Source organism: Leuciscus leuciscus (genome assembly GCF_965113295.1).
Source record: "Leuciscus leuciscus genome assembly, chromosome: 2".
Lineage (NCBI taxonomy): Eukaryota > Metazoa > Chordata > Actinopteri > Cypriniformes > Leuciscidae > Leuciscus > Leuciscus leuciscus.
This window is the reverse complement of record NC_138726.1, coordinates 32745778-32861916: the sequence shown is the minus strand read 5'-3', so window position 1 is coordinate 32861916 and position 116139 is coordinate 32745778. Positions and strand designations below refer to the sequence as shown.

The 116139-nt window shown below is 39.1% G+C and overlaps 3 protein-coding genes across 7 annotated transcripts; 1 reads left to right on the top strand and 2 right to left on the bottom strand.

Annotated features, from left to right (window-relative positions):
• The first annotated feature begins 2757 nt into the window (after nucleotides 1-2757).
• chpf2 (chondroitin polymerizing factor 2) lies at nucleotides 2758-10807 on the top strand. The gene is made up of 4 exons (XM_082162162.1): nucleotides 2758-4170; nucleotides 5991-6555; nucleotides 6832-7014; nucleotides 8755-10807. Exons 1-4 carry the CDS (start codon nucleotides 3896-3898, stop codon nucleotides 10024-10026), a joined length of 2295 nt encoding a protein of 764 aa, XP_082018288.1. The 5' UTR covers nucleotides 2758-3895; the 3' UTR covers nucleotides 10027-10807.
• Nucleotides 10808-12765: 1958 nt separating this feature from the next.
• On the bottom strand, nucleotides 12766-89310 carry smarcd3b (SWI/SNF related BAF chromatin remodeling complex subunit D3b). Of its 3 annotated transcripts, none has more exons than XM_082162179.1 (14): nucleotides 89061-89310; nucleotides 25942-26123; nucleotides 23367-23456; nucleotides 22239-22281; nucleotides 21384-21506; nucleotides 20842-20964; nucleotides 19228-19323; nucleotides 18833-18934; nucleotides 18165-18326; nucleotides 17862-17959; nucleotides 17384-17519; nucleotides 17099-17221; nucleotides 16079-16180; nucleotides 12766-15906 (listed from the first exon to the last, which is right to left on the bottom strand). In XM_082162179.1, exons 1-14 carry the CDS (start codon nucleotides 89070-89072, stop codon nucleotides 15853-15855), a joined length of 1446 nt encoding a protein of 481 aa, XP_082018305.1. In that variant the 5' UTR covers nucleotides 89073-89310; the 3' UTR covers nucleotides 12766-15852. The 3 variants fall into 3 exon arrangements, with proteins under 3 accessions (XP_082018305.1, XP_082018304.1, XP_082018306.1); XM_082162178.1 differs by lacking the exon at nucleotides 89061-89310 and adding an exon at nucleotides 35639-36263; XM_082162180.1 differs by lacking the exons at nucleotides 23367-23456; nucleotides 89061-89310 and adding an exon at nucleotides 35639-36246.
• Nucleotides 89311-99443: 10133 nt separating this feature from the next.
• On the bottom strand, nucleotides 99444-115202 carry nfx1 (nuclear transcription factor, X-box binding 1). 3 transcript variants are annotated; one of them, XM_082162133.1, is made up of 24 exons: nucleotides 115007-115202; nucleotides 113535-114464; nucleotides 112757-112918; nucleotides 112210-112302; nucleotides 111947-112052; nucleotides 111582-111653; nucleotides 111350-111489; nucleotides 111149-111248; nucleotides 110223-110440; nucleotides 109374-109471; nucleotides 109257-109287; nucleotides 108581-108663; nucleotides 108386-108494; nucleotides 108136-108255; nucleotides 106488-106567; nucleotides 106074-106304; nucleotides 105587-105660; nucleotides 105225-105323; nucleotides 104848-104889; nucleotides 103228-103323; nucleotides 102749-102815; nucleotides 102506-102651; nucleotides 102236-102340; nucleotides 99444-100815 (listed from the first exon to the last, which is right to left on the bottom strand). In XM_082162133.1, the coding sequence occupies exons 1-24, from the start codon at nucleotides 115026-115028 to the stop codon at nucleotides 100800-100802; spliced, it is 3240 nt and encodes a 1079-aa protein (XP_082018259.1). In that variant the 5' UTR covers nucleotides 115029-115202; the 3' UTR covers nucleotides 99444-100799. The 3 variants fall into 3 exon arrangements, with proteins under 3 accessions (XP_082018259.1, XP_082018257.1, XP_082018258.1); XM_082162131.1 differs by having other exon boundaries at nucleotides 99444-99576; XM_082162132.1 differs by having other exon boundaries at nucleotides 99444-99576; nucleotides 112210-112293.
• Between the last annotated feature and the right edge of the window lie 937 nt (nucleotides 115203-116139).

The following is a 116139-nucleotide window of genomic DNA, read 5'->3' as shown; positions in this document are numbered from 1 at the left end:
TTCAGCACGCCGTTTAAGTGCATGTGTCTTTAAATGATAATGAGCTTTGCTCACCCCGCCCCTCTGTTCTGTGCGGACACAATAACACAATAACCCAATAACCGTTGTTCATTATAAACGTGGGATTATGAATTATATTGAGAACATCGTATAGGCTATAGAAAACATGCCGTAATGTACCCTGAGTGTAAATAGCCGCATTCATCGTGAAGCATGCAGCAAGCGATTTGCAAAGATTAATATAAATATTAATATAAAGGTTAATAAAACGTTACACTCACTTCTTCTTCTGGAGGTGCAGCAGGAACACGAATAGTTGGTACCGATTCTTTTTTCAGGAGCAGCTTCTTAGCAAAACCAGCTTTATATTGACCTCGTTTGTAAGCAGTCTGGTGTGTGAAATAATTCGCGCATGAAAAACATGAAAGCATTGACGTTGATCGTGGGGAATATTCCCTTCGAAAACAAACTCAGCCACTGCGTCTTCAGCGGTTCGGATTTAGGAACATCAAAATTATGCTGTGTTCGTTATTACACCCAAGAACAGAACACCACAATCGCTTAGACGCCATTCTGCTCATAGACAGACAGTGCTCCAGCTATCAACAATGACCGCGCCGGTCGTCGCGTGCTATGATTCGTGGGAGGGGCGTCGATTTTGTGACGTCACAAAATCGAACGGCTTGATTGTAGAGAGGGGAAAACATACGAAGATTTTTTTTTAAAACACTGCATGGATTTTAATCATTTTATGATGGTTGTGTACAGGCACTGCCAACACACATTTCAGTACAATCAACTTGTAAAAGTGCATGTACCATTATATGAACCCTTTAAGGCTTTAACCCTGCCATTCCCGCACACCGGTGCGTAACCTCATACTATGAGAAAGGTTTTTACGGCCTCGTTTGCACAACAGTGCATTATTTGTTACAAAAGTTTTCTTTACAGTATGTTGTTCTATTCTACTGTCTGGAGCCTATATTTAAACATGTAACTTAATAAATAACTTTGCCTGCTTTAAAGGCTTTGAGAGTCTTTCCTTTTATCACTTATGTTTAAAGCTAAAGTGATTATAACTTTCGTTAGGCTATCTAAACGTTCAGGTTAAATCCTACGTGTTCCTATCAGTTCTAAGAAAGACCTTTACCTTTAAAGAATAAGAGGTTAAAGAATAACAACAACTTTAATGGAGTCAGATAAATTATATTGGAGTCAGATAAATATTTGAATTATATGTCATCCTTCAACTGCCTTTTTTCCGATTATTGGTTCAAAATAGCAGCGTAAGCTTCCAGCCTTACAACAAGTAAAATAAATAGTGATAAATGTTTTTATTTATTTTTTATTTTATTTTTATAAAAAAGAGTTTCAAGTGCATCATGCAGGGAAGTACAATACATTTAAAGAGATAGTTCAAATAAATAGACTGTCATCATTCACTCACTGGACCCAGTGACCCTCTTTGGTGCCCCTGCTGACACCTAGAGTAGCCTAAAGCTCAACTTCCATTGGAATTAATTGAAAACACTCGCTCTGCCCCGTGCCAGTGGACGCGCTAGGCGTTGAAATGAAACGCGCGTGCTCACGCAGTAGCAATGCTAGATCGCGCGTCCACAAAAAATAAATAAATAAATATATATATAGCCTATATTAAACCATGTAGCCTAATGAAGATAATAAACTTTCAACAAAAACTTCAAGGAATTTAGAACGTTCTGATGAAAGGTAGGCCTAGGCTGGAAATACGTTTGAGAATGAATCGCTTGTTTTAAAAGAGAAACAATTTGCGTGGTGCCCCCCTGGACGTGGTGCCCATGGGCACTTGCCCAATTGCCCATATGGTTAATCCGCCAATGACTGGACCTAACCCTCATACAGGTTACCTTTCTTACTTTTGTGAAACAAAATTAGATAAGTCAGAATGAGCACTCACTTTAATTGCATCTTTTTCTATAGGATAATGAAAATGAAAGGACTGTCATATGGCCTGAAAAACATTATTTGCGTTTCACAGAAGAAAGAAAGTCCTAAACAGATTTGGAACGACATGAGTGAGTAGGCCTAAATGATAACCGAATCAAAACTATAACTTTGGTGGATATGTATTGGAACTGTAGCATGGCATTGAGTAGGCAAAAAGTAGATTACTATACTATTTTCAATTTCATTTACACATTCAAAGTGCAAAGATATTTTGCATTTCATTTTCCCTTTCTTCTGTTACTGAGCTAACAAGTCAATTAAATAGTTTTATTGCACACTTCATCTTTGTAGGCTACCTCTCATTATTCCCCACATCAAAGTCTCGGTCATATTACCGGTATAGCCTAATTATAACGGTTGCTAACAGCAGATGAACTTGATTAAAATATAAACAGAGTCTTTAAGCAATAGCCTACTACACTATTGTCAAATTAGAGGTCAGGTAACAGGAATCTCCTTCAGATTTCCTCATTTCAAAAATGAGGAATTTCTATTCGTTAGGCTACTTATAGTTACAATTAAATGTTACATTTTTAAATATGTACTTTGACTTTCAATTGAGCACAATTCTTTCTGACACAAATCAAGTTAGAGGACCAGAGCTAACTGTTATTAATTTTCCCTTTCATTTTATTTGTAGATTCTTTAATAATGTCTCGGTCTCCCATCATCATCATCATCTCCCCTCTCCTTGTAATCATGTATTTTTGATGGCCTGCCCTGAAGAATCTTGACTTATCATTCGTCGTGGTTGATGACGTGTCTCCCACCACCCCTCGGCTTGAATGAGCACGATGACGAGTGCAGGAGCGGGATGGGATAACGGGAATCGCGCGGACAAACACTTGCTGTCTGTCAGAGCAGAGCGACTCTCTGCTGCATTAGGGCTCGTGTACACGTGGAACTCTTGTGCGCGTGCTGCTTGTTTCCTTGGGTCCGTTTGGTTTTAACGCATTGAGTCAATCTTCCTCTCTCGAGCACATCCGTAGGTTGGACTTGATACGTGCCCGACGATGCTGGAGACGTTTACAGCAAAGCCAATAAAATAATTTCGCGACTGCTTTGTATTTTTCAACAAATCATCGGAAGAGACGCAGGAATTAATCCAAATTTTCTTCTGATTAGTGTGTTTTTGGGGGAAATATCGCTGGTGGCTGCTAATGTTGCTCAGCTTCAGTGTGCAAGCAAGCAAAGCAGCTAAGTTACGCTAGATGGTGGAGGACTTTTTATTGAATGTAATTTATCGTCGAATGTCTTTCGAACCGCAGATTCTCTCCAAAAGACTAATAAAACCTTACATGCTAATATCCTGAACTATATCACATTTCTGTCCACGATCAACTGTGCATGAACGTTGCATCTTGGTTGCGGCTGCAAATGGTGTCGACTCGTTAGCGATCTATTGTGTGCATCACCAGTGGAGGTGATTTCTCATCTAATAATGTAGAAGTAATTCTCAAATAATGTATTCATACATGCAGCTCACGCATATCGCTTGCAGGAGGATGTCCGGCTAGATCACAGTCACAGTGGACTATTTTATATGCAGTGGTAGTGCCTCGGTTTTGCATATTTGGATGGTAAATCAGACAAGTCCTGGTGTTAGTCAGTTGAATGTAAAGAGGCAGGTTTAGACTATTATTGCTCCACCTTTTGTTTGCCTTTGCGCTGCGTAACTTGACGTCTTCATCGCCCATTAATCTGATTGTGAAGACATTAACACTGACTTGACTAGTCATGCTATGATCATATAGTGTCAGGAATTCAAATACTTCCCTTTACAGAATCGCTGTGAAATGCCTCTACTGTAATCAAGACTTTGCTGTTACTTGAACTGCTCTCCAAGGAGACCTATCGAGACTTGACATCCATTGACTGGTCTGGCTTGCAGAAGACTGCCTGCTCCACCATGCGCCTGTCTACTTTCTTGGCTGTTTTCCGGCCTGCGCTGCCCCTCATCCTGGGCCTCTCTTTGGGCTGTAGCCTCAGTCTCCTGATGGTGTCCTGGACGCAGGGGGACACCGATGAGGCTTGTGGAGATGAACTGGGAAATGGGAGACTCATACACAGTGGTCATATAAGGGATCTCCAGGATGGCCAAGATGGGGATGGGAATGAGGACTTCCAGCCTCGCATTGTGCCCTATCACAAGGACCCCAACAAACCACACAAGAAAGTACTCAGGTGAGTCCTCAAATGTCAGTTCAGTTTGGTTTCATTTCTCAGATTAGACAAATCAGTTATAAAACGTTGATATGTATAAATCATTCACAAAATAGGTATCAGTATAAGAACAGAAGGCCATAATGTAAAATTGCAATGAGCTTGGCTTAATGACGTAGATCTAAAAAAATATATATTATTATTAATTTTGCAAACACTTATGAGTGTTGCAATCCAAAATTATTTTACATTTCATTTGGCTCATGTTAGCATCAGTAATTAGTATAGAAATTTGACTTGTTTGACTTGACAGTAAGTAAGGTCTCAGGCAAGTATTTTTCACATCTCCTCTGTGCTTCTCTCAAAGCTGAATTCTTCACCACTTTGTGAAGTCGCCGACATAGAATCTCTTATTATTATTCAAACACCCGTGGATGCGTATACATGGCAGCCATGCCATTAGCCTTAGAAATAGTAAATAGTTAAATTATGAACAGTTCAAAATTCAAAAACAAAGTCGGGACTGAAACATCAGTTAAATGAGATAAGATAAAAGAATAAGAAAGGGCCTGGTTTTTTCATCCCCAAAATGAAAAAATATTGGCAAGAATTTAGATCACAAAACAACTTAGCATAAATAGTAATAAAATATAATGCATTACAAAATTATTTTGGATACTGGTTATTGGGCATGTCAGCTGATTTCCACAATTGTCTTTACTTTTGCATGTCAGGACTTCTATTAGAGTAGCAACTTCCTGTTTAATTTTATTTATTTATTTTGAGTTGAGCACTTCTACTTTTTCCATTATGAGGAAATCTTGTTGTAAAAACCTTAAAGTAAAATGTTACCAATTCATTAATAAATAAAAATAAAATAATAATATGCAGCATTTAAAGTAGAAATTTTATTGTTACATTTAATACAATGAAGTGAGTTTCAGTTGGTGCCAGTGCCATTATCCTCATTTCACCAGTAACATATTACAGCTTTATGAATAATTATGGTGACAATAGGGTGCCATAGCAGAGGTAAAGGTCATTGAAGCAGTTCACTTTAGAGATCATAGTAGCTATCCCTCATTTGTCTCACTCAGCTGTGAAATTGGTTTAGATCTCTATCCCATCACTCTTGGCCAAAACCTTTTCAGAGACTATGTATATGGGTGTGTATATATATATTTATATATAATGTTTCGTGAGCACCTGAATAAATGTTGTCAAAACGATCTCCGTTCACAGTCACACAGGTCCATGAAAACGGCTAAAATCGCTGTATAATGCGTGCCAGGCGAGTAGTTGCCGATGTCACTTTGTAAAGAAATATAGCCTGAACATGCGTTACGCAACACGCATGCGCATGACGTCACCGTTTTCACAAATTTTACACGGACACAAATCAGACAATAACAGTATTGTTTTCAAAAACTTGCACTTTGAAACCTGTTTTCAAAAGTTCAGCACCCCAAAACGCTGTTGTTATGTAAATAAATGGCCGAAACGCATAACGTTTTCAGATTTTAGTTGAAAACGGTGTTGATGTGTAAACAGCACCTTAGAATGATTTCTGAAGGATTGTGTCACACTGAAGGCAAACAATTCAGCTTTGCTATCACAGGAATAAACTACATTTTAAAATATAGTAAAATAGTTATTTTAAAAGGTAATATTTCAAAATATTACTATTTTTACAGTTTTTAAAAATCAAATAAATGCAGGCTTTTTGAGCATAAGACACTTCTATCAAAAACAAAAAAACGTAACGACAAATTTTTGAACAGTACTGTATATTTACACTAAAATGAAACCGTTCAGTTTCACATTTTGTTTGTTTGCCACAGGACTCGCTACATCCACACAGAGCTGGGCATCCGAGAACAGCTCCTGGTGGGCATCCTGAGCTCACGTGCCACTCTGAACACGCTAGGGGTGGCAGTCAATAAAACGGTAGCTCACCATTTTCACCGTACCTTCTTTTTTACTGGCCTACGGAGTGCAAAGGCACCGCACGGCATGGCTGTCGTTGCTCATGGTGATGATCGACCCGTCTGGCTGATGTATGAAACTATACGGCACCTTCACCAACACCACGGCAATGAATATGACTGGTTTTACCTTGCACAAGATGATACGTACACACAAGCTGAAAGGGTCATGGAGCTGGTTAATCATCTTAGTGCGGGACAGGATATGTACATGGGACGAGCAGAGGAGTTTATCGGGGGAGAAGAACGTGCCCGATATTGCCATGGTGGATATGGGTATCTGTTGTCACGTAGCCTGCTAGCTCGACTGCAGCCCCACCTGGACTCTTGTCGAAATGACATCCTCAGCGTCAGGCCAGATGAGTGGCTTGGTCGCTGCATCATCGATTACCTGGGTCTTAGCTGTGTGGAGAAGCATCAGGTGGGGGAGCGCTTTTTAAATCAATGTAAATGAAAAGCTTACTGTATAAACTGTGATTGTTTGAGCCTTTTGGCAGAGTAACCACAGTGTAATTTGCTCCTCCTGAACTTAAACATCATGATCTCATAGTGAAAACAAAGTAAATATTGTTTTGTGCTTGGTCATTTGCAATGGCTTATTTTCTTTATTAATCTAGACCAAAACAATGCACAGAGTGAGAATCTCTTAACACCTGGATTATGATCAGTGCTGTTGTGATCTTTTAAAATGATGTAGGAGATGACCTACCGTTACTTTGAGCTGCAGAAGAATGTGGACCCTGAGCGTGAGGACAGTGCACAGTTTAAAGGCGCCTTCACCGTCCACCCCGTCTCTGAACCGTTCCTGATGTATCGCCTACACAAACGCTACAACCAGATTGAACTGGACTGGACCTATGCACAAATTCAGCAGTTACAGGTATGTTACTGTATCTCATCTTTGAAGATCATTTCTCAAATTTTCATAAGCTTCTAACTTCTAGCCAGCTGGAAGTTACCCAGTTGTTACCCTTAGGCATGTGCAAAAACCTGACCAAGAATCAGCACCTTTAGTTTGAGAATGTATTATGACCTTGTCATGCATCTTGACTAAGCTGTACCTTGTTGAGACCTGCACAATTTAGTATTTTATTAAATGCATGCTGTATTTGGATGTGATATGTCTCTGTTAGCTCCGTCAAGATTAAGTAAATGGCTTTTTGAGCAAATACACAATGCCAAGGTTAAAGGATTAGTTCACTTTAAAAAAAAATTCACATCGTTGTCATCCAAGATATCCATGTCTTTCTTCCTTCAGTCGAAAAGAAATTAAGGTTTTTGAGGAAAACATTCCAGGTTTTTTTCTCCATATAATGGACTTCAATGGCAACCAACAGTTTGAAATGTCCGTCTCAATGCATCTTCAAAGTCTCTACACGATCCCAGTTGAGAAATAAGAGTCTTATCTAGCGAAACGATCGGTCATTTTCCCAAAAAAATAAATATATATATTTTTTTTTTAACCACAAATGCTCGTCGTATACCATCTCTGAGATATGCCACGCATTGCGTCATCACGTTGGAAAGGTCACGCGTCACGTCATCTATCTAAGTTATTTGTCTTGTGTACTCCGGTTCAAAAAGGTAGGGAAGGGTGAAAATCTCATTTCCTCCTCCAAATTCAAAATCGTCCGACATCTTTGTTTTAATTTATTATTATTATTATTATTATTATTATTTTATTTTTTTGTTACCTTTCCAACGTGATGACGTAATACGTGGCGCATCTCAGAAATGGTACAAGACAGGCATTTGTGGTTAAAAAGAGTATATATATATATATATATATATATATATATATATATATATATAATTTTAATTAATTAAAATTATGAGATTTTTTTTTAGAAAACGACAGATCGTTTCGCTAGATAAGACCCTTATTTCTCGACTGGGATCGTGTAGAGACTTTGAAGCTGCTTTGAGACTGACATTTGAACCTTCTTTGAACATTGGAATAGTTGGGTGCCATTGAAGTCCATTTTGTGTAGAAAAATCCTGGAATGGTTTCCTCAAAAACCTTCATTTCTTTTTCGACTGAAGAAAGAAAGGCATGGATATCTTGGATGACATCGGGGTGAGTAAATTATCAGCAAAATATTTTTTGAAAGTGAACTAATCCTTTAAGTGTAGTCGGTTAATGTGTGTACATGCTGGACGAAGCCATGCTACAATCACATTATCTACGTATATTAGTCTGACTTTGCAAATATTTTAGATTTCAGACTAAATCATTTAAAAAAGATGAAATTACTATTTTAGTCCAAATTAAATTGCACAATGTAATCTTTTAGATGCCTAGCTTTGACATAGTCTTTCATGTCTGTGCAAATATGCTGTATAAGTAATCGGGCAAGGTTTTTGCAGCTGTCAGCCAGCCATCACGCATCACATAACAGCAGGAAATGAACTTGAAATGAATTATCTCAGCTTTTTCCACTGCCTTTAGATTGGATAGGATGACTTTGTCTTTGAGTCAAGGAGAAAACTTGCCTTTCTGCACAATAAATGAAGCGATTGATAGACAATGTGCCTAAAGCAAAGAAAGAACTTGTTCCTTTTACCAGTTTAACGTTATTGTTGCTCCTTACAATGACTTGTTCTGTTGTTTTGGCCACAGAACCAGATCAATAACATAAGTGAGCTCACTCCTGAGGGCAAAGCCGGAGCCACGTGGCCCATTGGAATCAACCCACCCTTCCGACCCAAAACCCGCTTTGAGGTGATCAACTGGGAATACTTCACTGAAGAGCACATTTATTCATGTGCTGACAGCTCTCCGAAGTGTGACCTTCGAGGTGCAGACCGGGCAGATGTCAATTCAGTCCTGGAGACTGCAGTGGGCCGCCTGAATGAGCGGTATCAGCCCCAGTTGCGCTTCCGTAAGCGGCGTCTACTGAACGGGTATCGACGCTTCGATCCCACACGAGGCATGGAGTATGTGCTGGATTTGGCCCTGGAAGCTTTTACACAGAAGGGTCACAGTCAGGTCATCGCCAAACGGGTGAGTCTGTTGAAGCCGCTCAGTGCTGTCGAGATCATCCCTATGCCATATGTGACAGAAGCAACACGAGTACAGGTCATCCTCCCTGTAACGGCACACGATCAAGACTTTGTGGGTAACTTCCTTGACATGTATGTCATGAATGCTCTGGATACCCATGACAATGCTCTGCTCACCTTCTTGTTTGTATATGACCCCTTTGATGCCCAGCGAGTCAGCCAGACGGACGTCTTTGCCGGTGTCAAAGCCATGATTGGTGAGGTAGAGAAACGTTACGGTGATGTAAAGATTCCTTGGATTAGTGTCAAGACTGAAGTTCCCTCACAGGTCAAGCTGATGGACATCATCTCCAAGAAGCACCCAGTCGACACCTTGTTCTTCCTGGCCAGCATATGGACTGAGATCAACGCAGACTTTCTCAACCGCTGCCGTATGAACGCCATCAGCAATTGGCAGGTCTTCTTCCCAATCCATTTTCAAGAGTACAGTCCCGCTCTGGTCTACCGCGACCAACAACCCTCTGCCGCTTCATCGTTTGCATCTGAGGCGCTGCGCGATGGCCACTTTGACCGCCACGTCTTTGAAGAAGCCTGCTTCTACAATGCAGATTACATGGCTGCCCGCACAAAGATGGCGGCTGACATCTTGGACAATGATGAATTGCTTGAGAGCATGGACGTCTACGAGATCTTTGTACGTTACTCTGGGTTGCACGTGTTTCGGGCTGTCGAGCCGGCGCTAGTTCAGAAGTATGTGCACAGGGAATGTAACCCGCGGTTCAGTGAGGACATCTATCACCGCTGCGTTCTCAGTAACCTCGAGGGGCTGGCCTCTCGATCACACCTAGCAATGGCTTTGTTTGAACAGGAGCAGGCTAACAGCACCTGAACTGACTACTACTGCAACATTAAGATGGATTAAACTTAATGATTCTCATTTAGGTGGCCTTAAATGACCTACTGATATTGATCGAGTGAATTTCACCCTGATGCTGTGAACTTCTCTGCACAGTTCATCCAGTGACTCAATTCAATTAAACAGTGAATTTACCTTGTTAAAGGGATAGTTAACATAAAAATGAAAATTTTGTCATCATTCACTCACCATGTCGTTCTTTCTTTTTTCTTCGGATCATAAAAATATATTTTTTAAGAATGTCTTTGTTGTCCATACAATGAATGCCAAAGGTGACCAATTCATAAAGATCACTTCTTTTGTGATCTGCAGGAAGAAAATAATGTAATTCAGGTTTGAATCCACTTTAAGTTGAGCAAACAATGACAGAACTTCCATTTTCTGGGTGGACAATCCCTGTAAGGATCTACATATGGTGGAATTGACTCATTAATGTGACTAATTTAACCAGAGATCAATACTCATGAAGTCTTCATAATTCACTTTAAATAAAACCTGAGAAATGGGTTTCACCTCGTTTACATAACTACCGATGACTGAATGCAGGAACCTGACGTTAGGAAGTGAAATGCATAAGGAACTCATTCATCTTTTACAATATGTATATGTCAGACTTCTGATGGTTAGTAGAGGTTCTAGTCTCAGCTATGGAAGTAACTTGAGCCATCTTTCTTCCTTCAGATATATGATTGTATGACCTTTAAACAGAATGTGCTGAATATTTCAGGATTGAATAAACAAATAATCTGTGAAACCTGATTATGAGTCATGACTATATATGATGCAACACAATCTTTTTTTTTTACCTGCCAATTGAACTTGATTTTATTATTTATTTGTATTACTATTAACTTAATTGTATTATTGACAACTTTTTAACTTAAAATCTCAGGGATTACTTCAACATGTTAGGTCAAAAATGTTAGACTGACAAAAAAGGTGCATGTGAATTTATAACGTGCTCATGAGAAACTTTCACGCGAGTATGTGAAAGTCTGTATTTGTTTTATTTTTGCAAAGGTCTCTTTAGGGGCTCTGTACAAACGCCTTCTAAAGACAGTAATACATGGTTAAATGGCTCGCTGAGTTCAAATAATAATTCATGTGTTTGTCAGGAGTTAAGATGCCATGCCATAAGAGCCAGCAGCCATATCACCCTGTAGCCAAAGACTGGTTGCCCACTCAGGGCTGAGCCTGGTTAGTACCTGGATGGGAGACCTCCTGAGAAAACCAGGTTGCTGCTGGAAGAGGTGTTAGTGAGGCCAGCAGGGGGTGCTCACCCTGTGGTCTGTGTGGGTCCTAACGCCCCAGTGTAGTGACGGGGACACTATACTGTCAGAGAGCACCGTCTTTCGGATGAGACTTAAAACCGAGGTCCTGACTCTCTGTGGTCATTAAAAATCCCATGGCATTTCTCGTAAAGAGTAGGGGTGTAACCCCGGTGTCCTGGCCACATTCCACCCATTGGCCCTTACCAATCATGGCCTCCTAATAATCCCCTTACATTGAATTGGCTCTATCACTCTCTCTCCTCTCTCCACCTATAGCTGGTGTGTGGTGAGCGCACTGGCGCCGTTGTACTGTGGCTGCCGTCGCATCATCCAAGTGGATGCTGCACACTGGTGATGGTTGAGGAGAGATCCCCTGATATGATTGTAAAGCGCTTTGGGTGTACAGTAGTACATATAAAAGCGCTATATAAATGCCTCATTCATTCATTCAAGATATGTAATGTTGCAATGTTGAGAAAACACATCTTAAAAGTGAAATGATTTCTGTAAATCCAGTGATCAAAAGCTGTGGGTCTCTCAGTTTTCAGTGATAGACACATGACTAGTGGCTGGTCTGTGTGTGCAAAATACACAAACCTGGAAGACCTTCTGAACATATACAAGCAGTAGGTTTTTTTAGAAATGAAAATTGAAAAGATAAAAATAGTAGGGTGATAAATAGAATATGACAAATTTACAGCCATTGTGAGAATAACATGTAATTGTATAAATCTAATTACAAGTACTTAATTATTATTATTTTAAATCTGATTACATAATCCAGATTACCAGTAATCAGTTACTACTACCCAGCACTGCTTGAGAATAGGTTGTTAGAGATTGTTGTATAAAGGGTGCCTATTCTCTTGAAGGACAGAATTGAGAAAATAAAGAAGTTTTAGATAACTAGCTTTGTCTGGCTCACCAGTCTGCTAAATCCCCTCTTCAGTCCCCTACTTTATGGCTTTTCAACTTGAGATTAAACTCAATTCAAACTGTATGTTTGACAGAGGGGCCAAAGAGAGATTTGTGTGAAATGGCACCTTTATTCCACAGGGAACATGGCTTAATACAGTACATTCTCCATCTGACTGTATGGAAGTCTTTCTCCACGCTGCTATTTTCATGTATTTCAAAGAACAGAGGGGGGCCCTGTGGATTTTGCCAGGTCAAGAGTAGGTAGGTAGTGAAAGGTTCTTTCAAAGTGGAGCGTGTGGCCTGCTGCTGAATACAAACACCAGTTTCCTCATTGGCATAATGACACGTTTGTCCTAAAAGAGTTAAGAAAATGAAAATACTGAAGGACATTAAAACTCCCTGCGGAATCAGCACTACTGCAATCACAAAGTAATGGATGTCTTAACTATCACAATTGTATTATCAAATTGTGTTACTTAGTTTGATTCAGTGAATAAAGAATAAATTCTCAACAAACTTTTAGTATGGTGTTTCATTCACAAACTTTGGCAAGCGCTTGTTTATTTACATCCTCACTAATCCTACACAGGTACATCTGTAGTTTAGATCTCTCGCTGAACAGTGGAACAAGGTGAGAATGCAAACGTACAGACTGTGACAGAAGAAAAAAAATACATAGTGGGCCATTAAAACCTACTTGTTTAGATGTCTGCTGGCAGTACTTTTATGAACAAACCAGGGGATAAAAATGACACTATAAACAAACCTAGGAACTTTCTCTTAAATACTTAAATACATGTGTGACATTTAATCAAAACATACCAATCAGCATTCATTTTTAGCACCCAAACTGTTTGGATGTTTTCCCTTACAGAAGCACTGGAGGGCAGCATAATGCATTCACTGCACCTCAGAAGACACTATGACTAAAAGCAGGAGAGATGGTAACATTGAACATTTGAACACATGATAGGTATGAAAAGCAGTTGGTGGCTTGGAGAGCAACAGAAGAGCTTACTTTACACATGAGAGCAGAAAACCTTGTTCAGTTGCTAACACAGTCCCACAGGCAGATGTTATATTGATTTACAACTGTTCATAACAGTTCATAATGTTCAAAATGGCTGACTATATACATGTAGTACCCAAAAGATTTGATGGGAGGTGCTGTTGTTGCCCAACAGGCTCTGTATAAATCATTGATGTGCTTTTCTTATCCACATATTAAATTGAGAAGTCTTTCTAAAAGACAAAACAAAAAGAAAATATTACACGACCTAAAATGGCCTCTGCTGTACATGTTGGGTTGGTACTGTATGAAGAGGCTGTCATGACCCAGCCAGAGAGGGTCACTAACTAAAGAAACTCAGTGCTCTTCTGATCAGCTCACAAGCAGTCAGAAGGTTTCTCATGTCCTTGTATGAAAGTATAAAAATGTGTCCATGCAGCATGCATAGGTCTAAAAAATTCTCTTGAGTGACAACACACAGGTCACTAGCACTCCTCCCTCCTCACGAGAAGATGTGCGAGGATCACAGGCAAACTGCAAGAACACAATAATTGACCTGGACGAGCCATCCTTCATCTGACATTAAAGCAGCAGCAGAGGGTTCATGGTCAAAACCCAGAGCCAATGAGAACTCAGGACTACACTGCAATGATGAAACCAGTCTATAATGCCAGATGGCAGTACAGTGTAGTTCAACATTTATTCCCTTAGTTCATCCTTCATTTCTTTACTTGTTGGTTTAGGTGACACATAATTAGCATGGAAAGCTTTCGGAGAACCGAGTCATGATCCATGATTTAGTGCAAAGACTATGAGTCATAAAGCAATTTTAAAAAGTGTTCTTTTCACAGGTAAGGAGACACGTATGGGGAAAATGTGTATTTGTTAAAACTGTGTCCTTCATCTTTTAAAAAACTTCATCTAGTCAAAGTCTGTACACTGTCTTTAAAGTAATTTAGACCTTTGGTAAAACATCAAACAACACTAATAAGAAACAAATGCCCATAGGGTGTTATTTAAAACCGCACTATTTAAACGGATAAAAAATAAATCACGATTTAAAAGAAATTCTCAAAGAAGAGGGTAATGTAATGTGCACAGAAAATGTTTTGGTGAAGCATAATAAAATGTCAGAATATTTACTTTTATCTAGTTGACTGCCGATAATCCAGTTTGTAAGTCTGACGTTACTGTTTCCGGGGCCAAACGCTCTTTTAGATCCCAAAACTAAACAAAAGAAGGTGCTAATATACACTCATGGTGTGCCATAGTTCTACAGAAAAATCATGATCCTAACCTTCTATCAAATCGCCAGACAGTGATTCATCTTTTCTGTATCGTTAAAATATTGGCGTCAGTGACACTAGAAGCTGTAGTGTACACCGTAGGTTTTTAAAAGCTTAGCTTAAATGTGAATAAATAGTGCTAAAAAATGAGTATTCAGTATTCTTCAAGAGTACAGGCTTTAACCCAGAAACAGTATTCAATACGTCACAATTTAACAAGTAGATTATATTTCTAAATAACTTTTGTCATTATGCTAGGATGGCCTATTTTCTCCATATATGTGACAGCTTCTCAAAAACCGTGACCTATCAAATTCCTTCAAAGTGAACTAATGACTATGTCACTATGTCAGTACTGACGTACAAAGGCAAAACACAGTAACTACACATAATTCAGAGAAAGTAGTGTGAAAACTTGATACAAAATCAATCAAAAACTTTAAAGCCATTTTTTCATTCTCACTCAAGTTTAGGTGTAGTTACTGTGTTTTGTCTTTATATGGCAGAATAGCTTTTAAATACTTGATTAAAACAACCTCATTCAATCTTTCGATGCTTATATACACTATTTACTTAAAAAAACGCAGCTAAATGTCATTAATGTGGCAGGGACAGACAGCAGAGTGTGACACCCTGTAAGCCACCAGTTCAGTTAATACTGAAGGATGCTTCTTTTAAAGCTGCCTGCTTCAAAGTACTTCATAAATACACTTCTGAATAAAAGTGTAAATAATGGAGATAAATATTGTAGCTCCACTGATTCCCAACACTGATACACGTACAAAATTACCTTTTTGATCAATACTCAAGAAAATTTTTGATTCAAGTGGACTAAATTAGAGATGCAATCAATACCTCACCAAAAACACGTTTATCACATGGAAATTGAGTGTGAATACCAGGAATTGATGATTGAGAGAAAGGAAGGCTGAATCACAACTGCATCAACATTGGATCCACAGTCAATGGGACTGAGCCAGCTCTGAAGTCATCACGTTCAAAATACTGGTGGACGAGAGTGGTATTAAAAACCAGAAATCCAAAGAATGCATTGTAAGATAACTTCCTCCCGGAATGGAAGACACAACACTGTGATTGGCTGAAATGCACCAACTGTACAATGGAGCTGCAGTGGCTGTTGGAGTAACAGTGTGTGATTGGTCCTGTACAGTAGATTGTAGGTCAGAGTGAAAACAACGATGACTGGACACGCACACAAACCCTCATTCACTGTGGACAATAATGCAGGGACCTCCACATGGAGGCAGTGTTGTCACAAAGGAGCCGTGTTGTCTGAATGTGGTGGTTGTGGGTTCTAGGTGTTCCTCAAGGCCAAAGCCTGCTCCAGCTCCTGCCTCCTCTGCTGAATCTTTGGAAGGGGAAAGTAGATTAGGAAGACATAGAGCCAGACAGTTTTTGCAGGCAGTGCAGATAAACAATACAACCTCACAAAAGATACTGACATCCAGCCCTTTACATCCGGTTTTATAGTAGACGAGCAGAAGGTTCACACTAGTAATCGTATATTTTTATGCCCTTACCTTGCAGTAGAAGTAACGGCTGACAGCCTCCTGAGACCAAGGCTGATGATAAAACTCTGCTCTCCTCTCTTCCTCTGGGTTCCCAACAACATCTGTCATCAGCTACAAACAATCAAAAGGTGATTACAGTAAGAAAAGCAGGACAATGACAGGACAAACATGATGCAGGACATTGTTTACAGAGACGCATACACTACACTAAATGTTTGGGGTCGGTTAGTTTATTTAATGTTTTTGAAAGAAGTCTATTATGCTCTATCAAAAATATTCTGAAATATTACTATTACAATTTAAAATACCCTTTCTATTCTAATATATTTAAAAATGTAATTTATTCCTGTGATGACAGCTGAATTTTCAGCATCATTACTCCAGTCTTCAGTGTCACATGATCCTTCAGAAAACATTCATATGTCCCGATTTGTTTCTCAATAAACATTTTTGATTATTATCAATGTAGAAAACAGTTGTGCTGATTAATAGTTTTGTGGAAACAATGATACTTTTTTTCAGGATTCTTTTATTCCAAAAAACAGAATACACGGTAGTGTATGAGAGCTAATAAAGCTTTGGTTTTTCTTTAGTTTTCTTCAGTTTTCTTCACTACTGACTATGAAGCAAATATCCTCTAGAAGCTTCTGTAAATCTGGCTCAAAGTGTGTTATTTCTGTATCATTAACAGCAGCAAACAGAGCTGCAAAATGTATTTCCAGAGAGGTTTACCAAACACTCCTACAGCCCCTTCTGACCTGTTCCAAACAGGTTGTCCCACCCCAAACTCATGCCATTGGTTGAGCCAGAAGTTGACATATCAGACCACTCAAACAAACTGAGCAATGTTTTGAAATCGGCACAGAGCCACTGTGTTTACCCTTTTTGAGACGTCAGCCTACAAATGGCTTTCATGCATCTGTATCAGCACATTAAACTGAGATAGGAGAACATACTGTAAAACTGAGAACACACTTCATCTTCAAAAATATACATTACATGTATAGAAGAAAGAAAGCTGGTGCAGACCTTCAGATCTCTGCTCTGGGATTTGAGCCAGTCCTGAATGTAGCCTTTGGGATCTCTGGAGAAGCTGAGCATGAAATCTCTCTGAATCTTCAGCTGATTGATGGACTCAATAGTCTCATGGATCTGCAGATCATTTAGAACCAGATTGAAAAATCAACAGACATGGCAGCACAGCAAAACTGGTTAAGTCCTGATTATTATCCTTCTGTCAGTCGAAATCAGAGACCCTATAATTCAGAATAAAATGTCCAGAAGTTCAATCATCTGCTCTATTTTTGCACTAACCTTGTTGTCCAAAGAGGCGATCTCTTGCTGATTGGCTGTGGAGAGCAGGAAGCTGCTCATTTGTGCTTTAAGGGGATCTTCCACCTCTACATCAATGTCATAGCAGGCCGTCTTTTTCTGATCATTAGGGTCGACACTGTACAAAAATAACCTCAATGAGACTCCTGCATGTTTTGTGTTCTTCAGAAAATTAATAAGAGCAGATAGAAAATACAAACAAGGCACAAAGACTAAACCAAAACAATATATTTTATGTAATTTATTCCTGTGATGTCAAAAATGAATTTTCAGCATCATTACTCCAGTCTTCAGTGTCACATGATCCTACAAAAATCATTCTAATATGCTGATTTGCTGCTCAAGATTTGCTTGCTGTATAAAATATTAATTTCTTTAAAAAAATCTTATTGACTACAGTATTTTGGTAACTATCTGCAATAAATATGACACATTTGTACGAACAAAATCGCATAAATACCTAATGATATGGTTGATGACAATAGGGTCTGGGGGCAGTAGAAGGTTGGTGAGGCGCTGTGGAATTTCAGAGAACTTCAGGCGTGGACAGTCAAAGATCTGTGAGAGGAGATGAGGTCAGAAACACAAAAAGTTCTCGATTAAAATATTGTATACTGTCTTTACATAATAATTCCAACATGTGTCTGTGAACTTTGGCAGTCTCATTTTAACTATCAAATAAATAAAGGGTTTAAGTGAAGCTGATTCATTCAATAATTACAGATTGTGACAAATGTTAATCAATGCTTCTAAACAAGCGTACCTGTTGGAAGTACTTGTCACAGTTGATGTACTCCTTGTCATGCGAGTCCTGCAGTTTGTTGGTTTTGACATACTGCCAGAGGGCCTGTATGATACTGGAGCGAGTCTGTGTGTGTATCCCAAGCAGACGAGCCAGACGCGGATCAAGCTTAAACTGAGGCGGCTGCATACAGGACACAAGAGTATTGTGCTTACATTTAATTCACTTTTCAGTCATTTAATACATTATTTAGTTAAATTAACTTTTAAGTTTTAATTTTAAAAAGAAGGCCAAATAGAATAATATTAATCTATTTTGGAATAAACTCACGATTTTTTTGAAAACTGACTGGGTAACTGCAATTTTTTTATTTCACAAAATAAAGCATTGCAAAATTATTAATAAGTAAACCTGCTGCTCACAGAGTTCCTGTTCTGTTGTAATATATATGTGATATTCACCCTTCACTATTATGTTTACTATTTCTTCAACTACTTATTTCAATAAACTTCCAGGTAAACTCAAAGCTTTGAGGTCTGAAATAAATGTACAATCAAAAAGCAAATCACACAAGTTCTTGTTCTATAATTTGAAATGACAAATGAGACAATTTAATCTTGCATGTCATGTTCATTAGCCTTCAGCTGATCTACATGTAAACATCACTGGATGCATTTAGTTGTCTTTACCTGGTAATCCAGCATTAACAGCAGGGTGCAGCGCACGTTAACATCTCCAGGCCTCTTCACCTGGAAACCGTCGGTCTCCTGAGTGGTTCCGGTACGATGCCACTGCGCAAGACAAGAGAAATCAACATAATTGCACCGAGTCATTAAGGAAAACAAAAACACATATTTGCAGAAACTGAAAAGAAAAATTACTTGAATGACAGTCTCATCACACATCTTTAATAAACAAAGTGCTATTTGGCATGTTTGTATGTCCTATAATGAAACCGTGTAGGACATAAATAAGAATATAATACATAAATAAATATAATATATTTATAATGGTTTGGTTATAGGAATCACCAATATTAATACATTTTCATTTAGGGTGATAAAGCAGAAAATCAAACACCAACCTCAACCAAATGGTTATCAGGGCCGTAAAGGTCTTTGTCAAGCTCAATCACTAGACTCTTGAAGAATGAGGAGAACTTCCTCTTCATCTTAGCAGGCTGTGAATGAAAGCATGAATAGTTTTTCAGAGTGTGCCACTGAGCAAACTACCCAGTTTCAAGTATAAAGACATTTTTGGAAAACAAGAACCTTACACAACATCATAAACTTTCCGGGTAGACTATCTATGGAAGAGTACGGCCTAAATGTTCAAATGAAATGTGGCATGTTGATGGATGATTTGCTGTGCGGGACAACATTCCATTCAGCCCAGAGACGGCATGAGTCCTTCAAGCTATCATCAATAAGTACTAGTTTCATTTCTTTCTGCATGGAAAGCATGCCTCAAGAGTATTAGCTAAACGGGTCTTGGTTAGAGACTGAACCAAGAGGCTGAATTTATGCTGCATTACGTAAACCTTTAAGAATTTAGTCCTTGTAAACAGACTAATGGGCTGCAATCACATGAATCAAACCGGTACATTAGCACATATATCAGATCATAAACCAAAATCTGCTTTTAACAAAGAAAACCGCAACATTCAATATTATCATATAAACCTATATTTGCACTGAATGCTGACAGTATGTGTGTTCCTTTATTATTTATTCTGCTATCTTTACAAAAGGTAATTGGTATCATTACATAGATATGAAGGTCATGAATGTATACGTTTTTTGTAGGTGAAGGCGACATGCATGAGCAAAAACAAATATGCGATGAGCCTCAGCTTTGTCAGTAAAAACAGATAGCAGGTAAGTTACCTAAATCTACTTTTAAAGAGGCAAAACTATTTCTGGTAACTTCCAGTTATTTGTTACTAATGTAATGGGTGGAGTTTGCTTCATATAAACAGCACTTCATGAATATTTATGTCATGTCCCTTCCTGGTATCTCACAGTGATACGATGCAAAAGCAACAGGGTTTTATTTTTTAACTGATCATGACATAATTTTAAAGATTCGACTAATAAATGAATCTTTCAAACCAGTCTAATGCTAACATGTATAATATTCATGTTTTATGCCTATACATTTCGGTAGTGCTGCACATGCCGGCTAGACTGCCAATGTAAGTGTATTACAGAAATGATGCTTTTTAGGTTGAAATTTCTTTCTGACAATAAAAGCATGCCACAAATCCTGTTGACAGAGCTTCAGATGTCATTAACCGAGAATTTTCCTTTAAGATACGCATTGTTGGCTAAAAGGAGGCAGGCATACAACTATCAAAAGAGCAGAGTAAGGAAAAATAGTTCAAGTCAATGGACCCACAGAACTTTCTGGCACGTATGTTTGGATGGAGTCTGGGAAGTGATCTCACTGGTAAGTGTGGTCAAGAATCTGAGCCTGGGAGAGTAAATTTAACCTCACTAATTCAAAAGGCACATAGCTGCCATTCACAAGTCATGATGTCAGAGACAAAAAGCACGATCAAACATTGCAGACAGTTTATATGTGATATTTCTTACCAATAAAAGCACCAAAACAAAAGCAACAGCACCTCAGTGTTTTATAGTAAAGGATTTAAAATAGCTGTATTGTGCAATTATTGATTAAAGAGCAATTGACTCACATCATCCAGCAGTTTGCCCTCTACACGCAGCTCCCAAGATGCAATGCTGCCTTCAGAGTCCTCTGCATCAGGCTTGGCAGGGTTAAACGTGTTGGAGATGTAGAGACGCAGTTTTCGCTTTTGCTTGAAATAGAAAAAAAAGAGTTTATCTAAATTTTTATCTTCATCCAATCCTCAAGATGATATTAGTATGCTCGCAAATATACAGAAGCATTATGCAGCGAAAATGCTTTTAAGCTGGTAATTGGTAAAATATTAGAAGCTAGACAATATAAAATAGAATAATGACACCATCATTTTATGCTCATTTAAGTTGTTTTGTGTCTTATCCTGTTGATTTATGCAAGCAATATTTTTAATGGTTCAGTAACAAATGAAAATTCTTGTCCCAAGGTTCCCTCTGCCGTGTTTTAAAAGGTATGATATATTGGTTAACAAAAGTGCTAAGACATAAAAAAAATTTAATTGTCTAGATAAAACAGATCTGTTTTGAAACATGAAATTAAAAAGAATATATGGATCATCATGGGGATGAGAAATACCTTCATGGGTCTCTTAAGTGCCTCTTGGATGTCCACCCGTTTGCGCATTATGGTCTGGTCTAATTTGCGCTCGAATGCCAACAGATCCATATACGCCTGTGACTCCGGAACAAGCTCACGAATCTGAAAAAAGAATTCAATAAAACCTCATTTTGTAAATGGCAGCACTGGTAAAGAAATTCAAACAATCCTAGTTATTTTCCCCTCTTGTTCTGTAGACGATAGACTGAGGGTTTTGTAAATGACTAATGCGTCTGGCATCTCCACTGGAGCTGTATCTATCTATATTGCCTGATAACACACACGCATAGTGCCGATTATCTTATCTAACACAACCAAATCATAGTGACACAGTGACTATAGAAAACTAAGAACAGAATCATCCGTGAACAATAACATTAAAACCCCATTTTAAAAATATTAATATAAATAATAGATTTCAACCAACAGTCATCACCATGAACCCACAGCAGTAATGCTGTCATATATGTTAGATTATTTATTATATATTGCATTATTGTCTAGAATACATATTATCTAATAAAAACTCAAATTATCTGAAAATTCTTTGTGATATACTATATATATATATATATATAATTTTTTTTTTTTTTTTTAGGCCTGCTGTCAGTATGTATTGTCTGGTTATGGTGACAATTACTGAATGCAAAAGCCCTCCAAAATATTTCTGTCCATCGTATCGCTTGCTTGGTAGAAGATTCCGCCCCTCTAACAGGCCGAGATAGAGAACAGACGTGCACGCCAGAGCATCTTCATCATTGCACATTTGCACACACATAAAAAAACCCAGTCAAACCAATGAAAGCAATGAAAAGGCTCAGATCTCTTACTCACCCTTTGTGGAAGGATCTTATCAGCCATCTTCCTCCTCTTGGCACTGCAGAAAGAGGGAGAAAGGGGAAACGGAGAGGAAAGGCAGAAAAAAAATCCAAGATGTTACTATGGAGACTGACAGTGGAGCACCCGGGACATCTGCTAAAATTCTGGGGCTGGTCCAGGATGCGGGAAAACCGGTGTGGGAGTGTGTGTGTGTGTGTGCCTCGCCAGCCCAGATGGTGCTGGCAACCATTGGCACAGAGGACGTTACTAGAATCAACTAGAATCGTTACTGCTTAAACTTGCACAAGTTGAAGCTTGGAAAGCAGCAGAGGTCCACAGGACCAGCTCATATTGTGCAGACAGGTGTGTTGTATGCTTTTAAATATATTTGTGCTTATAAGTATATTTGTGCTCATATACTGTATGAATGCTCATCTATTTCTTTGAACACAAAAGATAATGTTGTTTTAAACACTCAAAAGCAGGATCCGTACAGGTAACAATCACCAAAACAAAACCTAAAAGTGCAAACACTGTGAGCGAATCAGGGAAATTATCACCATGTACAATTTTTGTTATTCCACAATGAATCTCTGGGTAGAACTCACTAGCTTATGAGTTTTTTTAGTAAAAGTAAAAGAAAAAATATATAATAAAGATTAAATAAAATTAAATAATATCCCATCAACTAAAAGATGCACAACTCAGTCAGCCTGACTCATTAATACATATTTAGTTTTTTGTTAAAACATTTAGAGATGACACTTTGCATTGAAGTGTAAAACAAGCTCTCACATACTACATCTGCCATCATGCCATGCAACAGGACATGCAAGCACATCCATGCCAAATTCAGCAAAGAAATTCTTCAATATTTTTCAGAGTTCATGTCTTAAATGTCAGGTTAGATCAAATAGACTGACATCAACTTATCTACAACTGAATTAAAACATTGCCTTATGAATAATCTTCGATAATAACCATCAAACATCAAGGTTGTGGTAAATCAGAAGTGAGGGGGGAAATCCTTGTTAGGGATATGTCTCTTGAGACAAGATGTGCCAGGGGGTAAAGGGATCAAGGCTCGGGACAAGGGTGGGATCAAAACGTGTGAATCCATCATGCAGCAGAATAAACTCCTACTTTGATCCGAGTGTGGGATCTGATTGGGCTTCTCTCATGTCCATCTGCCTCCCTGGCATCTCATTTGGTCCAGGAAATCCCACAGGCTTCCTGATGGCATTTGAAGGGTCCTTCATTAGAGGGGACTGAGTGTGTTTGTGTGTAAGTTAAGAATTGCTGAATATTTTGACGACACATTACAAAAAGCTGAATAGACAAAACAGACAACATGGGAGTTGCACAAAAACCAGCAGAACTAGAGGACAAATGATCTGATAAGCCATGTGTGGTTATTACACACACACATACAACTATTGCATTGATTAGTCTGATGTAAGACAGGAGGGTTGTAGCAATGCAAGATAATGTTACACTAATGTGTCAGACAAGGTCGACAGACAGACCGAGCAAGTATGCGAATCAATGGAGCTGAGTCAGAGAAGACACAACAGACAGAGAGAGAGAGAGAGAGATCCAAAAAAAACAAAACAAAACAAAAAACCGAAGAGAGAAGTATTATATAAAATATTTCTCAGTGAGTGGCCCCTTTCTGTCACAACAGCGCAGACAGTGGTTGGCCAGCAGACTGAAGACTCCACAGATCAGATTAACTGCAACTAAACAACTGCCACTGCCCAAACTAAGACATATGTCACAGAGATTTGTGATAGAAGACCACAGAGTGACTCCATTTAAAACATTTGGGAATTTTTTGAGATTTACAAGAAAGGAGCTTGGGCCATGTCGGATCATTCCTCTGATTAAAATAAAACAGCAAACAAATGGCACCCAAGAACAAACAGTGAAACTGAAATTAGAAGAAATAAACATCCTAATAAGAAATATGCAAAATAAGAGTGGTGAGAATAACACAATGTCCTAAACAGTTTCCAGCAACAAACGATTTATTTCGTCACAGTCAAGTGAAACTGTTCAGCAACATGATGCAATTAAAGACAAACAGAAGATATGTTGATGTCTAGTGTACAGCTACTCAGTATGGAGCGAAATTTTAGACCAATGAGATTTCACTGTGGACGGGTGAATATTAATATTCCTTCCGATAATACTGTTTTTGGGTCGAGGCCTCTACTCAGTTTCAACTGAGAATACCATTTCAAAAGCCGTTTATGAGCACTGTTCTTTTATAGCACACATTTAAGCAAAGCTTTTAAAAACCTACAGTGTGCACTACAGTTTCTGGGCTCACAGTGTCCTGGACGCCATTATTTTAAAGATTCAGAAAAGTTGAATCACTGTCTGGCCAACTGGGATTTCAATGTGGAGATTAAGGCTATGATCATGATTTTTCAGAAGTACTACAGATACTGCAGTGTATATTAGCACTGTTTGTTGTTTGCTTTTGGGATCTGAAGGAGCTTTTGGGTCTGGAAGCTGTGATGTATGACGTCCGACTTAACAACCAAATAGAAATCAAGTAAGAGACAACATGCCTGTTGCTCGTTGTGGTCAGTTAGGACAAAAACTTTACATGAAAAATAAACTTTTTTTTTTATCACTTTGCACCTGGTTAATAGGACATAGTGTAAGACTAGGAAAAACATCATGAAATCTACATCAATACGGTCATAACCATTTCATTGTCAAGAGCTGTTTGCTATATTTTTGTACATGTAAATTCTTTTGTTTTTCCATTAAGCTGCATGTACAGAATCAAACCTCATGCCAGCCAGGATCAAGCCATTCTGTTGAAACATACAGAATTGAGTTCTTGTCAGAGGAAAAAACACATCTTCCCATCCAACCATCAATGCAAAAGAGGCAATTGACATAATCAACTCAGCTGAAGTCATTCAGCTCTGACTGTATTGAACACTTCAGTTCCACTGTGTCCGTAATATAGATTGTAGGAATACAGTGACAGTGTACTTGTAAGTCCTCAGGGGTTTATACAAAAGTGTTACCTTCCAATCTCAAGGAAATGACACACTTTCACTGTCTTTTTTCCATGCTAATCTTGACCCTATGGTTACAGTGATTTTTAACAAAAAAATGTACTATCTATCATTACTTACTCACCCTCATGTTCATCCAATCCTGTATGACTTGTGAAGATATTTTGTCAATTGTCAAAGTATTTGTCAATGGTCACCAAAATGTTTGGTTCCCAACAGTCTTCAAAATGTTATTTTATGTTCCACAGATGTTATGTTCTACAGGTTTGGAACAGCAAGAGGGAGAATAAACCATTACAGAATATTTGGGTGAACTATCCCTTTAAGTAGCATTTCACATTTGTATTGTTGAAAAGGGGTGAGCACTTCTTTTAACCGTGGATTACTGCTGCAAAATGGGGTTACTATTGCTTTTGCCAGGATAACCCAGAATGATGTTGACCCAGGATTAAAAATTAATGGAATCATTATTTTTTTCTTTATTCATATGATAGTGGAGGGGGAGTTTGGACCCAAATCAGTTCTTATATGTTATGAACACACCGCATCGCTGCTTCAACTGGGTTCACAATTTCAAAAGCCTACATAAATCCACAACCTACATTAGGTTCCTGTTATGATATCATCCTGTAATTTTTCTGTGGGTTCCTGATCATTAGTGTGTGTCATATTATACTCACTTTCTGTTTCGACTCTGTACAGCCTGCTGCTGCTGTGAAGGAGAGGGCCGTTTGCGACCGGCCTCCATGTTCTGATTTGTAAGTCCAGGCCGGACAGCGGTGTTTCCTCCATATGGTGGCCCTGGAGGCCCCATTGGGGCCCCCTGATGAGGCATTCGTGCTCCTGATGGCATGCCAGGCCGCTGAAAAAAAGGTGACAACCAAAAGATGGACATAAGCAACTAAGTGAGGTGGAGAAAATGTATACGATTAACACACTCTGAAACAAGAGTTTACAGATACAGCATAGAGTGAACCAGTATAATGATGGTTTTTAAACATACATATAAATAACTTGACAATCAATTGTGAAAAACAAATACTTTTTTTAAAGGAAAAGTTTGAACAATGGATATAATATATGCACCTGTGTTTATTTAAAGTTTAAGGTGAGGTGAATATTTAAATATCTATCACTATAGTCTGTTAAACCTACTAAATTGACTAGTTCAGAAGCAGCTGTTGCCTGCCATAACAGCAGAAGCAACTGCACACACAATTCATGCACAACACACTCAACACTTGTGAAACCAGAGACAACAGGTCACACGTACAAGAGCTCAGGACAATGAACAAATGTCTCCAAAAGAGTAAACCCATAGTCTTCTTGTCACACATAAATGTTTCCCCTGAGAACAGATGGTGTGTTTCAACTTTTTCTAATACAAACTCATGATATTTTATCTTTTAGCTGCAATTTATTGTATTAGTTAAGATTTACTCTAATTACATTAGAATGAGACATGGAAATGGTTTTAATTATGGTAAAATAACATTGAAACAATTTAAAGTACTGTAATTGACATAACAGGAAATGAGAGATCTAGATTAGTGGGATCACTATTGAATTGAGCAGGTTAATACATATTAACATTAATCAGTAGCCAGATCTACTAACAGCTTGCTCCAGTGCAGACCCTATTTTTGCCATGAACAACTGTCAGAATTTACTAAAGACACACAGTGAAAAATTAACGCTGAAAGGGCATGGACACATTATTTTTGCGGCTGACCTTAAAGCATATGCATTTGTAGGAGCTTTCATTTCAGATGCAAAATTTATGGAAGGAGAGTATTTAAATTAATAATGCTAGGTGTTTTACTAAGGTTTGTGCTAGTCAATTTACTGGTATTTAATAATTTGTAATAATCCAGTGAGATTTTTGTATGCACAAGGAGTCTGACAACAGCCGGTATTATTCACACCGAGATCTGTCTCACCATCATCAAATCCACCTGGGATTAGCTACATGAAGAAACAGAAAAAACGGAGATAGACTAAATCCAGAGGAACTGCGGCAAGGTCTCCTTAGATGCTTGAAGTAAACGATCTGCAAAGCTACCAGAAAAACTATGTGCAAGTGTACAGAGGACAAAAGCTATTTTAAATGCAAAGGGTGGTCACACCAAATATTCATTTGATTTAGTTAACTGATAAATAAAATCTATTTAGCACATTAGTTTTGAAAGCATCCTCACTTTACAGCATTTTTACACAAGTGTCCCGCAGTTCCTCTGGATTTAATCTGTCTCAGTTTTTTCTGTTTCTTCATGTAATCCCAGATGGACTTGATGATGGTGAGATCAGATCTCCATGTGGAGCATATCGGCTGTTGTCAGATTCCTCTCACTGGATTATTACAATTATTTGTCAAAATGAATGTGTGGAAATGTAAACTGATATTTCCTACTGACAAACTGCAGAAAAAGATATAAAACCATTTTTGGGGGATGAAAATACTAACGTGCCTAAGACTTTTGCACAGTACTAAGTATATATATATATATATATATATATATATATACACTGTGTATATACCATGGTCTGTCTCAATACTCCATTCTGATTGGCTGGAAGGTGTGCATTAAAATCGTTTAATGCACAGGTAGATCTAAGTCAGTTTAACTTTCATTGAAGCACACACCTCACTCACACACAGAGATCAGAAATCGCACTGCGCACACAGAAATATGTTGTCAATGCTGCCCTTCCACATTTTTCTTTAAAGTCATTTAATGCACAGCTAGCCATGAATTATCCCTTACATATATATATACATACATTACAAAGTGACAGACCTGATAGGTGCACAGGAACTGAGGGATACAACCGATGGATGAAAGAGAAAGTTCCCCATGATAATACACAACCATATTCCAAACATAAAGAAGAACCAGCCAATTAGACAGACATGGTAGTGATAGGTTAATGATGGCAAGACTGGATTTACTTTACTAAGAAAAAAGACAGCACAGGGTTAGGATTGTGGCGCTGGCAGTAAAATTGGACAGGCAATTTGAGAGCATGTCAAAGGTACGGTTTGGAGTGACAGAGAAAACACAAAAGAGAGTGGTCAAAAGAACAAGAGAAACTCCAATCAGACAAAAATAGACAAAAGTGTCCACTTTTTGTCTAAGTAATAAATGAGAGGAAAATTAGTTCAATGAGAATAACTGAAGCCACAACAAAGAAATGTTCAGGGAACAGATGAAAGAGATGAAACCGATAATGAACTGAAACTCAAAGCAAAGCTGCATTACAGGAGAAAATCAGGTGTAAAAATGCACGGATGTGTCACAAAGCTTCACAAAAGATTAATATTCAATATTTTATGTATTACACATTCATTTCTCATCCAAAACATTATTCCTGACCTATTTTCAGTTTCATCTATTTCTGCAAGAGATGGCAGGATAAATCTGAAAAAGCTTATGAATCGAACCAGAATAATCCAACCAAATCAATTTCCATTTACACTAATGTTATCACTTGTAATCATTATCAAAGGAGGTTTTTCTCTTTTCAGTCGACTGTGAGGAGCCTTTTCTTCAAATTCTGATTCGCAATCTCGAAAGATGTGACTTATGTTACTACATAATTGAATTTCTTTAAAGAAAAATGGCAAACTAAACATTTTGCCAATTGATGAGCACAAAAAAAAAAAAAAGTTTTTTCGTGGAATGTTCAATGGGAACTTCTGAGTTATTGTAGCAACAGTAACCGAGAGAGACAGACCTTAGTGAAGGGACATTACACCATCATTACTGTATATGGCTGAAAAATTATTTCTTAGAATGTGCAATTCACTTACAACATCTGATTTATGAAGCGCTCAACATTATTAAAGAGCATTCTATAAAGCCGCATTCTATTAAGTCATAGAACCACTGAAATGGAGAAGATCTATCAAGCTCCATTCCTAATGGTGTGAACGAATCCTATGGCATAGTTATGTTAAACATTATTACTTTCACCTTGTGGCTACGTTGTGAGAAATATCTTTGCACTTCAGTTAAACAGGAAGGGATGGCATTGAACTGCTGCAGATGTGGAATGTGGAACAAATGTGTGAAAGCAATGACTAACTGCTGATTTTAAACGCTTTTGTGTTTAATTTACACAAAGGAAGTGATTGTGATGTACCTAATAATGATGGACCTTGCGTGGGCTTGAGCTCTGTTATGTCTGCAGGTTAGGAGACTGATGAAGTGAACTCTAGACTATTGTGAAATAAGAGCAGACTGTGCTGGGAGCATTGAGTTTCAGGGTAATGAAAGACAATGACTTACAATGAGATATTTAGAATTTGATAAGGCCACACACTTTCAGGTGTAACATTTCTGTTATTCCCTGAATACTGCAGTTAAACACTTTCTTTGTCTCTCTGTCTGATGTACTGCCAGATGCTTTTAGCGGTCTGTGTTTGCTGTTGAGCAGTCTTACGCTTATATTAACACAGGGAAAACTGACCAGCAGGAGAAATAATCATGTTTAATAGCTAGAGAGGGATAAAAGAGTCTTTAATCAGATTCTTCTTGTTATTAGAGTAGCGAGTTCACACATAAACATAGATTAAAAAAAACTTGAACATTTCAACAGTCCTGAAATGTACCACTTAAAATAGTTTAAACAATTACTGTCCTTTGCTGTCTCTCTCTGAGAGGCTGCTTTGTTCACAAACCACTTTGAATATAAATTTGGATGCAGGTAGGAAGGAAAACATTTTATTTGGAATATTTTTTCCAGCAGTCACACCATGTAGATTTGCACTTCAGAGAGATTGGCGGTGCTTGAGCTGTCAATCAGCAGTGACTGATGAGCACTTCTGCCCGATTCCTGCTGATAAACAACTTCTTTTTGCTCAAGAACACGCACGTCCCTCTGGAGTTTCTTTGCTTCCTGTTAATATGACAACTGCACAGACATCTGATTGGATAGACTTCCATAACTGCATTATTTCACTCCTGAAATAATCCATGAGTTTCTGCAGATGTTTAGGCCCACATTAGCTATATTTATATGTAACCAAATAATCAGTTTATAATAGGAATGAAAACCTTCAGTAAACACCTCATCCGATTGAGCTCAATTTAAATTTAATTTTGATGTGGCTGAAAGGGGTGGTGTAGATCTTAAATAATCAATTGAACAGAAAAAAAATAGATATGTAAGCCCTTGAATGTGACTACTTTTACATAGGTTTGTTGACGTATTATTATGTCTTACAAACTGATCAGTGGAGAAGAGGCACTGGATATTATTTTGTAACAGACTTTTAGCTGTTTGCAATGAACAAATCAAACAAAAATAATTGAAATAGCTTAACACAACAAATGTTTCAAGTGGTTTCAACTGAAAACGCAACTTTTAATTACTTCTGTAGATTCAAAATTATTCAACCTTCATGGCAAGCATCTTTGGTACTTAGTTATTAAACCTTTTTGCTGTTATGACCTGCTGCAAACAAGATGTTTAACCAGACACCAGATTCTGGCAGTGTTTCTGAAGAATCTTAGCCCATTCCTCATGAACAATGGCCTCCAGTTCAGTAATATTCTTGCTTGCTGCAACCACCTTCTTCAAATCCCACCAGATAATTTCCATAGGGTTCAAGTCAGGTGACTGTGATGGCCACTGTAGTAGGGTGACCATATTCCAGGTCATGTCCGGCCGGGATTTCGAGATCGCCCAAAATATCCGCGATTCGGCTTTTGCTTTCTCGTCGCCATTCATTTTGTTTACATGCACACCTTTTGATTCAGTAGTACTGAATTACTTCCGATTGGTTAATCTGAATCTAGTGTTTACATGAACACTAAACAAGTGATCGGTTGATGTGCGTTCTAGCATTGCTAAGAAAATTACTGTGTTTTCGTCTCGATCGGGATCCGTGTGAAGCAGAATGCATGACCTGCAAAGCTGGCACATACGTGTCAGTGTCAAATAACGTAATAATGTAAACATAATGAATGGTGACTGTAGAAAGCAAAAGCCGAATCCCGGGCATTTTGGGCGATCTCGAAATCCTGGCCAGATATGTCCTGGTTAAACAGGACGTATGGTCACCCTACACTGTAGAATCTCCCAGAACTCCTGCAACCAAGCCTTGGTGGAGTTTGAGGTGTGCTTGGGATCATTGCCCTGTTGGAAGGTCCAATGACTCCCAAGCTTCAGCTTCCTCAGTGATGGCACAATGTTTTTACTAGGATTTCCTGATACCTCAGTGAATCCATCTTGCCTTCCACACGCTGCAGGTTTCAAGTGCCAGAGGATGCCAAGCATCCCCAGAGCATCACGAGCCCCACCATGCTTAACTGTAGGCAGAGTTACCTTTCAACTGTAGAACTATGCTTCCAACAGTTTCTCTAGGACCATTAAAAGCTATCTTTTTGTATCCTGTTCCTTGTTTGTGAAGGGCGATGATATTTCCTATTAACTTTTTGGACCATTCTTTTGACTTTTTTCTAACCATATTTCTAAGATGCAGTCAAACGTGACACTCAACAAACCTAGCTAGTCTAGATATTCCATGTGTTCTAGCTCAAGCACACCTGGTGCAACTAATGAAGCCCTTGATTAGTTGCATCAGGTGTGCTTGAGACAACACCTGTTTTGTAGATTTGTGCTGTTGTGAGGGATTCTATTCACGGGGTTGAATAATTTGGAGACTGCAGAAGTCATTAAAAGTTGCATTTTCAGTTGAATTTGGGGAAACCACTTGGAACATTTGTTGTGTTGAGCTATTTCAATTACTTATGTTTGATTTGTTCAGTGAAAACAGCTGAAAGTCTGTAAATTGTGCCAATAAACCTGACTTGCAATGGGGGTTGAATCATTTTGATTACAACTGTATTTTATAGTAATATATATCTGAAATATACTTTTTTTAAACATGTCATCAATGCAAATGGCAAGTATGCTCATGATAGCCCTGGTTACATTATTGCGGTGACTTTCTCCATTTCCGAGGCAACTAGGTACTGCGCATGGGCTGAATTTTTTTCCTCTCCAGAATACATGTAAAAGAATATCGCAAAGTTTAGGGTTCATTTAAACAGAAATTTCAGAATCTGAAATTGGATTGGATTCATATGGACTGGTGATTAGTGCATGCAAACATGTTGATACATAAAACAAATGAAAAGTACAATTAAAATTTTTACATTTCATTCTTTTGATAGTTTCAAAATAATGATGCCATGTTTCACAATATGACTGTTTTTTGAAGCAATAAACAAAATGGGGTAAAAGTCATAGTTGTTGTTGTTTTGCTACTTAATTTCAAACAGTTAAACCAAAACTGAAGGTGTAAAAACATTGTTCTCATCTCATTGTATTTTACCATGGTAGTAAGTTTGCTTGTTTAAAGTGAACTGGAATGAAAGTTTCCGCTCCTAGAGTGAAATGACCTGTAGGTCATCTTTATTTATCCACACAGTTACACAGTAAGACTGAGTCTGTCATTAACTAAGACTGTGCATTTTATTTTGTGTCTGAGAGAAAAAGAGCTAATATAACAGATTACCAGTAATGTGTATTAGTGAAACACTGATAATGTGACACCTAATCTAAACTTGACATTGAGCCAAAACTAAGCGGCTGGAAGGGGAGATCAAAAAGAAAATAAGAACCGAGACAGAATATGAACAAAACTAAGAGAGAAAAAATACATCAAGAACATTTCAAATACACGGATTTAGAACATTTAAACAAGAGACCGCAACAGATACTGTACATAATTGGCCATAGATTTCCTTCCACACAAAACAAACTTTGAGAATACATTTCTCTCATTCTAGAAGCTGTTCAAACTGTAACTTAATTGTAAACCTTGATGAGCACATACTGTTCCTTGCCTTGGGAACAAGGCTGCTGAACCACCACATTCTTGCAGCTCAAGCTGTGGTCAAACATACTGCCATGTAACACGAATATACAGTATAACTTGCACACGCCAGGCTTTAGACAGGAGTGCAGCACAGAAGCAGCAAGGTGAACAATATAGCAAAGGTCAGGCTGAGGTAATCCAGGTAACTCATGAGTTCAGAAAGAAACTTAGAAGAAGCAGAGGAGAACAACACAGGCATAGGAGAGGACATAAAAGGATACGAAATAAGGAGCAGGAAACATTTTGCCCAGGAACAATCAGTGCTTCGCCAAGGTTAATTAGTCTGCAGAGGCAACACCACCATTTTCCTCATTCATCACCCAAACTCAGCATTTATGTGTTAAAAGTTAAAGCAACTCTATGCACTAAGGCAAATAGTGAACAAAAGGTTATAATGCAAACTAAGATGATTGCTGCAACTCTGCAAGTGAAAGGTGTTCTCTTACAAAATAAATTATAAAACACATCACATGCCAGAATTAACTATTAAGCCATAAAGAACTCAAGTCATTATATACACAGCAGTTCAAAAGTAAAACAGTACAAAATTCCTTACAGTATAGTACAGTTAAAAAATTCCCTAAAGGCTGGAATACACTACATTAGGAATCATACATTTCCCAATTTTGTAAATAGTAAAGAAAACTGGGCATCATACACTAAATGACTGACTGAGGATCAGACACTACCAGACTTTCAAATCGTTCCGAACACAACAAATTCACGCATGAAACAGGTGCCATGTTGCTAGGAGATGAATTTGCGTGACAAATAAAAACAATATGTTCTAAAATCAGCTCAATCGTCCAAATGGATGGAAATCATGGAATCAATAGTATGAAGCTAAAAAAAAAAAATCAGAGTCTGTGCCCATCATACACTGCGCAATTTTCTATGAAATCTGTCAATTCAAATCTGCAGACATGGCTCTGACTTTCGCAACTAAACTTGTTCGGTAAATCTGGGCAAAAGTCGTGTAGTGTTTTCCAGCCTAATTTAAAACTGCATTTATTTGATTACAAATACAGTAAAATAGTAATAATTTGAATTATTGTTACTTTTGAAATAAATTTGTTATTTATTTGTTATTTAGTTATTTGAATATATTTTAAAATGTAATTTATTCCTGTGATCAAAGCTGAATTTTCAGCATCATTACATTACATCATTACACATGATCCTTCAGAAATCATTCTATGTTGATTTGGTGATCAAGAAATATTTCTTACTATTGTCAATGTTGAAAACGGTTTTCCTGCTTAATACACATTTTTGCAGGATTCTTTGATGAATAGAACATTTAACAGAGCATTTTTAAACAGCATTTATTTAAAATAGAAATCTTTTGCAACATTATAAAATATATTTACTGTCATGTTCGATCAATCTAATACATCCTTTCTGAAAATTAAAAAAATGGGATTGTTAAAAATTACTGAGCCTAAACCTTTAAACAGTGGGCTAGTGTATATCACACGATAGTTGAATAATTCATAATATTTCAATAATTCTGCATTTAATTAATATAATAAAAAACCCTGAATAATCAAGTCAAATAGTAAAAAAGACAATAAAGACACCAATCAATGTATCAATAAAAGTATGTAATAATGTAAATGTAATAATAATCATTTTAGGAATTATTATCATTATTATTAAGTATTATTAAAACCCAAGGTCGCTTTGAAGAAACAGCAAGAAATTATTGGTAAGAAATTACCTAGAAAAAAAACACAAGAAACATAATATGAACGCAGGTTTACGCATTACACTCGCTATACTACAAACAGCTTTTCACTTCAGATTGATCTGCTCTGGATAGACAAAGCCCTGCTAATCATAAATAAAAGATTACACAGCTACTATGTACACAAAATGTTGCAGACATTAAGTGGATCCTTATTGCCTCTTCTGGATCAAACCTTGAATAGTGTCATACGGGAAACATCAGTCCGTGTTTCAGTATTATTAGTAGGCTAGTAATCATTACTACTGCTACAAATACACCATTTAGCTCTAGAAATAGCTTGAATTTTTAATGAACAACATGACAACAGACACGCTAATCTACATAGTAGATGTTATCTGTGAAGCACTTGATGTGTTCTTGGAGTTGTAATAATAGTGTGTTGAGTCTGAAAGCGGCTTGTGTTTTGAATGAAAGCGCTCGTCACCTTAGGCATGCTGCCAAACGCATGCAGCCTCCAGTGACCAAGTGCAAGTGGCTACCTTTGGCCTTTCTTTTGCGTTTGCCGATCCTTCTCGCTCTTTTTCTTAAACACTCGCCTCCCTCGTTCGCCTCTCCTCCCCACCCCGTCTCCGCTTTAAAAAGAAGAGCGGTGCGGAGCCGGGATCCGGAGGACTGGAAATAACCTTCACATGGACACCGTTCAGCGCTATCACTCAAACGCACGGGCTGTATAGCTGAGCTCTCACACACACACACACACACACACACACAAACACACATGTGCCGAGAGGGTACGTACCACTCCATGGACGAGGAACTCAAATAGTTTGCTCTTGGTGGCTTTGCGAGCTCCTCCAGCGGTCTCCTCCGAAGCCATTTCCCTCTGGTCTCCCTCCACTCTGGTTCTCCCTCTCTTTTGTCTTTCCCTCTCCCTCGCCTCTCTTCCTTTTCACCCTTCGCTCACCTCCTCAACCCCCCTCCGAGGCTCCCTGCTCCACTTCCCTTACTTTCTGCTCTTTCTCTCCCTCTGTCTCGGAGTGTGCTGCCCTGTCGAGCCTCTCGCTCTCTCTGTGTCTCTCACGCTTACGTTTGGTTGAGCTGCCTTTCAGGAGCCCAGCTGCTACAGAACGTGGGGGGTTGAGAGTTGGGGGTCTTTCAAGGGGGTTCCTGCTGGCCCACCATGACCGTCCCTCCCTCCCCCTTTTACAAACACGCTGACTGAAAAGCACACACGCTCACAGGCTGCTGCAGCTGTTGCATTCCATTGGTAGATAAGGGAATGCTCGCTGACTGGTCGCTCGCAGCCCTGCTGCGGTGTAGTTAGTCTCGCCGCTAACCAACCCCCTCCTCCTCTGCCTTCACTACTGCTCTCGCTCGCTCTCCTGTCCTTTGCTGCATGCAGTCAAACCCAGCAAGGCTTGGAAGACACTGCTCATTCTCAAAAAAATGGAGGGAGGATCCTTAAAGCAGCAGCAGTGAGGAAAAGCTGCCCGTATTTAGACACAGGTCGGAAATAAAACTGGTTCAGACAACACTGAAGGCTGATTTTTTATTTTTTTACCTCGTTTCTGGCTGTCTGTCTCAACTAAATATGAATACTTGAAATGATTACCTGATCTCTCATTTTTTATGAGAGACATGTCAGTCAGATGGATTTTGTTATATTGATGGATTGTACTGTGTATATTGTGGGTTTTGAAGCCATTCCTTACCAACAATGACAACGAACAGTTAAAACAGTTAACGGTAACACTTTAGATTAGGTACACATTCACTATTAACTAGTTGCTTATTAGCATGCATATTACAAGCATATTGGCCATTTATTAGTAGTACTTATAAAGCACATATTAATGCCTTAATCTGCATGACCCTATTCTAGATGCCTTAACCCAACCCAATTAACATAACCACGACAACAACTTAACTCCTTGTGAACATACCCTAATCTAGTGTGACCAAAAATACCTAAATTATATATATATATATATATATATATATATATATATATATATATATAATTTTTACCCCACACAGACATCTTATTATCTGTAGTTTTTGTTTGTTTTCAGTGTACAGGAAGCTTAATCAAGAAAAATTACTTCTGATTCTTCTAAATTTGAACATCTAAGGCATTTTATATAACCGATTCATCATTTATTCATTTAATTTTTTATTTTATTTTGTGCACATTTGATGAGTCAGTTCCTCAAATGTCTACTCACCTGATTTTCCCCATAATTGCAAATCTAAGCTATCTACTGTACATATTTGTTTAGGATGCCGGAATTAAAATACATCCCTATACCATTCAATGTTTTTTTAAATGTCTAAGCTATCTTAAATAATGACTAGGCCTATATGCACGGGGCAGAGAAGAGCTAATGAAATTGAACCAGTTACTCTGTCACTATGCAAGTAGACTAGCATGTGAATGATCAAGCCAGCTATAACAAATATTAACCATATTTTCTCTGTTTCAATGTTTCTAGGAAATGTTCTTAACTGGGAAGTAACTGTTTCTAGGAGGTATATTTTGCCACTATTTGGTCATTGGGAAGTAATTACATTTACTTTTAGTTATTATTCAGCACTTCTAATCAGTCTGTTTCCCTAGAAATTATTAAAATATTTCAGCCAAAACGTCAAACACTGAATAACAGATTTTTGACACTTTCCTTGAAAAATGTCTCCCTGTATTTTTGGGCACATTAGCAATAAACAACGGCACTTTGAAAGTCTGTAATCGTATTTAGGATTGAGGGTAATAATTTAAGAACTGTACACTGAAAAAAAAACATATTTATTGACCACTAATATAAATATTGGCATGATTCTAGAAAATGTGTGTGTGTGTGTGTATATATATATAAATATAAATATATATATAAATATATATATATATATATATATATATATATATATATATATATATACACACACACACACACACACACACACACACACACACACACACACACACACACACACACACACACCAACTAAATTAATATTTATAAAAACTAAATAATGGCACAATTCCCTGAAAACATTTTTGTGGAAGAGGCTTAACTGCCACAACACTTCCTCCCAGCCACACTGAAATTCAATTGTTAACATTGTGTTTTTACATAAAAAAAAAATAAAGATATATGCCGTTTACACGTAAGCATTCAGTGTTGCAGAAGCTTTAAGTTTACACAGATGAAGAAGAATTGCCCTAACAAGGACATAAACTCAACCTGTGAATCACCAAAATTACTACCACATTGTCTGACTGAAAACTCCAAAGTTAAGGGCTATGATTCTAAAGGAGAGCTGTGAATATTATTAAATAACTAAAATGCCTAAATTAGGAAAAAATATCCCAAGTGTTTGAATACAAGTCATTGTTTGTTGAATAATCAGAAAGTGTCTTAAAAAGTAATTAATCAAAACTCTCTGCATTAACAAGAAGGAAGATTTTGAGAGATGCCATAGTGAAGCTGAGAACATGCATAAGTCAAGCATATCAAGAGCTCTGCATAACATGGGCCTTTATGGGAGAGTGGTACAAAGGAAACAATTACTCAAAATGAAAGCATGTCTGAACTCTAGAGTCCGCCAAAAATCATAATAATGACCAAGTGTGGTGGTGTGGGAAGTGATTTTGTGGTCAGATGAGAGAAGAAGTGATGTGACGCAAACCTAAAGTTGACTTTAAAAAAAACTACCAGAGGTCACGTCTGATTACAATGCACAAAATAAATACTGTGGGAGGGCCTGGTTTAGTCCAAAAAAGTTTAGGAGAAAAAAACAGGCTTCTTTTGCTGTGACCCCTTGTGATCACTTTTGATCAGCCATTTTCAGGAAGTAGTTCTACAAAAGCATCTCATCAGAGAGCTGAAAAGATGTGTAGGTCTCAGTACCCCTTTGAGTCTCCCCAAGTCTCCCTTTTACCATTGCAGCTCTACCAACTGCTCAGGTCCCATTGACTGGGAGGTAAAGGGAGTGGGGGACTTGCATAGGGTAAGGGGAGGAATTTTCTGTGTCTATTGTTGGGCAGTTTGACCCCAAGCTGAAGCTGCAGTTTTAGGTTTCTCCTGCAGAGGTCTGTATATGACTCCCAATGAAACAATTGACTCTAATCAATGTGCCACAGCACTGAGGCATGATTACGGGTGTGTTCACACTTGTAGTTTGGTTGTCTTGTTTCTTTTGGTCCAGACCAAAAAAGAAAATACATTTAGTCCTGGTTCACACTGTAATTTTTAAGACGAAACCTAAATGTACAAAAAAAGAGACTTTTATATCACATGTATTGCGAAGGAACTTACCGAACATCCAAAACAATGCTGTGTGCTAGGCTAAATGACCTCATTGTATGTGCGTACATATGATGGTATTTTTACTAGCTGAGAACTTGTGAAGAGATTAAAATTGTGTAAAGAAACAGCACTAGGAATTCCTTCATTACATGCACAAACAATGATCTGCAGCAAGAAGACGCGGTTCCAATGCCTGTACTGAAATATAATAGGCAACATCGTGACTATGATGAGAAAAAATGTGTGCAAGTTAAGCAATCGCACCAGAGTTCGTTTTAATCAAACCAAATTCGTTTTTTTTCTGTTTCTTATTGTGCAGAACTGGCCATAAACAATGTGTTTGGGTAAGATTAGACAGCAATTTTAAACATTTATTTAAATTGTTTTTTATTTTATGTAAACATTAGATGACAGCAAAGGTAAACCAAATGTAAAAAAAAAGGGGGAATGAGCACAAGCAATCAAACATCCAAAATTAAATAATACTCAATATTCAAGAAAAGCTCTTAAAGGGGTGGTATTATGCCCCTTTTTACAATATGTAAAATAAGTCTCTGTTTTCCCCAGAGTGTGTATGTGAAGTTTTAGCTCAAAATACCCCATAGATAATTTTTTATAGCATGTTAAAGTTGTCCCTTTTTGAGGGTCAGTAAAAACGTGTAGTTTCGTTTGTGTTCCTTTAAATGCAAATGAGCTGCTGTTCCCGGCGCAGAGGGCGGAGCTTCAAGAGCTGTGTGTTAGCAGCTCCAATTACCTCACACAGACAAGCACTAAAATGTCAAAAACTGTTCCTTTTTTTCTTTTAACTGGAGTTGGACAATGATGGAGAGACTCAAGAAGAAGTGACAACATGTAGAATGCAACAGGACGTTTCTGAATGGTTAGTTGATGAATTTATGTTGCTGATGTGGAGTTAACTATCTTCAATTAGCATATTCTGTCATGATAAACTATAAAATCGCTAGTGTGGGAACTGTTGTAAGATGCATACAGAGTGACATGCTATTGCATTTGTTACGTACTGTATTGCATATGATGACTTGAGCAGCTTGAGCAGACTCACAAATGTGCTCTACTACAACAACTCTTCCTCTTCTCAACATGGGGTGGGGTTTATGTACATTTCCGGGAGGAATGTCATGTAGTCCCTACCAGCCGTTTGTTGTAGTTCTTAAAAAACGATTTCTTTAAAAGCAAATATCTTCCTTTGCTTTGAACTTTGAGCATTGTAACTTTGCAGATGTTGTTTATGCTCAAACAGCAACATTACACACTAACTAAAGTTAGAAAAGTGAAATCATAATGAAACCACCCCTCTAAACTGCACGATAACCTACATGTTATACAGCAGTGGTCGGCAACAGGCGGCTCGCGGGCTAAAACCAACGATGCCAAGGAATAATTCTGAGTGTAAAAGTAGGCTACGTCAAATAATTATTACAATAAGTTAGGTTCCATTGTGTAACAAGCAAATTAAAATGATACACATTTATTATTCACAATATGGAAAGGAAATAAAACATAGTTTGTTAAGAGCATGACTCAAACAAGTCATTAATGGGCTTATTCAAGTCCTCTTTTATTTTTTGAGTTATTTTTATCCATTCCGCATCTCCCACATGTGTGTTTTAGCAAGGCGGTCTATGTTGCAAATTGGTGAATGAAGATACTTGCCAGGTTACGTGTCACTCCTGCTTTATTAATTTATCCAGTGTAAAACCCGGACACGGCCACACAAATGTGTCTTTTTGTTAATGACTGTACTACTACAGGATTTAACTCAGAATAACAGCTCTCTACCAGTAACAAAAGACACTGTAACATTCTGTCACAGGCAAATCTATTTGCATTTTGCATCAATTAATTTCTTAAATTATCCTTTGACTATGTTCTAGCCCGCCATATTGTGGCTAAATTTTTTTTTGGACCGATGCCAAACTTACTTGCCGAACCCTATTATACAGTATATTGAGCATCCCTAACTTTGCAATAATTAAAACATGAAGGACTATACATTCAAACCAAGCTGATAACTATTCCTGAACCACAAAATGCTGAAACATATCACTAAATCAAGACTAAGCTGCACAATAACACAATATTTCATTATTTTTGCAATTCCATTTGGTGACAGTAGTGGCACAGACAAAAATGTTTAACCTTTAATGGGAAAGATATGGCTGTTATCATTTTATTGAACTTTCTCTTAATGAAGATATGAACATTTTCTTGATTCAGACTCTTCCAATGTTCAGTGTACAAAGCTTATATGGGAGGTCCGTTTTCAGACTAAATACACTCTCAGCATAGTCAGAAGTCAAAGCCAAACAGAATTAAAAGCAAGCTAACTTATTCATTTAAAGGCCAAATTTGATGCAATTCTGGATTACAGTGCATGTAATAACAGCCAAGCTCAGTTGTATGCAACATTTGCTTTTAATAGCATACTAGGAAATTATTGTTTAAAATGACAATAATAGTTCCAAACTATGCACTTGAGTTTAAGCACTTGGAAAAATATAATATTTAAATACCAGAAGGATTACAAAACACAAGTAAATCTAAAACAAAAAACTAGAGATTTGCTACAAAGTAATTCATTAGTTTTTTTTCATGGAGAAAAGCAGAAAATATTAAAGGCAACATGATTTTGATTTGGACTGATTAAACATGTCTATCCTCTATCCTCTGTTTTCTAAGACCAGTTTCTCTCATCTCAAAATTGACAAAATTGTGAAGAAGAACTGTCCCATCTCACAATCCTCACAAAAACGAAATAAACATCTCATTGGCACCCAAAAATAGTTATTTTGTAATTAATATTATTATATTATAACTATTATAACAGCTTCTGAATATAAATGTGATCAACAAAAGCTTAAGCAACTGAAAAGTAGTTGACATTAAGAAAATAAGAGTACATTTTAGAATACATTTTAGAATAATTATAGAGAATTCAATAAACCATTAACATGTTTTGCAACTAGCAAACTTCTGGCCAATAATACTGCTTCAATTTAATGTAACTTACTTTCTGAACTTACTTTTACTTAACTGAAAAGTCGTATTACTTGGGGTGGTTGAATGTGATTTCACTTTTTTAACTTAAGCTAGTGTGTAATGTTGCTGTTTGAGCATAAACAACATCTGCAAAGTTACAATGCTCAAAGATCAGTACAAAGGGAGATATTTGCTTTTAAAGAAATCAATTTCTAAGGACTACAGCAAACGGCCGGTAGGGACTACAAAACATTCCTCCAGGGTTAGTGACATCACTAACCCCAACATTTACATAAACCCCTCCCCTCTGGGAACACAATAAATAAAGGGGGCAAAGCCATTTTATGTTGCTTTGGAGAAGAGTTGTTGTGGTAGTAGAGTGTCGTTGCCGCCATGCCGTCGAAACGCTGTTATTTTCACCCAGATTGCAAGTCCACTTTGTTCAGTCTTCCTAAGGACGGTGGAGTTAGGGAGCAATGGTTACAATTTATTTTTTAACTCGGTCCCTCATAATTATAATCCAAATGTCGCTCTCTGTGCTGCACATTTTCCGGAGGAAAGCTTCCTCAATCTATGCGAGTTCAATGCAGGATTCGCACAACGGCTTGTCCTGAAAGATGGAGCAGATTTCCGACCGTTTTTACAAGGAGGGACAGAGCAGTGTAGATTAAAAGTGCGTTTTTAAAACGAAGCATGAACACGTTACAGTGCACCCCACAAACACAAACAAGCCTTAAAAAAAAAAGAAGGTGTTTTACCACCCCTTTAATACAACAAGAGTCCAATCAAGCCATGAGTTCATCCATCAAATCTTCAATAATCGATAGCAGTTTTTAAATCTGGGTGGAGAGCGGAGCATTTGAGTTGCACGTAGAAAGCAAAACTGTAGAGAGTAGCTCCGGTGGAGAAACAGGATCTAAAACCTTCACATAGGTAACTGTGGTTCTGTGAAATCCAGATGACAGGCAGATGCGGTGCATAAGCAGCACTAGTGAATTATCGCAGAGCCAGCTAGATAAGGTAGAGATAATAAACTAAAAAAGTCACGTAGTGACGAAGACTGAGCCTCGAAGGTAATAGCCATATTAGATTGGCATTCAGTCTCGGTATGCCATTCTTCTGCATTCCGAGTGACAAATAACTCTGGCGGTCATCCGGTATTCACAGAACCACAGTTACCTACATAACTGGCGTTCTGTATCATTCCTCTTGACCGCCAGAGGTGGCGTTTAAGCACTAGTGGATGACTCCTACCAACATAGTCATGAGGAATGCCACTCCACTCACCTAAAAAAAAAAAGTCAAGGTTTCACCTGAAGAAATGCTGAACTGACAGCATGAGAGGTAGCAATATTGAGCTGGTAGAAGCAGGCAAAAGTGCAGGGAGAAGCCAAAGTATCAGCTGCACAGATATGTGCAATATAGAATCCTTTAAAATCAGCACAAGATGTATACACAGCCCTAGTGGAATGATAAGACAAACCTCCTGGAAGAGGCTTTTGGGCTTTCTTGTATGCCATAGCGATCACCTCCGCTATCCAATTTGACAATCTCTGAACGATTTATAGACAAAGCATGTAACTAGCTAACATGCATAACAGAAGCAATGGCCAAAGAAAATAATGTTTTTTTGTCAGTTTTCAAAGATATCCATTCAAGGTCAGCTGTCTGCAAAGGCTCAAATGGTGGCAAACAGACAAAGTCACGTACAAGTGGTAAATCCCACCCAGAAAAATGGGACCAAGAGAAGACAGGACGGATCTGGGCGCAGAAGCATGGGAAACCAATGGTGGCCATTGGGGTGCAACAAGTAACACTCTGTGGCTGCACAGAGATATCCTGTGTAATGTTTCCCACCACAGCGGAAAAGGAGGGAATGCATAAAGTAGACAGTTTGGCCAGTCATGAGACAGAGCATCCTACCCCAATGGGGTCTGTGTTCTCGCAAACCACAAGTGAAAGTGAGTGGTCGCCTTTGTTGCGAAAAGATCCACTTCTGCTTTGCCCTGCAACACATACTGCTGCCATATCCTATGCACCACATCTGGGTGAAGCCTTCATTCTCACGAATGCAGAAGATCCCTTGAAAGAACATCTGCTACCTGATTGCTTGACCCCAGAAGGTGAACTGCCCTCAGCGATGATAGTAGAGAAAGAGACCAAGAGAGAACCTTTTGATTGAGATATAGGGACTTAAGCAACTTTGTGCCACCTTGATGGTTCAGGTGAAATACTGTTGAGGTGTTGTCACAACGAATGAGCACATGACGGCCTACCAGAACCGGCAAAGAAATAGTGCAGGGCTTGGAAAACCACATGCAATTCCAGATGGTTGATGGGGTCCCTGGACCGAACTGGTGACCAACGGCCACAAACACCCCTGTGATTCCACGTTGAGTCATTCCAATGTAAGTAATTGTTTGCACTGGAATGAGGCAACTCTTTGCTTTGTTTACCGCGAGACCTAGCATCTGCACATGCTCCAAAAGTAGTCTGGTGTCGAGGACAGCTTGCTGGCTTGTGGGGGCATGCAGCAGCCAGTTGTCCAAATAAGGCAGGAGTTGCATCCCTCTGCACCATAGAGGAAACCAAGCAGCAGTCATGCAACTTGTGAAAACAAGGGGGCCAGAGACAGGTTTAATGAAACATTCTTATGAATAACGGCAACTTAAGAAAACAAGGAGGCCTGGGTGGCTTGTGGGACTCCTGAGGCAGCTGACGGGTACCGGCAGGCCAAGCGGACTGCAGCACGGGTGGATTTGGAGGCAAAAAATCCCTCCGGGCCTGGGAGGAGTTCGGTGAGGCCATGGAGAAGGACTACCGGTTGGCCTCGAAGAGATCCTGGCAAACCGTCCAGCGCCTCAGGAGAGAGAAGCATTGTCCTACCAACACAGTTTACAGTGGAGGTGGGCAATTGTTGACCTCAACTGGGGATACGGTGAAAGGAATACTTTGAGGATCTCCTCAATCCCACCGACACATCTTCCATTGAGGAAGCAGAGGCAGAGGGCTTGGAGGTGTACTCGTCCATCACCCAAGTTGATGTCACCGAGGTGGTAAAGAAGCTCCTCTGTGGCAAGGCTCTGAGGTTGGATGAGATCTGCCCTGAGTACCTCAAGTCTCTGGATGTTGTGGGGCTGTCTTGGCTGACACGCCTCTGCAACATCGTGTGGCGGTCAGGGACAGTACCTTTGGGCTGGCAGACCAGGGTGGTGGTCACCTCTTTTTAAGAAGGGGGACCGGAGGGTGTGTTCCAACTACAGGGGTATCACACTTCTCAGCCTCCCCGGGAAAGTTTATGCCAGGGTACTAAAGAGGAGAATTCGGCCGATAGTAGGACCTCGGATTCAGGAGGAACAGTGTGGTTTTCGTCCCAGTTGTGGAACACTGGACCAGCTCTATACCCTCTCCAGGGAGCTGGAGAGTTCATGGGAGTTTGCCCAACCAATCCACATGTGCTTTGTGGATTTGGAGAAGGCATTCGACTGTGTCCCTCGCGGCATCCTGTGGAGGGTGCTCTGGGAGTAAGGGGTCCGGGGCCCTTTGCTAAAGGCTGTTCGGTCCCTCTACAACCGGAGCAGGAGCAGGAGCAGGAGCTTGGTTCGCATTGCCGGCAGTAAGTCAGACTTGTTCCCGGTGCATGTTGGACTCTGGCAGGGCTGCACTTTGTCACCGGTTCTGTTCATAATTTTTATGGACAGAATTACTAGGAGCAGCCAGGGGCCGGAGGGTGTCAGGTTTGGGGACCACACAATTTCATCTCTGCAGATGATGTTGTCGTGTCGGCCCCATCAGACCAGAACCTTCAGCATGCACTGGAACAGTTTGCAGCCGAGTGTGAAGTGGCTGGGATGACAATCAGCACCTCCAAATCTGAGACCATGGTTCTCAGTCGGAAAATGGTGGCTTGCCCACTTCAGGTTGGTGGAGAGTTCCTGCCTCAAGTGGAGGAGTTCAAGTATCTTGGGGTCTTGTTCACGAGTGAGGGAAGGATGGAACGGGAGATTGACAGATGGATCGGTGCAGCTTCTGCAGTAATGCGGTCGATGTACCGGTCTGTCATGGTGAAGAAGGAGCTGAGCTCCAAGGCGAAGCTCTCGATTTACCGGTCAATCTACGTTCCTACTCTCACCTATGGTCATGAGCTGTGGGTCATAGGGATGGGTGATATCTTATCGTTTGCGATATATCGTTGAAATTTCTCCTCACGATAAAAATTTGTCTCCTCACGATAATAACGATAAGTCTAGTTGACGTAGTTTTGTGCGCGCGCGCGCGATTCACTGTTCACGTGTGGTCGGACATTCTCTGTGCGGAGTGAAAACAAGCATGGCGGAAGGCGGACGTGAGGCTGAGGAGGAGCTTGTTGTTAAGCGAGGAGCTACCTCCACAATTTGGAACTGGTTTGGTTACAGAAAATCAGACGAGGAGCAAACTACCGTAATATGCAAAGTTTGCAGAAAAACGGTGGTTACAAAGAGTGGAAACACGTCCAATTTGTTCCACCATCTGAAACACAAACACAAACCAGAGTATGACGAATGTCTGAAGATACGCGAGGCAACGGAGGCGAAAACTACAAGTGGACCTAGGGGTAAGAAAATGTCCACCTAGACGAAAATTGCCAGCGCATTTGCTAGTTGCGTCCCTTATGATAAGCAAAGTAAACGATGGAACGAATTGACGGAAGCAGTGGCGTTTTGTTTGACAAAAGACATGTTGCCATTCCAAACAGTCGAAAAAGAAGGATTCAAGCGAATGATCCATAAACTGGACCCAAGATACAACATGCCCTCAAGGAAGTACTTTTCCAAAACAGCCCTGCCAGCGATGTATGAAGAGTGCCGCGGGAGGGTACAAACATCACTGTCTACGGCGGATTTTTATGCTTCAACTGCAGACATGTGGAGTAGCAGAGCGACTGAGCCGTACATTAGCCTTACGGTCCACTACATAACGAGTGACTGGAGTTTGAACAGCTGTTGCATCCAGACAAGTTTTTTCCCAGATTACCACACGGGTGAAAACATCGCGAGTGGCTTGAAGCAGTTTCTTCAAGAATCGAATTTAGATGAGGAGAAACAGGTGTGCCTAACAACGGACAGCGGGGCCAATATAGTAAAAGCAGCCACTCTAAACATGTGGACAAGACTGTCTTGCTTTGGCCATTGTCTACACATTGCTATTGGTAAGTTTACTCTTTTTCTCTTAGTGTCAGTATATTTAATGCATGCACACTGAGAAAATATGAGCTTAATATTAACTGTATTTATGTATTTGTTTCTGCATTAGTAACGTGACTGACTAAGCATTATTTTGAACAGAAATTCATTACATTAGCTAATGTTTATATTATATGCATTTAATATTAAATGTTAATTTATTTAAATGATTTTTTTAGTTTCATCTATTTTAATTTTAACTGAACTTTAACTTTTTTCTTTTAACTTTTTTTTGTTTTTGTTGTTTTTTATTGTATTTATTTTATTCTTGTGCAAAAGAAACATAAATAAATGCATAAAAATAAATAGTTTTGTTGTTGTTTTGCAGAGAAAAGCATGAGGGATACCAGGATTGACAGAGCTGTGGGAGTCTGTAAGAAGATTGTCAGTGTTTTTTCGCACAGCTGGAAAAAGCAGCGAACACTCAAAGATGCTCAAGTAGAACTTGGCCTTCCGCCACACAAACTTGTGACTGAATCGGCAACACGATGGGGATCAAGGCAGAAGATGATCGACCGGATAATTGAGCAAGAGAAGGCCATTACGCAAGTCCTGGCTGCTGACAGGTCAACCAGGCATCTGGTGCCTACTTGGCAGGATATTGATGTCCTAGACTCTGTCAGTAAAGCACTTGGGCCTCTTCTTGATTTTACAGATGCCCTCTCTTCTGAAAACTATGTCACAGTGTCATGCTTGAAGCCTACTCTTCACCTATTCAACAGTGAACTGCTGCAGGGGAAAGATGAAGACACAGATCTCACCAGGACAATTAAAAGTTCAATATTGGACTACATGAACACCAAATATGGTGACCAAGAGGTTCAGGAACTGATCAACATGGCAACAATTCTTGATCCACGCTTCCGCACTCAGTATATGAGTCAAGAAGAGATCCTGGTCATCAAAGCCAGAGTAGTCAGAGAGGTGGAATCCCTTTCTGTCATGCCAAGTGATGCTGGCTCTTCTACCCCTGTAACGTCATCTGAATCAACAAAAGAAACCCAGAGTGCATCTAAAAGGCAGAAGAAGAGTCTTGGAAGTTTTTTCAAGAAACCAGCTGCTGAGATGACCACCCTTTCTGAAACAGAGAAAATTGAGGCTGAATTAAACAATTACCTGCATGGGCCACTTGCAGATGGTGAAAGCAATCCCCTTACGTGGTGGAAGGTACATGAGGTGAATTTCCCTAACATCAGTCGTTTGGTGAAAAAGTACTTGTGCATCCCCGCCACTAGTACACCCTCAGAGAGGGTGTTCAGCGCTGCTGAAAATGTAGTGACATGCCAAAGGTCTCTTCTGAAACCAGCTACTGTGAATATGTTGGTCTTCTTGACCAAAAATCTTAAGGTGTGAGCCCTGTTCTCTTTTTGAAAGCTACTGAATCACACTAGTAATGTGTGTTATACAACTTGCACTACCAGACATGTTCATGTCAGCCTCATTTCTATATTTTGCAAGAGTATATCAGTGTTTACAGTTTAATTAAACCTTTATTTAAATTTAATTTATTGATTTGTTTTTTAATTTATCATCTTGTTTTGCACTATTTTGTAAACTATCTGAAGACACAGTTGGGATCATTACTTTTTGATACAGTGTTTGCACTATTTTTACAATTTGTTCCATGGGACAAGAGTGTTGATAATTTAACTACCTAATTGGTGTTAGCATGTTCCACTTACGTATTATATTTACATTCTAAGAGTGTGTTTCACTCTGAACTTCTTTACTTTATCAGGTTACTTTAACATGTTTGTTACTTTATCAGGATTTATTTGCAGTTGTACTCTGTTGTAATTTTGAAACACAACTGAAGACATGGTGATAGTTACTTTTGCTGTTTGCTTTGCACTATTTTTGCACCATGAGAGTATAAATAAATAACATTTTTTTAACTTGTAATTGATTTGAATTATTATTGTGTAATTGTTGTTGTGTGATGTTTTTCAGCACAGTCACTGGAACACAACTTAAACATAACATAATCTGATATTTTACAGAAGAAAATAATTTATCGTCATTTGTATCGTTGTCGCAATAAATCCCTGAAATTATCGTGATAAATTTTTTAGGCCATATCGCCCATCCCTAGTGGGTCATGACCGAAAGGACAAGATCCCGGATCCAGGCGGCCAAAATGAGCTTTCTCCGCAGGGTGGCTTGACGATCCCTTAGAGATAGGGTGAGGAGCTTGGTCACTCGGGAGGAACTCAGAGTAGAGCCGCTGCTCCTCCACATCGAGAGGAACCAACTGAGGTGGCTCGGGCATCTGTTCCGGATGCCTCCTGGACGCCTTCCCGGGGAGGTGTTCCGGGAGCGTCCCATCGGGAGGAGACCCTGGGGAACCTAGGACACGTGTCGCTGGAGGGATTATGTCTCCCGGCTGGCCTGGGAACGCCTCGGTGTCCCCCCGGAAGAGCTGGAGGAAGTGTCTAGGGAGAGGGAAGTCTGGGCATCTCTGCTTAGATTGCTGCCCCAGCGACCTGGCCCCGGATAAGCAGAAGAAGATGGATGGATGGAAGGAACATTTTTACAATTATCTAAATATATTTGCATTTTTGCATGATTCTGTAATGCACTTATAAGAATAGTAATTCACATACTATATCTGCACATATTTAGCCTGGCAAGCCAGACGTACATCAAGATGTTTAGTCTGGCAACTCACCATAGACACGGTCAATCTGATGGGTGGGATAAACGGCTGTCTTTCAAATTCAGAGCGTTTTCCCAACAGCGGAGCTAATGTTAGTTGATAGATTCAACTTTTAAATCTGGCCGACAAAACTACGAACACATCTTCCTTTTTTTAAGAATGACTTAAGTGCCGTTCTTTGTTCTTTTCTCAAAGAAAAACTTAACTCCAAGTCCTCCAGAGTTGCGGCCAAAGCCGATTCGAAAGACCGCTGTTCTCCATCTGCAGCAGCCGTCATTCTTTGTTTTCAAGTGGCAGGAACCGTCGCAACTCTGTCGTCATATGTTAAGCCCGCCCCCGCCTACTCTATACACGACGTGATTGGCCTGACCCAATTTAGGTTTTTGCAGCAAAAAGGTCTATTGAGAGTTGCTAGACCCACCCTGGCTGCAAAATAATTTTGCTGCCGCTGGGGTGCGTCTAGATTTATATTATGATCTGCACGTTTTCTATAGTACCTAAAAAGGTATAAATCACAACTGTCAGTTGACGAGAGTGAGGAAGAGGTGTCATACTGTGATGAGGAAGATGAGGTCATAGTGACATAGTGAATCCTGCAGGGAGAGAGTGAGAGTGAGAGTGAAGATGGAACGACGATGAACATGGATATGATAACTTGATGATATGATGGTTTGGTAATACTTGTGTTCCACTATGGTACAATGTTGCTTGAGAGCAACAGCTGGATGTGAAATGTTACTTTTATTAAATAGGAAATTTTTAATACATTAAAACTGGATAAATGTGTTTGTTAAAATGTCTGGTTAAAGAAATTGATGTTTTCAATAAATATATAAATTTTTTCTACGTGAAATGTCAAATGTTTCAATTTGTCCATTGTGGTACAATGTTGCCTTGAGGCAACAAACTTTTAAAGGAACACTTCACCCATTTGCATTAAGCTTTGTATCGTTAGAAACCCAGTCATATTTTTGAATGGTCATGCATTATTCCCTCATTTTCCCCTGAGACGGGAGAAACACGGATTTCAGTGTTGCAGTTCCTGCTTATAATGATGTAAAAATCGTCATGCGTCATTCTAAGCAGGAAGTCCCATATCTTTGTAGAGGGGTTGAGACTACAAACACTCGTTCCCCATTTTTCCAGGGGGGTGGGACCCACTCACTATTACAGATCAGTGGGTGGGATTTCACTTGCAGAAACTAAAAGCAATATCCGCCATCTTGTTTGGAAGTTAACAGGCGCTATGGAGCCAGATGTGAAGTTACGACAATGGCGGAAGGTACTCAATATGATATGGAAGAAGAGGATTTCGAAAGTCTGATGCTCGAATCAGATGTTCGTGGCTACCTTTACGAGCCGCAATTTAGCGAAGAGCAGCTGAGGCTGATGGAGGAACAGGAGGCGGCTGCTGCAGCTTCTGCAGCCGAGGCAGAAGACCTGCCTGTCGCGGACGAGGAGCCCGGACTGGCTCGAGCGGGGGCGGACTGGTGGTGCCTGTGCTCTCACTGTGTGCCTACGGACACAGAGATAGAGTCCGTCTGCTGCTAAGAATTTCAACGATGCCAATTTCTCCTGGACGAAATCTCTGAATCAGACGAGGACACAGCCGTTTGTGTTATGAACCATCCTAGTTTCTGGATTAGTGGGAGTGGCTTGTGGAGCTGTGCAATGTGGTGCATTGTGGGAGTTGTTGTCTTCCATACAAATGCACCCTAAAGTTACTTTCTATCTTTCCTCGGTCAAGAAGGCCCCAATTTCGAAATTTATGTTACATTTCGACTACATATATGAAACATAACCAACATGAGTAACTCTTGGGCTGGGGGCTAGCTCAGGAACTAACTCTTGATTGGAGAGGGACTTAGGGATAAATTCAGGATCCATGACCGCACTGGCAGGAAAGGTGAATGTCTCAGGAACGGACTCTGGAATGCCCTCGGGGGCTAAAAAGGCAGGCTTGGGAGTACCCTCCTGGGCTACTGGAGTGGACTCTGGAAGGCCCATTGGGAGCTGTATAATTAAATTCAGGAGCGTCCTCCGGGGCTGATGGAACAAACTCAGGGACTGACTCTGGAATATCTTTGTGGACTATATAATTAAATTCAGGAATGTTCTCTGGGACAGGAACAGACTCAAAAATGCCCTCAGGGACTGCTGAAACACCTTCCGGGGCTAATAGAGTAGACTCTGGAGATGACTTAGGGAAAAACTTTGTTGCCTTGACTGCACTGGCAGGGAAAATGGGTGGTTCAGATGATTCCAAGACTAAAGTTACATCGGGAACAGACCAACAAGCATTGATGATTCTGGTCGCTCTGGGCTGAAGCAGACTCTGGCTGCTTTGGGGCTGGAGAGGACTCCATGGCAGGGACAGCAGGCTGCTCGGGAAAGACCTCCATGGACATTACAGGGAGAGAGGGCTGTTCTGGGACGACCTCTGTGTGTGTGACATGACTGGCAAGAGAGACCTTTGTTGGTACAACAGGAAGGGCAGGTGACTCAGAAACATCCACTGTGGTCATGGCAGGGAGAAAAGACAGCTCTGAGGTAACCTCTATGGCCCTGACAAGTAGTGCAGACGACTCTGGGATGGCCTCTGTGCCTGGGACAGGTAGAATGAATGGCTCTGGGATGATCATCTGGGCCACATCAAAGTGTGAGAGATACTCTAGAGTGGCTTCTGTGGACAAGATAGGAAGAGTGGGTGGCTCAGGGATATCCTTCAGTGACATGACAGACAGAATGGGTGACTCAGGTCTGGCATTCTTGTCCATGACAGAAGAAATTGGCTGATCTGGGACAGCAACAGTGTTCATGACTGAACTTAAAGGGAAGATATGCAGCTCTGGGAGAACAGTTGACTGCAAGACAGCACAAACCTTCCTCTTCCTCCATTTGCGAGGTACAGACAACAATGAATACTTAGTCTCTGGGGTTACTGTAACAGATTCAGGCATCTCTGGGGTTGCTGTAGTTTTAGGACTGCGACAACGAATCAATTAAATCGATTAAAATCGATAATTAAAAGAATCGATTACGAATTTCATCATCGGTTCGTTGTGTCGCGCGACTATTGCGGCACTCAATAAGTCATGGAGATTTTTGAGTATAAATGAAAGCAGAACTATGAGGCGCCGGACTGGACAAAAGTGAAGCGAATTCCGCGAGCGAGTGACACTGCGCGAGAGAGACCGAGTGTGTCCGAGAGTCCGCGAGCGACAGTGCGCAAGAGAGACCGAGTGTGTCGGAGCATTAGTAAATTGGTACATAGTAATATATAATTACTATATAAGAGGCATGGAAGTTCGATAAAGGGACAACATTATAAATAAAACCAACAATGAAATTCTTACCACTGAATTAGCAGACCAGATAGACAGAAGATGAAAACACTTTCGTCTGTCCCAAGTACCACTACAAGGGGAATATTTTTTCCACAATTTGCAGCACTGAATTTTTCAGTCTTTACTCTAACTGTACGTACACACCGCCACCGACTTGAGCTTCCAAAGTTACCGGAAGTCATTCATTTTCAAAGGAAGCTGGCTTCTCTCAGCTGCAAGGAGCGTCAAATCCATCGGCGTCGCGTTTTGAGCGACCAGAGCGTCAATCAGAAAGTTGAAAGTAGCTCAACTTTATGGTAATGAGCTATGACGCGGTTCAGCGGCAAGCAGCGGCAAAACGCCAGCAACCAATCAGAATATAGACGTCCTTCGCGCTGGCTGATTCCGGAGAAACATACGATGTAAAACTTTCGTTCCTACCAAAACATTAGTTTCGAAAAAATGGAGGAGAAGCTGATCATCGCCATTGCTGGATTTCCTATCAATATCGGATTAATTGCACAGTTTAACCATCATAGAGTGAAAGTTTATCATTTGCATGTGTTTTTAAGTCCTGTCAGTTTAACAGGGCGCGCTTAACAGGGCATATATAAGAACGAGCAGAGAGAGAGAGAGAGAGAGAGAGAGAGAGAGAGAGAGAGAGAGAGAGAGAGAGAGAGAGAGAGAGAGCGCCCCGGCCACACGCGCGCACTCACTATTAATAATAATAGCTAATTATTCTATTTTTTTTACCAAATGTGACCAAAATGGTTATAAAAATGCTCTCATTATAAAAGGTTTCTAGTGTTAATGTATTGCTTGTTTTTTCTGTTTACATTTCATGGTGTGACACTTCTCTTCTCCCATGATCGAACATAGAATGCTGCTACGTTAGAGCGGCCAAAGCATCAACAAGGTTCCCCGTACTTTTTGACAAGCGTCCTTGACAGGGCGGCAAGAGATTATTTGCAGCTCAAGTCGGCGGCGGTGTGTACGTACAGTAAATGACTCAGAGAAACTTCACTATATGCTCTGAAAGGATGAGCTGCAAAATACCTTGCACACACCATACCAGGTGGTCAATCCATTGTATTTGTTGTTATTGTTTTTAATTTATTTTATATTGTATTTATATTTTATATACATTGTATTTATAATTAATATTAGGATAGACCAGAGATATTATCTTCTGTTATAATTATTATTATTATTGCTATTATTATGACCTATTATCCGACTGCGCGAGACTTGTCTTTTGTGTGCATGTGCTTGTTAAATAATGTCAAACATTTTGTTAAAGATTATAACATTTTAAGTTTTTGAGTGTGTGTATCTGTGAGAGTTTGTGCGTCAGTGAGTGTAGTGTAGAGAACAAGTTCAGACGTTCAAACAAATCCTGATAAGTTTTCTGATATGTATTTTTCTTAATTTTTCTGACAGCTCAGGTCCCTTTAAACAAAATATACATCTTTTTGTGCACTATTTTAAAAAAGCCTATATATTTGGCAGATGTAAAGTATGTGTTTGTTTTTTGTGTTTTTTTTATTACTTTAACAGCTCAGGGATGTTCAAGGAGCAACCTGTTTGTGCACTTTGCAGTTTGAATTTGCACTGTCAGTTCTGTTTTTGAATAAAGGGTTGGAAATTAATGTTTACAAAAAAAAAAAAAAAATTGTTAGTTGCAGCCCTATGTAGTATACTCAGGAACAAGCTCTGTGGCCCTCACAGAAAAAATGGTGGGCTCAGAGGTTTGAGTGGGCTCCTGGCTGAGCTCTGGGGCTGGAGCTGCTCAGGAGCTGGAGCCGACACTGGACTGTGCTTAGGGGCTGGAGCCGACACTGGACTTTTCTTAGGGGCTAGAGATGACACTGGACTGTGCTCAGGGGCTGGAGCCGACACTGGACTTTCTTCTTCTGGGATGGACTCTGGAAGAACAGTGGACTGTAAAACAGCACAAAACTTCCTCTTCCTCGGCTTGTGAGGTAGAGACAATGTAGAATCACTAGTCTCTAAGGGTGTTGCAAGCAGACTCAGGGTCCTCAGGGGGTGCTGCAGTGTACTCGGGAACAAGCTCTGCGGCCTTTGCAGAACAAATGGTGGGCTCTGAGATGGCCTCGGTGACCATGACTGGACTGACAGACTTGACTGAGCAGGAAGGAGACACTTCAACAGCCATGAGAGGAAGAGATCGCTCAGGAACATCCACTGTGAAAAACTGGTATCTCTGGACTGGCCGTCTCTGGGGAACCTGCAGCACGTACGAATGTTCTCTTTCTCCTTAACCTGAGCTTCTCAATGGGGTACAAAGTCCGGCTCTTGACTCAAAGAGTGAGGGCTGGTGGGAAAGTCTCTACGGAAGGGTTCTGGTTGACCTGGTGTTGCCCATTGGCTACGATGATGAAGCCCCAAAAATTCCTTTATTTTGACTTTCTTTCAAAATAAATCTTCACACTGGTGTATATATACATGTGGTGTATACTAGGGTTGTGCCGATAGACGATAGTATCATGTATCGACGATAGCCAGAGATATCGATGATGGCGATATTACTAAGACGATAATTGGCTTTTTTCCCCCATTAATGCATTTATTATAATTATTATTATAATTATTATTAAGGCTAGCATTATTATAGGACTATTATAGAAATTAATATAGGACCTCCAATTTGTTTACCTTCACATTCATAATGACATCACATAACCACACTTGCGACACCGACCGACACGCGCATATGAGGATTGAGGTCTCCTCAATGAAAATGTTTTTAAAACCTACTGACTACAATACATCCCACATTAAAATAGAACTGCAAGGTGATCTATTCACAAATTGTCAAGAGTGCTTGTTATAAAATACACACACCATTCTTATACAGTAAAGTTGTTTGAGCCAAGATGAAACGGTATCGTTGAATTATTAACAAAACATTTAATGATGCTAATAACGCTAAAAAACAATACAATTACATATTAATAATAATAATAATATAGCCCTAATAAAAGTCTTTAGATCTGAACACAGCATACAAACATCTTCAAACAACGTCTTGAAAAAAAAAACTTGTTTGCAAAAAACAAGTCTTTTACACTGTCATTAATGGACGGCCCACAAGAGAAATATTAAGCCAGTAAATTAAGATAGTTGATATAGGCCTACTGTTATCAGCTTTTGTTGATGTAGATTCATTTCGGCGTCTCTGAGAGAATTCGCCGTTAATGCGACAGATGCAAAAAGCTTGGACTGTTTTGCTTTCACTTTGAGGGAATAAGCTGACACTAAAAGGTCTGCTTAACAAGAGTCCTTGTGTCGGGGCTGTCTTCTTAGATTTGAAGAAAGCCTTTGACTCTGTAAATCATCAGATTTTAATATCCAGGTTGACTCAGTTTAACATCTCTGATCAAGCACTTTTATGGTTTAAATCCTATCTGTCCCACAGGAAACAGTACGTGGTAGTAGATGGTGTCAAATCTCATTGTCTAGATTCTGGAGTTGGTGTCCCACAGGGGTCTATCCTTGGCCCGGTTCTGTTCTCTCTTTTTATTAATAACCTACCAAATACATGTCCAAACGTCTTCTCGCAGATGTATGCGGATGACGCAGTAATTTACACTCAAGCAAAAACCATCCAACAAGTAGCTGCTGATCTCACAGCTGCTCTATTCTATGTGCAGGACTGGCTCAAGGATTCATGCCTCATGTTGAACACCAGAAAAACTGTGTGCATGTACTTCTCAAAACGCCATGTCGAAGTAACCAGATCAGTGGAACTTGACCTGGTCTCAGAATTTAAATACCTTGGGGTAGTCCTTGATCCAACACTTTGCTTCAAAAGTCATGTAAAAAAAGTAGCACAGGTAGTCAAATTTAATCTTCAAAATTTCCGGCATATTCGAAATAATTTAACCATGGGTGCTGCTAAAACATATTTTTATTCAATGATTATTTCTCATTTTGACTATTGCTTGACTACCTGGTCTCTTGCTTGCCCCACAACACTTGAAACCATAGAAAGTCTCTATAAAAAGGCATTAAAAACACTTGATAAAAAAACGCTATCCCACCACTACTGTCATGTTCTAAAAAAACATAGACTATTGGATTTTCAAAATATGATCAATTTGAAAATGGCCTGTCTGATATACAAGGTTTTACACTCCCTCGCTCCTCCACCACTGAAGGACTTTATCAAATCTAAAGAAAATTCGCAGAGGACCACGCGAGCCTCCACCAGAGGAGACTTGATAATACCCCACAGGCGCACCACCTTCAGTCAGACTGTCTGTCCAAGGTGGGAACCTGTTGAAGAGTCTTCCTCTAACACTGAGAGAATGCCCTACATATAGCTCGTTTAAAGTCCAGTTGAAAAAATGGTTATGGGCAAACCAAAGTTGCACACATTAGTGGGTATGTTGTATCTTATTCTAAATTTCTTTATTTTGTAATGTGTACATGGATGAGTGTTTGTGAAGCTGAATGAATTTTTAAGTCTTATGCGAATATTGTATATAGGACTTTTGATAATTTATTGATAAATGATGTACTTACTGTAGATGTAAAATGTATTCTTCAATGTTTTGTGACCTGTGTGATCTTAGCCCGTGGGACTACGGATGGAAATTAGCCTTTGGCTACAATCCGGCATGTTTACATGCATATATTCCATGTTTGATCATTAACATGCACTGTCCCGATCAAATAAATAAATAAATAAAAATAAGTGCGCACGTTTACATGCACATTCTCAACCCAATTATGTTTAATAAGCCGACAATGCATGTGGTCTTGTTAACGCATTAACTAAGTCATGTCATGAGTCAAGTCATAAGCTTAAGCATAACCAAATCGACTTTTTCCCTTGATTTTTCCCCCGGCATTTAAACACATTAATATGCGTTATTTGGGCTTATTGAAGTGCATAATAGCTATGACAGAAAAGTGTCCTTAGTGTGCATTTAAGCACATTCAGACAGAGCGAGCTTTTCGTGGTAGGTATAAGAGGAGGTAATATATCGCAAACTCGACTCTTTCTTGACCCAAGAAATTATAAAAACGTTCTCATCTCGTACAGAATACAGTCAAAATGCTGCATCTGTAACGGCATGAGAGGATATGTTTCCGTAAATTTCCTGCTGACATGTTGAAATACTCTTCAGTTTTTAACGCTTTATTTAACATCACAACAGACATAATAATTTTAATAGGCTACTTTGAGTCAGAAACACGAATGACTGGGCTATGTTTTTAACTTACTACCAGGAAATAACCTGATTTATTAATAAACACTCCACAATTGCTCGCAAAATATTCTCATATATAAAATGAAGTAGCCTAATTTAGCAAATACATAAGAAAGTTAATGATATAAGATACAATTAAGTAAGCCCCGCCCCCCGAATAATAATATCGTGTATCACCGATCTCTCAGGCTGACGATAGGACAATATGAAAATGGAGCATATCACCCAACATTAGTATACATTGTAAAATGTTGTATGCATTGTACTGCAAACTACTGAAAGCTCAGTGCAACTTATACCTGACTAAGAAAAACTACCTAGATCCAGAACATGTAGCAAATATTGTGATTCTATTACTTCCCTGATATCTGTTCCTCTCATCAACCCATTAACAAATACTTCTTAACCTACATACTTCATTCTCATTCTGTCTGTGGACAGAGATGGACAGAATGAGGCCAGAGACAGTGAGGGTCTAATCGAGCCTGGTATAAAGAATGCCTTTCAAATATATATATTACAGCACAAAGGTAAACATAAATGTCATTTCATTGTATAACATACACACAGAACATCCGAAAAGCAACCAATCAGCTTTAAAGCCATCAGCTCCATGTGTCAAAAAGTACCAATTCTAAATGGATTTAGAATAACAAGCCATTCAGCTAACCCAGACTCTCTCTTCCCCATGCTTACTTGGGGGAGCGCTAAATGGGATATTGAGCTTTTCCCTGTAAAAATTGGGTCAGCTCTCTGTAAGCCAGACAGTCTGTCTCATAGACGACCAAAAAGCACCATAGTCGGGTGGAGCGCTGTAAGCAAACTTTCAGACCACCCTGCCTCACAATGTGCCCTTTTTGAGTCCAGGACCTCAAAGAGATGTGTGTAAAATACTGTGGCATGCTCCAAGGCCCACTGCACAGCAGTCACAGACTTAAACTTAAACTTAGGGAAATCACCTGTAATTGAACATACTGTAAGACCAGAACACTGCCATTGGTTGTGAAGCATCAGGATCACTGTAATCAATTTCAATTTCAATTTATTAATGGATAGCCCCTTGAGATGCAACATCTCATTTTCAAGAGGGTCCAAGTACACATAGACATAAAACAACAACAACAACAGAAGAAAAAGAAAGAAAAAAACAAGAAAAAAAAAACACACTAACAAGCAAAAAACAAATGCTCAAAACCATTGAGCTACTAGGCAGCTTACACCATTACCCTAAACCTAAGACACATCATAGCTCTGACATGTTATAACTGTCTCAAAAAGCACATCACATTTACCTCATACAATTGGAACCATAATGCAAGAAATTCAGTAAACAAAAGGGTGTCACATAAGAAGGACCGAGGTTGAATCCACAGGAGGTAGATCAATTCAACAGTTACATGAAACAAAAGACAATACCAAGCATTACTATTCAGTCCAACATCAGTAGCATGCACACACATTGTTCAGATATTGGAATAAAGTTAACTTGAATCTACGAAAAGATAAGATGGACCTCAAAGAAAGAGGAAGATTATTCCAATCACTAGTAGCTTTGTAGTGAAAAGTTTTACGACCAATGGCTGAAAAGATTCCTGGTACAGTAAAGACGAGAGATTGCATATCTCTAAGAGGATACAAAGAACTGCGTGGGACCAAGAGTTCTCTCAGATATGAAGGACATTCGAAGTAGGCACATTTGAAAATAAAAAGAAACCAATGAAAGTCTCTTCTTGAATTCAGCTGAAGCCAATTCAATGATGCATACATTACGCAATGATGTGTTTTAAAAGGACACCTCAGAACAAATCTACATAGGGAGTTAAAAACAACATTAAGTGGCTTAAGAACAGCGTCACTAGTATTCATGTAGATAATATCCGCGTAATCAATAATGGGCAATATCAACTGAGAGATTAACCTTTTCCTAACTTCCAATGTAAAACAATTAACAGATCTATAAAGTGTACTGAGACAACCATATATTCTCTTTGTTATAATAGTCAATGTGAAGTTTGAAGGTACACTCAGAATCCATCCACAACCCAAGGTATTTAAATTTTTCGGATTTCACCATAGAGGACCCATTAGAAAAATACAGTTGTAAGTTAAGAGCACATGGTCTTCTGTGCCTCGTCCCAAACAACATACAACAGGATTTTTCCATATTCAACACTAGGTTGTTACTGTGAAGCCATTTTTGAGTCATAATAAAGTCAGCTTGTAACCTATTCTGTATCTGGTGAATATCAGAGTCAGCAGTATAAATTACTGTATCATCAGCATAAAGATGAATCTTACTCATAGAGCAGATGTGTGATAAATCATTGATAAAGATCGAGAACAAAAGGGTCCTAGAGTGGAACCTTGAGGAACACCCTTATCAAACAATAAATAATCAGACAGTGAACCTTTAAAAGCAACACACTGCCGTCTATTATGAAGATAAGAATTGAACCATAATAAAGCACTCTGATTCAAACCTATTGCATAAAGCTTATCAAGAAGAATGTAATGATCCACCATGTCAAAGGCCTTTGAAAGATCAATAAAAATAGCACCAGTTAGCTGTCCCTTATCACAAGCAGAGAAAATATCATTGGTGAACTTTAATAAAGCTGTGGTGGTAGAAAAATTGGGCCTAAAGCCAATCAGGCTTAATCAGGGTATCACTAATCAATACAGGGGTGGTCTGAACTGAATGCCCTTTATACAGGACAGCGATACAACCAATCAGTCCTAGAACAGTGATTTATCACTGTAACATTCCTCTAAACTAAACAAAAAATTAACAGTAACTAAACCAAAAAACTAATAATAACATCCTGTAACGACAGACAAATCAGACACACAATTATTTGTTATATTTAACAAATTATCTTTAAAACCATTTTCCCAACAAACAAACTGTGTGTAAGAGTTGTATGGGACGACCCCGAATGGCAATTTACACTGAGATGGAGGACCAGGACTCTGGTTACCATGGCAAACAACGACAAATCACCTGATAAGGTTTTATTGCCCAAAGGAATGTGGGTAGAGTAACTCTCACTCCATTTCACCAAAGGAAAGACACATAAGGCCCATAGAAAAGGACTTTTTCCATTAATTCATGGACAAACATTGTACGAATGAATATGCATTTCCATGACATTGTGTGTATGATTATTACTGTCTTATACAGTGTCTTTTGTATTATATACCGTTTTATGCATGCTTTATGATAGAACCCCTGGTTAATGCAACCTCACCTATACAATTTTTGATATCTACGAAATTGTATTTTGATGATCAAAATGATAGTGTATGTTATATGTTGAGACCTATACGACATATTACTATTACAAGAATATTTAGAAGTCTCTGCATCAACACACCTAATCCAGTTACATATGCAAAATACCATGCTCCAAGACAAAGGATTGCAAAAAGTTCCCTCTGAATGTTTCAATTCCTACTAGCTCACTGACCTGAGGTGACTGTAGAGGTCCCACTGAGGTGGGACCTCTACAGAGGGCAACTTCACAGATCCCCTCCCATCCTTTTCTTCTTCTATCTTCTGCTTGCTTTGGGTTGCTGTTCGTGTGGAACTCCACGGGAACTTTGTCCCGGAGTCTCAAGTTACAACTATTGTAACTTCCTGAACAATGACTGAGTCAGGCTAATATAGCAAGTTTCTCATAATTTTTTCATTCAACGCAGAAGAAATTGATTGCAACTTCCACACTATCCATTTATCGAACCAGCAAGACTTTATCCTGAGACTATTCTGGATGCTCGTTCAACGGCTGAGGCATTGAAAGTATTGTTTGTTTAAGTAACTAACAGAGTTTAAGCTGTGTAGACCCATTGTTAACAAGGTGCTTTGAAATAAGAAACTGAATCTGTTCAGATGGTTAAATGACTCAATAGATTCATTCTCCTGTTTCTGTGATTGAGTGTGTGTGTTTTTTCAGTTATGTTTGTGAATTAGTTAAATAAAACTTTTGTGCACATTCATGTGAGTTTTGATTATTGTCCTTGCTTGTAAATCAATGTCCCTCTAATGATGCAATGCTAGAAAGAGTTCTTTTTCTTTTTTTGTGGCCACAAAAAAATATCCTTTCTGGTCAATCTATGGACAATCAATACGGAGTGTTCGCTGGACGAACAGATACATTTATTGTAATATTAATTCAGCTACACCAAGTTAATTCTATTAACTAATACACATATTTATAATTAATTATAACAAATTATGATTAATTTATCAAATTTTTCCTTTTGAGTTAATTTGATACAATCCTCTAAAAAAAGTAGAAAACTGGAATTGCTGACAACTTGTTTTAGGCAGTTCAGATTGGTTATTTTTTTGGGAGACAATAACTCAATTTGTTGTGCATTTTGATCTTTGAAACTTTGCAGCACAAACAATCATTTTTTTTCAACAGAAAGCACTTTTGCATTCACAAACAGCTATATTACACACTACATAAAAGTTAAAATCCAAAAAAGCACAATAGGGGCACTTTAATAGAATTAAGCACACGTTAGGGAGTTATAATTATGAAATAAATTCTAGGTTTTGTTATCTGACCAGAAATGTATGAATTGCTGACCAACCAAAGCAGTGCAGTCATTCAAAGGATCATGAACAACATAACTGAGCTCTACTGAGCTACAAAACAGATTTCTTTATAAATATCAACATTTTCAGATTTTTTTCAAATATATACAAATTATTTGTGAAAAGTTAACTTTGCAAGCTGATTACTTTGCTTTTAGTTGAATTCACAATCTATGTTTTCTTGCATAAGCAAATCAAACCGTAAGGCTTGCAGGAAGATTCTGCAAAGCTGGTTTTACCTTAATGCTGCCAAAGCATTCCAGTCTAGGAAGTCCTTAATTGTCCATATCTTTCTGCAATGAACCTTGGACATAAAGGCCATAGACTTCTAAAGAGTGACCAAGTATTATGGGAGGACGGGAAACACATTTTATGCTGATAAAAAATAAATAAATTGCAACCTATGCAAAACCTTTAAGGAAGAAAATAACAGTGGCCCCCCAAGTACACTTGGGCTACGTACAGACTGCAGGCAAATGTGGCCCAATCCAAATCCAATTTTTGCTCACATGTAACTCAGATCTGTTTTTCTCATGACAGTATGAACAGCAAAAACCACATGGAATCTGATATTTTCAAATCAGATTTGTGCCACTTCTGTATGTGGTACTAAATCCGATACAGGTCATTTGTTTTGCAATGCGACCGCAGTCTGAACAGTCATATTGGGATTCATGCGACTTTTACATCACTCTAAATTAGGGATGGGCAACTGCGGTCCTGGAGGGCTGCTGTCCTGCAGAGTTCAGCTCCAATCCTGACAAAAACTAGCTTTCCAGTAGTCCTGAATCCCTTGATTAGCTTGTTCAGGTGTGTTTGATTAGGGTTGGAGCTAAACTCTGCAGGACAGTGCCCCTCCAGGACCAAAGTTGCCCATCCCTGCTCTAGAGCAACAACCGTCACAATTCTGCGCTCAAGAGAGTCACTTCAAAGATTTTACATACCCATCATTATCAAGACAGTTGTGACAGGTGAAGGACAGAGATGTATCAGAGCTCACAAGTATTACAGTGACAGCTCTATATACAAGCAAAATATGAGGGGCCCTATTTTAACGAACTAAGCACATGGTCTAAAGCGCACGGCGCAAGTTCACTTAGGGCGTGTCTGAATCCACTTTTGCTAGTTTAACGACGGGAAAAATGGTCGGCGCGCCAGGCGCATGGTCTAAAAGGGTTGTCCCTATTCTCATGAGTAATGAGTAATGGGTGTGTTTTGGGATTTACGTACGTTAAATCAATCAGAGTCTCATCTCCCATTCCCTTTAAATGCCAGTTGCGCTCGCGACATGACGGACTTTGATAGTGGGAAGGCTGAACGTGTCTCCAGAGCGCAAACGGAACTGCTCGTGCACGAGGTCAAAGTGCGCAAGCAGACCATCATACTGGACAAGCCGGATTCCACCATATCTTTATGTACACAATAACATTGTACTCCTTTTATTTAAAATATTTGGCATGTGTGCTGCTGTGCTTCCCTGTGTGTTTAATAAGCAGAGAGTACGCGCGTTGTGGCCCGCCTATAGGCGCACATTACTAACGCGCTCATTAAATAACGAAAAAAATATTGCAGTCTATTTCTGTTGCCTCAAAATAGCAACACGCCAACAATGCGCCAGAACACACCTCGTTTTCAGACCAGCACGCCCATGGCCGCAAATTAATTTGCTATTTAAACAACGTGGCGCAGGACGTGAAAATTATAACTGCGTCGGACTGAAACTATCAAAAAACACTTGCGTCGCGCTTGGCGCTGCATTGTGCCGGGTGTAAGATAGGGCCGGAGGGCTCGTATCATCAATGCTCTCTTTTTTTGCATCTTCGTCTTTGTTTTTTTATATTGCCCACTTCTGTATGACAGCATGCTGCATTACGTCTTTTTATCGTTCTTTTGCGCATGCGGGTCAGTTAAGGACCATGATCTGTTCGCACTGGAATCTGATATTGGCCACATTTAAAACAACAATGTGAATAGCTATATGTGGTGAGCAGGACGAGGTCGAGGGCCATGAGAGAACGGCGCGAGGCCAGTGGCGTGATTACTGATAAGTGCCACCTGCGCGACGCACCGGTGTTGTATCTCTCACGGAGGAGCGGAACCATAAAAGGAGGAGCGACTACAGTGAAAGATGAGAGAGGACCAGGCCTGGACTATAATTTATGCTTTATTTTTATATGTGGCGGCAGTCGTCCGTGAGGGGCAGCCGTCTTTACTTTCAATTTGTATTTGTTTATTTTATGATTATTAAAAGTTGTTTGACTGTTCGCCGGTTCCCACCTCCTTCTTCCCATAACAACTAATTTTACTACACTATACAAAAAAAAAAAAATCGTATCTGAGCAATAAATCTGCTCGCAGTGTGAATGTAGCCTTGGACACTTAGAATGCAAAATATAAAGCCAAGTGGCATCTGCAGACAAGTAAAGTGAAGCACAAGCTTCTTGCAAAACAAGCTATTTTTTAAATTTTTACTTGGAACTAACTGATTCCAAGGTAAAATAATAACAGTGGTGGACAGCAACAAAGTATTTTTACTTCGTTACAGTTACTTAAGTACATTTTTCAAGTATCTGTACTTTACTGGAGTATTTTTATTTTAAGAAATCACTACATTCTAAAGCATAATATCTAGGGCTGGGCGATAAAACGGTATCGGTATTTATCGACGGTACACCATTGTCGGTAACGATATAAAATTTTTTCGATATAGCGCTCAATATTTTCATTCAAATGCACGCGCGACCACCATAACGTCGCCCGACATTAAATGGCAAGCGGAATGAAAGCGGAACGAAACTGCGTTATTATTTTGTGCTCCACGGACCGTTTATCAGTTTGGACCATCAATGTCAGTGCAGCGCGAGCCGATCTTGATCAAGCGACACTGTTACTACACAGCGCTAAGAGATCCAGTAAAGAAAGCATTTGAATTCGCCACTGAAGTAATAACATCAGCGTGAGATCGAGTGAGAAACATTCAAATTTCTCCGTTATTAACGGATCAAACTGCGCTGACGTGGAAACCAGGAGAAACATTGTGCCATGAATGAACGATTATTTAAGTCCATAGATCAGCAACATTCATTGTATATGGATTTAATGTACTGTAGTAACACTCACAGTAACCATGTTTGGCAGGAATAGTAAAATACTTTCAAGTACATCACACATCTTTTTCCAGCACTTCAAAACTCAAATATTATCATATTTAAATGTTATTTTTAATGTGATGACCAAAACACATTTGTTCATCCTTCAAATATATTACCCCCATTTATAAAAGTAAACGTTTCAAGATGAAGGGAAAACTCAGACTTATTTAAAAATAACTTTTCTTTTTAATAATATATTTTTTTTAAATCAAGGAAATTTCTTTGGCATTTCTTTCTTTTTGCTGTATCTCAAAATGTACCTAACCGTGACACCACTGTGTCGTTAGGAACCGTGAATTTTGTGAACCGTTACACCCCTATTTATTACAGATGTTGATCTACCTCAAAGTTTGCCTTGATTCTTCTACGTTTACACTTTTATATTGCACTTTGCACACATTTTATAACATTTTAAGTTCAAGAGTTTCTTTAACACTTACTTTTTTATCTTAATAGAAGACATAAAGAAGATATTTTTTTTACATTTTATTTTTGACTGCTAAAACTAAAATAATTAGTTGTTTGCCTTAATGTGGATAAATAAAATAAAAAACAGTGGTTTAAATTCAAACTTTTCTACTTGTCTTAAAAAAAAAAATTCTAAAAAAAAGTCAATAATTAGCGATACCGAACGATATGAAACATTATATCGTGATATTTTTTTTAGCTATATCGCACAGCCCTAATAATATCAAACTTTTTACTCCACTGCATCCCCTAAAAAACATCTCGTTCCTCGTCACTTTAAACTGAAGAAATCGTCACATGCTCCATGATGCAGCAGTGGTGTCCAATTCGTTAACGAACTTATTCTTTTCAATGAGCCTGTCAATCGGTTCGCAAATAGCACCAAACGATTCATTCGTGAATTGGACTGATCCGATTGTAGCTTTTTGAGTCAACAACTCACTGAATGATCTGTTCAGAGCGAGTCTGTCAGTTCACTGAAGTCACAAGTGACAAAAAATTAGCCAAGAATTGGGAGATCCTAGAAACTTGAGTGCAAGTGCAACCAATGGCACGAAAAGTAAGTTACAAATGCCAAATTCTAGGACTGATCATTTTAAATGAAAATGTTTGTGAACAAAATCTGCTGTAAAAGGGTTATGGCTATTATGCCCCTTTTTACAAGATGTAATATAAGTCTCAGGTGTCCCCAGAATGTGCCTGTGAAGTTTCAGCTCAAAATACCCCACAGATCATTTATTATACTATGTTGTAAATCCCATTTTTGAGTGGAAGGAAAAACATGTTGTTTACGTGCATGTATCTTTAGATGCAAATGAGCTGCTGCTAACCACCCTGCTTTCCAGAAGAGGGCAGAGCCTTTGCCTCAGATACTGCCAAAAACTAAAGCATCTGTTAGGTTTTGATTATCTCTATCATCAGGTCTGTGTATTAAAGTGAAAGCAGTGAAATATACACTCACCTAAAGGATTATTAGGAACACCATACTAATACTGTGTTTGACCCCCTTTTGCCTTCAGAACTGCCTTAATTCTTCGTGGCATTGATTCAACAAGGTGCTGAAAGCATTCTTTAGAAATGTTGGCCCATATTGATAGGATAGCATCTTGCAGTTGATGGAGATTTGTGGGATGCACATCCAGGGCACGAAGCTCCCGTTCCACCACATCCCAAAGATGCTCTATTGGGTTGAGATCTGGTGACTGTGGGGGCCATTTTAGTACAGTGAACTCATTGTCATGTTCAAGAAACCAATTTGAAATGATTCGAGCTTTGTGACATGGTGCATTATGCCTGTGAAGTGGTGGACAGCAGCCATCAGAGGATGGGTACATGGTGGTCATAAAGGGATGGACATGGTCAGAAACAATGCTCAGGTAGGCTGTGGCATTTAAACGATGCCCAATTGGCACTAAGGGGCCTAAAGTGTGCCAAGAAAACATCCCCCACACCATTACACCACCACCACCAGCCTGCACAGTGGTAACAAGGCATGATGGATCCATGTTCTCATTCTGTTTACGCCAAATTCTGACTCTACCATCGGAATGTCTCAACAGAAATTGAGACTCATCAGACCAGGCAACATTTTTCCAGTCTTCAACTGTCCAATTTTGGTGAGCACGTGCAAATTGTAGCCTCTTTTTCCTATTTGTAGTGGAGATGAGTGGTACCCGGTGGGGTCTTCTGCTGTTGTAGCCCATCCGCCTCAAGGGTGTGCGTGTTGTGGCTTCACAAATGTTTTGCTGCATACCTCGGTTGTAACGAGTGGTTATTTCAGTCAAAGTTGCTCTTCTATCAGCTTGAATCAGTCGGCCCATTTTCCTCTGACCTCTAGCATCAACAAGGCATTTTCGCCCACAGGACTGCCGCATAGTGGATGTTTTTCCTTTTTCACACCATTCTTTGTAAACCCTAGAAATGGTTGTGCGTGAAAATCCCAGTAACTGAGCAGATTGTGAAATACTCAGACCGGCCCGTCTGGCACCAACAACCATTCCACGCTCAAAATTGCTTAAATCACCTTTCTTTCCCATTCTGACATTCAGTTTGGAGTTCAGGAGATTGTCTTGACCAGGACCACACCCCTAAATGCATTGAAGCAACTGCCATGTGATTGGTTGATTAGATAATTGCATTAATGAGAAATTGAACAGGTGTTCCTAATAATCCTTTAGGTGAGTGTACAGTACCTACTGCTATATATGCTGTTAATATGAATCAAACAACAAAAGAAAATCACTCACTGCTCTTGATTGAATACTAATACTACTACTAATATTAATAATAATACATTTTATTTATATTGCGCTTTTCTTATACCCAAAGCGCTACAAAGAGTACAGTACAAAAGTAAATCTATAACTATTTTTATTTTTTTATATTGCAACAACAAGTAGAATACAATATACATCCAGTGTCTTCAATTAAGACACAAACACTATCTTAAAAATATGTTTTTTTTAACTGGTTCTTAAAACTACTTAATGTTGGGGCATTCCTAACTGTTAAAGGAAGTGCATTCCACAACCTGGGGCTGCCACAGAGAAAGCTCTTTCACCCATAGTTTTTAGTCTGCAAGAAGGCTGTGTAAGGAGAAAAGAGTTGGCAGAGCGGAGAGATCGAGAGGGCATATAGCGTAATTAAATCACATATATACTGTATGATGGTGCAGATCCTTGTACGGCTTTATATGTTAAGATAAGAGTTTTAAAATCAATGCGGACATGGACCGGAAGCCAATGCAGGTTCCTAAGCACCCCAGAGATATAGCTGACGAGAAGGAGTATGTGTAAGAACACGAGCAGCTAAGTTCTGTATGTGTTGCAGGTGCTTAATAGACTTTGCAGGTAGGCCAAGATAAAGGGCATTACAATAATCAACCCTAGCCATTCTGCATCAGGTAATGAAAGAAAAGGCCTAATCCTGGCAATATTCCTGAGATGAAAAAATGAAGATTTTGAAATACTCTTGATATATCTGCTTCAAGTGTCGAATGAGAGTCAAAAATAACACCAAGATTACGAACTTGAGATGATGGGAATGCTACATAATTTTCAAGGTGTAAACTGACATTTTTACCATTACAGGCAGCTGCAGGGGTACCAACTAAAAGGACCTCTGACTTTGTACCATTCAATTTAAGAAAATTGTTGTACATCCAAAATTGTATTTCCTGCAGACAGTCAGAGAGTGTTGCCGAGATACCTGTGATATTAGTTTTCGTGCTAATATAAATTTGGGTATCATCAGCATAAAAGTGGAACCCCAATCCATGCTTTCTAATAATCTGCCCTAAAGGAAGCATGTAAATAGTAAAAAGTATTGGGCCAAGGACAGACCCCTGAGGAACACCATGACCTGTCCGACGTTAGATTTATTATTTTCTAAAACAACAAACTGGATACGATCAGTAAGGTAAGATTTAAACCACTCCAACACTGTACCGGAAATACCAAGCCAAGTCTCAAGTCTCTCAATCAGTATAGAGTGACACACCGTGTCAAAAGCTGCACTCAAATCTAACAGCACCAAGATGGTAAGGGCACCAGAGTCAGCAGAGACAAGGAGATCGTTCATAACTCGGACCCAGGCAGTCTCAGTTCTATGTCCTGATTGAAACCAAGATTGAAAAGGTTCTAAAAGCTCGTTCAAGGACAAGTGAGAATGAATCTGTGGCACAACAACACGTTCCAGAACCTTCGCCAAAAAAGGAAGATTAGATATAGGCTTGTAGTTAGACAGATCAGACACATCACACCCAGGCTTTTTAAGAACTGATGTGATGGCAGCAACCTTAAGGGCTTGGGGAACAAGTCCAGTAATAAGGGAAGCGTTAACAATGTTCAAAATGAGAGGACTGATAGATGACAGACACTCTTTGAGAACATAAGTTGGAATAGGGTCCAGAGTACAGGTAGTGGAATTCATCGTCATGATTAATTTTGAAATGTTATCAATAGTGACCGTTTTAAAACTAGAAAACAAATTTAGCGGACAATTTAAGGGATGAATCTCAGGAGGTGCACACAGAGAGACAGAAGTAATAGACTGATAAATATTCTCAATTTTTTCAGCAAAGAATTTCATAAACTTATTGCACTGCTGCACAGAAGAACAAATAAGTGAACTGGAAGGTTTAAGGAGTTTGTTGATTACCTTAAACATCTTATTTGGATTTGCAGTACCATCATTAATGACTTGAGAGTAGTTTTCAGCTCTTGCTATTTTGAGGGCATCACTATACTGAACCAATTGCTCATCGTACATACGTAATGGACAGTTAGACCTGATTTTTTATATTGTCGTTCCAGCTGCCTGTTCTTAGCTTTAAGAGCCCTAAGCTCAATAGTAAACCAGGGAGATGATTTCGTAAATGAAACAATACGTTCCTTCCTGGGGGCCAGCACATCTAAAGTTGATGATAAAATTAAGTTATATTGATCAACAGTATACCTATCATTGATCATGCATGAAAACTGAATAAGGTCAATATTTTTAAGATTTCTAAAACTAATAACCCTCTTTTGCAGTTTTTGTAGAGGAGCAGATCAATTAAAAGTCAAGAGCTTATGGTCACTAATGCACAAATCTTTGCCTTCCAGCTGATTAATATCAGCACCAGCTGTACACACCAAATCAAGTGTATGACCTTTTCTATGAGTAGGAAAGTTGACATGTTGTATCAGGTTAAAACAATCCAGAATCTCCATAAAATTGGCAGTATTATTGATTACAATTAGGATTATCAACATGAATGTTAATATCTCCAATAATAATCATAGATGGACAGAGGGAATTTACAAATGCAAGTAGCTCTGTGAGTTCATCAAAAAACAGAGGGTTAGGTTTCGGTGGTCGATAGATAAACAAGATCAGAACAGGAGAAACACCACTAACTTTAAAACAATACTCTCAAATGATAAAACAGAAGTCCCGAGGGTGAATGACGGATAAGGATTAAGATGTGAAAAAAAATAAAACTGCCAAAAAAATTCAAATTTTAGGACTTTCTATACTTATTAGAGTGTTGTGTATGTTATGCAATGACATGTACACATTTCAAGAATGTAATTAACCACTTTTTTTGGTGAATCAGATCTTTTTCCCCATGAAAATGTCATTCCTGGGTAACGTAATGAATTTTTAAATTAATTACATTTCTACCATTGTTGGCATATACAAATGTACTGATATCCATAATTGGAGCTCAACAAACAACTAGTGCTTGTAAAACTACATTTTAATCACAATTAATATAATCAATTTGGGATTTCATATAGACATGGGCTCAGTTTTGGCTGCTGATAACTCAAAATTCAGAACCAAATTTTTAAAAAAGCTGGAAAATGTTTAAAAATGTTTTCCAATAAAGTAAATAAGACTTGTTTTATCATTAACTCAACAAAAAACTGAATTGTGTAATCTAACACACAAATATGGGTTAAATGAATTGCCTGTGTCATTGTTAGCCGGAATGACATACTGTTAGACGGAAGGACATTCTGCAATATTTTTCAGGATTACCATAAAAACCATCCTCAGTATCATTTTTTCCTTTCCAACACTCAAACTTGAAACAAAGTAAGAGACACTGACAAGTTTTTAATGATTTAAAAAAGTTAAATTCATTGATAATGACCCATGTGACTCATTGAATCATATGAAATCAAGATGAATGACAGCTAAAATATGGCAAAAAAAACATACAATTATGTAAATAATGTTAATGTTAATAATATAACAATAATAACTTTGCCTAAAAGTTTACAAATGTTAATTAAAAACTAGATTGTTGTGCATATGTCATTCTGGATAACGGATGACATGTCCTGGCTAACAGAGGTTTTTTGTTATTCAAGAATGATATGTTGTTATCCAGGAATGACAAAAAACAATATTTTTTCTTTATAATCAGGCACTAACTTAACCACCTATGGAAAACTACAACTTAGCTATCATCACTTAAGGTAACCTTTTAGATCAAATAGATAGTTTTTTTTATATAAAAACATTATGAATGTTTTATTAGTGTTATCCAAAAGGACACATGATATTGCTACAAAGTGCACCAGTGACCGAAATATCAAAATATCGACATTTTAAGAGACGCTTCCTGACCTTTGCACATGTTCTAGTGCTCCTTCAGGGTCTTCTTTTTGATACAATATTATGTCACATGACATACCAAAATCCATTATGGTCCATAATGGTCATTGATGTCTGTTATCCAGGACTGACATTAGAGAAATCACAATTTGGGGACAAAAGTCTTTCTGTCATAAAAATGTAAATAAGCTTAGTATTATCACTATATTTGTAGGAATCATTGAAAACATCAATACAATTATGCCCAAGTAGATTTTAAATACTTTTATTTATATTTCTTTAATTTTTGTTGTATTTTTGTATTCAGATTTTAAGCCGGGACAGTTACCCGGAATGACATTGAGACTTTTGAGCTCAATAGTTCCTTAAAGATTAATTATTTATAATGAATTCTCACATGAGTAATTAAAGAGGGGGAAGTTGAGTCACTTAATGAAGTGCATTTAAAAATGTATACATTTTTATATTATGAATATGCTTGGGACACCAGAATTGACACGCCACGTCATTGACCCAGGAACAGCAATTTCAGTAACAGAAATCTCTGCACTGTACCAACAGCAAGGCACCCTTTTCTCTGGGTTTGTCAAGATATGTAAATCCCGGTGGAGTACACAGATTGAGATTTAAAAAGTCATTTTGTTGGTGCCAAGTTTCAGAAATACAGAAGACATCGAGTTTTTTGTCATAGATGATGTCATAGAGTAAATCAGTCTTTTTGTTTAGTGAACGTAAATTGAGGTGCGCGAACATGATGAATTCAGGACGTACTTTGTCAGAGTGTATAGTACACACTTGTGAATAGCAAAAGTTCACAGGGCAAACACCATGAGAGATATTTTGTTTAATATGAGTACACATGGGACGGGAACATAAGACCTTAATATCAGTCCCTGTTAAAGTTCCGCTGTGATCCCCTATGAACATATTTAGACCGACGTAGAAGGTGAAGTGATCGTAAAGTTTCACGGGCACGTATGTTGAGCAACGAATGGTGTTTATGTGAAAGCAGTTCAGGCAGAGAATACCTTATCATGACGTGGTCCAGGTGTTCGAGGATCCGCTCTCCACAGAGCCCAGTCAATATTAAAATAGAGATGACAGCAAATAGCAATCTAACTAGGGCTGGACGAATATTCGTTCGGTGGGTTGGTATTCGATTTGAAAATTTGACATTCGAATATTGTTTTGTTTTTTTGCACACCTGGGATCCCCCGCGAAAACGGTTCTCATTCGCGCTTGAATAAGGCCTGCGACACACTGGCTTGCGTGGCGTGAGCGTCTCAGCTGCGTGGCGTGTCCGTTTTTATTTCGGCTCCCATGTTAACAGGTTGGAGTTTGCACACTGCCTGCGAGAGACACGCGTCTCAGGCGCGGCTCGAGCCACGCGGAAAACGCGTGCATGCTAGAAATAGAACCGACGCCTAAAGGCCAATTTATACTTCTGCGTCGGGTTCGCGTAGAAGGTACGGCGTAGCATACGCATTGACGTGTACCATACGTCGTACCCTTCGCCGTACCCTGACGCGCACCTCCTCAAAAATGTAACTACGCGTCGCGGCGACGCGGACCGCAAGATCTGTGATTGGTCGGCTGGATAGCATCGCGTTTCCTCCTACGCATTTCCGGAATGATCTTCTGCACTCTGCACCGCCCGCCCGCCATTTTTAAATTCCGAAGATCAGTGAAGACTGAAGAGCCATGGAAACAGACCAAGTGACCGAGAGATTGCTTGAAGAAGTGCGGAAATACAGCCATCTGTATGACTCCTTCAGTCGCCATTGCTCGTAGAAACCTAAACTCAAAACAGCCGCGAGGAATGTAAACACAGTGGAACTGGAACATTAAAACCCACCCGCGCCAACTAGCGTTTCGGCGGTGTAACTGCAGAGCAACACAGACATTCGCAGAAGTATAAATGCTCACGACGGCGTCGCCTACGTGCGTACCCTACGACGTACACTACGGCGTACACTCGACGCAGAAGTATAAATTGGCCTTAAAAGTGTTCCAGCAACGGGAGCGTTCTCTGGCTAGAGCGCAGAACAGCGGAGTTTGTATGGACCGAAGTGCATGCCTGAGCTTGTGTTTTGGGTTAAGCTGCGTTACTTTGACATTGTGGAAAATAGAATAATAGAAACAAAATGTATTAGCCTTTTAATCTAAATTAATCTCGTTTTTCTTTATTTAAATCTACCCTTTACTGTGTCAGTAATTTGTTAGTCAGAAAAATATTAGACTACCTTAAAAGTATTGCTTAATTTAACAGACCTGTGTGTGTGCGTTTTATATCACTAGTGCAGTGTCCGTTCTCGGAGCATATAAGCCCTGCTCGCGTGAGGCGCGCCGCTTCCCGCTCGCGCTGTTCTGTATTAAAAGTTTATTCATTCTGAATGTGTTGCGTCTTGCATGTCCATCTATATTGCGACACTGCACTCCCTTGTGAAGTCGATTGGATGAACGGTTCTCGAAATAATAAAAATGCAAACAGACAGACAGACACAGAGATTCCTGCCTTTATTAGACAGAAGAATATGTTCAGCCCCCTCTCTCCGAAGCTTCGAATATTCGATGTTCATTACTACCGAAGCTTCGAAGCTCAAAAAATGGTATTCGGACCAGCCCTAAATCTAACCCACATAGTACTGTCCAAATAAGATCCAAGCCGTTATGAGACGAAGATCCAGACACACTGCTACACGGGACACAGTTAGAATCCAATCCAAAGTGTCTGGGTAAAATCCAAAGCGTTATGATAAAACAGAACTTCTGACACGCTGTTGTACAGGACCACGGAGAGCACAAGGGAGGGAGAAATCCAGGCACACCACTAGAGTACACAGGCACAGTAAAGAGTTTTGTCCGATCCAGTCCATGAATGTACTTTATGTAAGAATGTACTACTTTAATAACTTTAGTAGCTGTAATAAGAATACTTGAATGCTGCTGTTAAATGCTCTGGTGAGGGGATAAACATGGCAGACTATGTACACCTCACTCAGGGTGGGGTCTAGTCTGTCAGCAGTCGTGGGTGGGGCCTAAGCATTTGTGAGGTCACATTGTATAGAAACTGCAAACGACTTATTCTGAGACACTGCTTATGATTTATGGGGCTTAAAACAAAGGAGTGGGTGGATTTTTACCATTATAGGGTGGTTGTGTACACACACTGCAGACACACATTTATGTTCAAACACCATGTGAAAGTGAATTTTGCATAATAGGTCCCCTTAAAGGCAGCCCACTGTAATGCTTGAATGTGGACCTGTCCACATCATCATCTCAACAGGGTAGGTTTTACGTAAAAAACAACATAACATTAAAATAACGCAAATTAATGCGCATGCACCTTCCATTTGAACTGCCGTAGCAGTTCAAATTGTATAAAACTTTTATGCAGTGTTCTTCTTAAAATTGTATGCATTTAGCCCAATGTGACATCTGTTTTTATATTCTTTGTCAACACCCATTTAGTTTTTCCTTATTTTTAAATACTATGCTATATCAAATAAAACGTTAATTTTCTAACTTGCAGATCAATACATATCTGCATCCACTAATCTTCCATACTGACTACTAGCTACTTGACAATTCATAATGATGTCAGACCCAGCAACCCTGGGTCTGGGTGATATTTTAAGAGTAGCCTATCTGTACTTTTCCTCAAGCACTTGATTTGCGTATTTCGTCCACCACAATAATAATAATTATATACAAAATAGTCATTTACAAAGTCATAAAACGTCTTTTCTTTTTTTATAAAAATCATAATTTCATTGAAAACTAACTTACTTTCATTAAACATTTTGCTTGAAAAAGAGTTTGTGCTGTCTTTTAAAAAAAAAAATTGTCATTTGGTTTGATATTTTGTTATACTATGTATAAAGATATTCAAATACTTTTTGGTTCCACTGTGTGCGTCAAATGAATTAAAAAATGTAAATAAATGAACAGTCTTGGATTAAGTACAAATACATATTTAAATCAGAGATGCAAATTATACCGCAGGTGTCTAATAAACGAGAAGACGTATTGTTAGCTGAACAAAGGGCAGCATGACATGAGGCGTTTCTAGAGTCCAGACATCCTATCATTCTAATTCTTTACTTTTAGACCAGCAGAAAGGAAGCAAAGGAGAAGAAAAGAAAAAGAATAAAAGAGAGCATTTAATAACCACCCCTTCATCTCTCTGCCTGCACTCTCACTTGTGAATGAGCCAATTCTCCCTAAAGCTCTTGAGGTGTGACAGCTAGAAAAAATAGGTTCTTGAATACTAATGGGATTTCTCTCCCTCTCAGAAGATTGCTGGGCACTGAAGCGAACTTCTGTGATCCATGCTAAGTGTTGCTGGCCCCGCTGGAATTGTTTTCAGGGAGAATACAAGGCTTCGAGCTCAAAGACACACCTGCGGCTTGGTACTGGTTCTACAATAATGTCTTCCTTTGAATCAACTGACTTAATACAGTACTTCGAAGCTTATCCGGTCACGTGGCATACAATCCTCAAAGGTTAAAACATTTAACATATCTAAGAACATTTTCGTAGAGAGACACAGCAGACAGTAAGAAAAAATTATTTTACAAAACTTTACAGCAACAAAAGCAATTAATTGTAAATATAAAAAAAGACTACACAACTATACCACAAATTACTGTAGTTAACTATTTTAGTCTGTTTCTCGCACAAAGCTATTACATGGCTTTTGAAAACAAGTCATATGGACTACTTTTCTGGTATCCTCCTGGTTCACTGCTGATCATTCATTTTCATTCATAAAAAAAACAATCTGTGCTCAGCCTTTCAGAGATTCAAAATCTTTAGGGTTTGACCATGACAACTTTCTCTGTTTTTATAAATGTCTGAAATAGTGTTGTCACGGTACCAAAATTTCAGTATTCGGTACCGATACCAGTGAAAATCCACGGTTCTCGGTACCAATTTCGGTACCAAAGCTTAATTTAGATTAAATTTACATAATTATATTAAAGTGTATATCACAAAGATGGAAACTGTAGTATTAAAAACACTTTACAATAAGATTCCATTTGTTAGATAACATTAGATAAAATGACCTAACAAAAAAAACAATAGTTATACTGTCGCAATTATTCTCCTTTAAGGGTTAATTTAAAAATACATTTTTAAAATCAAAAGTTAACATTATTTCTGTTAACATTATTTAATGCACAATGAATGAAGTGAACAAACATGACCAATCAAGTGTTTTGTATTAAATAACATTCACAAACGTTAATTAATGTTGTAAAAATATATTGTTCACTCAATGTGCTATGTTAGATAACGCATTAAGTGATGTTAATGAATGGTATCTTATTGTAGCATTACCAAACTATACAAGAGATAAAATGTTTTATTTGACTTGACTATACTTTTATTTAATCCAAAACTGTATTAATATTTAACTTTAAAAGGGCTTTTTAAACCTGCTAAGAGTTATCCAGCCAAGAATAAGACTAGAACTGCTTTTCTGACGGACTGATATTAATGACGGCTTTTTATTTCTCATCTCCATAAATATATCTAGTAGTAAAGCTAATGCAAGGGCTAGAAATCAATTAATAGGCCTATGTCACACTTCCTCGTCGTCATGGAGAGCGCAGTTCGCACAAGCGTTTGTACTCCCGTGGCGTCTGTCGTTGCTATACATCCATGAACGCACATGGAAAAGCGAGCGCGCCGCTTCTATTATGAGCGCGCTTGCCGCGCGCCATTTGAAATAACGTATCTGCACGCGCAAAAACATCAGCACCACATCAGCAGCAGCACCGCCGATCGCCATCAGCGCTTTTATGAAGAGGACGCAACTGCACGCGCTTCGGGCATGCACGCGCATCAAGTACCGGGTTTGAGAAAACCTGGTACCGTGACGTTTAAAAAAAAATTAGTACCGACTTGGTACCGAAGTACCGGGTCTTTTGACAACACTAGTCTGAAATAACAGTTCCAAACATTTGAGAAAGTATTCTATTTTATAATTACCAATTGTATTGTTTATTTTAAATAATTTTTTATGAGATGCTTTTCATAGAAGAGTGTGATTTTCTTTTAAAAGAAAGGCTTTGATTTCTGACATAGGATATTAGGACTTGTGTTTTTAACTGTTTAGGGTACACTAGAGGCCAGTTGCACCAGCTGTGCGTTAGTTACAACTTAGCCTAGTTTGGCGTAACAACTTACACACTACTAAATATTTTTGCGTTGCACCATTAAACTAAGTTGAAATGTATTTCTACATATAGGCTAAACTAAATATTTATGCGAGCCTCCAATCAGGAGTAACGGCTGGAATAAAATAGCAGACTGACTGCATCAATAAGCTACTACAAGCAGACTACAATTCTTTAGACATATATGATAATGCTGACATTTACACTCACTTACATTTTAAGAGAGAGAATCTGTGAATAGATTATTATTTTGTTAGTGGCTCATCAACACAAACCCGTCCTAAACAGCGCACCACTGTGTGCATCAGTCCGTGTTGTGCATGTCAAATAAAATCAGTCATAAAAAATAAATGTCATTTCTTATGTTTTTTTGTATCAATATTTATTTATTGATCCTTATTAATTTCAAATACAGTTTCTGAATGTTATTTATGCTACTTATAAAAATACCCATTATGATCACGATTAAGTAGTAAAATCATATTTTTAAATTTTAACTTATTTAAACAGTTAGTTACATAAGGCAAAAGTTAGAATGAAGGGATCAAATATAATGACCACACTGTTACCCACTCAAACTTACATTTAACATGTAATACTGCACACAGGCACAAAAGACAATAAACATAAAAGCCCCAGCTCCATACAAACCAGCATGGACAGCATAGTCAGACTGGTCAAAATGAGTGGCCCTGCATGTTCAGTCTATCTACAGTACAGTCAGTGGAGGTGTGCGTTCCAGCAGTGCAACCAAGCAGAAGTGATGCAGCAGTTACAGAGAATTCCAGCTGCTTGCATCTCAACACAGATAAAAAGCTTGTGTATAGCACAAAGTTTAAGTTACTGAATACTCGTCAATTCGTTTTTCTGGTGATTCACTCAGGAACCCGATGGATATAGGAGAGGGACGAATTTGGGAGGGAAAGGCAACTCAATGCTAAGATCACAAATGCTTTGTCACAATATACAAGAAGACAACAGAACATAAGATATGCTACAGGAAAACAGACCTTTTATAAATCTATGCCATATTATAATATGTGGTCATATAAAATCACACTTATGATGACCCACAAGAGAAACTGCCCGTAAACTTCCAGCTCTTTTTTTGGTATGACATTGACGTCAGGGTCACTACACTCATATAAGAAAGAAACCACAAAATGATGTTGGAGTATTATCATATCAGTCCTGTTAGGGAAGAGGAAAGTAGCACATCTTAATAGGTTACCAAGGACCGGAAAGCAGAAAGCATTTAATGCAATGAAGGACAACATTTTATTTTTAAATAAAAAACGGAGCAATTCCAAGAGGGTCCTTGCACCATCGGTGCTCTGGCCCTAATAAAATTTGTTTGTATATTTCAGATCACTTAGGGAGAAAAACTCACAACCAGAAAGCACTGGGCTGCAAGTCCATATAGGAGTTATAACACTTACTGCACAATCGTAATACATTATGTGCCGCATATTGTAACGTGTATCTGTAATGTTTTCATTTGATGGATTTTTAGTTAGTTTTACCCTGTTTCCCTGTGTTTTGGTTTCATTGGCTCCTTTGTTCCCTCTCTTCATTGGTTGCTATGGTTTTGATTAGTGCTCAAGTGTCTCAGCTGTGTATAGTTAATCATCTTGTTCAGACTCTAGACAAATCCGAAAATGTCACCTAAACCCTCGTTTAGTATTCCCTACGTTAGTCAAATAATACAGTTCACTTGAAGGAGTGAATGAAAACGTCCACTATGGTTTTGGATACCACTACAAATGGCTGTCCCCTTCAAATAATGCCCTTTTTAAGGGTATAGGGGACGATTTCGGATTTAGTCTCTGTATATCCATGCTGCCATCACATGCTATCATAATTATCGTAAATAAGAGTTCCCTAGTTAAAAATTGGACATGAATGCCCTCTCAATGCCCTCTATTATCTAATTAGTTCTGTTATTTAATGGTGTTGATTCTTACCTGTACGGATTATTGTCTGAATGTTAGTTTGTTCTAATGTTCATGTGAACGTGCCCTTCATGGATTCATTGTTATGGTGAAGTTCTACGCTCTGTCATATGTTCTACGCTCAAGCCATGAATTACTGTTTTGAGCAAATAAACATCATTTTTAGTAGAGGGGTACGAGAGTGCCGAGACTGCAATGAACAAGTGCAACGAAGCCGAGAACGTGAGTGCTGAGACTGCAGTTAACGAGTGCAACGAAGCTGAGAACGAGAGTGCTGAGGCTGCAGTGAACTAGTGCAACAAAGCCGAGAACGTGAGTGCTGAGGCTGCAGTGAACGAGTGCAACGAAGCAGAGAACGTGAGTGCTGAGGCTGCAGTGAACGAGTGAAACAAAGCCGAGAACGTGAGTGCTGGGGCTGCAGTGAGCGAGTGTAACGAAGCCGAGAACGTGAGTGCTGAGGCTGCAGTGAACGAGTGCAACGAAGCAGAGAACGTGAGTGCTGAGGCTGCAGTGAACGAGTGAAACAAAGCCGAGAACGTGAGTGCTGGGGCTGCAGTGAGCGAGTGTAACGAAGCCGAGAACGTGAGTGCTGAGGCTGCAGTGAACGAGTGTAACGAAGCCGAGAACGAGAGTGCTGAGACTGCAGTGAACGAGTGCAACGAAGCCGAGAACGTGAGTGCTGAGGCTGCAGTGAACGAGTGTAACGAAGCTGAGAACGAGAGTGCTGAGACTGCAGTGAACGAGTGCAACAAAGCTGAGAACGAGAGTGCTGAGACTGCAGCGAACGAGTGCAACGAAGCCGAGAACGAGAGTGCTGAGGCTGTAGTGAACGAGTGCAACAAAGCCGAGAACGCGAGTGCTGAGGCTGCAGTGAACGAGTGCAACAAAGCCGAGAACGTGAGTGCTGAGGCTGCAGTGAACCAGTGTAACGAAGCCGAGAACGTGAGTGCTGAGACTGCAGTGAACGAGTGCAACAAAGCTGAGAACGAGAGTGCTGAGGCTGCAGTGAACGAGTGCAACGAAGCCGAGAACGTGAGTGCTGAGACTGCAGTGAACGAGTGCAACGAAGCCGACTACGAGAATGCTGAAGCTACAAAGAATTGCACTGAGGCCGAGAATGTGATCGTCTCAGTGTTGAATGAGAAAGTTGAAACTGAGAAGAGGTATGCCATGGTTAAGAACGAGTGTGCATTTTTTTTTCTTCTCTCTGGAACGAGGGGGTAGTTTTTTCAGATTCCAAGTTTTATGTCATGGTCACGGGGGAAACTAAGTTACCTATGAACAATGTGACAAGTAAGGGTACCTTGAGCTTTCAAGCTTCATGCCACTGCCATGGACAAATTATTGATGTGTGCAATGCTTCATATGGCAATAAGTGTTATGGGGTCTTGGTTTTGTATAACTGCCATGAATGTCTTTACCTTGTGTCAGGCACTTTGTAGTACTGTCTCAATATTTGTATCAGAGCCCATTGAACTGCCTTTTGGGTTGGCAATTAGGCCAGTTTTTTCCCTGCCCCACGGTCCTGGCCCTCCCATGGACAATGATTTCAGAGAATCTTTGTTGGGCTAATTGACCCTTTGCAGGGAGTTTGATTGAAAGGGGATCTGGCCAATCATAATCCGCCATCCGCCGAATCCGTCATTTTTGTCCGACAAAGCAGTCAGGAGAGTTAGTATATTAATGTTGGAGGATTTAAACTGGAAAAGCGGTGTGTACTGACGTCTTTCTGCGGTTAAAACAACACTCCTTCTAATGTTCATTTATGTTTATTTGATGCTATAAATGAACTAGAAGGAAGAGATGATCGGTTCACGAGCAGCTTTAACTGAGGCGATCTGTCAGACACATTAAAGAGCCAAAAAACGGTATTTATTGTTTAGATTTCTTTAAAAAATGACCAAATTTGAAAGTTGAGACTTTGTTTCATATCAAAAGCCTATCCTGTCTGTCAGAGTGTTGTCGGTGCCCTGTCTCCTCCGCGATGCGTGTTTCACTGCATGAGAACATGGTGTGGCGTGAGAGCGGCGTGGCTTGTCGGACATAGCAACAGTAACTAAGGGAGGCGGGTCTTTGCGAACGGTCAATTAGACTCAGGTGTCTCGCGTTATCTAATTAGTTCAGTTATTTAACCATGGTGTTGATTCTTACCTGTACGGATTACTGTCTGAATGTTAGTTTGTTCTAATGTTCATGTGAACGTGCCATTCATGGATTCATAGTTATGGTGAAGCTCTACGCTCTGTCATGTGTTCTACACTCAAGCCATGAATTACTGTTTTGAGCCATTAAACATCATTTTTATCTGCATCTAGATCTGGACTCTATATTATATAGATAGTGTGGTGAATGAATGGGACGCTAAATATCATTTTGGCTTTAATAAGATTTGCACAATAGATAGGCAAGAATAAACCTGGTGTCCTCCACGATTCCTGTTCTTTCCAACAGCAAAGCACTTGAATGCGACAAGCTCATAATCACTATTTCAGGAAATTTCCAAAAGCATGTGAAGGCAGCATTAAACCCTCTGTTCTGTTTAGTTCTTGTCTAGTGTCTTCAAGATTAAGGTTGGTTTGTGTTGCTCCTGTTCTCTTTCATCATCTCGTGTTTGAGATCCACCTATGGGAAGGGCATCCGTACCTGACCTCTGCAGAAGCATCCAACTGCGCCAAGTCTGGCAAGACAGACAGAAGCGCGCAGCCAATGCCAGGTAAGGCCTCACCCCCTTACCTGAGGGTATAAAGCCTGCATGCGCTACTGTTCTCCAGTTGACATTCGCTTCTCGCGATCTCTGCACTGACACAGCTCGGTTGGATTTACGCCACCCACGCTCTCACCCAGTTTTTTGCCGGTATGTCGCTCTCTAAATCTGCCGCTTCTCCCGGGAACAGCCTATCACGGGCCTGCCTGGCCGCGTGTGGTGCGCTGATTGCCGCGAAGGACGTTCACCCATTCTGCGTGGTCTGCTTGGGCCTTAAGCATGCGGAAGAGGCTTTGGAGAACCCGGAGAACTGCAGTCATTGTCTGATGCTGCCGAAAAAACTCCTTTGACGCCACATTAAAGTTGCCGCGACCCAGTGTGTCGAGCTCGGCTTTTCTGACTCGGATGGGGGTCATGGTGGTGACGACGACGCGCTACCGGGGGCCTCCAGGGGCGCAACATCTCTCATCTGGGCTGACCAGACCAATCCTGTGTTTCCTGAAGAGGATATCTTTGCGGGCAACCTCCCACTCGGCGACGAACCGGCCGGTTCTGGTGATGATGACGACGCGGGCCTTCTCGGGGTCTCAGAGGACGAGGAGGCCATCCCGCCCTCTGGCCTTCCCCAGGCCACACACTTCCGCTTCCTGGAAGTGTGTGAGCGAGCGGGCTCTCGCCTCAACATTGAGTGGCAGGCTCCACAGAGCGCCACCGACCAGGAAAGGGACATTTATGACGGGAAAGTGCTGGGACCCCCTCCTGGTCCGATGAAATAACTCTTCCCCGTCCTCCCAGAGTGCGTGAAGCACATGAGGCACAACTGGAGCGACCCGCTCGATTAAACATGGTCTTGCGGGTCTAGAGGTAAAGGATATGGCGGCTCTCGGCATGGGTGATCCCCCCGCTATCGAGCCATTGATCCCCACTGCCAGGCACCTTAACCCAGTCCAGGGCAGGCTGCTCGCTCCCCCAAAGCCGGTCTTGCCTAACAAGATGGACCGTTTTTCTGCCTCTGTGCACCAGGCCGCTTATAGATCCTCGGCCTTGGCTGTCAGGGCCCTGAATGTCTCCTCCCTTCTATCCGCTTACCAGGCGGAGATTTTGGATGACTTAGGCCAACAGCTGGACAAGGGATCCCCCTCAGCCACGCTGTGGAAGGAGATCATTACTGTTAATGACCTCATCCTCCGTAACGCTCGCCAGTGGACCTGTCGGGCCTTACTGACAGTGAGAAGAGGCGCATTGCGGGCGCCCCGGTAGAGCCCGGCCGGGCTCTCTTTGGCTTTGCCGTCGCATTGATGCTGCAACGATGCGACGAAAAGAAAAAGGAAGACGAGGCCTTCAAGTTTTGCCTCCTAGGAAGGTGGCCCCACGCCAGGCGCCCCCTGTGCGTTTGCTTAACCCCCCTGTCTCGGGGCGTAACTTCCATAAGGGTAAGGAAAGGCCCGCAACAAACCCCCACCACGACAGAGCAACCCACCCTCTGCTAAGCCCTGGGGGAAACCGACTCCCTCTGCGGCGGGAAAACCATCAAACCCTACCCCCACCGACTCGAAACGCAAGCGGCCTGCCTGATGTTCGGCCAATGGGGGCTTTGAGTCCGCGCTCACGAGCCGCAAGCTCTTTGGACTCTCTTCTTGCCCTAGAGCCCCTGTTCAAGAGACGGACGGTTTCTTATGGAGGGGTCGGCCACCCCCCTCTCGAGGCTGCCCAGCCCATGAGTTCAGTTGACGTTGTGTGTTCTCCCCCCACATACAGGGGGTCTGTTGTGAGGAAAAGTGCAAAAGCAGTGTCACCACACCAAACATACTGTGTTCCCCTCACCCAGTTAATAAAGGCTTCGGCCCCAGTGTTCCCCAACACAAAACACATACAAAACACAAAAAACACATTAAAACAAACGAATCAATTGAATTCGTTACAAAGAGAGGCCCTCTCTCCACAGAGAGAAATCCTCTCCCTGCAAAGAGAGAAATTCTCTGTGAACCCCTGCATGTCGCCCCTAGTTCGTCCACTAGAGGGCGCCATTGCACCACAAATAAGCCAGCTGGGCTTACACAGCGCCGCTGCGGTTTGGGTGGGAACACTCGCGAGTCACAAGTTGGCTTGGAAAACTGTTTCGGCTCCCGAGTGGGTGACGCATACAATAATGCAGGGCTACAGACTGTAGTTTGTAATGAAACCCCTGCATTTCAACAGCGTTCTCTCTTCACACACGGAAGAGAGCGGCGCACAAATTCTGAAAGCGGAAATATCTTCCCTTCTAAACCATGGAGCGATTCAGGTGGTGGCCCCCAGTCTGATAAATCAGGGATTTTATTCTCGTTATTTCCTGGTCCCAAATAATGACGGCTCTCTCCGCCCTATCTTGGACCTCCTTGTGTTGAACAAACATTTGAGGAAATACAATTTCAGAATGTTAACGCATGGCTCACTCGCTCGCTTGCCCACGCCATAAAACGGAACTGGTTCACATCGATCGATCTGAAAGATGCTTTCTTCCACATAAGCATTTATCCGCCACACAGGAAGTTTCTTCGTTTCGCCAACCAAGGCACATGTTACGAATTCACAGTCCTCCCGTTCGGGCTATCGTTAAGCCCTCAGACCTTCTGTCTGTGTGCGGAGGTGGGCTTAGCAGCCATGAGAATGTCAGGTTTGAGGATTTTGACATATATAGACGATTGGCTCATTATAGCCGAATCGAAGAAGTTCTGCAGGACACCTGCCGTGTGCTCACATTCTGATTTGGGGGTGGGGTCATCTTAACCCTTCCTTCTCTTGTGTAAGCCACACACGTTTCATGTCCTGCCAGTACACAGCAATTTTGTGTGTGCGTCAGTATGGCGGGTTTCATGATTATGGGACGTGTCAGGCACCACCCCTTGGGTGACCGTCTTTCTCTGGCTTACAGACCCTCACTGTGAGTGTACTGGGAAATCGGGGAGTTGTCCATGTCTCTCCCATAGGTGGATCTCGAACACGAGATGATGAAAGAGAACAATAGGTTAGTGTCGTAACACCGGTTCTCTGAAACATCGAGTGGAGAGATCCACCAGCTTTGCCCCGCTTACCGCACGAGAAGCGAATATACTTACTGGAAACAGTAGCACATGCAGGCTTTATATGCCCACAGTAGGGGGTGAGGCCTTACCTGGCATTGGCTGCGCGCTTCTGTCCGTCTTGCCAGACTTGGTGCAATTGGATGCTTCTGCAGAGGTCAGGTACGGATGCCCTTCCCATAGGTGGATCTTTCCACTATATGTTTCAGAGAACCTATTGTTTTCTTCTCCTGTGCCAGTATTGTTGTTTTTTGGATTATTTAGTTTAATAAAGATTGGCTGCTGCTAATGGATCCTCTACTTGCTTCCTTGTGGAACCAACCCGTGACACATTTAGGAGTGTTAAAGGGGAAATGAAGCAGTCAATCAAGTTTACATGATTTACAAGATGGATTTCCACTATAATCAACAATTATATAAGAAACATGACAAATGTAAACATATAAAAGAAAAAAGAAAAACCGTTATATCTTTCGCGGCCAGGGATTGTGCAGTATTCTAACATGTGACGTCACGGGGTTGGTTGGCTTTAATAAACCTGGCTGAATGTAGGAATATCCCGACATCAAACTGTCTACACCACTGTGTTTTGACCGCGAACAACTAACAACGTCTAACGTTATATGTTATATACAGCAGATGGACTCTGACACGGTGGACATCGCAGTACAACAGCCACACTGACACCAGGTAGCGTTGCCAACCCGCTCTTCGCTCCAAACCACCACCGGCTGTTCGACATAACGACGTACCACTGCTCGGTTCCGACGCCGTATCAGCTCAAATGCATATATTAATACATGCTAACTTACATAGTGTTGACAAGAGACAGGAATATGATGGCAGACATCACGAACAATGTTTCCATGTGCAGTTTGTTAACATATAACGTTAGACGTCGTCTTTTTGTCTGGTACTAATAAACTTCACTAAGTTAGCTAAACACTAGTTAGCATTAGCTAGTTACAGCTGTTAGCTAATAATGACTGTACCTAACCTAACGTTAGTTGTTCGCGGTCAAAACACCGTGGTGTAGACAGTTTGATGTCGGGAGATTCCTACATTCAGCCAGGTTTATTAAAGCCAACCAACCCTGTGACGTCACATGTTAGAATACTGCACAATCCCTGGCCGCGAAAGATATAACGTTTTTTCTTTTATATGTTTACATTTGTCATGTTTCTTATATAATTGTTGATTATAGTGGAAATCCATCTTGTAAATCATGTAAACTTGATTGACTGCTTCATTTCCCCTTTAATATTTTATTTGATCTTATCACTTTGGCCAATAACAGTAAGGACATACATGTAACTGCACCAGGTGAAATTACAAATATTAGGATTCATTATAACAATGTAATATAGTGCTGTAGCCAGTAGCCACATCATTTTTCCAATTGTTTGTGACAAATAGAAAAAGATTTTAAAGACTGCATTCACAAAGAGCTATTTATTATTGTAAAGTAGAAAATGATATTATATTCAATAAAGATATTTCAATGCCTTTCAAATCTATGACTTCAGTTTTAAAGTTTTAAAGTCCCTGACATTTCCAATTTTTCCATCACTGCAGGAACCTTTACAGAGAAAAAGATTGGAGCTTAAAAATTACACAAATAACTTGGTGAATAACAAAATAGTGATAACACCCTCTGTATAAGCATCACAAAACTGCTTTAGTTATTTCTAAGATCAATCCACCAACATAAACATACCTATGATCAATCACATACCTTCACTTATCAAACAAACTGACTTCACATTGACTATTAGAGTGAATCCTGAGGTAAGGCATCTTTATGTTGCTAGTAACACTTTCAATCCCAACAACTGAAGCTGAGAGATAATTCGGCTCTTTACATCGTACAAAGGAGCATCTGAGGTCTCAACATCTCCGTGCTGCTATGAACCTCTCACTAAAGTCAGCAAGAACATGAAGGACTCTCCATCCGTACTGAAGATCAGTGATGGAGAAGACAGAATTAACACGTGCACCAGTGTGTGTGTGCGCGCGTACTGTCTGGCTTCAAATAGTATGAGCTTTTTTACATTGCCAAATAAACTAGATCCAGTCGGAAAACTCCCATGCGCACTAATCTGACTGCCTGTGATGAGATGGGCGGATTATACACCATCAGGACGGCAACAGACCGCAGACATTAAACACTGTTGTTTAATAAGTGCTTTATGGAGCCGATGACATTCTTATGATGTTGCTGTAAATGTCCTACCTTCCTCTCCATGGCAGTTGGTTACTGTGGCCGGTTGGTCGCTAAAGGGCAGCGGACGACAGATGAAGAAGCGGGTGTGTGTCCGGAGCGATGGAGATGAAGTTCTTTATAGCTTAAAGCAGAAGCATACACACACTCCCTGTTGCTCGGTGCTGGAGTGACTGGACAGTCAGTATGGAGAGAGAGGGAGAGAGAGAGAGAGAGAGAGAGAGAGAGGCAGCGGAGTGAGGAGGGGATGCAGCCAGAGAGGCGGTGAGCTCTGAGGCGCATGCGCGTCCTGTCCACCGCGGTTTCGAATAAAACTCGGGGGTTTGGAGGGAGCGTCATCAAATTGCACGCCTCTCTCTGCTGAGCCTGCGCGCCGTCACTCTCACTCACGTGCTGACGGAATACTGTCGGAACTTTGTCGAACAGGCCTAATATAAGCAATTTGCGTATGAAAAGTCATCCAAATCTCTGCACAAGAGATGACAGCAGTAAAGATTAAACAAATTTGCAAAGATCACTTGTAACATACAATACAACAACCAAGGAGCTGGTTCGTGGTTCCCACCGTGTGACGCCGACAAGAGTTCTTAACCCTTTCACGCATAGTGGTCACTACAGTGGACAGCTATTAAAAAAGCATTTTCTTGAATTTGCACGGGTTTTTATGGCAAAGTTGCACATCAGCCTCTTCATTGGACCCTGGTGCATCATCCTATAAATTGCAACCAAGTGGCAAGCCTTTGTGTTTCAATTTTTTCCCCCTCCAAGCCAAGATGGCCAAGGATAAGTCAGACATGCCAAGTTGCTCCGGAATATCCACCCATTCCTTCTATCCTAGGAGACTCTTGTAGGTAAAAAAAAATATTGCAGCATCAAGCAATATCTAATGAGTCATATCACAGTAAAATTTTCCAAGTTTTGATTTTAGATTGAGTCATTGAGAGAAAACTCTGATTAATCACATGTCCACTGTAGTGGACGTCATCATGCATCAATTGCTATATTTCAGCTACAATTCATAATTATATTGTGAATATTGTTTTTGAAATTTCAAACTTAAAAACTTAATCTGCAGTGACTTTTTTACTGTAAATAAATGTACTTGTATTATAAGAATGTAATTTTCATTGACATCGAAAAAAGTCATGTGATTACATAATGTATGACACTTGTAATGTATTACTTTACTTGTTAGATCAAAAAGTAATCTGATTTCGTAATGCATGTTATTGTAATGCGTTTTTTTACTCATAACATCAAAAAGTAATCTGATTACGTAATGCATGTTACTTGTAATGCGTTTCCTTACTCATAACATCAAAAAGTAATCTGATTACGTAATGCATGTTACTTGTAATGCGTTTCCTTACTCATAACATCAAAAAGTAATCTGATTACGTAATGCATGTTACTTGTAATGCGTTTCCTTACTCATAACATCAAAAAGTAATCTGATTACGTAATGCATGTTACTTGTAATGCGTTTCCTTACTCATAACATCGAAAAGTAATCTGATCATGTAATGTGCGTTATTGTAATGCATTTCTTTACTCATAACATCAAAAAGTAATCTGATTACGTAATGCATGTTACTTGTAATGCGTTTCTTTACTCGTTACATCAAAAAGTAATCTGATTAGGTAATGCACATTACTTGTAGTTAATTACTTGTTAGATCAAAAAGTAATCTGATTAGGTAATGCACATTACTTTTAGTTAATTACTTGTTAGATCAAAAAGTAATCTGATTAGGTAATGCATGTTACTTGTAACACATTACTTTACTTGTAACATCAAAAAAGTAATCTGAATGTGTTATGCATGTTACTTGTAATGCATTACCCCCAACACTGATCATTTCAGATGAGATTGAAAAAAACGTATCGCTAGGTTTTCTCAGAGGAGGGCTATGATAGAAATGTGCATGTCCATCTTGAACATAATCAGAATTATCAGCTAATAAGGGTAAATCTCCATACTCTGGTGCACTGGAGGGAGCATCTGAGTGGTTTCCACAGTTGTACCTTGACAGGCGAAAATTCTGATGGAATCACGTCCTCATGTTCTGATATCAAAGATACGCGAAGTGCAACTTGTATGAAGTTGTATGAAGCCTTTGCAATATTTAGCATTTATATTTTTTGTATATATTTTATAGTTTTCACATGATTTGATATAATTGTATTGATTAGTTTGTTAAATTTACATACTTTATCTGTTTGATTATTGTCTTATATTTAATATAGTATATCTTAAGTTTAAACCATAACCGCATGCTGTCCACTCAAGTGGACATCTGAAGATCTCTTTGAAAAAATTGTAAAAAAATAACATAGAAATCAATTCTTGTTTTTCATGCCCTAAGAGCAATAAAAACACATAGGAAAAAATCCTGACTGAGGTTATCATAATTCATGCATGAAAGGGTTAAAGGGAATTATTATAAGTGTAATTAGTATTATAAGTGATATCTCACAAAACGAAAATTCTGTCATCATGTACTCACCATCATGTTGTTCCGAAACTGTGAGACTGACTTTCTTCTGTGGAACGTAAAATATGTTTTTGTCCATTCAGATTATTCAGTGGTGACCAAAACTGGTCACAGGTAACAGGTTATTTTCACTGATTTAAATGTTTAAGATTCTAATATGATTCTATTTTTTTTCCATGTCCAATCAATCAGGCATTTTGCAATACAAGGGTCCAGCAGCAGAGGCCCTTCATTTTCTAATTGTGTCTCACTAGACATTCAATGAACAATGAGGGTCCTTACCAACAATGAAACATGAAAATCCAAGATGGCAGCTAGTCTAAGGTCTGCTCAGTGTCTCTCTCTGGACTGATTTCATTTAAATGGATTTCATAGTATTTTACCCCTTTTAAGTTGTAGTTTTTAAGTTGTACAAGTCATTTATATGGAAATTTTATCTTGAACTTTTAAGAAGATTGTGGACTATTATGAGTTTAAAAATGACACTATACCTCTGCTCTGAGCTAACTTTGCTAACCTGAGCCTGATCCAACTGATCCTATTAGTCCTGGCTAAACAGAGCTAGGCAAACGGGCTTGAGCCTGCTACATTCTCCTGGAGCTTGGGCTAACCAGCCTGAGCCTGCTACATCTTCCTGGAGCTTGGGCTAACCAGCCTGAGCCTGCTATATCCTCTTGGAGCTTGGGCTAACTAGCCTGAGCCTGCTACATTCTCCTGGAGCTTGGGCTAACCAGCCTGAGCCTGCTACATCTTCCTGGAGCTTGGGCTAACCTGCCTGAGCCTGCTACATCCCCTTGGAGCTTGGGCTAACCAGCCTGAGCCTGCTACATCTTTTTGGAGCTTGGGCTAACCAGCCTGAGCTTGCTACATCCTCATTGGAGCCTGGGCAAACTAGCCTGAGCCTGCTACATTCTCTTGGAGCTTGGGCTAACCAGCCTGAGCCTGCTACATACTCCTGGAGCTAGGCTAGCGGGCCTGGCCTGCTTCATTCTCCTGGAGCTTGGGCAAACCAGCCTGAGTCTCACACATCAACCTGGAGGCTAGGCAAACGGGCCTGGCCTGCTATATTCTCCTGAAGCTTGGGTAAACAAGCCTAAGCCTGCAACATCATTTTGGAGGCTGGGACATACTCTACAAGATAAACTGGTACTGTTATTTGTCAACTTTACTATTAGTAAATTAATGACGATGGCATTTTTCTTAATTTTCTTATCCCTGTTGGTCACTTGGAACTTGAAACTGGACACTGATCCTAGGGTGAGTTGTTTTAATAATATGGTGGGCATACAGGAAACCTACTATAGTGGCACAAAAACCAGTATTGACATGCACCAGGAACCATTACACTTTTGTTGGAACCTGGACTTCTGGATGGATCTGTATTGGGATTTGCCTAAACTGCAAAAATTTTTTGCTTTGTATAATTTGTCTTTCTCAATTAATGACAGGCATTGCCTGGTTTCAGCATATGATAGGCCGGCTTCAAAATATACTGTGAAATGCAGATTGATTATTACACTACTCCTACTTCTATCTGGAAATGTGCAGCCCAATCCTGGCCCCTGTTTGCAATGTGTCTTGACCCCTGCTGAATTTAAATCAATGCCTGGACTTAAATTTGTTCATCTTAATGTTCGCAGTTTACTACCAAAAATGGACATGGTTAAAATTTGGATTGAATCTACAGATGCAGACATAGCGATAATTTCGGAAACTTGGTTGACGAAATCAATTACTAATGAAGATATAAATGTGCATGGGTATAATGTTTTTCGCAGTGACAGGCCGAAGAAAGGCGGTGGTGTAGCCATCTATGTTAAGTCAAGATTTGGTGCATCAGTTGTTCTGTCTGAGTCTCTCTGTAAGCAAATGGAGTTTTTGGCCTTAAATGTTGAAATATTTAAGTCCCTTTCAATAACTGTTGTGGGGTGTTATAGACCTCCATCGGCCTCCAGGGAGGGTTTATCATCTTTAAAGCTTCTTTTGTCCAGATTAAACTATAGGGAACTTTTACTGGCCGGGGACTTGAATTGGGACTGGCTAAATGTTGTTTCTGATGAATTTAAATCTTTTTGTGATTCTATCAGTCTTAGCCAGTTGGTAAATGTACCTACAAGGCCTAATCTCAAAAATCCAGATAAATCTACTTTAATCGACTTGATTCTAACAAATGTCCCTCATAAATTTGTATCCATGGGTGTCTTTTGTAATGATCTGAGTGATCATTGTGTTATTGCTACTTCGAGAGGCAGTAAAATACCCAAATGTAAATCGCAAATTATTAGAAAGAGGAATTTGAAAAACTTTAATGAACAAGCCTATCATCATGATCTATCTTTGATTAACTGGGGGGACAGCTAGGCCTGTTGCCTGACGTTGAGCTTGCCTGGACACTTTTTAAGGAGAATTTTGAGAAAATTGTAAATAAACATGCTCCTTGGACAAAGCATAGAGTGAACAGGGGCGGGTCTACCCCAGGTGCCCCCCCCTATAAGATGGCTTGTGATTGGTTCATTTTACGACCAATCAGTTTTATAGACTCTACTGAAGTTTACTTCAAAGAAGTGCAGCGCCAGATAAACAACGGTCGTCGCAGACTTGGACTTTTACTTTATCAATCAAGAGTGGGAAGTCAAGACACCAAACAAAGAGCTGCCAGTCACCACCGAAACAGAAGTTTTAGTTCCAGCTGTTTTAGTTGAGGTCTGCCTTTTTCGACTGTTTTCCTCTCTTTCTGCTACTGTTTTTACAGTGCTGCCAACTCTCACGCATTCTCCGTGAGACACGCAATTTTCATACTCTCTCACGCCACACATCCATTTTCTCACGCACAGAAAAATCGCGAAGCAAAGAGGACACGGAGACCGACAGACTAGACAGAGCAGGTTACTTATGATATACAAAAATCTCAGCTCAGATTCTGTCAATTTTATTACGAAATTCAAACAATAAATACCGTTTTGGCGCTTGTAAATGCTACGTGACAGATAGTAATAGCTAATAGTAAAAAAACATGATTGAACACTGAAAGATACAGTACAACTTACCGAAATGTATATTCCTCATACATAATATCGATCAATCAGTGTTTTTCATCAGTGAAGAGGTCAATAACATAGCAGAACAATTGTCACATTTACCTCAGGAAAGCCATAATGAACATAATATAGGCTATAGCACATAGTTGGCAAGAAAAAAAAAATAGCTATAGAGTATTTAGCTAAATATGTGTTCTATATTACATATTTATTATATTTTTACTTATATCATTAAAGTTATTATAATAATAAAAAAACGCATTATATTTAATTTGAGTTATTTTTAACCTTAAATAATAGCCTACTACCAGCTGATAGGGCAGTATGTTTACAGCATTAGGTGAGTTGTTTTTTTCTTGAGGAAAAATAACGCCTATCTTGTGTAGCCTACCTAATATGTATCCAAATAAGTCAATATTAAATCAAATCACAATAATTGAATTGAATTGAAATAATAAAAAAGCGTAGCTTACCAGAAATTGTATCATGTAAACATTGTAACATTAACATTGTAATAATAAAATTCAGTTTAGTTACTAAAATGTTAGTGACAATGTTAGTAAAATGTTTTTTTTATAAAACATTTTATAAAACATTATGTGTTGTTTTCTTTTGAACTGTTACAGTGCTAAAACTTTAACTCTGTGTTATTCAGCTTTTTTGTAATTTAATCTGAAAGAAATGTTGAATGAAACACTATGATGTTTTGACCAAACCATTTGAATTATTACAGTGGGGGAAATTTTTTATTTATTAATTTATTATTATTTGAAAGAGATTGTGAATAAAACTACTGTATATTGTAATGGCCAAACTACTTATTAAAAGAAAATAATTGACATCGTTTCTGCTTCTGGGAATTTAAAATTGCTCATTATTAAAAATTGTTTTTATTTGATAAACTTGTTAGTTTTATGAAAACACAAAAAATAATAAACACTGGCTCTCAAATTTAACTTAATGGATATATACAGGGATGACAAAAAACTAAATTAATCAAAATGTGCTTTATTACTACATTTGTTTACAAGTAACTTTATTCAAGTTAAAAAAAAAAAAATCAATAGGATTTACGTAATATACTGTAGAATTTAGCTCTTTTTTTTGGTCACTGGCGGCCACCCCGTTTGGAGGCAGTGCCCCAGCATGGCCCCCCCACTGAAAATGCTCTAGACACGCCCCTGAGAGTGAAGGGACGGGAAAACCCTTGGTTTTCTCCAGAGTTGTCAGACATTATCCATCAGCGAAATGTGGCATGGGCTAAAGCTAGAAATGGTGATTCTGCCACTGACTGGTCCATTTTCAGACAACTAAGAAATAAATGTACCTCTCTTATCAAAAAGGCTAAATCAGAATATTATTTATCAGTCACAAGTGAAAACCTCAATAATCCACAGAAATTTTGGAAAGTCATCAAGTCTCTTTCTGTGAATAAAAGTAATGAAGCCCTCCCAAAATTTGTCTTAAAAAACTCTCTCCCAGTCTACGACAGAGTTAATGTCTTAAATTGCTTTAATGAGCATTTTGTATCAGTTGGTTCTCTGTCCGAGTCGACAGGAGTAGTCGCTGTCACTCCATGCACATACTCCCCAGTGTTTTCTGGAGAGCCTTTCAATTTTGTTTCTTTTACTGTGCAGCAGGTGCATGGAGCTCTTAAAGCGTTAGATCACAGAAAACCTCCTGGACCAGATTTAATAGAGCCTTACTTTTTGAAAAAGGCGGCTGATTTTGTTGCAGAGCCCCTCACAATTCTTTTTAATCTGTCAATTCAAAACAATGAAATACCATCAGTTTGGAAGTCAGCTTTTGTTATTCCCTTGTTTAAAGGAGGTGATCCAGCAGTTTTAACTAACTATCGGCCTATATCTAATTTGTGTGTTTTGTCAAAAATTTTAGAATCCCTTGTTTCAGACCAAATAAAAGAGTTTTTATACTCAAATGAACTCCTTTCCAAACTGCAATCAGGCTTCAGGAAAAAGCACAGTACCATCACTGCTGTTACAAAAGTAATTAATGACATACTTGTCGCTCTTGATAGAAAGCAATTCTGTGCATCACTTTTTCTTGATCTGTCGAAAGCTTTTGACACAGTGGACCATGCTGTTCTAAAGCATAGGCTTCTTTGTCTGGGATTGTCTGATTGTGTAGTTTCCTGGTTCATGAATTATCTGAGTGACAGGACTCAGTGCATTAAATGTGATGGTCTATGTTCTGCATTAGTGAAGGTCCACAAGGGGGTGCCACAAGGCTCAATATTAGGTCCTCTCTTGTTTATTATGTATATAAATGAACTAGGCCACAATGTGTCGGATGCTAATATGCATTTGTATGCTGATGACACGATTATTTATTGTTTTGGATCGTCCCCAGCTAAAGCGGTTGAGTCTTTGCAGAAAGCTTTTAATGTGGTTCAACGCACACTTATGCAGCTTAAACTGGTTCTCAATGCTGATAAGACCAAACTGATGCTGTTAAGTAATACTAAGAAGGTTTCTCAAGCTCCTCCTCCTGTGTTCACTTTGACCGGAAGTGTCATAGAGGTGGTTCATTCTTATAAATACCTTGGTATCTGGCTTGATGATGCTCTCACTTTTAAGCCTCATATAGACAACCTTGTGAAGAAACTCAAACTTAAACTGTCTTTTTTCTTTCGAAATAAATTTTGTTTTTCTTTTAAAGCTAAAAAGCAGCTAGTCACTGCAACATTTTTATCTGTCTTAGATTATGGAGACCTGGTGTATAGGACCGCTTCAGCACAATGTCTGTATAAGATTGACACTGTTTATCATGCGTCTCTGAGATTTATTACGAATTGTAAAAACTTGACCCATCATTGTGAATTATATTCCAGAGTGGGATGGCCATCGTTGTCCAACAGGAGATCAGGGCATTGGCATATTTGTATCTATAAGGCCATGCTTGGTCTGTTGCCATCCTACATCTGTAGTTTAATCACATGGAGAAGTGTTGGTTCTTATTCATTGCGATCAAATGATAACTTGCTGCTCTTTGTTCCATTTGCCCGTACAGAACTGGGAAAAAGGGCTTTTGTCTACTCCGCTCCTTCTGCATGGAACTTTATGCAAAAAGACTTGAAATTATCTGAACTTATTTCCTTAAATGCTTTTAAGTCCAGATTGAGAGAACCTGAAATGACCTGTTTAAATTGTAAATGTTTTTAATTATTTGTATTGTATAACTTTTATAAATGTAATTGACTGTGTTTTTGCTGCCTTTTGGCCAGGACTCCCTTGAAAAAGAGGTTTTTAACCTCAATGGGACCTTCCTGGTTAAATAAAGGTAAAAAAAAAAAAAAAAAAAAAAAAAATCTTCCAGTACCCTACTCATGTAAATATCATCCTCGGGAGAAACTTTCCATAAACCTAAAGATGTTTCTTGAAACAAGTAGACGTTGACGTCAGGGTCACTAAATTATGATGGAACATCACAATATCATTCATGTTTGGATAAAGCTACATAATCCCAAAGCCTGGAAAGCAGAATATGGACAAGTTTGAGCCACTACTGTTGTGCACAATTTTACACTTAAGTCACATGAACTACAGAAATCTGTGCTTTCAGAAGTATTTATTGAGGCTGAGATGCAATTATTTTCACCTTCTTTAACAAGGTACGGTAAAATGAGATTCCTACCAGCAATCTTCCTGATGCTGATGTCCAACTTTGCTTCATTAACATTCACTCTTAATCACTCCTGACAGATGTCAAAGTCTAGTCTCAAAATACAGATGCAGTGTTAGGCACAGTTACTTTTTAAAAGTAATGCATTACAATATTGTGTACCCTAAAAAAGTAACTAATTGCTTCACTTAGTTACTTTTTATGAAAAGTAATGCATTACATTACCTTTACTTTTTCTCATCTGGGCTAGGTTAGCTTGTTTGTTTTATAACAACAAATGGCAAATGTAAAGGCCCTTTCACATCAAAAGTGAAATGAATAAGCCTCGGGCTGAAGAAAATGCAAATTCATGTCTGTACAGTGAAGAGAGCAGTTCAAACAAACATTTCTGTGCTGCCATTCTGGACCACAGAAGAATAGGACCACAGAAGAATAGGACATAGAAGAAGAAAGTTCAACACTCTTACTTAAGCAAGAAAAAAAAAAGAAAAAAAAAGATAAAAGTAACACAAATGTGATATTTATCTAAAGTAATTTTTGCCTATTAGTTTGGGTGAATCAGATCATCGTAGGTCAGCAGCAAAGACACTGGCTAATAAAGTGAGATTAAATACAAGTTTATTTGTATTATTTAACAATTATTGCTGTTCGCGTAATATTCTGAATTAGCATTTCACTGTTTTTATTCATTTTGAGAGAATTTATATATATATATATATATATATATATATATATATAACTAAAACTAAATATGTGCACTGTGATCATGATGGTTATTGTAGTTCTAGACTAAAAGTGAGAAAGCATTTACTCATCTTACTTGCACAAAAACAGATTCAGTATTCCTCAAAATGGATAAAAACAGTGAAATGCTAATTCAGAATATTACACAAACTGCAACAAAAAAGAATTATATATAATATAAAATAATAATGCATTACATATACATATATATATATATAAATTAAAGTAATGCATTACTTTATTAGTTACTTGAAAAAATTACATATCTCACATTACTTGTAATGCGTCACCCCCAAAAATTCAAATACATCCAGTATTTTTATTTGTTTTTAACTTGTGCACAGAAACCATATTCATTTTAACTCCTATATGTTTGCTCTTTGGTAAACCTAACAAACATGTCCATAAATCACAGCTGTAGATTCTCACTTTCTTTGTGTTCAGAACTGTGACACTATAGTGAAAAGAAGTCTATGGACTTTGGACAGTTTTATTTTGTGATTGTTATTACAGTGACTATTCAAAACTCCATATCAATCCTGCACATCAAAATAATCAATTGTGGGCTCCTCTTTAGATGTTTTCATCCAAGCGTTACTATTGTCAGCCCTGAAACAAATGTGAATAAATAACTTTATTAGTTATGATACACTTTACACTCAACAAAACCATTCATATTACATTGATAAACAAAATGAATGGGAAAAAACATCTGTCCAGGCCATACCAATAAGTATTATTTACTATGAATGGCAAGAGAGTGTGGATTTACCAGAGGACTTTAAACAGTCCACATCATAACAGTATCAAAAGCTCATATAAATAATCAAACTGATAATTTACGATAGGGCCTTATAGAGTAATCATATACACTACCGTTCAAATGTATGGGGTAAATAAGATTTGTGTCAAATTTTTTATCAACAATGATGCATAATAGGGCTGCACGATATCGGAAAACTGACATTGTGATAGTTTGTTTTTCAGCGATATATATTCCGACATGAAAACAATTTCACCAGATGATTTGATTAGCTCTATTTGTAAAGAATTAATCATTCTAGAATGACTGGGGTAATTTTGTAGGAGAGAGCATCTGCATAGAAAATAATAAACAAATTTCAAGCAAAGATACAATAGAACAAGTATAGAAGTATAGTGCTTTATGTTTTTCAGGTAAATCTAACTGTATTCAGGTACAGACATTGAATACTCAAATGCAAATTAACACTGTATAGTTTTCACTGTATAAATTAAATTAAATATAATGAATTAATACAGTTTATCTTTGTTAAAGATAGTCTCTTTTGTTGTTTGATTAACATTGGTGGTCACAAACAGCTGCGGGTATATTAGGCTGCTGTCACTTTAAGACATAACCTACGGTGTTTACGTAGATATTTGCGGAAACAGACATTTTGACTTAATTTTGTGTGCACATGTCCGTTCAAAACCAGAGAAAGAGACTGGTGTCTGCGCGGCTCTGTGCGCGCTCACAGAAAACAGCGCACAAGTTCCAGTCTTCTTGCGCTTGATGTTTAAACTGACAGACAGGACTAAAAACATGTGCAAGTGATAAACTTTCACTCTATGATGGTTAAACTTTGCAATTAATCCCCGAATCACATGCGTTCCGAACCGGAAACAATCAATTACGATCCCTATACTTGACATCGCACATCCTGCGATGTGACTATCACGAATGTGCACATCGCAATATCGATGCTAAAATGATATATCGTGCAGCCCTAACGCATAACATGGATCAGTAAAGACATTTATAATGTTACAAACAATTTCTATTTAAAATAAATTATCTTGTTTGGAACCTTCTATTCATCATAGATTCTGAAAAAAAAAGATCACATTTCCACAAAATTATTAGGCAGCATAACCGTTTTCAACATTGATAATAATAAGACATGTTTCTTGAGCAGCAAATCAGCATATTAGAATGATTTCTTAAGGATCAAGTGACACTGAAAATTCAGCTTGGCACAGTGCCGGCCCAAGCCTTTTGGGGGCCCTAAGCAGAACTTGATTTGGGGGCCCCCTCCCACCACGCAGAGTCACCTGTGCTTGACGATTATTGACACAATGTCACGCTATAATGTTACATTATAAATTAATACAATGATGTTATGTATTAATACAAAATAAATACTTAATAAAAAAATAGATACTTAAAGTTTTAACTTTTTCTTTACTCTTTTACTAACTCTTGGAAACTTCTGAAAACAAACTGTCGCAAAACATATAAAAAAATTATTTGCTAAATATCCTCCAACGTTTTGCAACACTTTGCAGTTTGAATGATGTCTTGTATGAACATGACGGAGTATGTTTTTATGTTTCCACTGTTCGATCGCGCCCGCGACTCACACACACACACACACACACACACACACACACACACACACACACACAAACACACAAACACACACAACATAACATATTCCAGCTTTGTAATCTTCCACTGTGATGTTTCCAAGCAAATTTTTGCGCGTGTGAAGAGGATGATTTTTTCCGTCGATATTGGAACGTAAGTGAAGTACAAAGCCTATGATAAAGAATAGTTTACCATCCAAATCCATCGCGAATTTTTAAACATTTTGATTCTAATGAGAGAGATACGTGAGCCCAACGCCGCTTACTTTCACTTTCGCTTCAAATTATTTCGTTTTGGCTCGTTTATAGTTTTTTTTATTCTTGTTCTGTTCTGAATATCATTACATTTAAAGGATAAATCATTGATCAAATCAAATTTTTGTGACATGGCTTAACATTACCGTGACTTTGCGCACAAATTGTCTTATTTATGCACACGAGGTTATGCGTATGACTCAAACACTGGCCGACACAGCAGCAGTTGTAGGCAGGTATATTGATCATGAAATCAGAATTTTCTTGTCTTGAATTATTAATCCTTTCATTCATTTATGTCACTTGTTTAAGTTAATTAATATGTAAAAAAATAATAATAATAAAAATAAAAAAACTCGATTGGGGGCCCCCTAGTGGCGAGGGGGCCCCAAGCAGCCGCTTAGTTCGCTTATGCCTCGGGCCGGCCCTGGCTTGGCATCACAGGAATAAGTTATACTTTTAAAATATATTCAAACAGAAAACTCTTATTTTTGATATATTTTATTACTATTTTACTGTATTTTTTATTAAATAAATGCAGCCTTTGTGAACATAAGAGACCTCTTTCAAAAACAAGAAAAAATTTATCGTAAAAATTTTTAAACAGAAGTGTGTGTGAACGTACTTGCTGTTGTGTTGTTTGATGTGGGCAATGGGAGGAGGGGCTCTGGAAACAGTTTCCCTTTCAATCAAAGCAGCCAGACTAGTGTTAGGACATGCTGATTTCCCCCTGAAAACACAACATATAGAACAATCATGTTCAAGAGTACCCAGTGCTACTCACAGGGCATATGTCAGCCTCAAAGTTTACTTGTGTTTGCTTTTATGCTTACCAAAAGAATAGTTTTTAATATTACAGTTGAAAGCCTAATCTAAAATTGTAGTTTTTGCTGACCTGATAGCAGTGACCACTACATTACGCTTGGGTTCGCTGTCATAGCTGACACTTTCCACACCATATGCCTCAGCTAGCTCATGGATAATTCTCCGGTGTTCACGCTTCATAGGTGGGAAACAATGACTCCTTTTAGATGGTTTACCCTGAGGAAAAACACAATTACAGAGCTCTGAAAAATTATGTTTGAATAGTCGATTTTAAAAGAACTATTTATGGTGTGATCATTAGTCTACATCTTACCTTATTAGCCAATTCAACTAAATTTTTAATCTCTTCCTCAACTTCACTGACGAACTTGAAATCTTTCCTGTATTAAAAAAAATCCTAAGTGTGAGTGATAAGGCCTTCCCTGGGCTCTGTAGTAGACTAAACATTTAACATTTGTGTGTATATTCTACACTTCAAACACTTGCCAATGCTTTAGTGCACAGTTACTACTGCTGTTGAGCCATGAGACATTAATTAAAGAATAAGAATTTGTTCATTTTAAAAGAAGGATATGATCCCAATTTCTATGTTCGGAGCATGGATCCTTTTGAAGCATTTGGCAAGTAATAGAACTTATTAAGTGTGGTGAATAAAACTGCAAGACTGCTTTCAAGAATGCAACAGAAGTATTTCAGTAAAATGGTTGGTGTCTTCATCATGATGTCTCATACTGCCATGCCATAGATTTATTCTGTTGATGCATTCTTGCACTATTTTTAAATTTGAACCACCTTGCATCCTCTTTGAGGGAGTCAGTAAATTTGGAAGATGTTGACTTGTTGAAGGGATCCACTGTGTGATCAATCTGCAGGGCCTCAGCCAGCCGTCTAGAGGCAAAACAGAAAACATCAAAACCAGCGCACTCACATAGACACATCTAGTAATATATACAGGCACAGATAGAGGGAAATTATGTGTAAGGTTGTGTTCACACTTGTAGTTCAGTTCGCTTGGTCCGGACCAAAAAAACAAAACAAAAAACAAAACCTGTAGTCCTGGTCTACTTAGCATTCACATTTGCATTTTAACACCGAACAAAGGCATAGGGATATATTCACAACTTCACACATTAACTGACAGGAACACGTTATCATTTCATTCGGACCGAATGCAATAATTTAACAAACATTTTACGGTCCTACATTTAAAGCCCCATAACTGTCATTTGAAGTACAACATAAGGTTTGGAAAACTTCACCTTAATTATACACGGTGCAAGCAGGTTCAATCAAAGTCTTCTAACAAAACAAGATCGGCCACTTTAAATAATAAACGAATTGTAATTTAGGCATTTATTCATAAACATTGATCAAATTAAGTGTGCGCGCTGTTTAAGTGATTATATGCAACACCCTGAAGTCATTCCCTTAGTTAAAGGGATAGTTCACTTTGAAATAAAATTTTGGTATGTTTTAGCTTACCTCAAGGGCATCCAAGATGTAGGTGTCTTTTTTTCCGCAGTAGTTTCAATTTTTATATTTTTAGGTCAAACCGTTCTTGTCTGTCAGTCATATAATGCAGGTCAATGGTCACTGTCTCAAAGAGCATGCACAGAGTCCAAATTAAAACAATTCCCCATCGTCCAAATTAAACAATTCCCCATCGTAAGTACACATTGATGGCCTAAGACACGAAACGAGCGGTTTGTGTGAGAAAACGAGAAAATATATACGCTAGATGTCGCATTGGCTACAGTTTCGTTCCAATGAACTGCAGTAGCCAAGGCGACTTCTATTGTATATATTTTCTCGTTTTCTCACACAAACCGCTCGTTTCGTGTCTTAGGCCATCAATGTGTACTTACGATGGGGAATTGTTTAATTTGGACGATGGGGAATTGTTTTAATTTGGACTCTGTGCATGCTCTTTGAGACAGTGACCATAGACCTGCATTATATGACTGACAGACAAGAACGGTTTGACCTAAAAATATCAAAATTGAAACTACTGCGGAAAAAAAGACACCTACATCTTGGATGCCCTTGAGGTAAGCTAAAACATACCAAAATTGAATTTCAAAGTGAACTATCCCTTTAAGGGGAAATCACACCTTAAGTCTCATACTTGAAGAAAACACTTGAGGTGCTTTATGCAACCGGGCACTGATGCCTGTACCGAACTTTGATGGGCAACATTGATGAGAAAAAACAGGTATTCCTGAGCATTCTATTCTTTTTAAGGTCGCATCTTATGACATCATGTCCAGTTTTTGGTTCGTTTACATGTCTTTGGTCCATGTTGTGTTCATATATTTCGCAATAACAGAGCATTACACCAGGGTTTGTTTTAATCTAACCAAACATGCCAAGTGTGAACACACCCTAAATAAGCCTTTTTCATCTCGAGTTCACCTGTTCCTCTCCAGTGTGGCGCACTCTTGATCACACTCCAATCTGAATAAGAGAACGTCCAAATAAAAAGGTTACTCCACAACTGTAGCATATTACAAAGCATACTTCAAACTTCTGGAGGTAAAAGTTATTAAAATGGAGTTCCATACAGTATGAAGTTACCAGCCACTGGAAATGTATCACCAAAAACAGTTTTTACTTGCATTTTGTGCTTGGTGAGTGTCAAGTTCCCTGCTCTCCTTCAACTTTGAACTTGTCAGAAACAGCAAAGATCACTAATGCTGTCATTCACATAAGGTAAACGCTGACCCACAGACTACTCTTCTGGACGACTAATAAAAACAAGCAGTCTAGCAAGCTTTAGTTTGTGAGTATACCTGGCCTTTTTCTGCTCCTTCTTTGTGAGCTGTCCAATATCAACAGACTCTCCCAGCTGCATATCTGACAGCTTACTGGCCACAGCAATAGCTGCATATCTGCAGAATACAGAGATGAAAATTGTGTTTGACTTCTGATCAGCAAGAATGTTTGACATTGCTAGCAGCAGTCTTATTTGCAAATGTATATGTATCGGCTTGCTGTGACTGCACACAATTAGTGTTTAGCGGGGCGGAAAGAATAAGAAAGAAAAGAAACTGCTGGGGATTTAGCCAAATTAATCAACACAAGGCTTAACTCACTACTAAACTAAATTACACTAAATGTCTATGAAGGCTTTGATAGCTTGACGTGTTTTAACCTTTGGTAGGAACTGGCTGCATCAGCACAAGGGACAGTCTCTTTCTTGCGGCCACAGTCACACTGCAGTGCCACCTAGAGATTGAAAATAGGAAATAAGTGTGAGCATAACGTAAGGGTCACCATTTTGATTATTTTTTTGGTAAAGAATAATTGTGTACCGAAAATGAAAGCGTTTACGAAAAAAATGTTTATGGCTTAGGAGCAATACTTCTTTGATCAGTTTTCCACACTTGAAAACAACAAATAATCTGAAGATTAATTGTGATAAAGATGTTAAAACCATAATTGACTGCTTCATCCCAATACTTTATATAGTCTATAACGTTTGTCTGGTGAGCATGTGCCAGACAACAAGAACCCTGCAGCTGAGGAATCAGGGAATCAGATCAGGCTACGGTGGAGGAAACAAAGGACCGCTTTGAGCAATAACTGCATGTTCCATCAATAACCAACTGAGTAGATTTAGGAAGAGGGAAAGGCTGTACCTTGGCACTGCAGATATTGGGAGGACAGGGGATTCCTGGATGGCAGGGAGCAGCACAGGGGTGCCCACAGCCAGGTTTAGGCTGAGTGCATGGCTGCTTACACTCTCCGTCTGCCTGGCATTCCCCACGGTGGCATATCCTCTTACACCGATGAGAAGTACAAGGTAAGAGCTTCTCACACACTAAACCACATGAGATGTCCTGTAGGTGGCATGGGATATTACTCCTTTGCTAGGGAGAAAAGTGAAAATGCTGATGATTTGGAACTTTCCTTGAACAGAGTGCTAAATAGGATTTGATAGGAAATGTATTGCATTTAAAACTACCCACTTTTCAAATGCTAAGCTTAAAATGTAAAAAAAAGAAAAAGAAAAAGAAAAAAGACGACTGGCTTGTTTTAAACCGTATTTTTACCTCATGATTACCCATGCACCACTTCTTAGTGAGGTAGGTACAGGGAGGACATCTCTCATCACTATGGCATGAATGGAACACTATGAGAAAAGCATATAAACAAAACCGTTAGCTGCACAACCTTTACAATTCATATTACTTTTCAAAGGTTTAGGGTAAGCAAGAAAATAATACTTTCATTATGCAAGGGAACATTAAGCTGATCGAAAGTAAAGACTTTTACATACAAAATATCTCAAATAAATGCTGCTCTTCAACTTTCTATTCATCAAAGAATCCTGACAAAATATATCATGGTTTCCACAAAATTATTAAGCAACACAACTGTTTTCAACATTGATAATAAGAAATGTTTCTTGAGCAGCAAATCAGCATATTGATTTCTGAAGGATCATGTGACACTGAAGACTGGAGCAATGATGCTGAAAATTCAGCTTTACCATCACAAGAATAAATTGCCCTTTTAAGTATATTAAAATAGAAAACAGTTATTTTAAAGCTGCAGTCTGTAGTTTTTCCTCTTTGTCGCCATCTCTGTTTGAAATCTGCAGTTGCAGTTATTCGCAGAATTATCAACTTTACGTGGGTTGTGCCTCGGCTTGGCACAGCGCGGATGAATGCAATGTTTTGAGGAGAATGTGCGGCTGTCAGTCACCGTGCCGGTGTGGATACTGTCATTCACAATCACAGATTCTACTTTTTGGAAGTATGACCAACATAAGATGTCATCTGAACAAGTAACTAACATCCACTTTTGTTCTGACCAACTAAGGGGAAAAAAAGCAATGCAGTAAATCGCACTGATTAAATCTAACGATCGCTTATCATATCACGTCAAACCGTGCAAATCATACTTTGTTCTCAAGTTGTTAATGTTAACAACATCAGCACTGCGTGACTACATTTAATGCCCTTCTGATATTAATCCTTGTTTTCGCATGGGCCGGATGCAGTCTCTTTTTTTCTGTAGCTACTCCGAAGTCTTTTGCATTTTACAACGGGTGAATCTCCAGTTGTCACTGGTGATTGTCGTTTGAACCTTACTGGATCCGCCATCAAATTGATAAGTTTAATTATATCAAGTGCTGTGAGAAAATGCTATAAATCTCCACCTCCAACATCCTCACACGCAATATTGCCTACTAGCCGGGACTCCTTCTTTATGTGGACAGATGTGACATCATGACGCAAAGACATGCTTGAATTTCCCACGGAAATCCACCAGTACCACTGGAATTAAAAACATTATCACAAGCTTACCGTTTTGAATCGAGCTAAGGCAAGCTGATAGTTTTGAACACTGGCTGGTTATGTACTTGCTCAAAAATTTATTTGGGATAATTTTAAATCCAAAAAAGTTACGGAATGCAGCTTTAATTTTTACAATTATTAGAAAATATATCAGGAAGTATTTTTAAACAAATAAATGCATCCTTATGCAACGTAATTCAAGTTTATGATTCAGTTCATCATTTACGTTAGTATGTTTCAATGTTTACAATTGTATCTGAACTGAAAAATGTTATGCGTGGGAACGTACAGACTAACAACTTTCATAATCATCAATATACAGTATTTGTGTATAAATCTATCTTCACATATATCTGTTACTGAGTATATCTGTGATTTTCTGAGCAGGCAGGAGTACCTGGGTGATCACAATCATGACTCCGGGTACACAAGTTTTTACATTCAGGAGGTCTGGTTCCACAAGGGATGGGCGGGAAGAGCACAGTCTCCCCACAGAAGCATGCCAACTCGTCAAAGCCTTAGAATAAACACACACAATGCTGATATGAAGAAAAGGAATGGACATACATCAAGATGTTCTTGAAGGCCAGGCTCTTTAGCTAAAGTGAGATTCAATACACAGGTGTCACCCTGGTGGTAAAGCTTACTGGTTTGCCAACAAGGCTGGCAGTTGCCACGGTGACAAAGGTCCTGACATCGGTGTAGACCGCAATTGAGCTTGTAGCCACAAATCATTGAGCACTTATGCTCCATATCCTGATAAAGACAGAGAATGTTTACTTAAACCGGTCTTCTTATTATTGCACCCAGATAAAATATTCATAAAAATATAAAAGACTCACCACACAACACAACTCTCCACACTTGTGCCTGCCGCAAGAGCGCTTCTTGATGCAGCGTTTCTCACAGGTAAACACCATGTCCTCTATAGAGGACAGTACATTAGCATTACATTTGCTACTCTGGAATAGTACATATAGGTCCAGATTTACTAACAGCTTGCACCAGTGCAAACCCTCTTATGGCATTAAAAAAGCTACAGTCAGGATTTACTAACGACCCGTCGTGAAAAATTAGAGCTGAAAAGGCATGGACAGTTATTTTTGTGGCTGACCTTATTGCATACGCATTTGTAGGAGGTTCCCTTTCAGATGGAAAATTGATGGGAGGAGAGTATTTAAATGAATCACGCAAGGTATTTTACTAAGGTTTGCGCTAGTCAATTTACTGGTATTTGCGCCATTATTTACCGCCCAAAAAAGCATGTCTTAAAACAGACGCTTATTTGCGCTGCTCTTGGTAGATTGCGTTGGACATTATGGAAATGATCCGACTGTGTCTTTGTTCTTTAATTTGTCAGTAGAACACACGCAGAACTTTCCACTACAATCTATGCTTTTTTGGAATTGCGCTTTCATGCTAATTTGCCCTGTTTAGAAAATCTGGCCCATAATGTGTTAAATAAAGTGTTAGTTACATAAATAACCGCCCTGTTATCACAATCACCCAAAGCCTTACCTTCAGTCTGAATCGCGGCACAAGGAACTTCCTTTAAAGAAAAAACAGAGTATGAATTACTTTTGAAGTTTTCAGAACTTCTCTGACTTCTGTGCAGCTGTACAATAGCAGTCCAACCTTGCTATTACTGCCACATCTGCATTTAATAGAAGATGTCAAAGAGCAGGGCCCACAGCTGTCCTCATGGCAGAGCTTTTCACACAAGTGGACAGAATCTACAGTAGATTAGACACAAGTGCAAAAGAAATATAAACATTTTGAACAGTTTTGTGTTGAAAATTTTACATTTCATGCTTTTGTAAGACAATTAAAATGTCAAATATTTACTCCCAACTGTAGACACGCTCTTTCCTTGAGTTTGAAATGAGCAAAAATGTAAATATTTAATATTCTACCACTATATAGTAACAAGATGAAAATAAAAAGTAGACTTTGTTCACTTATAACTAAGTCATAAACTATATAAATGTGTGTGTGACTCAAGAATACTCTGCTAGCTCTTTCCAAACAGGTTTCTCAAAACCTTTTCTTTCCTATTTTGACGTATATCCAAGTGAAATGGCTTTTGGAATAAAAAAAAGTAAAAAAAATGTAGGGCAGAACTTGATTTTGTCCATCGGAATTGATTTGATCATTGTCATTGCTAATTGCCTCGATCTCATGTGAGTGACAGGTTGCAGGAGGGGAGGAATTATTGGTCCCATATCAGAGAAGAGACGTTTTTGTGAGGGGTAGGGGAAGTTCATGTTTTTGATTAAAGATTACGAGGGCACATTCATTTAAAAAAAAACATTACATGCATAGATTATTTATATTAAACATATGAAATATTCCATGAAAAATACGATCTGTCAATTTTGATTTCATAGTGACTTTAACTGAGATCAGAAGAATAATTTTAACAACTAACTTATATTTCAGTTCGATGTATGTAAAAAAAAAAAAAAAAAAAAACCTGGCCCATACCATCATCTCCGCATGGCAGAGGCTTGTTGCAGGTCTTGCCACAGGAGGGGAGGGGGTCAGTACAGGTCTTTCTCTCAGGGTAGCCAAGATCTAGAAGCTTAGAGAGTGGAGTCTGTCCACACGAACAACTGAGTACCACTTTGGGGCTGAGTGCACACGGCTGGCACTGCCCAGGGTGGCATGGCTGCTGACAGCGATGAGACTGGCAGTCTAGCATCCTTGAGCAACAGATTGAGAGATGAGAGCTCACAAACATTAACTGAAAATGCATGCAAAATTAATGAATACAAATGTCTTTAGAAAAAGGTCAAAATTAAGTCATGAACACATTATTTGAAAAAAGTCTAAAACACAAGATAAGTTTGATATCAAGGCTCTGCATAGAGTAATGTTGTAAAATAATTTAAATCGGTGGCCGATTTATAACGGTAGATACGATTGACCGGTAGAAATTTGTCAATAGAGATTTTGGACTATCGTCTCTATCGCGGTTACGCTCATGTGACGATGCTGTGCTGTGCTTTGTTTAATTTACAAAGAAAAGACTATGCATAGTTTTTTTTTTATACATTTGATTACTTAATACATTTTAAGTAGTATTTCTAGTGCTTGAAGTTTTTCAGGTAGTTTTCTATTTCATTTGTGTCTTTGTTCTATTGTAGTTTGGTTTCTCACAGTTTACTTGTCTTCAGGAAGCTTGAGAGTTTTTTTAGGCTAGTATTAGTTGTTTTTTATATTAAAAATGGTGATAAGAATTATGACATTTCAATGGAATCAATTAAATTTTTTATATCATTACCTTATTTAAAGCAAAAATAACTATATCGTGATCTATATCGTTATCCTTTTTTACTCATATCATCATATCATATACACCACCCCTATGTCATACATTGATAAATGAGGAGATTTTACGTTCAACATACTTTCCACATGGCTTGCAACAGGAGAAATATCCTGATCCATCAAAATTCTTATGATCAGTTCCACATGCCACCTCCCTGAACACCACACCACAGAAGCAGGCTAAAAGGGTACAAATACATTGCTGGAGAATTACCACGTAGAACATTAGATTACTGTACAGACTCTGAAACCAATAAAATGACAAGGACTACTGTACTGACCTTGCTGGACACGAAGTCGGCAGGGTTGGCATGGCCCTGAGTGGCACATCTGGGCACAGGAGTGCTCTGAGCAGTTCAGAAGAGCCCCACAGACGTCTTCACAAAGCAAAGGTCCTGCCTGACTGCAACGCACCTGCTTACTGCACACACAAGAAAACGCTGTTGTTTAGCCTCCATATTTCTGGGTAAAGTATTTCATACAGAGTTAATTATAAATAGTTATAAATAGTACCTCATTCTCCCACAAATGCAGGATTTGGTGATAAAAGCAGGGCATTGTGGGCAGGGCCCAGGATGGCACAAGCTACAAAGCACAAGAGAAAGTCTTATGCAAGAATGTCAACACTGGATTGACCCATGTCATTACACTTATAAATATAGACAAAATCACAGCTGTGCAAACAATTTAAAAAGACACCGAGTTGTCTGAATGACTAGTTGTAATAACTCTTAAGAAAGCATGTAGCCTATATTAATTAAGCTGGTTTCAAATTCATTAGACATGTTTCTTATGGTGTGGTCACAGAGAAATTTTGGCAAATGTACACAGGCAAAAAAAGTCCACTGTTCATCGTTAATATATGGTTTTGTGCTTACATGTTACAGGGGTGATTGCATTCCGCTCCACTCCTCTTTTTCCCACACATATCTCCACAGCTATGAGGGATCTCAGTGCGCTGAAACTCAGGATTGGTCACCTTCCCTGTTCATTAAAATGAAAGGTGAATAAACAGAAATCTAGAGAACCTTCAGTTTTACAGCATTATCCATTAAAAAAATTAAGTAAAATTATAATTTCATATATTTCGAAAGATTAAGACAAAACATCATGTGAGGTGTAGAACAAAGAATAATCTTACCACAGAAGCAGGTATACACATTTGGGGCTTTCAGTGCCACATGCTGACATGCAGGACAACGCCAACCTTCACTGCCAATGCCATCTGTAAATATTTAACCATTTAAATTTGTTATTAAACTATGGTTACTGTTGTACAACAGACACTGCTGAGGGTTATCCCACTGTATTTGGCACTTGTTTTGTTTTTTTAAATCCTGTAAACAGTAGCCTGCCAGTATAGTAAGTTAAAGTCCATACTTGCAATTGTAATGCCACCAGGAAGCTATTTCAGGCATGCAGGACCAACTCCTATCTACTTTAAGTGGGAAAATACTGAAATCTCAATTTCTCAACAAAATCATATATTTGAAATAAACAATAAAATCTGACATAAACTGTTTCATAAATGTTGCTTCTTACACTCAAATAGCATTAAAAAGAGGATATTTCAGGGTGATCCTGCCAATGCACATAATGCAGTCCGAAGTGGGACTCTTCTAATGACTATATACTATATACAGTATTTGGTAATGTCCTCTATCCAAGGTGAGAGGCGGTTAACGTACCATAAGCTTGAGATGCAGGTGATCGAGCCCATTTCTTGATGCAGTTAAGGTGGAATACGTGGAAACAGCTCTGACAACTCCAAACCGGAGCCATAACCCGGATTACTTCACAACAGACCATACACTCATACTTTTCCTCTGTAAGCTGCTCAATTAGACAACCTATATAAATACACACACACAATGTTGAAGATGTTAAAAAGCTTGTCATTAAGAGAGACAGAAAAACTGTCAGACTCATTTGTCCATCATTAAAGGGATAATTTACAGCTGGCCAGATGGGCTTTTAATAAAGCATTTAAAAAAAAAAATGTATTGTGCTCAATGACTAGAAAAAATGGCTGTTGAATTCCCTTTTGCCACAAAAGTAGGAAAACTTCCAACACGCATAATGCACTGGGCACCACCACCCCTCCGTCCATCTGATTGTCAGAATGCATAAATGCAATCTTTAGTATTAACAAAAGCCTGGGACCTGTCAAAAGTAAGACGGATGATGCAAAATTACATGTTTTGTGTCAAATAAATGGGTAGATCTGACAACAGGTAACATGAAGGAGTGCACATTGTTCATTTACATATAGCCTAATACTGACTTTGAAAATCAGCAAACTTGTCCTTTAATTATCATACATTACCAATTATCATAATTATCAAGTATTTACAATCAGGGTGTACATTTACTGTAGGTTCTAGAGAAGTGACAATCATTTGTAAAAGTGCAACAACAAAACAATAAATTGTATTTGTGTGAACTTCCTGACCTAAAGCCCATCACCTGTCTGTGTTTCTTTGCTTTTGGGAGGCTCCATGCATTTCACCGGTCCTGTTCTTCGCTCATGCTCTCCACCTCTCCTCGGCACTGCATTCTGCAGTAGCGCCCGCTTCCCTCTTGCACCCTCTCTGTTCCTGTTGGACTCCTCATGTCTTTCATTGTCATCTTCTGCACCTCTCCTCTCCTCTCCTCTGATCTGAACAGGTTCTCTTTCTCTCCAGTTACCCTCAATCCCATGGTTAGGCATCGGCCCTTTCCTCTGGGAACTGGACTGTATGCGGCGGTCTCCACCTCTCCATCCCTTATGATTCCTCTGCTCAGGCTCTGGATGTTCATGAACTGCTGCAGGCTTTGAGTCTCCTCCAGCAGCCTGGTTTTCTTGGTTCTCCTCCCTATCCCTGGGCAAAGGCTCCTTTATCGATCTCTCAGCTCTTACTTTATTGGGCTTCTTCCGTCGGCTGTCTTGATAAGACTTACTTACATCTGCTTCCACAGTTGTTCTTTCCTTCTTCTCCTCATCTGTCGATCTGTTAGCAGTGGGTGTGTTAGGTCGCTTAGGACCACCAGCTCCACGGCCCCTTCCTGACCAGTCACTATCACTTCCACGTTTTGTCCATCTCTCACTCTGAGGCTGACGATCATTATTGCGCCCACCATCAACTCGTCCTCCTATTTGTCTACCTCTGCCTCTACCTCTTAAGCCTCCTCTGATGGCAAGGTCAGGAGTGGGTAATGTATTGCTGGCAGGGTTTTCAAACTCATTTTGACTGTGATCAGTCGCACTGAACTGTGTAAAGTGATGATGAGGCCTTACATGTTGAGCCCTCCAGTCCTGACTGTGGTCAAGCTGCCTGAAACTTCTCCTAGAGTGGGGCTGCTTGGCTTTAGCTTGCGGTATAAACTCAGCAGACTCTGGATTCAACTTTGATGTGTCTAAAAGTGAAGACAAATGGTTGACAGGATTATTTTCTGCCCTTTGACTTTATTACTATAGCATTATCTATATAGCATGATGCTTTGTTAGCACTGGACATTATGTACACTCTGATACTGACACAGCTTTTTTTGCAACATGCTGTAACGTCACATGGCAAAGAATAGACGTCACCTGCTTTTCTCTATAGTGTTAGAAGGTCTGTCGAGTGTCGACCAGATAGAAATATGATTCATGAATTTACTGACACACTTTCGTGCTTTTCAATTTTTAACCAAGTTCCTTCCACTTCGACCTTATGGACGTGACGTGATGTGACGATGACTGAATATTATTCTCTGAACTGTGAAATAAATCGCGTAAAGTTGTTACAAAACATCTCTTTATTTTATTTGATCAAATACTGAGATAATATTTCTGAGATAAAAGGGTGAGTTCACCGTCACATTCGTAAACACACACACACACACACACACACACACACACACACACTTTACTACAGCTAACGTTAGCTGTGAGTAGCCATAACCGCTTACGTTACCTGTAACGAAGGCTTCAGCCATTCAGCCGGAACTCAAGACAGTTTAGACGAGATTTTTTCAGGACTGCTGAGTATGAGATAATTACACCGAGAAGCCCACAAAAAAAGAGACACAGTTTATGAATGCCGGTATATTAGGAACTACACTGGACTGAGTTGGTACTAGTTGTACTGAAACTGTTTGTCCAATCAGAAGACAGAGGTCGCTGACAGAGAGACATGTGACTGTAGCGTCACAGGCTCACAGCTATGATGATGATGACTCACTTGATATTTTACGTCTCAAAATAGGCGAGATGTAAAATGAATTTAGTTATTTTTTGTACAATTTATGGTTTTCACTCCTAATTGTATGTACTATGTTACATTACAAAAATAAAAAGTCATTTTAAGAAAAATGTTAATCAATATTAATGTGATTAGAGACAGTTGCATTTACTGATCTGTATCAAATTATACAGATCAGTGGTTGCATTCAGTATTTTTCTGAAAATCATGCACTCACTTGAGATAAATAGGCCTACACCAGTAATATTAGTAGCTTAAAGGCATAGTTCACCCAAAAATGAAAATTCTGTCATTTACTCATCCTCAAGTTGTTCCAAACCTGTATACAAAAGAAGATATTTTGTAGAATGAAGAATACCTTATGGGCGATCACATGACTAGCAACATTTGACTCACTATTTAACAAACCTGTTTTTGCACTCAGCGGAATTAAGTAATAACTGCTGATTGTGATTAGAGCATTTATACAGTGACATTGTTACCTGCTGAGACCTACTGTAGCCTATCAAATATTTTTGCAATTAAAGTGCAACACTTTCTATGTCCCAACTCCAAACCCATAGAGGATTGTTACATTGTGTGCAGTTGCATGCCTTTATGTGGCCATAACATATTTACTTTGATGTACTATAAATACATACAATTTAATATAGCCTTTAAAGGCACAATGAAATCAAAATGTAATTTTTTGGCTTTTAGTATAAATATTTTAGCCTTAAAGTTATCTATAAGCTAGTGTGCTCCAAAACGAAGACAAAATGCGCATTTAGAAGATATACCCCTGGTTTCACAGACAAGGCTTAAGCTAGTCCCAGACTAAAATGCATGTTTGAAACAACTTGCGC

What these genes read in the sequence shown, in the direction of transcription:
- chpf2 (XM_082162162.1), top strand. Translation starts at nt 3,896, where the DNA reads ATGCGCCTGTCTACTTTCTTGGCTGTTTTCCGGCCTGCGCTGCCCCTC. An exon ending in CCACACAAGAAAGTACTCAG is followed by an intron (nt 4,171 to 5,990) that starts GTGAGTCCTCAA and finishes TGTTTGCCACAG; the next exon opens with GACTCGCTACATCCACACAG. An exon ending in CACAAATTCAGCAGTTACAG is followed by an intron (nt 7,015 to 8,754) that starts GTATGTTACTGT and finishes TTTTGGCCACAG; the next exon opens with AACCAGATCAATAACATAAG.
- smarcd3b (XM_082162178.1), bottom strand. Translation starts at nt 35,716, where the DNA reads ATGGCTTCGGAGGAGACCGCTGGAGGAGCTCGCAAAGCCACCAAGAGC. An exon ending in ATAAGATCCTTCCACAAAGG is followed by an intron (nt 21,507 to 22,238) that starts GTGAGTAAGAGA and finishes TTCTTTTTTCAG; the next exon opens with ATTCGTGAGCTTGTTCCGGA. An exon ending in GTCATCAACCATATCATTAG is followed by an intron (nt 17,520 to 17,861) that starts GTATTTATGCGA and finishes ATTTTTGTACAG; the next exon opens with TGTCGACCCTAATGATCAGA.
- nfx1 (XM_082162131.1), bottom strand. Translation starts at nt 115,028, where the DNA reads ATGGCTGAAGCCTTCGTTACAG. An exon ending in AAGCAAAGAAACACAGACAG is followed by an intron (nt 112,919 to 113,534) that starts GTGATGGGCTTT and finishes GTATTTATATAG; the next exon opens with GTTGTCTAATTGAGCAGCTT. An exon ending in GATGTGGCAGTAATAGCAAG is followed by an intron (nt 109,288 to 109,373) that starts GTTGGACTGCTA and finishes TTTTCTTTAAAG; the next exon opens with GAAGTTCCTTGTGCCGCGAT.